Source organism: Aquarana catesbeiana, linkage group LG05 (assembly GCF_042186555.1).
Source record: "Aquarana catesbeiana isolate 2022-GZ linkage group LG05, ASM4218655v1, whole genome shotgun sequence".
NCBI lineage: Eukaryota > Metazoa > Chordata > Amphibia > Anura > Ranidae > Aquarana > Aquarana catesbeiana.
The window spans coordinates 3157837-3302015 of NC_133328.1; the positions used below are offsets into that span (position 1 = coordinate 3157837).

The 144179-nt window shown below is 46.9% G+C and overlaps 1 long non-coding RNA gene and 2 pseudogenes across 1 annotated transcript; all 3 read right to left on the minus strand.

Annotated features, from left to right (window-relative positions):
* Positions 1-4559: 4559 nt before the first annotated feature.
* LOC141146454 (U2 spliceosomal RNA) lies at positions 4560-4740 on the minus strand (annotated as a pseudogene).
* Positions 4741-6364: 1624 nt separating this feature from the next.
* On the minus strand, positions 6365-6483 carry LOC141146339 (5S ribosomal RNA; annotated as a pseudogene).
* Positions 6484-24262: 17779 nt separating this feature from the next.
* Positions 24263-116213, minus strand: LOC141145758 (uncharacterized). The gene is made up of 6 exons (XR_012244628.1): positions 116053-116213; positions 99284-99442; positions 91005-91227; positions 89652-89695; positions 31203-31304; positions 24263-24537 (listed from the first exon to the last, which is right to left on the minus strand). It is a non-coding gene; the product is annotated as an uncharacterized lncRNA (long non-coding RNA).
* Positions 116214-144179: the final 27966 nt, after the last annotated feature.

Below are 144179 nucleotides of genomic sequence, written 5' to 3' on the forward strand. Positions count from 1 at the left end.
TTCAGAGACATGTCCCCTAACAATACCGGACTTAGGACTTCAGAGACATGTCCCCTAACAATACTGGACTCAGGACTTCAGATACCTGTCCCCTAACAATACCGGACTTAGGACTTCAGAGACATGTTCCCTAACAATACCTAACTAAGGATAGAACAATACCCGCTGTATGTCCATGTTGTACATTTCTCTACTTGTGTCCTCTATGTCTCGGTGATTTCTCCTCAGTTAATGCATTTTGTCTCCCGATCTCACCTTCCATCAATGGCCACCGTTCACATAACAAAATATTTGAAATGACTGGAGACACAATGATGGACGGCCTACACATGTCCTAAAATACTAACCACGTCCAAGGCTCATCCATCTCTCCGACGTTTTTATTGAATCAAATAAAGAGATACTGTATCTCATAATTCTGTTAGCCGCCCGGTTTGGAAGCAGCCTCGGGTCCCTGACATTGCCACGCACCAGTAATTAGTCATTGCCACGCCGCGGCGCTTTCTATGGACGGAGTTCGTGCAGCCAAGAAAATACGTCTCCTGTCGCTTGACTTCCCAACCCCAGGATGGCCAATACAATAAACAACCTTTGAAGGAGAACTTCATCGAGGGCTATTTTGTAAATGGCTTAAAGTAGAAAGTCAAACTTTTTTTTTTTTTCTGGTTTCGAAGCGGAGAAGAACCTCTGCCAGATTCCTATTGATTATTACAATACAAAAAGTTGACCGGCACATTTTCCAGCCAGTCAGCACAAAAACAAAGTCTAAACTGTCGAAACAATTTGTATCATAAAACAAAGGTTTTCTTTGCATGCTTTTGCAAATATAGGAAAATTTAAACCACCAGGCCAAGGCACCTTTGTAAATTGTGGTCTCCAACTTCAGTCTAACAGAGCTGCCATCTTGGAATAAACTGAGGGCAGATTTGCTTTTGAGGTGGCCCATTCCTCCTCTAGACCTGGTTCACACTGCTGGGAATTCTGATGCAATTTTTATCCGTTCAAAATGCCTAGATTGCCATATCATCTAAAATAACATTGTTTTCTATGAAGGCTGTTCACATCAATGTGGTGCGATTCTAATGCGGCTAAAAAAGGGTCATGTGCGAGTTTGATCCGGTGCAATGTGAATTGCTCCACAGACTTCAGTGGGACCGGATTGAAATTGCAGTCCTGTGTTCACATCAATGCAAATCCATCTCCTGTTCCTCCCTTCAATAGAAGGTTGTTAAGGAGAGAGGCCGCTGCGTCCTTAACAACTAACCACTCAGCAGATGTCAGTGGTTGCTAAACTGAAAACAAAAGAATGGCGGCAATGAAAAATTCTGAGAAAAATGTTGTAGGGTCTCCACCAAAATCAATACCAGACCCTTATCCGAGCATGCAGTCTGGCAGGCCAGGAAAGGGGGAAGACAAGTGAGCGTCCACCTCCTAAACCATACCAGGCCACATGCCCTCAACATGGGGGGGTGTTTTGGAGTAGGGGGCTCCCCCTTCACAAGCACCTTGTCTCCATGTTGATGAGGACAAAGGCTTCTTCCCCACAACCCTGGCCCAGGGTTTGTGGGGTGCGGGGGGGTGACTCATTTGAAAGCCCCCTTTACAAAAAAAAAAAAAGGTTTTCACCTGATGAAGGCTCCAGGCGTCTGACAGCACAGCTGCTTTCCGCCACTTAATAAACTAAGGGGCCACCTGATGATGTGACCAAGTGACCCAGCCCCCTTGTGACGTCATTGAGGTATGCCACACCGCAGCAGTGTGAACCGGTCCTTAAGGTGCACACCAGAAGCCCAGATTGCTCAATTAAAGCTGAAGACTGCTAGTATCTAACTCCACTTATTTACAAAAAAAGGCCACGGTTTAGCCATCAGTTTTCCTGCCTGTGTAATTCTTACCTCCTTCCTGCAGTGGTACTCCTAGACTCCTGTGATTCCATTCACATGTGTTGTTTGGGCATTTCCTCCTATTCGGTGGGTTTATATTTCCTTTCCCTTCAATCACTCTTTGGCCCACCTCCCAGTTTGCTTCCCTATATACAATGAGGGAAAAAAGTATTTGATCAGCTGCTGATTTTGTACGTTTGCCCGCTGACATAAAATGATCAGTCTATAATTTTAATGATCGATTTATTTTAACAGTGAGAGACACAATAACAACAAAAATATCCAGAAAAACGCATTTCAAAAAAGCTATAAATTGATTTGCATTTTAATGAGTAAAAAGTAGTTGATCCTTTTCTGCCGGAAAGTCTGGTCATGTGTACGCGGCATAAATCTCCCCAGAGAGGACACACACAGCACACAAACCTTTACAGATTTTAATGTTTCTCAACCCAAAACATAAAAATAGTTTTACGTGGAAGTTCACTTCAAGCTGCCTACAGATGGTAGATGGTGTTTTCTCCACTCTCCCCTTTTTTAGTCATATTGGATGATAGGGTTGTCCCGATACAACTTTTTTAAGACCAAGTATAAGTAACGATACTTTTTTTTCCAAGTACTCGCTGATACCGATTACTATTTTTTAATGTCATGTGACAGTGGCACTAATATGCAGCATTGATGACGCGTGGACTGTCAGTCGTTTTTATTCTTATTTCTATTTTTTTTTACAATTGTATTTTTTACAATTTATTTATTTAATTATTTTTTACAATTTATCTATTTATTTACAACGCTTTCTTATTTTTTTTGGGGGGGGGGGGCTGGAGTGGACAGTATCAGTGTGTTTTTTATTTTATTTTTTATTATTTTTACAATTTAACCTTTTCAATATTTATTTATTACAATTCTTTATTTTTGTATGTATTAATTTTTTTTTTAGCCCTGTTGGGGGGGGGGCTTTGGTGAGATATCAGGGGTCTTAACAGAACCCTTACATCTCCCTTTTGAGACAGGGAAAGGGAGTGAGGACACAAATTCCCCAGTCCCTTTCTCTGCAGCCTCAGCTGCACTGAAGATGAATGGAGAGGAGACAGAGGCTCCTCTCCATTCATAAACTGAAGCATTGTAAACACAGTTTACGATGCTCAGTGACAGTTATGAAGGGACAGTCAGTGATCACTGACTCTGTGCTTTTGTAAAAGGAAGGAGCCAGTAAATGACATATTTACCGGCTCCTTCCTCTGCTCTCCATCCTGACAGATCGAGGACAGAAGGGGCAGAAGAGCACAGAAGGGGAGCAAGGAGCACGGAGGGGGATTGAAAAGCACAGAGGGGGACCGATTAGCACAGAGGGGGACCAAGGAGCACGGAGGGGGACCAGAGGAGCATGGAGGGGGACCGGAGCACAGAGGGGGACCGAAGGAGCACGGAGGGGGACTGGAGGAGGATATGGGTGACGGGTGATCGGTGCGGCGCTGGGGAGGAGTTACAATCACTGATCTCCTTGTATAGATTTCAATAAAGCAGCTGACAGCCGCGGGAGGGAAAAGGAGGAGAAGTGGCTGTCAGCTGCTTTATTGATATCTATACAGGGAGATCAGTGATTGTAACTCCTCCCCAGTGCCGCACCGATCACCCGTCACCCATATCCTCCTCCAGTCCCCCTCCGTGCTCCTTCGGTCCCCCTCTGTGCTCCGGTCCCCCTCCGTGCTCCTCTGGTCCCCCTCCGTGCTCCTTGGTCCCCCTCTGTGATAATCGGTCCCCCTCTGTGCTTTTCAATCCCCCTCCGTGCTCCTTGCTCCCCTTCTGTGCTCCTCTGCCCCCTCTGTCCTCGATCTGTCAGGATGGAGAGCAGAGGAAGGAGCCGGTAAATATGTAATTTACTGGCTCCTTCCTTTTACAAAAGCACAGAGTCAGTGATCACTGACTGTACAAGTACTTGGGCAAATGCTCGTTATCGGCACCGATACCAATACTAGTATCGGTAGCGGTGCAACCCTATTGGATGATGATAGCCATGAGTTTTCTTGAAGAAAATGACTAGGCAGATAAGAAAACCTTGTCGAAATGTTTTTCTTTTGAAGCTTCGTAGTGCAGTGAGTACACTGGAAGCACCAGGTGTAAAAAAAGTGAGCACACAAAAAAGTGCACAGGATGTATACCTCCAAAAAGATAGGATCCTAGCTCTGATCCCTTGGGGCACGAGGCTCCTAACAGGGGAAAAAAAACTGACCAAAAGGCCATGTGCCCTCCCTCTGAAGACTTTCAGGGCAAGTCTGAGGACCTACACCCTACTAGTCAGGGTGAGTAAAGCGCAAATATGTTGTGCAAAAGTGCAAAAAAGACATACACACACATAAAAAGGGAAAGGTGTAAGGATAAACGTCAGCATATATGACAGTGGAGGACCCTTTGGGCCGGTATGAAAATTCCTCCAGTCCAGACCAAAAGGTCAAGCCCAGGAGGCAGGTGTTAAAAAAAAAACATGCAATGGTGCCAAACAAACTCACAGTGAGCTCCCCCACCATAAGATTTCTGACACCCCTGGACTGCCACTCCAGGGGCACATACACCACAGGCTTCTTTCAGCCCAGCCCCTGACCAGACCAGATTAGCACCATCCCTACCAGAAAGGCATTAGCACTTAGGGAGAGCCATGCCTTCAACCAGGGACAAGCCTGGTTTCCCAGACCAGAATCAATCCAGGAGGAAAAGAGATCTCCCACTGCACCCACCTTATTACATCAGAAGGAGTAACCAGTGCTCCCAAATGGGAAAGGGAACCAGTTTTCTATCTCCTGAAAGCTGATAAGAACAGATAATACACTTGATCCTAGCCCAAAGGCCGAGAAGTGGCTGCATGTCTGAATGCTATAGTTTTCCCTGACATTACACTCAGCTTCCCTCCATTCTTTATTGCCCTAAAAAGGATCGGAGTAGTCCAGGAGGCATCATGAGAGAGTTACATCTTGGATAGACAAGCCACAGTTCTGTAATGTCTATGGAGGGCATTTCGACAGTCAAACTCCATGATGTTAGGAAAAGGGGTTATCTACTGTTGGTTATTAGCAGAGATCACATGGCCAATGCCGAGACACTGTTATGGAGGCCTAGATGGGTTTAGACCCCACTGCACTGCACTTTGGTTTATTGGCAGCCCAAAAAAAAACACAGTATCCCTGGATTAGTGAATCCTTTATATTTTGAAGTCACAGGAGATGGACACAGAAGGATTACTCATAAATGATGCATGGTCACTGCTAAGTCAGTTAGGCCCATTTCACAAGAGTTTTTAGATCAGGTTTGCCTGCCAGTTTTTTTTTTTTCCAGTTTCCATGGAAAGGACTGCATCCTTTTCCATTTTTCCAAACCTAATCATGATGGATTGAAGGTAGCCTGATGTAAACGGACACAAGTTTACATCCAACTGCCCATAAAGTCATCACGAGTCCGCCACAGCCCACTGTCAAAATGCAGACACAAACTGAACAGGCATAGAAGTCACAAATCCATCTCATTCAGCTCCAATTCAGCTCACAGAACCTCTGCTGAATAGAGCAGACAAAGCCTGTGTGAAAGGCGCCTGACTGGTTACTACAGAAGAAGGCTTCTGGCAATACACACCTCAAACGCTTAATCGCAGCTCCTAGCTGGTTTTAAAAGTAACCATCCACTGATTGCTAATAATAATGGAGTGCAAGTTATTCTGCAGTGCACACCTGCCCCAATCAGGAGTGCCTAAATAGACTTATGGACATTTAGACTGTGCCTAATCGATCTGACTTCTATCTGTCCACTCCATCCCTACGAATATTCCTTCAGGTTGTTTAGCCTATGAACTGTAGTTCCTCTGTACTTGCTCAGGCTGTTATCTCTGCTGTTGTCAGTTGTTTTGCCCATCTGTCTGTGGACTTTAAAATGTACTAACACCTGTCACAGTATGGAGTCAGGCTCGGAGTCCAATAGCTATAGCAGTAGAGAGGGTCCCACGGACCAGCAGGATAAGTACACAAGCAGGTCACCCTGACGATTGATGATGCAGGCCCACTCAAGGTTCGAGGTTTAAGTACTGACCAGTATTTACCAGAGCTCCTGATGATGGAGATGGATTTTGCTGCCTGTTTGTACTAGGTAGCGGTGGTTGCAGGTTGAGATCAAGTGGAAGCATAGTTGAGGAAGAAGCCAAAGGTCGGTTACGAATGGTAGCGCAGATACGGACGGCAGCAGGAGTAACAAAAGCAAGATATTGGCTGGAGAAATCACAATAATCTGGAAAACAGGAAATGCAGAGACATGGTTTAAATCAAGAAGTTCATTGGAGGAGCAAGGAGTTCAAGGTTCAAGTGAAACTTGGTTCAAGGCAGGATCATTCAAGTAATTGTCCAGGGAGCTATCAAGCATTTCAACCCTCTTGGGCTTGGCAATGCCAGGATGGCACCTTGGGAAAAGAGAAAAAAATATGCCAACTCAAAAAAGCCAAAAGCCTACAGCACCTGGTATTCTGAGGCGGTCTCCCATCCAGGTACTAACCAGGCCCGACCCTCCTTAGCCTCCGAGATCAGACGAGATCAGGCGCATTCAGGGTGATGTGGCCACAGGTGATCACCATTGGCGCTCTCAACCCTTTTGAGCTTGGCAATGCCAAGATGGCACCTTGGGAAAATATATATTAAAAAATATGCCGGCTCAAAAAAGCCAAAGGCTCCATCACAATCACATGTGATTGTGATAGAGGAAAACTGTTAATAAAAAGAGATTGAAAAAAAAAAAAAGCCACCTAATATTCCTGGTGTATCCAAGAAGAGTTACTGCCAGACACTGCAGAAGTTTCGAGTCCAGGTCCTGACAATATCTGTTGGTCAGCAGTCACCACGGGTGACACAGTGGGTCTGTCATACTCCATGATAACTGTGACTATGCCTCTTTCACAGAGTATTGTTTTTTTTGTTTTTTTTTGTTCCTCTTATCTGATTCATGAAGACTCTTCCACCTGCAGTGTTCAGCTTATCACACCCAAAGATACCCAATCAGTAGGGCAGCTTCCAGGGAGCACAACAGTTAAATATGTGCCATCCAATACATACTGCTATACATGACCAAGTACTTAGTCAGCTGTCATTACCACATATAAATAATATAACTGATTCAATTAGATTGAATATCATGACATCCAACTTGGATGCAAACAGGAAACAATGTGCTTTTATAGGACTCTAAAGTGTATGCAAATAAAATATGAATGGCTCCGACTTAGAAAAAGGTTCCTGTTCTACTTTGGGGGTGACTTGCATTGACTTCTATACAGAAGTCGTTTTGCAAGTCGCCGCTGAGTCGTGTCCAGGTCGCCTGAGGCAGTCGTGCTGCAAGTCGTGCTGCCTCAGTGTGAACCGACCCTTAAGACCAATTATTACACCGTGCATGCACCATGAATCAGTCCTGTACGGGGGATCCAGAAAGGATTCACAGCGCTTTACTTTTTCCTCATTTTGGTATGTTACAGCCTTATTCCAAAATGGATTAAATTCATTATTTTCCTCAAAATTCTACAAACAATTCCCCATCATGACAACGTTTGTTTGAAATCTTTCCAAATTTAGTAAAAATAAAAAAAGGAAAAAATCCCATGTACATAAGTATCACAGACTCCTCCCATGTACATAAGTATCACAGGCTCCTCACATAAGTATCACAGGCTCCTCCCATTTACATAAGTATCACAGGCTCCTCCCATGAACATAAGCATGACAGGCTCCTCCCATGTACATAAGTACCACAGACTCCTCCCATGTACATAAGTATCACAGGCTCCTCCCATGTACATAAGTATCACAGCTTTTGCCATGGCACTCAAAATTGAGCTCAGGTGCATCTGGTTTCCACTGATCATCCTTGAGATGTTTCCACAACTTGATTGGAGTCCACCTGTGGTAAATTCAGTTGATCGGACATGATGTGGAAAGGCACACATATATAAAGGTCCCACAGTTAACAGTGCATGTCAGAGCACAAACCAAGCCATGAAGTCCAAGGATATGTCTGTAGACCTCCGAGACAGGATTGTATCGAGGCACAGATCTGGGGAAGGGTACAGAAAAATGTCTGCAGCATTGAAGGTCCCAATGAGCACAGTGGCCTCCATCATCCCTAAATGGAAGAAGTTTGGACCCACCAGGACTCTTCCTAGAGCGGGCCGTTCGTCCAACCTGAGTGATCGGGAAGAAGGGCCTTAGTCAGGGAAGTGACCAAGAACCCAATGGTCACTCTAACAGAACTCAAGCATTTCTCTGTGGACAGAGGAGAACCTTTCAGAACAACCATCTCTGCAGCACTCCTCCAATCAGGCCTGTATGTTAAGATTGGCCAGGCGAAAGCCACTTCTCAGTAAAAGGCACATGACAGCCCGTCTGAAGTTTGCCAAAAGGCACCTGAAGGACTCTCAGACCATGAGAAACCAAATTCTCTGGTCTGATGAAACAAAGATTAAACTCTTTGGGCTGAATGGAAAGCATCATGTCTGGGGGAAACCAAGCACCGCTCATCACCTGACCAATATAATCTCTACAGTGAAGCATGGTGGTGGCAGCATCAAGCTGTAGGGATGTTTTTCAGCGGCAGGAACTGGGAGACTAGTCAGTATCGAGGGAGATGAATGCAGCAATGTACAGAGACATCCTTGATGGAAACCTGCTCCAGAGCGCTCTGGACCTCAGACTGGGGGGAAGGTTCATCTTCCAAAAGGACAACGACCCTAAACACACAGCCAAGATAACAAACGAGTGGCTACGGGATAACTGTGAATGTCCTTAAGTGGCCCAGCCAGACCCAGACTTGAACCCGATTGAACATCTCTGGAGAGATCTGAACATGGCTGTGCACCGACACTCCCCATCCAACCTGATGGAGCTGGAGAGGTCCTGCAAAGAAGAATGGGAGAAACCGTCCAAAAATAGGTGTGCCAAGCTTGAAGCATCATACTCAAAAAGACTTGAGGCTGTAATTGGTGCCAAAGGTCCTTCACCAAAGTATTGAGCAAAGGCTGTAAATACTTATGTACATGGTATTTTTTTCGGTTTTTATTTTTTATAAAATTGCAAAGATTTCAAACAAACTTCTTTCATGTTGTCATTATGGGGTATTGTTTGTAGAATTTTGAGGAAAAAATTAATTGAATCCATTTTGGAATAAGGATGTAACATAACTAAATGTGGAAAAAGTAAAGCGCTGTGTATACTTTCCGGATGTACTTTAACTGCTGTCATTCCAGCTTTGCAGGAATGGCACTGTATACATAATAAAAAAGCTGCTGCTGTTTAGGGTCTCGGCAAGTGTTAACACCTTTCTAACTACTCCAACTCCACAGCCTTGCCAGGTTGGAATGAGGAACATGAAGGAAAACCAGGAGGTTTTTTCCAAAGGTGGCACATATACTGATAGAACCTTTATGTTATAATGCCTCCCTGGTAGGTGATGCAGGCTCACGCCTAAAATCTAAGTAGCCGTTGGTCTTCACCAAGGCTCCTTATGATGGGGATTGGCTGTGAAACCTAGTGGTGCATGTTTCTGCAAACTGACTTCAGGATGTAGCCCTTAGGATCGCACCACCAAGGAATTGGCTAGGACAGAGAAGCTAGGGTTTGTTCACAGGGCTGCAAAAGAGAGTAGTCAGGTCCAGGCAGGGGTCAAAGCAGGCAGCGAACAAAAGAATAGTCAAGTCAATCCAGATCATCAACATATTACCAAGAAGAAGGCGAGTACTATAGATTTTTGGCTCTCTGGTAGACGACGATAAGACATAGCACCAACCACTTCCTGTGGTTGGCGCTTTTGGTGGAGTTTAAGCACCTTTTTGTTTAGAGGACATGCCCAGCGTCATTACTGGGAACTCTGGAAATCCTGGCAGCCATTGTAAGGCTTAGCAGTGATTTTGAAAGAACTATTGCAGGGATTCTACAAGTACCATTTGAAGTCCTAGCAGGGATTCTATGAAAACCATTGGAGGTCTTAGCAGTGATTCTGAAAGAACCATTGCAGGGATTCTGCAAGTACCACTGGAAGTCCTGGCAGGGATTTTGCGAGAACCACTGAAAGTCCTGGCAGGGATTCTGCAAGTACCATTGGAAGTCCTGGCAGGGATTCTGAAAGAACCATTGGAAGTCCTGGCAGGGATTCTGCAAGTACCATTGGAAGTCCTGGCAGGGATTCTGCAAGTACCATTGGAAGTCCTGACAGGGATTCTGCAAGTACCATTGGAAGTCCTGGCAGGGATTCTGTGAGAACCATTGAAAGTCCTGGCAGGGATTCTGCAAGTACCATTGGAAGTCCTGACAGGGATTCTGCAAGTACCATTGGAAGTCCTGGCAGGGATTCTGCAAGTACCATTGGAAGTCCTGGCAGGGATTCTGCAAGTACCATTGGAAGTCCTGGCAGGGATTCTGCGAGAACCATTGAAAGTCCTGGCAGGGATTCTGCAAGTACCATTGGAAGTCCTGGCAAGGATTCTGAAATAACCATTGGAAGTCCTGGCAGGTATTCTGCAAGTTCCATTGGAAGTTCTAGCAGGGGTTTTGCCATTGTAACCATTGGAAGTCCTGTTAGGAATGTTGTGAGAACCATTGGAAGTCCTGGCAGCGAAACACTTTTGTTCTATCATTGTATACACACCTTTTAAATAAACCTCCTGGTGTTCTTCCCCTTTGTGATTTGTATGTTATGCAAGAAGGTCATCACTTTCATACTTTAAGAAAGCCTATGTGTGACAGACAAAGGGGGTGGGAGGGGCAGAGACAAGTAGACAAATGGACAACCCATCATCCATACTGAAAAAGGTTGAAATTTGCATATTAACCTATATTTCTGAAACAGCTGAGCAGATATTTGACAGAATGGTGTCTGCCCCAAGTTGGCGTCCAATACCACAGTGCCTCCGACTCATTTACACATGTTATTGTGCTGAAATTGGCACTTTAAGTCACACATGGATGAAAACCCCTCTTCCCCATTCCCCTTACTCTGCGATTCCTGGCAGGCATCTGGAATTCTATCGCCTGTCTTAATAGCTGGACCCATTTAGCAAAAAGATAACAATGCCGCATTTTTCAACCTAATTAAAATTCCTTCAAGGGTTTACAGCCCAGTGTAAGTAACATCCCTTTTAAATAATGAGCTGCCTAATTGATTAATCTGGGTAAATTATTTAGAGGTGTAGAAGGAGCCCGCTAGTGTGGCTGCGCGGTCTGCAATAACGATGCAATAAGATGCAATAATGATACTTATTAATACACATAACCGCATTTCATCATATAGCGCGCTTCTGGAAATAAGGCACATTTATTAATTGGCATGGGGTGAGTATACGATAGGGCTAGAGGTGATTAGTGATGAGCTTTAGGTTGACCAGATCAGCCTGAACCCAAGCTGTCTGCGGTTCACCGAATGGGCCAAGTAAATGGCTGGTTCACCTATCTGCCCCTTAACCTCTGGCTGCTGCCTTACTACAGCCACTAAATGACAGCTACCAACTTGTTTCCAATTGAAGACAAGTTAGCGGGTATTCGGGGAGACACCATTGACCATTCATGACCGTATTTGGTCAATGACATCAGCCAGCATCCTCGTTATTTGTGACGGGTACACTGCTGCGAGTATTGTGGGGGGTCTATCACTCTTTGCTGAATTTTATCTTATAGCAAAGGTAACATGATGAGCTAAAACTTGCCAAGGTGGGAACACCCGAAATCTTGACAGAAACAGAGCAAGGAATTATGGCAAGATCTCCATGTTTTTTCTCTTTTTTTTTCTTTCAAGCCTGCGGTTGTGGTGCACATAAACAAAACACTAAAGTGTACCAAAAAAGTGCACTAGGGTGCATTATATGGTCCCCTTCTGGTCCCCCAAGGTGCAAATCTCCCAAGAGAGTAAAGGCACACTCAGGTCCACCTAGCCAAAAGACCCGGCAGATCCCTCTCCTCATGATCAGCCAAAGCTGATTACTGAGTACTAGGTGAGGGGCTTACCTGAAGACAGACCCCCAAGACAGGGGAGGAGGGAATCTAAGGGCAAAATCATCCTCCCTCTAGACTTCAGGGTAGTCCCTTAGACCCACACCCTACAAAAAAACACACATATACAGTATCTCACAAAAGTGAGTACACCCCTCAGTCACATTTTTGTAAATCTTTTCTTCTCTCTTTTCATGTGACAACACTGAAGAAATGACACTTTGCTACAATGTAAAGTAGTGAGTGTACAGCTTGTATAACAGTGTAAATTTGCTGTCCCCTCAAAATAACTCAACACACAGCCATTAATGTCTAAACCGCTGGAAACAAAAGTCAGTACACCCCTAAGTGAAAATGTCCAAATTGGACACAAAGCGTCAATATTTTGTGTGGCCACCATTATTTTCCAGCACTGCCTTAACCCACTTGGGCATGGAGATCACCAGAGCTTCACAGGTTGTCACTGGAGTCCTTTTTCCCTTCCCCATGATGACATCACGGAGCTGGTGGATGTTAGAGACCTTGCGCTCCTCCACCTTCCATTTGAGGATGTCCCACAGATGATCAATAGGGTTTAGGTCTGGAGACATGCTTGGCCAGTCCATCACCTTTACCCTCAGCTTCTTTAGCAAGGCAGTGGTCATCTTGGAGGTGTGTTTGGGGTGGTTATCATGTTGGAATACTGCCCTGCGGCCCAGTCTCTGAAGGGAGGGGATCGTGCTCTGCTTCAGTATATCACAGTACATGTTGGCATTCATTGTTCCCTCAATGATCTGTAGCCCCCCAGTGCCGGCAGCACTCATGCAGGCCCAGACCATGACACTCCCACCACCATGCTTGACTGTAGACAAGACACACTTGTCTTTGTCCTCCTCACCTGGTTGCCCCCACACACGCTTGTCACCATCTAAACCTAATAAGTTTATCTTGGTCTCATCAGACCACAGGACATGGTTCCAGTAATCCATGTCCTTAGTCTGCTTGTCTTCAGCAAACTGTTTGCTGGCTTTCATGTGCACCATCTTTAGAAGAGGCTTCCTTCTGGGATGACAGCCATTCAGACCAATTTGATGCAGTGTGCGGCGTATGGTCTGAGCACTGACAGGCTGACCCCCCACCCCTACAACCTCTTCAGCAATGCTGGCTGCACTCATATGTCTATTTCCCAAAGACAACCTCTGGATAAGACTCTGAGCACGTGACCTCAACTTCTTTGGTGGACCATGCTGAGGCCTGTTCTGAGTGGAACCTGTCCTGTTATACCGCTGTATGGTCTTGGCCACCGTGCTGCAGCTCAATTTCAGGGTCTTGGCAAACTTCTTATAGCCTATGCCAGGGATCTGCAATTAGCGGACCTCCAGCTGTTGCAAAACTACAAGTCTCATCATGCCTCTGCCTCTGGGTGTCATGCTTGTGGCTGTCAGAGTCTTGCTATACCTCATGGGATTTGTAGTTTCTGCAACAGCTGGAGGTCCGCTAATTGCATATCTCTGGAAAATGGTTAATTGGGCCCAATTTGGAGATTTTCACTTAGGGGTGTACTGACTTTTGTTGCCAGCGGTTTAGACATTAATGGCTGTGTGTTGAGTTATTTTGAGGGGACAGCAAATTTACACTGTTATACAAGCTGTACACTCACTACTTTACATTGTAGACAAGTGTCATTTCTTCAGTGTTGTCACATGAAAAGTTATAATAAAATGTGAGGGGTCTACTCACTTTTGTGATATACTGTGAGTGCATGTGACACATGTGAAGAGAAAAATAAACAAAAGAAAAATAAAGTGTCGGTGCATGTGCAGTGGCTAGGTTTTGCGGCCTGGTAACAAAAAATGGCCCCAGTTTAAGCCACAAGGGCCAGCCCATGAGGCAATGTGCAGTAAAATCAAGTGGTGTAGTGACCAAGTGCCCTTTCTGACAGTGGGGTCCCAAACCTATAGTGATACAAGGAGCACCCTTGGGGCGCCACTCCTAAGGGGGTGCTTTACCCAAGGTGGGCACTCTCAGCACAGTTTTATGTGTAGCAAGGTCCCGGGCCTCCAGAAGCCTAGTGGTGACCTCCAGAGTTAGGGATAGCTGACATCCTTCTATGTAGGGTGGGTTACGAGGCATGGTAGATGTAATGCAAGGTGGATTTATGGGCGCCAGACACTTCTTGAATGCAAAAAGGTTTATTGTCTCTTAAACAGAACTGTGGGAGAGAGGGTTAGGGCCAGGACACCCTTTGGTAGTTGCAAGGTCAATTGGCAGAGTCCAAGACTTCTATAGGTAGACAGCCATGCAGGGAAAGGCACCCAGCCGGACACCACATTTGCATGAGTAGGATCACTGTCTCCTATGGCAACAATCTTGAACAGTTCCTAACAAAGGTTACAATGAACTCTTCCACTTCCTCTACAATCTCCTATTGTAGATCTACACTCAACTGAGCTCCCAGTCTCTCTCACTAGGCTTGCTGATCCACTGCCACTGGATCTCTTGAGCTCTTCCAACCTTCTCTCTCTGTATCTTCCTCAAGCGTCACCCCTGCTTCCCTGCTGGCATCTAAGACACTCCTCAAGCGTCACCCCACTGGTCTGCTCGGTCCCTGGCTTGGCACACAAGGCTGCTCTGCAAGCGTCTCCTCCGCTGGTTGGGTCCCTGGCTTGACACCTGCTGAAGTTTCCCAATTCTTCACCATCCCCGGTTGGCAAGAATACTGCTCCAGTACTTGCTTTAGCTACTCACTGTGGTCCCCGGTAATAAAGTGGATGGTCCCTTAGTGGTGACAGCTTTCCCTCTACCTCCGACCACGACAGGTTCTCCGGCTGGCAGAACCCTCACTTCTGGATGGACTGCAGGCCACAGTCCCAACCCTACGCTGCTCTCTTGCTTCTGGGTAGGCCCTCAGACAGCCTAACAGCCAGATGTCCCCAGGATAGGCCTCAGGCTCTGGCCTAGCAGCAGGGGGCAGCACAACACACGTACACCCAGACAGCCGAGAACCCTGATCACCTGACCTCACCCAAATAAACAGGCTCTCCCAGCAGGCCAAGGGACCCAAGAAGATCCCTGCCCATTGGCTGAGATACCCCATCTATTCTTAATCTGTCCTTGCAATGCCCTTCTCATTTCTAATGCCACCAGATACCCGGCCATCTAGTGACAGAAGAGAGAAGTGCAGCAACTCCAGAATTAGGGTGGAATCAATAGATCCCCTATCAACTGGCCAAGGGCACTATACCCGGCAGATAAATTTAGTAGCAACCCTGCCTAAAAATCAGGGTGCTACATATGTTTAATAGGTACAGCCGGCAGAAAGATGTTAACATTGTAGGCTCTCTGCCACCCCGACTTCTGACCAGACAAAGCAGCACTGCTTAAATCAGGAAGCAATGGGCCCCTCAGAACTGCCACCCTAGGGAAGCACTACTGACCCCCCCCCCCCACACACACACACGTTACCCGGTGGGCACTTGATTCAGGTTCATTCCCATGAGGAAATTACCTCAGGAACCCCATAATACTAGCAAGGGCACTTTACAACCAGCCATCCCAGCCAAAATGCCAGAATGACAGTGGAGCGCGCCTACTGGACACTGATAAGAACAAAAGAAGCTACTTCTTTTTTTTTTAACCTGCAGGGTACACAAAAATAAAACTGTAAGTGAAAAAAAAGTGCATGTGAAAAAAAGACACAAAAAAGTGCACTTAGGGTTCTGTCTCTAGTTCACCTTCCGAAGAAAAAGAACCCTTCCCTGACCCCTCGGGGGGCCTGGCTCCTGACAGGGGCAAAGCACACTTGTGGTGCACCTAGCCAAAAAGCCAGACAGACTTTTACCTCATTGTCAATCAAAGCTGACCACAGAGTACTAGGTAATGAGGTCTCCTAAAGAGAGAGCCCCCTGGATCAGGGGAGGATGGAAGCTGATGGCCGATCATCCTCCCCCTGGACTTCAGTGCCCATAGTGATACTGTTGGAGATCCCAAGTCATATAAGAAGCCAGGGGCCAACCAAGCCACACCAATATCTAAAATATCACTTGATGGGGCACTATTCCTTCAACTAATACCATTGATGGGGCACTATTTCTCCCACTGATACCAATGACAGGGCCCTATTCCTCCCTCGGCCCCCCGACAATTGGGCCCTTTGATAGCCTTTTAGCCAGCCCTCTGGGCCCTATTCCTCTCATTGAGCACCATTCCTCCCACTGACACCAGTATTGGGGAACCATTCCCCTCACTGAATCCAACACTGGGGCATTTTTCCTCCCACTGACACCAATGATGGGGCACTATTCCTCCTACTGACACTAATGATGGGGCATTAATCCCCCCACTGACACCAATGATGGGGCACTATTCCTCCCACTGAGGCCAGTGATGGGGCACTATTCCTCCCACTGATACCAATGATGGGGCACTATTCCTCCCACTGATACCAATGATGGGGCACTATTCCTCCAACTGATACCAATGATGGGGCACTATTGCTCCAACTGATACCAATGATGGGGCACTATTGCTCCAACTGATAAAAATGATGGGGCACTATTGCTCCAACTGATACCAATGATTGGGCACTATTCCTCCCACTGACACCAATGATGGGACACTATTCCTCCCACTGACACCAATGATGGGGCACTATTCCTCCCACTGATACCAATGACGGGGTACTACTTCTCCCACTGACACCAATGATGGGGCACTATTCCTCCCACTGACACCAATGATGGGCACTATTCCTCCCACTGATACCAATGATGGGGTACTATTCCTCCCACTGACACCAATGATGGGGCACTATTCCTCCCACTGAGACCAAGGATGGGGCACTATTCCTCCCACTGATACCAATGATGGGACACTATTCCTCCCACTGATACCAATGATGGGACATTATTCCTCCCACTGACACCAATGATGGGGCACTATTCCTCCCACTGATACCAATGATGGGGCACTATTCCTCCCACTGACACCAATGATGGGGCACTATTCCTCCCACTGACACCAATGATGGGGTACTATTCCTCCCACTGACACCAATGATGGGGCACTATTCCTCCCACTGAGACCAATGATGGAGCACTATTCCTCCCACTGACACCAATGATGGGGCACTATTCCTCCCACTGACACCAATGATGGGGCACTATTCCTCCCACTGACACCAATGATGGGGCACTATTCCTCCCACTGACACCAATGATGGGGCACTATTCCTCCCACTGACACCAATGATGGGACACTATTCCTCCCACTGACACCAATGATGAGACACTATTCCTCCCACTGACACCAATGATGGGGCACTATTCCTCCCACTGACACCAATGATGGGGCACTATTCCTCCCACTGACACCAATGATGGGGCACTATTCCTCCCACTGACACCAATGATGGGGCACTATTCCTCCCACTGACACCAATGATGGGGCACTATTCCTCCTTCTACTAATTGCAGGCGCTATTTATTTCTTTTTCTCCCACTGGCCACTCTGGCCCCCCTTTAGTCTGAAGAACAGTAAACTCGTCCCTTTGTTTGGATAGTTTGGAGTCCCCCGTGCTTTAAAGAAAGGGACAGAACTCTTGATGGAAGGATAACATGTAAACAAACCAGTGAAGGGCTTTTTTGATCCCTCTTGGCCATGGCCCAGCCGGTTATTCCGTCTTCAGATCATAAAACGGTATCGGGTCGCTCTTACGCTCGTTATTTTTGAACGGCAGAATTGGACATGAAAGAAAACGTGTGTTTTCTTCTCGGGGTAAAGGCGGCTGAGGCGGAGGCAGAAGGTCATTTAAATATCTGATGAGTAATTTCTGCAATGAGGCGGGATGAATTTTGGGCACATCACGAAAGGGCAGGGAAGGTGCTTTCTCATTAAAGTGTCCGTTTCGGGAGTAAAGTCATTGCACAGACCTTTGAGTTCAATTTACATATAAATAAGGAGCTTATTACTTTCCTTCTGAAGCTTTTCTTAGAATGCGGCGTGTGTAGCCAAGCAGCGTCTCTTTTGTTTCTCTTTATAAATTACCAATCAAGGCGCCAGAAGAAAGAGCCCTGGCGTGGAATTATTTATCGGAAAATATGAGAGACAATATATGGGTGCTAATCACATCTCAATGGGGGTTTGACTCCCCCCTCATCTTCACATTAAAAAACATTCTGACTTACCGTAAAATCCATTTAATTGACAGACACAGCGCTCTATTATTCAGAACCGTAGGGTTATACCGCCCCCTACAGGAGTAGGACACTAGGCGGGAAAAAAAGACTTGGCTACGCCTATGGGCAGTCCTAGGTGGTATACACCCCCCCCCTCTCTCTGCTATAGGCCTTCAGTTTAGTAACAAGCAGTGTCAGAAGTGTTAGGACTCCTTAGAGGGATGGTTGCCGCGTCTGTCAATGAACTCAGAGAAATAGATTTTACGGGAAGTCAAAAATCCAATTTTCTCTTTCATTCATTGACAGACACGGCGCTCCATTATTGAGAACCATAGGGAGGCCAAAAGCAGTGCCAAACATGAAGGGTGGGACAACGAAAAATAACACAAGAGCCAACCAGGTAAGAGGAGCTCAACACAGGAAAAGCTGGAGCCCAACCTGAACAATAAACCTTCAAGAGGGAATATTTGGAAAAGAAGGATGCCCCAAGGGATATTACGGGTAAGAGACCAAAAAAGGATAAACAGAAAAGTAGTAGTACAAAGAGTAAAAAAATATAAATTTTATTAAATGTATAGCAATATGAACATCTAAAAACATTATTAGGAACAGAGATACAAACATAAATATAGAAATACAGCTGCTAAATGTTACAGCACACAATTCATCTATAGACCTCAAGTCAAAAAGAAGATTGTGGCTGCAGCAAGAGAACCCTACATGTTTCGGAAAACACAAAAAGATTTTTTCTTTTTATGATGTACAGTGGGGACGGAAAAGTATGCCATGAGTCTTTTTGGGAAAGATGCAACAAGTTTTTCACACCTGGATTTGGAGATCCTCTGCCATTCCTCCTTGCAGATCCTCTCCAGTTCTGTCAGGGGGGATGGTAAACATTGGTGGACAGACATTTTTTTTTTTTTTAAGGTAAAAGGACAGACTTTTTAGGTCTCTCCAGAGATGCTCAATTGGGTTAAAGTCAGGGCTCTGGCTGGGCCATTCAAGAACAGTCACGGAGTTGTTGTGAAGCCACTCCTTCGTTATTTTAGCTGTGTGCTTAGGGTCATTGTCTTGTTGGAAGGTAAACCTTCGGCCCAGTCTGAGGTCCTGAGCACTCTGGAGAAGGTTTTCGTCCAGGATATCCCTGTACTTGGTCGCATTCATCTTTCCCTCGATTGCAACCAGTCGTCCTGTCCCTGCAGCTGAAAAACACCCCCACAGCATGATGCTGCCACCACCATGCTTCACTGTTGGGACTGTATTGGACAGGTGATGAGCAGTGCCTGGTTTTCTCCACACATACCGCTTAGAATTAAGGCCAAACAGTTCTATCTTGGTCTCATCAGACTAGAGAATCTTATTTCTCACCATCTTGGAGTCCTTCAGGTGTTTATTAGCAAACTCCATGCGGTCTTTCATGTGTCTTGCACTGAGGAGAGGCTTCCGTCGGGCCACTCTGCCATAAAGCCCCGACTGGTGGAGGGCTGCAGTGATGGTTGACTTTCTACAACTTTCTTCCATCTCCCGACTGCATCTCTGGAGCTCAGACACAGTGATCTTTGGGTTCTTCTTTACCTCTTTCTCCAAGGCTCTTCTCCCCCGATAGCTCAGTTTGGCTGGACGGCCAGCTCTAGGAAGGGTTCTGGTCGTCCCAAACGTCTTCCATTTAAGGATTATGGAGGCCACTGTGCTCTTAGGAACCTTAAGTGCAGCAGAAATGTTTTTGTAACCTTGGCCAGATCTGTGCCTTGCCACAATTCTGTCTCTGAGCTCTTCAGGCAGTTCCTTTGACCTCATGATTCTCATTTGCTCTGACATGCACTGTGAGCTGTAAGGTCTTATATAGACAGGTGTGTGGCTTTCCTAATCAAGTCCAATCAGTATAATCAAACACAGCTGGACTCAAATGAAGGTGTAGAACCATCTCAAGGATGATCAGAAGAAATGGACAGCACCTGAGTTATATATATATATGAGTGTCACAGCAAAGGGTCTCAATACTTAGGACCACTTAGGATTAATGCGGCCAAGTACAGGGATATCCTGGATGAAAACCTTCTCCAGAGCGCTCAGGACCTCAGACTGGGCCGAAGGTTTACCTTCCAACAAGACAATGACCTCTAAGGACACAGCTAAAATAACGAAGGAGTGGCTTCACAACAACTCCGTGACTGTTCTTGAATGGCCCAGCCAGAGCCCTGACTTAAACCCAATTGAGCATCTCTGCAGAGACCTAAAAATGTCCGTCCACCAACGTTTACCATCCAACCTGACAGAACTGGAGAGGATCTGCAAGGAGGAATGGCAGAGGATCCCCAAATCCAGGTGTGAAAAACTTGTTGTATCTTTCCCAAAAAGACTCATCAAAAGGGGCTTCTACTAAATACTGAGCAAAGGGTCTGAATACTTAGGACCATGTGATATTTCAGTTTTCTTTTCTCAATATGGGGAGCTGTGTGTACAATATGGGGTGCTGTGTGTATAATATGGGGGGCTGTGTGTACAATATGAGGGGCTGTGTGTACAATATGGGGTGATGTGTGTACAATATGGGGGGCTGTGTGTACAATATGGGGGGCTGTGTGTACAATATGGGGTGTTGTGTGTATAATATGGGGTGCTCTGTGTACAATACGGGGTGCTGTGTGTACAATATGGGGTGCTGTGTGTACAATATGAGGTGCTGTGTGTACAATATGGGGGGCTGTGTGTACAATATGGGGTGTTGTGTGTATAATATGGGGTGCTCTGTGTACAATACGGGGTGCTGTGTGTACAATACGGGGTGCTGTGTGTACAATATGGGGGGCTGTGTGTACAATATGGGGTGCTGTGTGTACAATATGAGGTGTTGTGTGTACAATATGGGGTGCTGTGTGTACAATATGGGGTGCTGTGTGTACAATATGGGGTGCTGCGTGTACAATATGGGGTGCTGTGTGTACAATATGGGGTGCTGTGTGTACAATATGAGGTGCTGTGTGTACAATATGGGGTGCTGTGTGTACAATATGGGGTGCTGCGTGTACAATATGGGGTGCTGTGTGTACAATATGGGGTGCTGTGTGTACAATATGAGGTGCTGTGTGTACAATATGGGGTGCTGTGTGTACAATATGGGGTGCTGTGTGTACAATATGGGGTGCTGTGTGTACAATATGGGGTGCTGCGTGTACAATATGGGGTGCTGTGTGTACAATATGGGGTGCTGTGTGTACAATATGAGGTGCTGTGTGTACAATATGGGGTGCTGTGTGTACAATATGGGGTGCTGTGTGTACAATATGAGGTGCTGTGTGTACAATATGGGGTGCTGTGTGTACAATATGGGGTGCTGTGTGTACAATATGAGGTGCTGTGTGTACAATATGAGGTGCTGTGTGTACAATATGGGGTGCTGTGTGTACAATATGGGGTGCTGTGTGTACAATATGGGGGGGCTGTGTGTACAATATGGGGTGCTGTGTGTACAATATGGGGTGCTGTGTGTACAATATGGGGGGGCTGTGTGTACAATATGGGGTGCTGTGTATACAATATGGGGTGTTGTGTGTACAATATGGGGTGCTGTGTGTACAATATGGGGGGCTGTGTGTACAATATGAGGTGCTGTGTGTGCAATATGGGGGGCTGTGTGTACAATATGGGGTGATGTGTGTACAATATGAGGTGCTGTGTGTACAATATGGGGTGCTGTGTGTACAATATGGGGGGCTGTGTGTACAATATGAGGTGCTGTGTGTGCAATATGGGGGGCTGTGTGTACAATATGGGGTGATGTGTGTACAATATGGGGGGCTGTGTGTACAATATGAGGTGCTGTGTGTGCAATATGGGGGGCTGTGTGTACAATATGGGGTGCTGTGTGTACAATATGGGGTGCTGTGTGTACAATATGAGGTGCTGTGTGTACAATATGAGGTGCTGTGTGTACAATATGGGGTGCTGTGTGTACAATATGGGGTGCTGTGTGTACAATATGGGGGGGCTGTGTGTACAATATGGGGTGCTGTGTGTACAATATGGGGTGCTGTGTGTACAATATGGGGGGGCTGTGTGTACAATATGGGGTGCTGTGTATACAATATGGGGTGTTGTGTGTACAATATGGGGTGCTGTGTGTACAATATGGGGGGCTGTGTGTACAATATGAGGTGCTGTGTGTGCAATATGGGGGGCTGTGTGTACAATATGGGGTGCTGTGTGTATAATATGAGGTGCTGTGTGTACAATATGGGGTGCTGTGTGTACAATATGGGGGGCTGTGTGTACAATATGAGGTGCTGTGTGTGCAATATGGGGGGCTGTGTGTACAATATGGGGTGATGTGTGTACAATATGGGGGGCTGTGTGTACAATATGAGGTGCTGTGTGTGCAATATGGGGGGCTGTGTGTACAATATGGGGTGTTGTGTGTACAATATGGGGGGCTGTGTGTACAATATGGGGTGATGTGTGTACAATATGGGGTGCTGTGTGTATAATATGAGGTGCTGTGTGTACAATATGGGGGGCTGTGTGTACAATATGGGGTGATGTGTGTACAATATGGGGGGCTGTGTGTACAATATGAGGTGCTGTGTGTACAATATGGGGTGTTGTGTGTACAATATGGGGGGCTGTGTGTACAATATGAGGTGCTGTGTGTACAATATGGGGTGATGTGTGTACAATATGGGGGGCTGTGTGTACAATATGGGGGGCTGTGTGTACAATATGGGGTGTTGTGTGTACAATATGGGGGGCTGTGTGTACAATATGGGGTGCTGTGTGTACAATATGGAGTGCTGTGTGTACAATATGGGGTGCTGTGTGTACAATATGGGGGGCTGTGTGTACAATATGGGGTGCTGTGTGTACAATATGGGGGGCTGTGTGTACAATATGAGGTGCTGTGTGTGCAATATGGGGGGCTGTGTGTACAATATGGGGTGATGTGTGTACAATATGGGGGGCTGTGTGTACAATATGAGGTGCTGTGTGTGCAATATGGGGGGCTGTGTGTACAATATGGGGTGTTGTGTGTACAATATGGGGGGCTGTGTGTACAATATGGGGTGATGTGTGTACAATATGGGGTGCTGTGTGTATAATATGAGGTGCTGTGTGTACAATATGGGGGGCTGTGTGTACAATATGGGGTGATGTGTGTACAATATGGGGGGCTGTGTGTACAATATGAGGTGCTGTGTGTACAATATGGGGTGTTGTGTGTACAATATGGGGGGCTGTGTGTACAATATGAGGTGCTGTGTGTACAATATGGGGTGATGTGTGTACAATATGGGGGGCTGTGTGTACAATATGGGGGGCTGTGTGTACAATATGGGGTGTTGTGTGTACAATATGGGGGGCTGTGTGTACAATATGGGGTGCTGTGTGTACAATATGGAGTGCTGTGTGTACAATATGGGGTGCTGTGTGTACAATATGGGGGGCTGTGTGTACAATATGGGGTGCTGTGTGTACAATATGGGGTGCTGTGTGTACAATATGGGGCGCTGTGTGTACAATATGGGGTGCTGTGTGTACAATATGGAATGCTGTGTGTACAATATGGGGGGCTGTGTGTACAATATGAGGTGATGTGTGTACAATATGAGGTGCTGTGTGTACAATATGAGGTGATGTGTGTACAATATGAGGTGATGTGTGTACAATATGGGGTGCTGTGTGTACAATATGGGGTGCTGTGTGTACAATATGGGGGGCTGTGTGTACAATATGGGGTGCTGTGTGTACAATATGAGGTGCTGTGTGTACAATATGGGGTGCTGTGTGTACAATATGGGGTGCTGTGTGTACAATATGGGGGGCTGTGTGTACAATATGGGGTGCTGTGTGTACAATATGGAGTGCTGTGTGTACAATATGGGGTGCTGTGTGTACAATATGGGGGGCTGTGTGTACAATATGGGGTGCTGTGTGTACAATATGGGGTGCTGTGTGTACAATATGGGGCGCTGTGTGTACAATATGGGGTGCTGTGTGTACAATATGGAATGCTGTGTGTACAATATGGGGTGCTGTGTGTACAATATGGGGTGCTGTGTGTACATTAATGAGGGAAAAAATGAACTTAAATGATTTTAACAAATGGCTGCAATATAACAAAGAGTGAAAAATTGAAGGGGGTCTGAATACTTTCCGTCCCCTCTGTATATACTTCCTTCTTCATGGGTTGAATACAAGCCTGCTGATACATTTCTATTAAGAAAAGTATAATGGTTACTCACAAATCACATGTTCCTTTAATAAGAAATGGTACACAGCATCATTGCAGGTAGATGGTATCCCACGTCTGGAGGTCCACTAAGTTATAAAGCCACCATCGGGCAAAAACACAAAGCATCCAATTTATGGGATCTTGCTACCCTCTTTAGTATGGAGTGGCTCAGGTGTACAATTGATCTATGTTGGAAGCTGGGAGAAGTTCTGCCCGTGTAGAACGGCAAGTCAGGGCTCACAGGAACCACCAGAAAGAGCATGGAGGGTGAAAATCTAGCAGGTAAAGAAAAGAAAAAAGAAAAAAAAAGATATATATACATACTGTAAGTATGTGCATATCCAGAAAAATGCCGGGGTGTAAACTAAAAAATGATAATGATCATCTGCCAGCATTAAGTAAACTTAAGTAAATTTACTTAATGCTGGGAGATGATCATTATCATTTTGGGCTGGGAGATTTTCTTGAAAAAAAAAATCTTTGATTCTCTTTAAAAAAAACTCGATTCACGAGTCCAATCGAGTTTTTTTTTTTCTTTTGGAAAAATGCCGGGGTGTAAACTAGGGCTGGGGAAAAAATCGATTTAAATCTTGAATCGAGTTGAGAGGTCAAATCGATTCAAAATTTAAACAAATCGATTTTTTTAGATTTTTTTTTTTTTTCACCGCGCCGGTCCTGAGGCGCTGCAGACATGAGCTTTTAGGCGAGGCCACTGCTTCCGCTTAGTCCGCGGCGTCCGGCCTGGCAGACTAGGCCGAAGCCGTGGCCTCACCTAAAAACTCCTTTGCCCGCAGCGCCTCAGGACCGGCGCGGTGAAAAAAAAAAATCTAAAAAAATCGATTTGTTTAAATTTTGAATCGATTTGACCTCTCAACTCGATTCAAGATTTAAATCGATTTTTTCCCCAGCCCTAGTTTACACCCCGGCATTTTTCTGGATATGCAAAGAAGAATGTGCAAAAATGTCCTCTCTAGATGTGCAAAGCTGGTAGAGAAATCCCTAAAAAGACTTGTAGAGAAAGGGGGTTCTACAAAGTATTGACTCCGGGGGGCGCCATACAAATGCCCCCTCCCCCACACTTTTCACATATTTATTTGTATCATTTATCATTTTCCTTCCACTTCACAATTATGTGACACTTTGTGTTGGTCTATCACATAAAATCCCAATAAAATACATTTATGTTTTCTGTTGTAACATGACAAAGTGTGGGAGATTTCAAGGGGTATGAATACTTTTTTCAAGGCACTGTATTAGAGTTAGGTGTTAATATTAGAGCTAGGGTTTCAAATTATGGTTTAATATTAGGGTTAGGGTTGAGGATTACGGGTAATATTGGGGTTCGGGTTTAATATTAGGGTTCGGGGTTAATATTAGGGTTAGGGTTGAGGATTATGGGTAATATTAGGGTTGGGGGTTAAGGTTGAATTTTTAGGGTTCGGGTTTAATATTAGGGTTAGGGTTGAGGATAATATTAGGGTTCGGGGTTAATATTAGGGTTAGGGTTGAGGATGATGGGTAATATTAGGGTTAGGGGTTATTATTAGGGTTCGGGTTTAATATTAGGGTTCGGGTTGAGGATTATGGGTAATATTAGGGTTCGGGTTGAGAATTATGGGTAATATTAGGGTTAGGGTTGAGGATTATGGGTAATATTAGGGTTCGGGGTTAATATTAGGGTTCGGGTTTAATATTAGGGTTTGGGGTTAATGTTAGGGTTAGGGTTGAGGATGATGGGTAGTATTAGGGTTAGGGTTGAGGATTATGGGTAATGTTAGGGTTAGGGTTGAGGATTATGGGTAATATTAGGGTTTAGCATTATTACTTTTTCAAGGCACTGTATTAAAGCCTAACCCCAACCCTAATATTAACCCCCTAACCCTTAACCTAACAAATAAATAAACAATAAGTAAATACATAAATAAATAAATTACCTCTAACCTTTAACTCATAACAAAACAAAGTAAAAGCATTAATAAATAAATACATAATAATAAATAAAAGTGGATAAAAAAGCTGAAAAACGTGGCAACAAATGATGAAACAGGTGATATTTTTCTCTATTGGCTAATTAAAAAAATGCCAAAACTCAAAAACTCTGTACACAAACACTCAAAAACACCCAAATAAAACCGCTAAAAAATGAGAGGAGTCGTCATTTCCTGGTTGGAGGACATCCAGCATCATCATTAATTTCAGTTCTTTCAATCATGAAGGTTCAGCATCTCATGTGGGCGTTACCCGGAGTGGTCAGCTTGTAGGACGGTGTAGTTATCCCTCCCACCTGTAGGGGGCTCTGTGCTATTACACGGAAAGGAAGTCTTATGAAGGAATTGACCCCTCAGGGACTCCATATAGAGGAGAGGTGATCTGATTGGACACTGAGCTCTCATGTGACTTTTGGTGGCCATTTTGGGCAGGGAACCTTTTAAATAAGGGAACCCGCATCGCTTTGGTTGTGTTTCCAGCCAGTGAGTGGTTGGGGATGGTAATCGGCTTATAATGGAGAGTGTAAAGTGGAGGGAAAGGTTCCTGAGAATGGCAAACCCCCCCCTCCCCCCACTCTCATTGATATGAACACCACGTATGACTATATTGGGCAGAGGTAGCGGGAGAAGACAGAACACCGGATACAAGTCACATACCGATTCCAATTTGCAGCCAAATGATTAGGAAAGGCTCACCGGGCTAATTTCAGTGCTGGCCGGGATGCAAGCTTAGGAATGCCCTCTCCTCCAGACTGACACCCCAGGGTCACATATAGACCTTGTTTGTATAGAGGGGGGGGCCCCTTCTGTGGGGGGGGGGGGAGGCAGGGACAATTTGGCTTCCTTATAAATCTGGCCCTTCTGACACCTGACCATCAGGAATTCGTTAATTTGTAAATTCGAAAATCCTAAAATTAAAAAAATCTGAAATAATAACTAACTAATAATAATAATAATAACTAAAGTGGAACCTCGGATTAGGAGTATAATCTGTTCCAGGAGAATGCTTGTAATCCAAAGTACTCGCATATCAAAGTGAGTTTCCCCATAGAAGTCAATGGAAACAAAGATAATTAGTTCCGCATTGACTTCTATTGCATGTAATACCGCATGTGGCCAGAGGTGGGGGGGGCGCTGGAGAGACTCGGATATACTCGTAAAGGTTCGGAAATACTTGGGAATTGAGTATTTCCGAGTAATTCTGAGTATTTCCGAACCATTCCGAGCGTCACTGGCGCCCCCGCACCTCTGGCCAAATGCGGTACTGCACACCGCAGAGGCTTGAATCATGCTTGTTTTGCAAGACAACACTCAGGAATTTTAACAAATAATTGCTCGTATTGCGAAACGCTCGTTACTCACAAATACTCACAATCCGAGGTTCTACTGTATTACTAACTATTAAATGATAGGTATTGGAATTTCCTTTCAAATTTGGCTGTTAGTGAACGTAACGAATTTATCCGAAGTTACGAATTAACCGAGATAATGAATGCCGCATCTAAACGCATGGAACAGAACAAATTAATAATAATAAATAACAACAGTAATAATGAAAACGTTTTATTATTATTTATTGATAAATTTGTTTCATTACATTTGTTATTTCGTAACTTCTGATAAATTCGTATTCGTTACGTTCACTAACAGCTAAATTTGAAAGGAAATTCCAATACCTATCATTTAATATTTAGTTATTATTAGTTAGTTATTTTCTCAAATTGTTGGATTTTCTTTCTTATTTTCTGATTTTCAAATTTACAAATTTTCAAATTCTCGAATTTATGGATTTTTTAATTTACGAATTGTGATCATAACGAATGACCCGAAAAACGGAAAAAAAACCCCTAAAAAACGAATGAAACAGAAAAAAGAAAATTAACACATTTTTTCGGCAGTACACATGTCTACAAAATGCAGAATTTTAAAGCTTGTCTGAGAGTTCAGGAAAAAAGGGGGCGGAGAGCTGAAGTTACACTCTGCAGAGCTCAGTGGGGAGAGCTCTGACAGCTGATTGGAGGGAAGAGACCCCCCCCCCCTTTCCTTCAAACAGCACACAGGTACAGAGCCGAGGCTGTCAATCACAGGCTGTATACTGGAGCTCCCTTTCCCCGAGTCACTATTTAGCTCTTGGTGTCAGGAAAACTTGCAGATAGATAGATAGCAGAGGAAAGGAGGCAGCAGACAGAAATGACACGCAGTGCTCCGGACTGAGACAAGTACACACTATAGAGGGATGTGCTTTGTTCAGATTTCATGTCTGAGGTTTACAACCACTTTAACCCCTTCAATACCGGGGGGCACTTATACACCTTCCTGTCCAGACCAATTATCAGCTTTCAGCGCTGTTGCACTTTGAATGACAATTGTGTGGTCATCTAACACTGTACACAAACTACATTTTTATCATTTTGTTCTCACAAATAGAGATTTCTTTTGGTGGTATTTCACCTCTGCGTTTTTTTTTTTTTCTACTAAACAAATAAAAAAAAAGAGACAGAAAATGTTGAAAAAAATTTTTTTTTTTTGTTTCTGTTACAAAACTTTGTAAATAAGTAAGTTTTCTCCTTCACTGATGGGCACTGATGAGGTGCAGTGATGATGGTCACTGATATGCGGCACTGATAGGTGGCACTGGTGTACTGTAATGTATGGTAGTGATGGATGCCAATCAGTGCCAAACAATAATGGCTGCCAATCAGTGATGCCCATTGTGGGCACTGGTTGGCATCCATTGTGGGCACTGATTGGCATCCCTGGTGGTCTAGTGTGGCATACCTGGTGGTGGGCATCCCTGGTGGTCCTGGGGCGGCATCCTCAGGGGTGCTGCGCTGATAATCGATCGGCACAGACCCCCACCCCCGTCAGAGCAGTAGCCGATCGGCTCTCCTCTACTTGCGCCTGACAGACACCAGTGAGGAAAAGACGATCAATGGCTTTTCCTGTTTAGATTGTGATCAGCTGTGATTGGAGATGGCTGATCACGTGGTAAAGAGCCTCTGTCAGAGACTCTTTACCGAGATCGGAGTTGCGGTGTATCAGACTGACACCCCACAACAACGATCGCCGCGATGGGGGGCGCGCAGCGGCTTAATATCCTGAAGATGTCATATGACGTCTGGTCAGGCTACTGGAACCACTTTGCCGACATCATTTTGATATATATATGGCGGGTGGCAAGTGGTTAAGAAGCCGACTTCATAGTCAGATAAGGGACTATATACAAGATTTTAGTAATAAGAATGATATCATTAGCAGTAATCAGCATGGATTCATGAAGAATCGTTCTCACCAAACCAATCTATTAACCTTCTATGAGGAGGTGAGTTGCCATCTAGATAAAGGAAGGCCTGTAGACGTGGTGTATCTGGATTTTGCAGAAGCATTTGACACAGTTCCCCATAAACGTTTACTGTACAAAATAAGGTGCGTTGGCATGGACCATAGGGTGAGTACATGGATTGAAAACTGGCTACAAGGGTGAGTTCAGAGGGTGGTGATAAATGGGGAGTACTCAGAATGGTCAGGGGTGGGTAGTGGGGTTCCCCAGGGTTCTGTGCTGGGACCAATCCTATTTAATTTGTTTATAAACGACCTGGAGGATGGGATAAACAGTTCAATCTCTGTATTTGCAGACGATACTAAGCTAAGCAGGGCAATAACTTCTCCGCAGGACGTGGAAACCTTGCAAGAAGATCTGAACAAATGAATGGGGGAGGGACAACTACATGGCAAATGAGGTTCAATGTAGAAAAATGTAAAATAATGCATTTGGGTGGCAAAAATATAAATGCAATCTATAGACTGGGGGGAGAACCTCTGGGGGAATCTAGAATGGAAAAGGACCTGGGGGTCCTAGTAGATGATAGGCTCAGCAATGCCAAGCTGCTGCCAACAAAGCAAACAGAATATTGGCATTAAAAGGGGATCAACTCCAGAGATAAAACGATAATTCTCCCGCTCTACAAGACTCTGGTCCGGCCGCACCTGGAGTATGCTGTCCAGTTCTGGGCACCAGTCCTCAGGAAGGATGTACTGGAAATGGAGCGAGTACAAAGAAGGGCAACAAAGCTAATAAAGGGTCTGGAGGATCTTAGTTATGAGGAAAGGTTGTGAGCTCTGAACTTATTCTCTCTGGAGAAGAGACACTGGAGAGGGGATATGATTTCAATTTACAAATACCGGACTGGTGACCCCACAATAGGGAGAAAACTTTTTCGCAGAAGAGAGTTTAATAAGACTCGTGGCCACTCATTACAATTAGAAGAAAAGAGGTTTAACCTTAAACTATGTAGAGGGTTCTTTACTGTAAGAGCGGCAAGGATGTGGAATTCCCTTCCACAGGCGGTGGTCTCAGCGGGGAGCATTGATAGCTTCAAGAAACTATTAGATAAGCACCTGAACAACCGCAACATACAGGGATATATAATGTAATACTGACACATAATCACACACATAGGTTGGACTTGATGGACTTGTGTCTTTTTTCGGCCTCACCTTCTATATAATAAAGTGTCAGTGCGGCGTTGGGGGAGCCGCTTGTACTGACAACTGTAGAAATAAAACATTCGGGGGATGGGAGATGAAGTGTGAGTCATTGTGTTTGACATTAGCTGAAAATGAAGATTGGATTATTAATCGGTAACAACAGCAAAGCCCCCCCCTCCCCCCTCCTTGTAATTGAATGAGTCGGCGTGTCTGACATTTGGAAATAAGGTGTTCTGAATGACGTAGTTATTAATGTTACTTATTCTCCCCGCCGAGTGACAAATAACGGAGGGACTTGCCGGCTAATGGCGGGATTCTCACCGGAAAGGTCTCACATATGGAAGGATTGTTCTGTATTATAAGGCGATCATTCGATCGAATGGAGAATCACCTTCATTCCCGTATTATACTGACATTTATTAAACCCTCCCCCTCCCCCTCCGTTATATTATTTCATTGTTTACTTTTTAATGAAAGTTTTCTTTTCCATGCCGGGTGAGAATGACGTATCCCCCGCTCCCGAATCCTCCCGGGAGACGCACATCACATATGTCAGGAGCCATCGTCTGCATTAAGAAAGAAAAAAGTTTAGGGACTTTAACCACTTGTCTACCAGGCACATTTACCCCCCCCCCCCTTCCTGCCCTGACGCCATTTTTCAGCTTTCAGCGCTGTCGCACTTTGAATGACAATTGTGCGGTCGTGTAAATCTGTACACATAGGACATTTTTATCATTTTCTCCACAAATTGAGATTTCTTTTGATGGTATTTATTCACTTCTGAGTATTTTATTTTTTACTAAAAAAAAAAAAAAAAAAAAACACCAAAAATTTAGAAAAAAACATTTCTTAGTTTCTATCAGTAAATTTTGTAACTAAGTAATTTTTCTCCTTCATTGATGTGCGCTGATGAGGCGGCACTTATGGGCACTGATTAGGTGGCACTAATATGCTGCACTGATGGGCGCTAATAGGTGGCACTGATAGGTGGCACTGGTGGGCACTGATAGGCGGCACGGATAGGCAGTACTGATGGGCATTGATGGGCGGCACTGGTGGGCATTGATGAGGCGGCACTTATGGCCACTGATTAGGTGGCACTAATATGCCGCACTGATGGGCGCTAATAGGTGGCACTGATAGGCGGCACGGATAGGCAGTACTGATGGGCATTGATGGGCGGCACTGATAGCCAGCACTGACTGGCATCACTAATGGGCACTGATCGGTGGCACTTGTGGGCAGTGGTGGTCACTGATTGCTGGCACTGTTGGCGCTATAATGTAATCAGGGCACTAATGATCAATGCCCTGATTACATGTTTTGTGCCCCCTGTGAGGAGATGCCACTGATCGGGTCTCCTCTCCTCACACTTACCGGCATCTCTGTTTTTACATGTGACCGGCTGTGATTGGACACAGCCCATCACATGGTTAAAGAGCCGTGGCTCTTTACAGAGATCGGGGTTGCGCCGTGTCCTAGTGATCGCAGCACTGCATGCCCCCATGGGTGCACGAGAGCGGCCGTTCTGGGATGCCGTCATATAACAGCGTCCCAGAACGGTGGTTGAGCTATGGTTTTACTGCCCTCCAACAGGGGAGGGGAGGGGGGGGGGGTGGCGCGTACACATGCCATGCTCGTAGTGCTTTCCTTCCCGGCTAAGTCAAGAATTATACCCCCGCATTTGCCAAATGCGACCAATTTAAAGTGTTTCTAAACCTCAGACATGAAATCTGACCAAAGCCTATCCCTCTATAGTGTGTACTTGTCTCAGTCCAGAGCACAAAGTCATTTCTGTCATTTCTGAGGTTATGGTCCCATAGCTCGTTTCCCTGGTCCTGGTCGCTTGGCTGACTTCATGGTCCTTGGCCGGTAAACTCGACCGCACAGCGCCGCGCATCCGGTCCTCTCCTCCGACCGGATGTGCGGCGATTGACGGGGACACGGGGCGCCTTCGGGCTCCCTCTCAGTCCCCGCCTCTGCTGCTGTCGCATTGGCCGAGCGCCCCTGTACCGGCGACGTCATCCGAGCACATGCGCAGTAGCTAGTGGTTTCCCTCAAGTCCTCGCCTCTGCTGCTGTCGCATTGGCCAAGCGCTGCTGTGTCGGCGGCGTCACCCGGCACATGCGCAGCAGCCAGCGGTCGGACCGAGATGCGCCGCGCCCGTTCGGGCTCGTCGCGTTTCAAGTGGGGGGGGGTCTATTTAACACACACAGCTTTGCCTTATGGTCAGCAGATGTTGTTCTACCATAGGGAGCCGCACCATACTTTATAGCCCTTCTATAACAAACTTGAGGTAAGCTATTACCACTGAAGCTTGTCACTTCTTGACCTTAATCCTTATTGAGGGACCGCTAATACTAAAAGACTTTACATCGTCTTTCTCTGTTTTTTAGCTTGTAGATATTAACCTCCTCAAGTCACTAACCTATTACTACCTACAAGACTTTCTACTAACGCCTATTTTCAAACTGGGAGCCTTGGCTATACATGGTGCCCCCGCAACGCCTTGTATATATTGCTTTTTAATACAAATAAGTGATTTTCCAGCTGAAACACCACATTGATATGTTTTCCATCATGCTTGACTAGAACATGGTAAGCTGTGTGTATTTTTTGGTTAATATATTTTTTAATCTTGTTTGTATCCATCAGTGTACTAGATTTATTTCCTCCCAATATCTATTAATTGTAATTCAATAGCGGTGGTAGCAATCCTACCGTATTCCCTGTACTTTATTAATATTTACCCTTGGTACTCTCCTTTTGGGATTTGGAGGAATAAATAATCCATTTGATACTAGGCTTTACGAACTGATATTTTAATATAAATATATATACACTATATAATAGGTTCCCCAGTTCCCCCCGGGTGACCAGTTCCTTTGTGGGGTTCCCATGTGACTCTTCTACTTGGTCGGAGCATACTTTATACCTCATTCAATGTTTTGCTTTCTACCCTGAAGTATGTTTGGTGTTTATATTTTATACATACTATATTTATTGATGCATTTTATGTACATCCAGCAGAACTTTCCTTAGCTCCTGAAGAAGCGTTCCCCTGACACGAAACATGTCGAGCCATTAAGAAAATACCTCCCTGGACCTGCAATCTGACCCACAACTCGTCATCTTCCATTCACAAATCGTAACATCGGCTCGGGAATTCGTTCCCCATTTATCTCTGAATGTTTTATTACAGTTCTACATTATAACACGTGGTGTCTTGGTTGTACGTAGGGCAGGGAATATTGAATATATATATATAGAACTTCTCTTTGTGAACTGTATTATCCAAAGTATTTGTTTCTATTTGTGTAGATTATAATAAAATAAACCATTTTTACTTTTTATAGTTAAAATACTTGTGTGCCTTGAAAGTCCATTTTTCTAGTTATTATAGTTCTATCACTTTTAATGAAAGTTGTATGCCTGTCAAAGATAACACCTTCGATGTCCATATGAATGAAATAAGAACTACAACAATGTTTTTGTTACGCTAAGTTTTCAAACGACCGCCCACTCTGAAAAGTTATCTGTGTACAGATCGCTTTTCAGAGGCACTGGACAGGCGGTAAGGAGGTGATGTCTTCTCACTGCCTATTTTAACCCAGTAAATGGCGCACCAACGCATTGCAATCGCACGCGGACACAGGGCGTCTGTGGGGGATCCCTGTTCACTTGAAGTGGTATCAAAAGGCGAGCGGCCGTGGTACTGAAATGCTGGCGGTGGCACCAAAAATGCCGGAAATAGAAGAAATAGAAACATTCTACTAATCACTCTGATACAAGAGAACAGAGAGAACAACTTCTTTCTTTTTGGGCTTTTTTTTTTTCCAATCAAAAGGTAATTTTTAATAACACAAAACAACAAATTGGTCTCACGTTATAATTATTTACCATTTGCCGGGTAATGTGCAGTTTTAATATCACTTCACTTTTTCCAAGGTAACTGTTTTATATCTTGGCATCATTTATTTATGAATAATTTACCAAAAGTCTTTAGGAATTATATTATTATTATTATTTTTTTTTTTTTACAACAAAGTTTTTATCGCGGTTGTAAAAGACGTGAACAACGGAAAACATATTTGCAGGCGCAGCCGTTACAGTAGCAAAAATTCACAGAAATGTATCTGGTTGAAAGAGATGACATATAACATATTGTACATAATATGACAATAAACATATTGTTACTTATGTTGTACACTTTGGTTGACTGGAATCCGGTGTAAGCTGCATTTAATTTGCCATAAAAGAGGTAGAGCTTACTGTCTACAAAGTCTCTGTTCTCCTTATCCTATCAGAGACTGTCCAGTTTTACTATATTGAAACCGTTGTTAGAAACATGAATTTGGCAAAATCATGCCCCAGTTGAAGACTCTTCAGTCGAAACGCGTAGGGCTCATGCTTCCTGCTTCTCACATTGCTGTTTTTACCTGTGATCACTTTTATCTATTTTTGGATTGCCAATTTTTATTTCCAATAAACCAACCTGCACCACGTGGAGCTTCCCTTTTTCCTCTTCTTTTCACGCTTGAGTGCTGTTGATTTTTGCCAGTGTGGACTGTTTTGGTGGCCGACCGGTTTGGGAATTTCATCTTGGAAACCACCATCCAACCCGGGCAGATCGGAGTTCGTGGCTGCTGTCCAAACATCCAGCTTGGCATCAACATACTACTGGAGTTCCAGTACCATGTCTGTCAGACGCACTGCCGTATGGTAGGTGCATCCATCTATATCGGTAAGAGTACCCACCCTTTCTATCTGAGCGCTTTCTTACGCTTTTTGGTTCAGTCCTGATCCAGTGTGACCCCGTAGTTCCTGCCACCACTGAAAATTGGAAGGAATATTACATTGGACACTATATACGTGGACATTTGATTATTAGATCAGTCTAGTCCATTTTTATATCACATTAATTTATGTTCACAGTTTGCCTATTATAACAATATTTTCTCTTCAGGGTGATTAAGTTGCCATTTTAGCGCTACACTATAGGTTTGTTTACAATAAACATATTGTTACTTATGTTGCACACCTTGGTCAACTGGAATCCGGTGTAAGCTGCCTTTAATTTGCCATAAAAGAGGTAGAGCTTACGATCTACAAAGTCTCTGTTCTCCTTATCCTATCAGAGACTGTCCAGTTTTACTATATCGAAACTATTGTTAGAAACAGGAATTTGGCAAAATTGCGAAATAGAAATCAGAAACAGAACAACTTCTTTCTAACAGTGGGGCAAGGTTGGGAAACACAACCTAAAAAAGAACATTTTAAATATTAATAGGAAATATTTCATACTCTATATGGCCAAACTACATGCTCCCCCCTCCAAATGACTGAGTTTGGGGGGGTCTCCAGTGAAGGGTCCTGGTAATACTCCATCACACAAAGACATTGTAGACAATTGTGCTCTTCAATCCTTGTGGTAACAGTTTGGTGAAGACCCTTTTCTGTTCCACCATGACTGTCCCCTGTGTACAAAGCCAGCTCCATAAAGACAGGATGTGACCAGTTTGGTGTGGAGGAATTTGTGTGTCCTTCACAGAGCCCTGACCTCAACCCTACTGAACACCTTTGGGATGAATTGGAATGAGCAAGGTCTTTCCAACCAACATCTCCATAAAGACATGGTGTGATCAGTTTGGTGTGGAGGAATTCAAGTCTCCTGCACAGAGCCCTGACCCCATCCCTACTGAACATCTTTGGGATGAACTGGAACACAAACTACAAGCCAGGTCTTTTGCATACAAACAACACCATACAATCTCCTACGCTCTGGAGCTTGGTCAAATGAGTAGGTGGAGTAGCCAACCCTTTTGGGAAAAATATGGAATGTCACAGGTCTTGCTGCCCTCCTCAGAACAATGGGTATCCTTAGAACTGAAACATACAAAAAGAGAAGGAGGGCGCACCAACCTTGTGCATTACCAAAGATAACATTTATTAATAAAATATAACAAGAATAATACTCACAAACGAGCTTATCAAAACTCCAGCAATTGTGAACAGTATCTCTAGACACCTGCAACCTGGACCAGATGTTTGGAGGAACCAGATGGCATCACAAACGGCTTACACGTTACGAGGGAGAACCCTCTTCTTCAGAGCCACAGCAATTCTTCTGCATACAAAGCCAGCTCCATAAAGACATGGTGTGACCAGTATGGTGTGGAGGAACTCGAGTGTCCTGCACAGAGCCCTGACCCCATCCCTACTGAAGACCTTTGGGATGAACTGGAACACAAATTGCAAGCCAGGTCTTCTGCATACAAAGCCAGCTCTATAAAGACATGGTGTGACCAGTATGGTGTGGAGGAACTCGAGTGTCCTGCACAGAACCCCACTGATCACCTTTGGGATGAATTGGAATGCCGATGGTGAGCCAGGTCTTCTCATCCAAGATCAGCACTTGACCTCACAAATTGGCACAAATTCCCACAGACACCCTCCAAAATCTTGTAGAAATCCTTTCCAGAAAAGTGGAGGATGTTATCGCATCAGGTAGAACAGATACTTCAGAACACTGAACACATATCATATTAGTACACATACTGCAGGCCCGACAACCCACAAATCTAAGACTACCAAATCCCCAGGAAAATGGGAGTCTGAATCCAACAAAACACGTTGGCTTTGCTTATGTCATACACCAATTAAACGATCATTGTTCTCAAACTGGTTGGCATTTCCAAACATTTCTAATCACTCATGGCACTCCTCACCTACCTCCACAATCTCAATCCTACTGAACATCTTTGGGATGAAATGGAACATCAATTGCAAGCCAGGTCTTCTGCCTACAAAGAGAGCTTCATATAGACAGGGTTTGACCAGTTTGGTGTGGAGGAACCTGATTGTCCTGCACAGAGCCCTGACCTCATCCCTACCGATCACCTTTGGGATGAATTGGAACACTGATGGCGAGACAGGTCTTCTCATCCAGCATCAGTACCTGACCTCACAAATGGCACAAATTCTCACAGACATCCTCCAAAATCTAAAAGAAAGTCTTTCCAGAAGAGTGGAGGAGGTTATAGCCACATAGGGGCCACTACATATTAATGGGCATTGGGGGAGGGGAGGGCATCAACTTCATATTAATGTCCATGTCTTTGGAATGGAATTTTGTTGCTAAACAAAAAAAGATGGAAAATTTTGAAAAAAAAAAATCATGTTTCATAGTTTGCTATAAAATTTTGCAAACAGGTCATTTTTCTCCTTCATTGATATGTGCTGATGAGGCGGCACTGGTGGGCACTGATGGGTGGCACTGGTAGGCGGCACTGTTGTGCACTGGTAGGTGGCACAGGTGGGCACAGATGGGCTAGCGGGAGCTCTCCTTGATCAGGACTGATGTCCCTCTGAGAGTCGCCGGTAATCGGCTTTCTTTTTTCTCCTCCTCCGATTACCGGCTCTGTTTACATCACATGATCAGCTGTCATTGGCTGACAGCTGATCACGTGGTAAGAGGTCAGGGTCTCATAGACTCGCTGATCACAGAGCATGCCGTGCTCGCCCTGCAGGGGGCACGCATGCCACTCGGGCACGGGAGGACGTCAATAGAAGTAGTCCCGGCAAAGTAGGTTCGCGCTGTAGCTGTCATTCGGCTCTCGGATCTGAACAAGTTAAAGATAAAGTAAACTTCCTCTGCTGACATTTACCTATAGATAAGCCTATAATAAGTCTTACCTATGGGTAGTGTAAATATCTCCTAGACGTGCGCTGTTTAGGAGATATTTACGTTACATGCAGCCGGTGACATGTCGTTCCTTCCGAGCCCTGTGCCGTGAACGGCGGCTCCCGCGCACACGAGAGTGATGTCATCGCGGCTCCGGCCACTCACAGCGCTGGGGCCTGTGAAAACCGGAAGTAACTGCGGGAAAGTTATCAGCCGCCTCAGCGGTGTTCGGGCGCCGCTGGAAGGCTTTGTTCTAAGGTAAGTATTTCTCATTATGCCTTTGTCTTACAGGTTTTTTTTTTAGTAACCTCTTTAAGATTGGAGAAGGAACCATTTGATTTACAGCGGCTCCCCCTGGGGGTACGCTTCAATAAATACCTAAAGATAACCTATACTAAGCCAGGAGTGCCCAACCTTTTGAAGAGCGAGGGCCACTTAAGCAACTTGGTAACCGGTCACAAGCCACAATGAGCGGAGCGGGCGGATGTCCACTTTATGGACACAGACACAGCGCGCTCTACTTCATGGGCCCTAAAATCCACCCAGACGGAAAGGGATGGACCCCCTTCTGTTTATATTTGCGGATTGGATTGGAGGAAGGCAGGTCTGTTTATATCTGCCCCCCCATAGAGCTGAATGGAGGGTTCGATAGGGTCCACCTGAAAAACAGACAGGCAGACCCAATCGGACCAATCATGTGAAAGAGGCCTAAGGCTGCTTTTACTCTGATGCACTTCGGTTTACTGGCACCGTGGGTGCAGCGCAGGGCACCTGTGTCTTTCCTGTGGCACTTTGCTATAGACTTCTAGTATATCCTGCATTCAGGAGTTTTGGTGAGCTTTTTAGAAAGCGCACCAAACCTGCAGGTAGTAACAGAAGTCTATGGCTCTGTGCAGGTCATCCACAGGACAGGTGCGCTGCGCTGCACCTGTGGATCAGTTTGAAAGCAGCCCAGTAACCACTGAAGCCCAGATATACACTTTGATTTTAGTAATAAACTGACCCTTTTTTTTTTTTTTTATTATTTCAATCGTTTTTATTGTTGTGCATTTCCAAGTTACAAACAATGTTACAAACAGATAAACATAAGCATATATGTACTATAATCAAGGGTACGTAGATTAATCTTTTGAACAAATACAGTAATTAGGCAAATAAGTTCAATATCCTTATACTGTATAATATTCCTGGGTTGTAACTGTATTTCTCATTCATATAACTAGGTTCTAGAAGAAATGCAACAAGCATTTTTCAGGTTTGGGAAGGGCAGGAAAAAGGAAGGGGGGGGGACAAGGAGGGGAACATGTATGAGTAATTATCAAGAGTTATATCTTGGTGATTTCCTTATACCAATTAGACCAGGAGTTCCACATTTGTCTCAGCTTGGTGTTAGGGCGGTGCAACCAGCTACGGCCCTTGGTTGTTGTTGAATAGAAGTGTCTCGTAATTGTGGTGAGTCTGAACCATTGTAACTACTTTATGTTGAGCCTAGCTGCCAGTAATATGTGGGCTATTACTTTCCTGTGAGCTATGGGTATGAGATCTATATTTAAATTTAGTAAAGCTAGATCAGACGATGGTAGTAGGGTTGATCCTGTAATTTGTGAAAGGATCAAGAGTTCTTGCCAGTATTTTGTTAATTGTGGGCATTCCCACAATTAACAAGATCCCTTTGATCCGCATCCTCCAGCACTCTGGAGATGTTTGATGGTCAAATTTAGCTATTTTATCTGGGGTTAATTACCTCCTTTGAATGATGTTTTGCGTGAGTTCCCACAGTGCTGTGCATTTTGTGGCATCATATGTGGATTTGAGCGCTCTCTGCCATTCTGACCCTGAGTATGATCTGCCTAAATCTCGCTTCCTTTGGTCAAAAGTCAGGGAGTGGTGGAATTGTTTTTTTTTTTTCCTGTAGAAGGCTATGAAATAAGGAAATACATTTATTTCCAGGGACGTGTGGCAAGTAAAATGTGTTACCTGTGTAGAGCTAGAGATTGGAAGTTGTGGGTTGTTTTTGAGACAGTGTACGATTTGTAGATATTGGTAGTGTGATTCTGGGCCTAGATTTAGCTCTGTTTTAAGGTTTTGGAAAGGTTTGATCTTATTGGTCTTAGGGGGTCTTGTTTGGACCATTTATGTGTATGGAGGTCAGGGATAAGCAAGTTAAGGACAGATAGGGGTAATTTGATGGGTGTTGTTGGAGTGCTTCTCCAAGTGGTGGATGTTAGTTTACACCATGCTCTGACTGGGGCTGTCATGGTCAATGGGAGGAATTTGGGGGGATTTGTTTTTGGATGTATGCTACATATCCAGTTTTCTAGATCTTTACCTGGGATTGTATAATTAGGCAAATAAGTAGGGATGAGCTTCGAGTTCGAGTCAAACTCATGTTCGACTCGAACATTAGCTGTTCGCAAGTTCGCCGAACACCGAACAATTTGGGGTGTTCGCGGCAAATTCGAATGCCGCGGAACACCCTTTAAAAGTCTATGGGAGAAATCAAAAGTGCTAATTTTAAAGGCTTATATGCAAGTTATTGTCATAAAAAGTGTTTGGGGACCCGGGTCCTGCCCCAGGGGACATGTATCAATGCAAAAAAAAGTTTTAAAAACGGACGTTTTTTCAGGAGCAGTGATTTTAATAATGCTTAAAGTCAAACAATAAAAGTGTAATATCCCTTTAAATTTCGTACCTGGGGGGTGTCTATAGTATACCTGTAAAGGGGCGCATGTTTCCCGTGTTTAGAACAGTCTGACAGCAAAATGACATTTGGAAGGAAAAAACACATTTAAAACTACCCGCGGCTATTGCATTGCCGACAATACACATAGAAGTTCATTGATAAAAACGGCATGGGAATTCCCCCCAGGGAAACCCCGAACCAAAATTAAAAAAAAAAAAAAATGACGTGGGGGGGTCCCCCTAAATTCCATACCAGGCCCTTCAGGTCTGGTATGGATATTAAGGGGAACCCCGGCCAAAATTAAAAAAAAAAAAAATGACGTGGGGTTCCCCCTAAATTCCATACCAGACCCTTCAGGTCTGGTATGGATTTTAAGGGGAACCCCGCGCCAAAAAAAAAAAAAAAACGGCGCGGGGTTCCCCCAAAAATCCATACCAGACCCTTATCCGAGCACGCAACCTGGCAGGCCGCAGGAAAAGAGGGGGGGACGAGAGTGCGGCCCCCCCCCTCCTGAACCGTACCAGGCCACATGCCCTCAACATTGGGAGGGTGCTTTGGGGTAGCCCCCCAAAACACCTTGTCCCCATGTTGATGAGGACAAGGGCCTCATCCCCACAACCGTGGCCGGTGGTTGTGGGGGTCTGCGGGCGGGGGGCTTATCGGAATCTGGAAGCCCCCTTTAACAAGGGGACCCCCAGATCCCGCCCCCCCCCCTGTGTGAAATGGTAAGGGGGTACAAAACTACCCCTACCATTTCACTAAAAAACTGTCAAAATAGTTAAAAATGACAAGAGACAGTTTTTGACAATTCCTTTATTTAAATGCTTCTTCTATCTTCCTTCATCTTCTTCTGGTTCTTCTGGCTCTTCTGGTTCTTCCTCCGGCGTTCTCGTCCAGCATCTTCTCCGCGGCGTCTTCTATCTTCTTCTCCTCGGGCCGCTCCGCACCCATGGCATGAGGGGAGGCTCCCGCTCTTCTCTTCATCTTCTTCTTCATCCTCTTCTCTTCTTCATCTTCTTCATCTTCATCTTCTCTTCTTTTCTTCTGCGGGCCGCTCCGCATCCATGCATGGAGGGAGGCTCCCGCTGTGTGACGGCGTCTCCTCGTCTGACGGTTCTTAAATAACGGGGGCGGGGCCACCCGGTGACCCCGCCCCCCTCTGACGCACGGGACATGACGGGACTTCCCTGTGGCATTCCCCGTGACGTCACAGGGAAGTCCCGTCAAGTCACCGTGCGTCAGAGGGGGGCGGGGTCACCGGGTGGCCCCGCCCCCCGTTATTTAAGAACCGTCAGACGAGGAGACGCCGTTACACAGCGGGAGCCTCCCTCCATGCATGGATGCGGAGCGGCCCGCAGAAGAAAAGAAGAGAAGATGAAGATGAAGAAGATGAAGAAGAGAAGAGGATAAAGAAGAAGATGAAGAGAAGAGCGGGAGCCTCCCCTCATGCCATGGGTGCGGAGCGGCCCGAGGAGAAGAAGATAGAAGACGCCGCGGAGAAGATGCTGGACGAGAACGCCGGAGGAAGAACCAGAAGAGTCAGAAGAACCAGAAGAAGAAGAAGATGAAGGAAGATAGAAGAAAGAAGAAGTATTTAAATAAAGGAATTGTCAAAAACTGTCTCTTGTCATTTTTAACTATTTTGACAGTTTTTTAGTGAAATGGTAGGGGTAAGTACCCCCTTACCATTTCACACAGGGGGGGGGCCGGGATCTGGGGGTCCCCTTGTTAAAGGGGGCTTCCAGATTCCGATAAGCCCCCCGCCCGCAGACCCCCACAACCACCGGCCACGGTTGTGGGGATGAGGCCCTTGTCCTCATCAACATGGGGACAAGGTGTTTTGGGGGGCTACCCCAAAGCACCCTCCCAATGTTGAGGGCATGTGGCCTGGTACGGTTCAGGAGGGGGGGGGCCGCACTCTCGTCCCCCCCTCTTTTCCTGCGGCCTGCCAGGTTGCGTGCTCGGATAAGGGTCTGGTATGGATTTTTGGGGGAACCCCACGCCGTTTTTTTTTTTTTTTTTTTGGCGCGGGGTTCCCCTTAAAATCCATACCAGACCTGAAGGGTCTGGTATGGAATTTAGGGGGAACCCCACGTCATTTTTTTTTTTAAATTTTGGCCGGGGTTCCCCTTAATATCCATACCAGACCTGAAGGGCCTGGTATGGAATTTAGGGGGACCCCCCCACGTCATTTTTTTTTTTTTTAATTTTGGTTCGGGGTTTCCCTGGGGGGGAATTCCCATGCCGTTTTTATCAATGAACTTCTATGTGTATTGTCGGCAATGCAATAGCCGCGGGTAGTTTTAAATGTGTTTTTTCCTTCCAAATGTCATTTTGCTGTCAGACTGTTCTAAACACAGGAAACATGCGCCCCTTTACAGGTATACTATAGACACCCCCCAGGTACGAAATTTAAAGGGATATTACACTTTTATTGTTTGACTTTAAGCATTATTAAAATCACTGCTCCTGAAAAAACGGCCGTTTTTAAAACTTTTTTTTGCATTGATCCATGTCCCCTGGGGCAGGACCCAGGTCCCCAAACACTTTTTATGACAATAACTTGCATATAAGCCTTTAAAATTAGCACTTTTGATTATTCATGTTCGTGTCCCATAGACTTTAACGGTGTTCGCGTGTTCGAGCGAACTTTTTTCCTGTTCGCATGTTCTGGTGCGAACCGAACAGGGGGGTGTTCGGCTCATCCCTACAAATAAGTTCAATATCCTTATACTTTATAATATTCCTGGGTTGTAACTGTGTTTCTCATTCATATAACTAGGTTCTAGAAGAAATGCAACAAGCATTTTTCAGGTTTGGGAAGGGCAGGAAAAAGGAAGGGGGGGGGACAAGGAGGGGAACATGTATGAGTAATTATCAAGAGTTATATCTTGGTGATTTCCTTATACCAATTAGACCAGGAGTTCCACATTTGTCTCAGCTTGGTGTTAGGGCCGGTGCAACCAAGGGCTGGTAGCTACAGCCCTTGGTTGTTGTTGAATAGAAGTGTCTCGTAATTGTGGTGAGTCTGAACCATTGTAACTACTTCTTGAACAACTGGGGGTTTAGTAGTTTTCCAGAGTTTTGTTATGTTGAGCCTAGCTGCCAGTAATATGTGGGCTATTACTTTCCTGTGAGCTATGGGTATGAGATCTATATTTAAATTTAGTAAAACTACATCAGACGATGGTGTCACGATGTGTTACCTGTGTAGGGCTAGAGATTAGAAGTTGTGGGTTGTTTTTGAGACAGTGTGCGATTTGTAGATATTGATAGTGTGATTCTGGGCCTAGATTTAGCTCTGTTTTAAGGTTTTGGAAAGGTTTGATCTTATTGGTCTTAGGGGGTCTTGTTTGGACCATTTATGTGTATGGAGGTCAGGGATAAGCAAGTTAAGGACAGATAGGGGTAATTTGATGGGTGTTGTTGGAGTGCTTCTCCAAGTGGTGGATGTAAGTTTACACCATGCTCTGACTGGGGCTGTCATGGTCAATGGGAGGAATTTGGGGGGATTTGTTTTAGGATGTATGCTACATATCCAGTTTTTTAGATCTTTACCTGGGATTGTATATTTTTCTATGGTCCCCCATCTAGTAGAGGGTGATGGAAGGAACCATTCTTTTAGTTGGGCTAATATGCTTGCTGTATGATATTGCAGAGAGCATGCATCTACTAACAGCATCTCTTTAAACTGGGTGTCCAGTACAGGCTAATTAGAGGTGGGGAAACTGGCAATGGGGGATTGGAGCTCTGCTTGTTCTATGGCAGGGGGTAGTATGTGACTTACCTCTGCCTCTGTAGCTGCTGGGTCCAGTCTCATTCTTGCTTTGGTTGGGCTTGAGCAGTGAGGGCTGTGGAGTAGAGAAGCACTTCTGGGAAAGGATCTTCCAGTACCTCCATCGGCATCAGGAAGATCTGGGTAATGGTTGCTGTGTGGTGTGGAGGAGGGGGCTGAGCTGCTGGCGCCATCTTGACCTCCTCCACCTGCAGGCCAGTGAAAGTAAGCTGTGAGTTTTTTCAGCTTACAATCTCCCTGCCATTTCCGTGGGAGGTAGCCGCCGTTGTCTGGGTTCTGTGTTGGAGGTAGGAGTGGTCGATCAGTGCTCTGAGTCTCCGTCCGTCGCTAATGTCTCTGTCAGGGCTCCGGAGCTCCTCTCTCAAGCAGCCATCCGCCGTGCTGCTAGCCACGCTCCCTAAATAAACTGACCTTTAATAACAGTCTTCCATTTAGGTATCGCCAGTTGTTACTGTCCCAGGCAGAGTGTATTTGGTATCACTCCTCCTGTGCCAGGAGCCGGCGCTATACAGGAAGCATCGGCTTATGCGGCTCCGCTCCGCAGCCGCTTGCTTCTTCTACCGCTGGTTCCATTCACAATGCTGATGCTCTGGGATGGTGGGTTCGCAACCTGTGATCTTGGCTCGCCAACCCGCCATCCCAGAGCAAGAGGTCGTGGGTCGCATCAGAGGGCTCTGAGGGCCACCAGTTGGGCTCCCCTGTACTAAGCCATTGTGTATTTCCTTGGAAGGATTACTACCCCTGTTTGTTTTAAGGTACAAACAAGGCCAAGGATAAATCCAAGGGAAAAACCAAGCTTAACTTACCGACCAGCCCGCAGACAACCAAATAACCTAACAGTATGTGTTAAAAGCAGGGGTTTAGTCTGCACACATTTGCAAATGCATGCGTAAGCCACAGAGCCTCGTCAAGGCACCCTGGTATCTGTGGTACCTAACACTAACTTATGAGTGTCCCTACTGTTTGTTTTACCCTAAAACACCCGATAATTTCATAAAGATCACAATTAAAACTGATGGGCAGGTGTTCCTTTTAGTGAGAACTGCATTTCAAATCCATTAGTAAATCCAGAGATATAAGCAGCTGAAATGATATGCTTTCCTTTAAACATTGAACTTGACCCCGACACCTCCTGAGGATCTCTACCGGTCATTGAAGCTTCCCAACACTTAAAAGCCCCTACAGGAAGGAGCTGTACTCCCCCTCCTCCGCTCATTCCATATTCTAGATGTCACATAACCATTTGTACTTTGAAACTTATGATCTCTTTTTATACATTCAAAGCCATCAAACAACTTTGTAAACACAATTTCTTGCCATTATCGCTTCTTTCCATGTTCTCTGAAAGCTGTCATCATGAGAGAACGTATCATTGCTCTGTTTACATTCCGTCTACCTGCACTATACTGTTTAGAAAGCCGATTCTTGTCTGATTTCATGTCTCCAGTACCAGGAGAAGGAATGAGCTATGATGCCCCAGGTTTGGTACAAGCGTTCAGTGAACTTTAAAGTTTCGAGTCCTGAAACCGAAACTCCACTGAAGTCAACGGGAGCTGAAACTTTCAAATGAAAAATGCCCATTTTCTTTAACAAAAAAAAAAATCTATTTGGCTGGTAGCAATGATTTTTTATTTTTAATCCACTGACATTTACAAAGGAAAACCGGCCAATTGGTAACAGGGTGATGGGCGGCCAAGGCTCATTGATGGAGGTGGGGAGGAAGGCTCATTGATGGAGGTGGGAAGGGAAGGCTCATTGATGGAGGTGGGGAGGGAAGGCTCATTGATGGAGGTGGGGAGGGAAGGCTCATTGATGGAGGTGAGGAGGGAAGGCTCATTGATGGAGGCAGGGAAGGGAAGGCTCATTGATGGAGGTGGGGAGGGAAGGCTCATTGATGGAGGTGGGGAGGGAAGGCTCATTGATGGAGGTGGGGGAGGGAAGGCTCATTGATGGAGGTGGGGAGGGAAGGCTCATCGATGGAGGTGGGGAGGGAAGGCTCATTGATGGAGGTGGGGAGGGAAGGCTCATTGATGGAGGTGGGGAGGGAAGGCTCATTGATGGAAGTGGGGGAAGGAAGGCTCATTGATGGAGGTGGGGGAGGGAAGGCTCATTGATGTAGGTGGGGAGGGAAGGCTCATTGATGGAGGTGGGGAGGGAAGGCTCATTGATGGAGGTGGGGGAGGGAAGGCTCATTGATGGAGGTGGGGAGGGAAGGCTCATTGATGGAGGTGGGGAGGGAAGGCTCATTGATGGAAGTGGGGGAAGGAAGGCTCATTGATGGAGGTGGGGGAGGGAAGGCTCATTGATGGAGGTGGGGGAGGGAACGCTCATTGATGGAGGTGGGGAGGGAAGGCTCATTGATGGAGGTGGGGAGGGAAGGCTCATTGATGGAGGTGGGGGAGGAAAGGCTCATTGATGGAGGTGGGGAAGGGAAGGCTAATTGATGGAGGTGGGGAAGGGAAGGCCCATTGATGGAGGTGGGGAGGTAAGGGTCAATGATGGAGGTGGGGAGGGAAGGCTCATTGATGGAGGTGGGGATGGAAGGCTCATTGATGGAGGTGGGGAGGGAAGGCCCATTGAGGGAGGTGGGGAGGAAAGGCTCATTGATGGTGGTGGAAAGGGAAGACTCATTGGTGGAGGTGGGGAGGGAAGGCCCATTGAGGGAGGTGGGGAGGAAAGGCTCATTGATGGAGGTGGGGAGGGAAGACTCATTGATGGAGATGGGGAGGGAAGGCTCATTGATGGAGGTGGGGAGGGAAGGCTCATTGATGGAGGTGGGGAGGGAAGACTCATTGGTGGAGGTGGGGAGGGAAGGCCCATTGAGGGAGGTGGGGATGGATGGCTCATTGATGGAGGTGGGGAGGGAAGGCTCATTGATGGAGGTGGGGAGGGAAGGCCCATTGAGGGAGGTGGGGATGGATGGCTCACTGATAGAGGTGGGGGAGGGAAGGCTCATTGATGGAGGTGGGGAGGGAAGGCTCATTGATGGAGGTGGGGAGGGAAGGCTCATTGATGAAGGTGGGGAGGGAAGGCTCATTGATGGAGGTGGGGAGGGAAGGCTCATTGATGGAGGTGGGGAGGGAAGGCTCATTGATGGAGGTATGGGAGGGAAGGCTCATTGATGGAGGTATGGGAGGGAAGGCTCATTGATGGAGGTATGGGAGGGAAGGCTCATTGATGGAGGTATGGGAGGGAAGGCTCATTGATGGAGATGGGGAGGGAAGGCTCACTGATGGAGATGGGGAGGGAAGGCTCATTGATGGAGGTGGGGAGAGAAGGCTCATTGATGGAGATGGGGAGGGAAGGCTCATTGATGGAGATGGGGAGGGAAGGCTGGCCCGTGTAGTCTGATCCAATAGAAGAGCTACTGGAGCTAAAATTGCAGAAAAAGTGAATGCTGATTCTAATAGAAAGGTGTCAGAACACACAGACCATCACAGTTTGTTGTGTATGGGGCTGCGTAGTAGCAGACCGGTCAGGGTGCCCATTCTGACCAATTTCCACAGCCAAAAGCGCCTACAATGGGCACGTGAGCATCAGAACTGGACCATGGAACAATGGAAGAAAGTGGCCTGGTCCAATGAATTCAAGAATGGTTTGAGGAACACAAAAATGAGTTGGAAGTGTTACCTTAGCCTCCAAATTATCCAGATCATCTGTGGGATGTATTGAAAAAACAAGTCTGATCCATGGAGGCCCCACCTCCCAACTTACAGGACTTAAAAGATCTGCTACTGATTGCTTGGTGCCAGATACCACAGCGTACCTTCAGAGGACAAGTGGAGTCCATGCCTGGATGGGTTATGGTGGGTGGTTATAATGTTATCGCTGATCAGTGTATGCAGCAATATTCCATTGCTGAGAGGAGTGCTTCTTTAGCTATTTATTCACAGTTTGCATATTACAGTCACACAGGCAAATACAAAAGCTGTTTGTGAGATGTGATCTGGAATAAAAAGCCATTGTCGGTGTAGTTGCTCTGCACTGTGTCTGTGCCAAGCGGGCAGATATATTTCAGCATGTGCCCTCCGGAGCAGACTGCCTGAACGCAGGATAAAGGGGTGCCAGCTGTGAGTTGTACCTGTAAATTCAGCCCACATTTTACCGACTGCTGGGACAACCATGAAACCACGGCCTGGCGGACGTCTCCAAAAAACAAGTCTATTAACCGAGCCAGCACAGCGGAAAGACTTCTGAATGGATATTAATATCGTTCTGTCTTCCCTGTACATCTCCCCGGGGACGACACAACTCCATTTCTCAGAGACACATGCCAAGAAAACTCAGAACATCGGCAGGAGAAACAGAGACAATACAAGGGACCATCTAATTGTTTAAAATCCTTAGGGCCCGTTTGGACCTTCACCTCCTGGGTTGTTGGATTAACACATGTCTGGTAATGTGAAGTTTTTGTTTTACATTAACCACTTGCCTACCGGGCACTTTTACCCCCTTCCTGCCCAGGACAATTTCCAGCTTTGAATGACATTTGCGCGGTCAATGCAACACTGTACCCGTATGATATCTGTTATCTTTTTTTTTAGACAGATAGATCTTTCTTTTGGTGGTTTTTAATCACCTCTGGGTTTTTGTTTTTTTTTTGCTAAACAAACAAAAAAAAAAAACAAACATTTTGAAAAAAAAAAGTTTGTTATAACATTTTCTAAATAAGTAATTTTTCTCCTTCACTGATGGGCACTGATAAGGCTGCACTTATATGTGGCACTGATAGACATCACTGGTGGGCACTGACAGGCATCACTGATGGGCACCGACAGGCATTACTGATGGGCATTGATAAGGAGGCACTGATAGACATCACTGGTGGGGGACACTGACAGGCATTACTGATGGGCGCTTATTGGCTGCACTGATGGGCACTCTGACAAGGAGACACTGAGGCTGCACTGATATGTGGCACTGATAGACATCGCTGGTGGGCATGGATAAGCTGCACTGATAAGGAGGCACTGATGAGGCTGCACTGATCTGTGGTATTGATAAACATCACCGGTGGGCACTGACAGGCATCACTGATGGGCACTGATATGTGGCACTGATAGAAATCGCTGGTGGGGGGCACTGACAGGCTTTACTGATGGGCACTGATTGGCTGCACTGATGGGCACTGACAAGGAGACACTGATGAGGCTGCACTGATAGGCATCACTGGTGGGCACTGACAGGCATCACTAATGGGCACGGATAGGCTGCACTGATAAGGAGGCACTGATGAGGCTGCACTGATCTGTGGTATTAATAAACATCACTGGTGGGCACTGACAGGCATCACTGGTGGGCACTGATAGGGAGGCACTGATAAGGAGGCGCTGATAGACATCACTGGTGGGGGCCACTGACAGGCATTGCTGATGGGCACTGATTGGCTGTACTGATAAGAAGATACTGATGAGGCTGCACTGATATGTGGCACTGATACACATCACTGATGGGCACTGATAAGCTGCACTGATAAGGAGGCACTGATGAGGCTGCACTGATCTGTATCATTGATAAAAATCACTGGTGGGCACTGACAGGCATCACTGATGGGCACTGATATGTGGCACTGATAGACATCTCTGGTGGGGGATACTGACAGACATTACTGATGGGCACTGATTGGCAGCACTGATGGGTACAGTTTGGGCTGCCCTGATAGGGCACTGATTATCAGTGTAGATGTCCCCTGTGTGGATTTGCTGTTTATCGGCTCTTCTCTCCTCAGGGGCTGTCAGTGTGAGGAGAGGATTGCTGATAACCGGCAAATCCTGTTTACACTGTGATCAGCTGTGATTGGACACAGCTAATCACATGTTAAAGTGCCGCTGTAATTGGCTCTTTACCCCGATCTGTGATCAGCTGTGTCCAAAAAACATCAATGCGCGATTTTTGGTGAAGCTCTCTCCTACCGTAGGATGTGAGATAAATTTAGTTTTTGCCTCGAGCTGTGATTGGTCTGGTCTGTTCAGGGTTTCACAGACTGGGAGTTTGATTGCTTCCCCCTGCCTCTAGAAGAACTTTATAAAGCTTAGAGCAGGTGAATTTAAATAGCCGGCCTGAATATTGATCAGGACCTGGCCTATCCCTGGAGATGAGTGAGTGCTCAGATGGTGGCTGGGAAGCTGATAAATAGTCTGAAGCCCTGGAGAGATTTTTTTTTTCCTCGAGTAGAGTTCCAAGCCTTTAGGGGGATGTTGCCTGAGGCATCCTGTGGATTGTGTTGCTGTCCTGTGAGGTCTCATTGGTGGCAGAACCTCGGCACGTAGACATCCCCGTCCGCTGCCTACTGCAGCTCAAGGGAGGGGGGGTGGTGGCGGTTTGCGCATGGTGAATGGCAGCTCAACCGCACATTTTTGATGCCCCCAACCTAAATGAAGCCTAAAAGGTTTCCAGGATTATTTAGAAGAGAAGAGTTACAAAGTATAACAAAAGATAGGAATGTATAAACATGAACACATGTGATAGATCCCTTAGAAATGGCTGATGTACCAAGGATCTGACCTTTCATCAAATCTAAAAGCTGTTAACCACTTGCTGCCCGCCCACCGTCAAATGACGGAGGAGCGGTGCGGTTCTCGTTCTGGGGGGACGTCATATGACGGCGCCCCAGAATGGCAGCTCTCGCGTACACCCGCAGGAGGGGGGGGGGCGCACAGCATGGCGATAGTGGCTGCGCCGTGTGCCTAGAACACAGCGCGACCCCGATCTCTGTAACGAGCCGATGACGCGACTCTTTAACTGTGTGACTGGCTGTGTCCAATCACAGCCAGTCACATGTACACTGACAGAGTGTGTGGCGAGGAGAACCAATCAGAAGCATCTCCTCGCAGGGAAGACCGGGGCAGGTCATCAGGGCACTGATTACAGTAAAGCACCAGTAGTGCCCTCCAGTGACACCAATCAATGCCCATTACTGAATCTAGTCAGTGCTGCCTTTTAGTGCCCATCAGTGCCCGCTCATCTGTGCCGCCTATCAATGCTTATTAGTGCCACCCAACAGTGCCGCCCAGTGACACCCATGAGTGCCCATCAGTGCCACAAATCAATGCCCATTACTGATGCCAGTCAGTGCTGCCTTTTAGTGCCCATCAGTGCCTGCTCATCGGTGCCTGCTCATCCGTGCCGCCTATCAGTGCTGCCTATCCGTGCCGCCTATCCGTGCTTATTAGTGCCACCCATCAGTGATAATAATGAGTGCCCATCAGTGACACAAATCAATGCCCATTAATGATGCCAGTCAGTGCTGCCTTTTAGTGCCCATCAGTGCCTGCTCATCAGTTCTGCCCATCAGTACCACCCATCAGTGATGCCTATCCGTGCCGCCCGTCAGTACTCATCAGTGCCGCCCATCGGTGCTGCCTATCCGTGCCACCTATCAGTGCCCACCAATGTCACTTATCAGTGCCTAATTAGTGCCCATAAGTGCCGCCTATCAGTGCCCATCAGTGAAGGAGAAAAATTACTTATTTATAAAATTTATTGACATAAACTAAGAAAAACTTTTTTTTTCAGGCTTTTTTTTAGTAAAAAAATTAAAAACTCAGCAGTGATTAAATATCACCAAAAGAAATCTCTATTTGTGTGAAGAAAATGATTAGAAATTAATAGCTGTACAGTGTTGTATGACCGCGCAATTGTCATTCAAAGTGCGACAGCGCTGAAAGCTGAAAAAATGGCCTGGGCAGGAAGGGGGTTAAAGTGCCCGGTATTGAAGGGGTTTAGGTACAACCTTGGAGAGAAAGCCATGAGGAACCCATAAGCATTTAGGAATTCCATAGGAAGCACGTCATAAATTTCAAGAGACATTCATTTCTGCTATCTTGGAACACCAAATCAGCTGGACCGACCTCCAGATCACCCCAAATATCTCATTACAGATCACGGAGACTTGACTCCATGCTGCACAAAAAGATCCCAAAAATCCCACCAACAGCCTTCTGTTCAATGTTCTTCTGTAAAGTCATTGTGTGAGCCTCATATCACATAAACAACGTGACATTAGCATATAAGCACTTAATGGTTTTATGGAATCATTAGTAAGGCACATGTTATATATTGTTTGTTTGTTTTTTTTTTTATCACAGGAAAATAAAGATTTTATAGGAATGCCGAGGCCGTAGAATTCCTCCAAGGTTGATTTCCTTCTCTGGAGATACTTTGTAAACCTAAAAGGTGATGGATTTTTTTTCTTTCTGAAATCCCAACAAGCATCATTTTGCAGGTGTCAGCACGCTCTGATACGAGGGGATACTGACCTCCCCGCTCCGCTATGGGAGCATTCTAATTAATTACAAGACCGTCACATGGTCTCGTTATGACATGTGAAGAACACGCAGAACACAGAAAAGGCTACAGAAGAGCTGACATGGCATTCTTACCACGAGACCAAAGGGAACACCTGGATTTGTTCTGGAAATCCATCTTCCAAGAATTACAACCTTCATTTAAAGAGATATTCCCCCCCAAAAAATATAAATATAAAATCATTTGTTCCAAGCATTTTCCTTTTTTTTTATTATTATTCTGCAGCCTGTACCTGGTTCTATCATTTTTTTTTCCCATATTAGAATGCCACCTAAAGAAAGGCCCAATAAAAGATAAAAAAGCAGCTTTCGTGTTGCCTCTCACAGTACCTCTTTTCTGCCACTAGATGTCCTCAGTCTTCCAGCATTATTCAACTCCCTCCAAGCTTAGGCTGTCCTGGACCCGCCTCCAGCCTGTGCTGGACAGTGCAAGGAGAAGCAGCGCAGTGATTGATGAGCTCATCTCCCTGTCACTCTGCTCTCCACTACTATCAGCATAGGACGAAAAATGGACGAGACTAATTGGATGGGAAAGACGAGGTTCAGGTCCACATCCCTTGTACAACAAAAAGAAAAGTTCCTCAAAAAACGGGACTTTGAAGGACCATGAACACTCAGAGAAAAATGTTTAGTAGAAAATACAGTTTTTATTGATTAACATCATATCAAAAGGGAAGCGAAAACACATAATGACATTGAAGTACACATGAAGTTGCAGCATAAAACGATGGAAGAAGCCCAAACCAACTGCCAACCAGACAGATAAAATCCAACGCGTTTCGACATGTGAAGTGAGGGTCTTCTTCAGGGAAAAAAAGGAGAGCGGGCTGGATTCCATAAAAATACAAAGCCTTTCAGCCCTCTCTCCTTTTTCCATGAAGAAGACCCTCACTTCACATATCGAAACGCGTTGGATTTTATCTGTCTGGTTGGCAGTTGGTTTGGGCGTCTTCCATCTTTTTATGCTCTACTATCAGCATACTCCTTGTCAACGCAATAACTAATTGGCTCTTTTGCGCTGTTTCTCCCTCGGCTTGAGCTCTGCTCCGATTTCCTAAGGCTGATAGAAAGTCAAATTCAGGGACTTATACTGCTTGCATTTAAATATTAATCATTTAAAGCGGAACTTTAAAGTGATTATAAAGCTTGTTTTTTTTTTATTTAAATAACAAACATGACTATACTTACCTCTGCGCAGTGATTTTGCACAGAGTGGCCCCGATTCTCCTCTTCTGGGGTCCCCCCCCACGGCGCTCCTGGTTCCTCCTCTTCTCGAGTGCCCCCCCTAGAGAGAGCCGCTCTCCCTGGGGGCACTCGTGCGGGCACGATCCCGAGTCCAGCTGCTGCGTTCATTGCCACAGACAGCAGGACTCGACCCCGCCCCCCCCCCGTGTCACTGGATTTGATTGACAGCAGCGGGAGCCAATGGCAATGGCTATCAATCTATCCAATGAGGACCCGAGACAGCAGCTGGAGCTGCTGTGCTCGTCTCCATCGCTGGAACGATCGGGTTTAGGTAAGCAAAAGGGAGGCTCTGGGGGAGGGAGGGGAGCATCTGCAGCACTAATGCTTTTTATCTTAATGCATAGAAGCCATTAAGGTGAAAAACCGTGAGGGTTTAACAACCCCTTTAAATCCCATTGATTTCAATGCAAAAACTCTCCCTATTGACTTCAATGCAAAATCGTGTCCCATTGATTTCATTGCAAAAACACACTCTTCTAAATGCAATGCAAAATCGCAACCCATTGACTTCAATGCAAAATCTCATCCCACTGATTTCAATGCCAAATCACGTCCCATTGACCCTAATGCAAAATCGCATCCCACTGACTTCAATGCAAAAAACGCCCCCCATTGACTTCAATGCAAAATCGCATCCCATTGACCTCAATGCAAACTTCTGTTCTATTGACTTCAATGCAAAAACACCCCCCTATTGCCTTAAATGCGAAATTTCCTGCCATTGATCTCAATGTAAAATCGTGTCCCACTGACTTCAATGCAAAAACGACCCCTATTGACTTCAGTGCAAAATAATGTCTTATTGACTTCAATGCAAACTCGAGTTCCTTTGACTTCAATGCAAAAACGCCCCCCTATTGACTTCAACGCAAAAATCGCATCCCATTCACTTTAATGCAAAAAACACCAGCCACATTTTATTAAATGTATTATTTTAAAAAAAAAAATTGTCTATTTCTGTTTTCGGCCAAGTGCATCCTGAATTTGCGGTTTCGGCACCAGATTTTTCATTCCGGTGCACCACTAGTCGTATGAAAGGTCAAAACACATTCATTACAATGGGTGCTGTTTTAATCAATGCGACTCAAGTCGCAGCGACAAAAAAAAGGAAAAGTTTCCTGCACTACTTTTATGCAACTTTGGTGCGACTTGAGTCCCATAGACTGCAATGTTAAATCACAAAAGTCACAAGGCAGTGGCATGCAGGTCGCACGACTTCGGGGGTCGCAGCAGTGTGAACCGATCCTTACAGTGACATAATGTGTTAGATCCAGAAAAATGACTAAACAACCCCCCCCCCCTTCCCCCCTTCGCGGTTTCTCCACACTTCGTATAGTACAGGAAGATAAACATGTTTTGGCTGGAGAGTGTACAAATCTTGCTTGTAGGTATATGTGGCTTCACGGAGTCGGTGTGTTTATATTTTATATCTACAGGTCTGAACATGAGATACCGCCATAAATCGAAGAACCAGAGAACATCACAAAGTGCTCTCAAGCAGCATCCTCGAGTATAAATGATTATTTCTCCATCCTTTTCTCCTACCAATTCTACATCATCTACCATCTCTCCATCAGCTCTCCTAAACCTCTTCAACAACTAATTGGTACGAGAGAGATGTTCTTCAAAGTCATAATAAACCCAAGACATATTGGACTCTTTCAAGCTCAAGTTTCTTGACTTTATGTTCCTGTAAGAGAAGCTTCAAAAACAAATGATCTATCGGTGGCCTGACCTTCTCATTTGAAATTAAGGTCTAAATTAATCTTTGAATCTATCCTTTAATCAAGCAAATAGATTTGAGACGATACACAATATTGCCCAAATACGTAGACCCCCTCTCCCAATCATGGAGTTCGGGTATCTCCAGTGAAGAGTCCTGATAATATTCCATCATAGAAAGACATTGTAGACAATTGTGCTCTTCCAACCTTGGGGTAACAGTTTGCTGAAGACCCTTTACTGTTCCAGCATGACTGTGACCCCCCCCCCCCCCGGTGTACAAAGCCAGCTCCATATACACATGGTGTGACCAGTTTGGTGTGAAGGTACTCGTACACAGCCCTGACCTCAACCCTACTGCACACCTTTGGGATGAATCTGAACACTGATTGTGAGTCAGATCTTCTCATCTAACATCAGTACCTGGGACGTCCTGTTGCTACTCCAACATACAAAGACATTGTAGACCAGGGTTCCATGGAACCGTAGGGTTCCTTCAGAAGTTGCTAGAGGTTCTTTGAGCAATAGTCAATTTCTGCCTCTGAGATAAGTTCCCACTGACACCATTGATCTTTTTATCTTTCTGTAAGGGGGTAATTCTTCTCAATGACCATAAGTGTACGGAGCATTCTTCCCACTGACCATCACACTAATGTATCATGAGTTATAGATTTTTACATTTTTACCAGGGGTTCCCCGAGACTGAAGAATTATTTCAAGGGTTCCTCAGTGTTGAAAAGGTTGAGAAAGGCTGTTGTGCTCTTCCAACCTTGTGGTAACAGCTTGGTGAAGACCCTTTTCTTTTCCAGCATGACTGTGCCTCCCCTGTGTACAAAGCCAGCTCCATAGAGACATGGTGTGACCAGTTTGGTGTGGAGGAACTTGAGTGTCCTGCACAGAGCCCTGACCTCAACCTTACTGAACATCTTTGTGATGATGAATTGGAATGAGCCAGATCTTCTCGAACAACATCAGCACCTGACCTCAGAAATAGGCACAAATTCTTACAGATACCCTCCGGGATGTTTTAGCCCCAAAGGTAGGAGGGGAAACTCCATATTAATGGCCATGACGGAGGGGCTATTCTGTGGTGATCGTCATGGTTTTGGGATGTCCAACAAGTTCATCAAAGAAAGGGGCAGTGAATGGCCCTGAAATGCATAACCGTGCCTATACATCTGACCTCATCCCAGTCGCTTCCCTGGCGAGCTCTGCCTTTGGTCTTTATCTGCTTCCTGGCATTACTTCACAACATCTGGCTGCTTCCCTGATGAACTCTGTACTACCCCTTGCCCATAGGATGACAAGCTTATTCTAATTTTATCACGTGAGAGCATTTGTTTTTTGTTTTTTTCAATAAATCTACACTTAGATGGACGCTCCCTTTGTTTTTTTCTGTGCTTGCAGTATTTGGATGCACAGGTTCTCTCCCATACTCTGAGTTTATAGTAATTGTAAAGCTGAAAAAAAAAATTATATATATATATATATATAAATACAAACATGTCTTTACTTACCTGCTGTATGAAAATGGAATTACACAAACCGACCCCAAACCTCCTCTTCTTGGGTCCTTGCGGCACTCCCTGGCCCCTCTTCTCTGTCCAGTGCCCCCACGGGAGGCCGCTTCAAATGGGGCACTCGTGAGTGCTCGCTCCCGAGTCCCGCTGTTGCATCCATTGACACAGACAGCGGGAATCTGCCCCGCCCCCCGCTACTGGCTTTGACTGATAGGACTGGGTTCCAATGGCTCCCGGTGCCCCAGCAAAGTCAAAGAGACCCGGAAGTGAGGGGAGAGGAGAGCTGGAGACGTGCACAGTGCTGAATCGAATGAGGGCTCGGGTAAGTATAAGGGGGGGGAGATGCTGAACTCTAAACAGGGCCGGTGCTACCACTAGGCAAACTGGGCAGCCACCTAGGGCACGCTGCTGCCTAGGGTGCCCGGCCTCTGGTGTTCCTACTCTCTGCAGTAAGCAACTAAGTCTCAGCATCAGTAGGCAGCCCCCTCTCCGTTCGCACACAATGTCAGAGCCGCAGCAGCGGCGGCGGAGGACTGGTAGGCTGCATTGATGGGCGCTGGTGAGGCTGCATTGATGGGCACTGGTAGGCTGCATTGATGGGCGCTGGTGAGGCTGCATTGATGGGCACTGGTAGGCTGCATTGATGGGCCCTGGTAGGCTGCATTGATGGGCACTGGTAGGCTACATTGATGGGCCCTGGTAGGCTGCATTGATGGGCACTGGTAGGCTGTATTGATGGGCACTGGTGATGCTGTATTAATGGGCGCTGGTGAGGCTGCATTGATGGGCCCTGGTAGGCTGCATTGATGGGCGCTGGTGAGGCTGCATTAATGTGCGCTGGTGAGGCTGTATTGATTGGCACTGGTAGGCTGCATTGATGTGCGCTGGTGAGGTTGTATTGGTGGGCGCTGGTGAGCCTGTATTGATGGACACTGGTGAGGCTGCATTGATGGGCACTGGTAGGCTGCATTGATGGGCACTGGTAGGCTGCATTGATGGGCACTGGAAGGCTGCATTTATGGGCGCTGGTGAGGCTGCATTGATGGGCACTGGAAGGCTGCATTGATGGGCACTGGAAGGCTGCATTGATGGGCATTGGAAGGCTGCATTGATGGGCACTGGAATGCTGCATTGATGGGCGCTGGTGAGGCTGCATTTGATGGGCGCTTCATTAAGAATGTGGGGTATACATGTGCAGGGCAAAGGGGGTGGAGCCAAAGGGGGGGGGGCAGAAAAATGAGGTTTCGCCTAGGGTGTCAAAATACCTGCACCAACCACTACAAGGGTGCTGCAACCATCATACAAAGTGACTGATATTGGACATTTTCATTGGCCTTTTTTTTTTAGGGGCCATCTCCATGCCATTAGTTCCTGTGCCATAGGACAGTGTTGTCATCAATCTTTCTGGGGGCCACGTTCCAATGTAGGCCGTACTGTTCGGACTCAACCATAATCCACTTGAAGTGTCAGAAGAAGACGGCGCAGGATCCAATCTGGCTGACTAACCCAGCATGATCTGACCCATGAAATCCTTCTATTACAAGAAGCCAGTGCTGGACTGATATGTCTTTTGTTTCTTCTTCTCTGCAAGGATTTCCTCCCTGACACTAACAAATAAGATCTGCAGTCGCTAATAATGACAGTAATAAAACATTCAAATGTAATTATTCAGAATTAAGTGGACTTTGCACCGCAGCCTGTTCTCTGCAGAGCGCCCGGCGACATCATCTGCAAATAACTGCAAAGCCATTTCCAACGGCGGATCTCAGGCGCCACCTGCTGGACAAAGACAGAATGCAACGCTCAATTGTTCTTCCAAAACTGCTAATTCATTTTATCAATGATCAAAGGTGCGGGAACATTACAGCCCATACTGAGCGAGTGTTTTATCTAAGAACTGCGACCATGGAATAGAAACCATAGAAACAATGTCTATAATTATGTAATGAAGAAAATTAAAGTGTACCATCTGCAAGAGAGGAGTGTGGAGGGTATGACAGTGGGCAGTATGTACAGGAGAGGAGTGTGGGGGGTATGACAGTGGGCAGTATGTACAGGAGGGGGAGTGTGGAGGGTATGACAGTGGGCAGTATGTATAGGAGAGGAGTGTGGAGGATATGACAGTGGGCAGTATGTATAGGAGAGGAGCTGTGGAGGATATGACAGTGGGCAGTATGTACAGGAGAGGAGTGTGGGGGGTATGACAGTGGGCAGTATGTACAAGAGTGGAGTGTGGGGGGGGGTATGACAGTGGGCAGTATGTACAGGAGAGGAGTGTGGAGGATATGACAGTGGGCAGTATGTATAGGAGAGGAGTGTGGAGGGTATGACAGTGGGCAGTATGTACAGGAGAGGAGTGTGGAGGATATGACAGTGGGCAGTATGTACAGGAGAGGAGTGTGGAGGGTATGACAGTGGGCAGTGTGTACAGGAGAGGAGTGTGGAGGGTATGACAGAGGGCAGTATGTACAGGAGAGGAGTGTGGGGGGTATGACAGTGGGCAGTATGTACAGGAGAGGAGTGTGGAGGATATGACAGTGGGCAGTATGTACAGGAGAGGAGTGTGGAGGATATGACAGTGGGCAGTATGTACAGGAGAGGAGTGTGGAGGGTATGACAGTGGGCAGTATGTACAGGAGAGGAGTGTGGAGGATATGACAGTGGGCAGTATGTACAGGAGAGGAGTGTGGAGGGTATGACAGTGGGCAGTATGTACAGGAGAGGAGTGTGGAGGGTATGACAGAGGGCAGTATGTACAGGAGAGGAGTGTGGGGGGTATGACAGTGGGCATTATGTACAGGAGAGGAGTGTGGAGGGTATAATAGTGGGCAGTATGTACAGGAGAGGAGTGTGGAGGGTATGACAGAGGACAGTATGTACAGGAGAGGAGCGTGGAGGGTATGGCAATGGGCAGCATGTACAGGAGAGGAGCGTGGGGGGTATGACAGTGGGCAGCATGTGCAGGAGAGGAGTGTGGAGGTATGACAGTGGGCAGTATGTACAGGAGGGGAGTGTGGAGGGTATGACAGTGGGCAGTATGTACAGGAGAGGAGTGTGGAGGGTATGACAGTGGGCAGTATGTACAGGAGAGGAGTGTGGAGGGTATGACAGTGGGCAGTATGTACAGGAGAGGAGTGTGGAGGGTATGACAGTGGGCAGTATGTACAGGAGAGGAGTGTGGAGGGCATGACAGTGGGCAGTATGTACAGGAGGGGAGTGTGAAGGGTATAACAGTGGGCAGTATGTACAGGGGAGGAGTGTGGAGGATATGACAGAGGGCAGTATGTACAGGAGAGGAGTGTGGAGATATGACAGTGGGCATTATGTACAGGAGAGGAGTGTGGAGGGTATGACAGTGGGTAGTATGTACAGGAGAGGAGTGTGGAGGATATGACAGTGGGCAGTATGTACAGGAGAGGAGTGTGGAAGTATGACAGTGGGCAGTATGTACAGGAGAGGAGTGTGGAGGGTATGACAGTGGGCAGTATGTACAGGAGAGGAGTGTGGAGGGTATGACAGTGGGCAGTATGTACAGGAGAGGAGTGTGGAGGGTATGACAGTGGGCAGTATGTACAGGAGAGGAGTGTGGAGGGTATGACAGTGGGCAGTATGTACAGGAGAGGAGTGTGGAGGGCATGACAGTGGGCAGTATGTACAGGAGGGGAGTGTGGAGGATATGACAGAGGGCAGTATGTACAGGAGAGGAGTGTGGAGATATGACAGAGGGCAGTATGTACAGGAGAGGAGTGTGGAGATATGACAGTGGGCATTATGTACAGGAGAGGAGTGTGGAGGATATGACAGTGGGCAGTATGTACAGGAGAGGAGTGTGGAAGTATGACAGAGGGCAGTATATACAGGAGAGGAGTGTGGAGGGTATGACAGTGGGTAGTATGTACAGGAGAGGAGTGTGGAGGATATGACAGTGGGCAGTATGTACAGGAGAGGAGTGTGGAAGTATGACAGAGGGCAGTATATACAGGAGAGGAGTGTGGAGGGTATGACAGTGGGCAGTATGTACAGGAGAGGAGTGTGGAGGATATGACAGTGGGCAGTGTGTACAGGAGAGGAGTGTGGAGGATATGACAGTGGGCAGTATGTGCAGGAGAGGAGTGTGGAGGATATGACAGTGAGCGGTATGTACAGGAGAGGAGTGTGGAGGATATGACAGTGAGCGGTATGTACAGGAGAGGAGTGTGGAGGGTATGACAGTGGGCATTATGTACAGGAGAGGAGTGTGGAGGGTATGACAGTGGGCATTATGTACAGGAGAGGAGTGTGGAGGGTATGACAGTGGGCATTATGTACAGGAGAGGAGTGTGGAGGGTATGACAGTGGGCAGTATGTACAGGAGAGGAGTGTGGAGGATATGACAGTGGGCAGTATGTACAGAAGAGGAGTGTGGAGGGTATGACAGTGGGCAGTATGTACAGGAGAGGAGTGTGGAGGGTATGACAGAGGGCAGTATGTACAGGAGAGGAGTGTGGAGGATATGACAGTGAGCGGTATGTACAGGAGAGGAGTGTGGAGAGTATGACAGTGGGCATTATGTACAGGAGAGGAGTGTGGAGGGTATGACAGTGGGCATTATGTACAGGAGAGGAGTGTGGAGGGTATGACAGTGGGCATTATGTACAGGAGAGGAGTGTGGAGGGTATGACAGTGGGCATTATGTACAGGAGAGGAGTGTGGAGGGTATGACAGTGGGCATTATGTACAGGAGAGGAGTGTGGAGGGTATGACAGTGGGCAGTATGTACAGGAGAGGAGTGTGGAGGGTATGACAGTGGGCATTATGTACAGGAGAGGAGTGTGGAGGGTATGACAGTGGGCATTATGTACAGGAGAGGAGTGTGGAGGGTATGACAGTGGGCATTATGTACAGGAGAGGAGTGTGGAGGGTATGACAGTGGGCAGTATGTGCAGGACTGGTCACAAAACACAATGCACTACAGCACTATCTCTGTGCCAATCCCATGGTCATAAAGTGTAATAAAACTGGTGATTAAAAAACAACAAGAAAAAAAGAGTCCATATTGCCAGAGGTTTAGGAATAAAAGTAAATGATAAATAGACTGGATAACACTGAGGATGCTTCCAAGGCTGCCTTTAAAAGTGGGCTGGGAGTTCACACTCTATAGTGCAAGAGGGAAGGGAAAGAAACATTTAAACATTTAAAGGGACAAATGAAAAAAAAATTGAAGCACTCACACCCCCACATACGTATAAAGACGCATGTATTGGGACTATGAGCTTACGTATGAAAACAGCGATTGTGCTATGCCAGCAATAATTCTAGGCCCATTATTCACTGTAAAACTGGTGAACTGTAGGGGCTTTTAAAGCGTCACCTATGGACTAATTTAGGTACCTTATATAAACCTGGGCCCCTCCCTCTTCATTATATGAACCTGGGCCCCTCCCTCTTCATTATATGAACCTGGGCCCTTGTGCCTTCTATTATATGAACACAGGCCCCTTCCCTTCAATAATATGAACCCGGGCCCCTTCCTTTCCGTTATATGAACCCGGGCCCCTTCCTTTCATGATATGAACCCGGGCCCTTGCACCTTTCATTATATGAACCTGAGCCCCTGCCCATACATTGTATGAACCTGGGCCAGTTCCCTTCCATTTTTTGAACCCAGCCCTTGCACATTCCATTATATAAATCTGGGCCCCTGCCTTTTCATTATATGGATCCGGGCCCCTTCCCTTCAATTATATAGATCCAGGCCCCTTCCCTTCAATTATATAGATCCAGGCCCCTGCGCCATCCATACATGACCGGGGACTTTCAGAGTCCCCGAGTTATGAAGAGCCCCGGTTCTCAGACGCTGTTTGAAGAACTCCCTTTCCTCTCCGGCTGGTATTTGGCTCTCGTCCTCCTCTGCATTGATCCGCGCTCTCTGACCTCCGCATCCCTCTGACCTCCGCATCCCTCTGACCTCCGCTGTGATCTGCGCTCTCTGATCTCCATGTCTCCCTCACCTCTGCGTCTCCATGACTTTCACGTCTTTATTACCTCCTCGCTTTCTGACCTCGGCATCTCTCTGACCTCCGCAGTGATTCACGCTCTCTGACCTCCACGTCTCCCTGACTTCCGCTTCTCTCTGACCTTCGCATCTCTCTGACCTCCGCGCTCTCTTACCTACACTCTCTCTGACCTACACTCTCTCTGACCTCCGTGTCTCCCTCACCTCCGCGTCTCCCTGACTTTCACGTCTTTCTGACCTCCTCACTTTCTGACCTCCGCAGTGATCAGCGCTCTCTGACCTTTGTGTCTCTCTGACCTTTGCGTCTCCCTGACTTCTGCGTGTCTCTGACCTCCGCTGTGATCTGCTTTCTCTGACATCCGCTTCTCTCTGACCTCGGCAGTGATCAACGCTCTCCGACCTTCGTGTCTCTTTGACCTCCGTGTCTCTCTGACCTCTGCAGTGATCGGCGCTCTCTGACCTCCATGTCTCTCTGACCTCCGTGCTCTCTGACCTCCGCGTCTCTCTGACCTCCGCGTCTCCCTCACCTCCGCGTCTCCCTCACCTCCGCGTCTCCCTCACCTCTGTCTCTCTCTCACCTCTGTCTCTCTCTCACCTCTGTCTCTCTCTCACCTCTGTCTCTCTCTCTGACCTCCGCGTCTCTCTGACCTCCGCGTCTCCCTGACCTCCGCGTCTCCCTGACCTCCGCGTCTCCCTGACCTCCGCGTCTCTCTGACCTCCGCGTCTCCCTGACCTCCGCGTCTCTCTGACCTCCCCGTCTCCCTGACCTCCGCCTCTCCCTGACCTCCGCCTCTCCCTGACCTCCGCCTCTCCCTGACCTCCGCCTCTCCCTGACCTCCGCGTCTCCCTGACCTCCGCGTCTCTCTGACCTCCGCGTCTCCCTGACCTCCGCCTCTCCCTGACCTCCGCGTCTCCCTCACCTCTGTCTCTCTCTCACCTCTGTCTCTCTCTCACCTCTGTCTCTCTCTCACCTCTGTCTCTCTCTCTGACCTCCGCGTCTCTCTGACCTCCGCCTCTCCCTGACCTCCGCGTCTCCCTGACCTCCGCGTCTCCCTGACCTCCGCGTCTCCCTGACCTCCGCGTCTCTCTGACCTCCGCGTCTCCCTGACCTCCGCGTCTCTCTGACCTCCCCGTCTCCCTGACCTCCGCCTCTCCCTGACCTCCGCCTCTCCCTGACCTCCGCCTCTCCCTGACCTCCGCCTCTCCCTGACCTCCGCCTCTCCCTGACCTCCGCGTCTCCCTGACCTCCGCCTCTCCCTGACCTCCGCGTCTCCCTGACCTCCGCCTCTCCCTGACCTCCGCGTCTCTCTGACCTCCGCGTCTCTCTGACCTTCGCGTCTCCCTGACCTCCGCGTCTCCCTGACCTCCGCGTCTCTCTCACCTCCGCGTCTCTCTCACCTCCGCGTCTCTCTGTATTTTTGGAGAGTCTGTCTGCTAATAGCAGGAATTGGAAGCTGCCCTTCACACTGAGAGGACCGGCCCCGGTGATTTACAGCAGAAAATATGATCTTTTCTTCACAGAATTTCCAGAAACAGAATCTTCTTATTCAACAGAAGAGCATTTGACATTTTATATTAGGCTGTCACCACCTCAGGAGGCGGAGCTTACCGCGCCACTATGTATGATAGAGATGAAGCAGACAACCAGCATGAGATGTATGTTCCATGTCAGGACCATACATGCTAAATGATATGTCAGTGTCAGGTTTCATCATTATTATTATTATACAGGATTTATATAGTGCCAACAGTTTGCGCAGCGCTTTACAACATGAGGGCAAACAGTACAGTTACAATACAAATCAATGCAGGAGGGATCAGAGGGCCCTGGTCATTAGAGCTTACAATCTAGGAGGGTCATACAAGTCATACAAAAGGTAATAGCTGTGGGGGATGAGCTGATAGAGAAAATAAAAGTACAGTTGTTAGGTGGGGGCAGAGTAGGACTCTCTGAAGAGGAGGGTTTTTAGGGATCGTCTAAAAGTGGATAGAGTTGGAGATAGTCGGACAGATTGGGGTAGGGAGTTCCAGAGTATGAGAGAGGCTCTGGAGAAGTCCTAAAGGTGAGCATAGGAGGAGGTGACAAGGCAGTAAGAGAGCAGGAGGTCTTGGGAGGAACAAAGAGAACAATGTGGTTGTTATTTTGGGACTAGGTTGGTGATGTAGCTGAGGGCTGAGCTGTGGATGGCGTTGTAAATTATTGTTAGTATTTTGAATTGAATTTGTTGGGTGAGCGGAGGCCAGTGGAGGGATTAGCAGAGAGGGGTGGAGGACACTGAATGGAGGCCAGTGGAGGGATTGGTAGAGAGAGGTGGAGGACGCTGAATGGAGGCCAATGGAGGGATTGGTAGAGAGGAGTGGAGGACACTGAATGGAGGCTAGTGGAGGGATTGGCAGAGAGGCGTGGAGGACACTGAATAGAGGCCAGTGGAGGGATTGGTAGAGAGAGGTGGAGGACGCTGAATGGAGGCCAATGGAGAGATCAGCAGAGAGGGGTGGACACTGAATGGAGGCCAATGGAAGGATTGGCAGAGAGGGGTGGAGGACACTGAATGGAGGCCAATGGAGGGATTGGTAGAGAGGGGTGGAGGACACTGAATGGAGGCCAATGGAGGGAGGAGGGATTGGCAGAGAGGGGTGGAGGACACTGAATGGAAGCCAATGGAGGGATTGGAAGAGGGGGGTGGAGGACACTGAGTGGAGGCCAATGGAGGGATCACCAGAGAGGGGTGAAGGACACTGAATGGAGGCCAATAGTGGGATTGGAAGAGAGGGGTGGAGGACACTGAATGGAGGCCAGTGGAGGGATCGGCAGAGAGGGGTGGAGGACAATGAGTGGAAGCTAATGGAGGATTGGCAGAGAGGAATGGAGGACACTGAATGGAAGCCAATGTAGGGATTGGTAGAGAGGGGTGGAGGACACTGAATGGAGGCCAATAGTGGGATTGGAAGAGAGGGGTGGAGGACACTGAATGGAGGCCAATGGAGGGATTGGTAGAGAGGGGTGGAGGACACTGAATGGAGGCCAATAGTGGGATTGGAAGAGAGGGGTGGAGGACACTGAATGGAGGCTAGTGGAGGGATTGGTAGAGAGGCGTGGAGGACACTGAATAGAGGCCAGTGGAGGGATTGGTAGAGAGAGGTGGAGGACGCTGAATGGAGGCCAATGGAAGGATTGGTAGAGAGGGGTGGAGGACACTGAATGGAGGCCAATGGAGAGATCACCAGAGAGGGGTGGACACTGAATGGAGGCCAATGGAAGGATTGGTAGAGAGGGGTGGAGGACACTGAATGGAGGCCAATGGAGGGATTGGTAGAGAGGGGTGGAGGACACTGAATGGAGGCCAATGGAGGGATTGGTAGAGAGGGGTGGAGGACACTGAATGGAGGCCAATGGAGGGAGGAGGGATTGGCAGAGAGGGGTGGAGGACACTGAATGGAAGCCAATGGAGGGATTGGAAGAGGGGGGTGGAGGACACTGAGTGGAGGCCAATGGAGGGATCACCAGAGAGGGGTGAAGGACACTGAATGGAGGCCAATAGTGGGATTGGAAGAGAGGGGTGGAGGACACTGAATGGAGGCCAGTGGAGGGATCGGCAGAGAGGGGTGGAGGACAATGAGTGGAAGCTAATGGAGGATTGGCAGAGAGGAATGGAGGACACTGAATGGAAGCCAATGTAGGGATTGGAATAGAGGGGTGGAGGACACTGAATGGAAGTCAATGGAGGGATTGGAAGAGAGGAGTAGCAGACACTGAGCAGTTGGTAAGGTGAATGAGCACAGTCGTGGAAACCAAAGGAGTAAAGTAGTTTGAGGAGGAGGGGGTGGTCAGCCGCATCAAAGGCAGCAAAGAGGTCCTGAAGATGGAGGACAGATTAGTGTCCATTGGTTTTAGCTGTTAGTAAGTCTTTGTGAGTTTTAGGAGAGCAGTTTCTGTGGAGTGTTGAGGGCGAAATCGGGACTGAAGGGGATCTAGAAGGTTATTCTTAAGGAGGTGGTCGCTCAGTTGGTTGTAGACCAGATGTTCAAGGTGTTTGGAGGAAAAGAGGAGCAAGGAGATAGGGTGTAGGTTGTTAAAATTAGTGGAGTCCAAGGACGGCTTTTTAAGTACGGGGGTGACTAGTGTATGTTTTAGAGAGTTGGGGAGGATGTCAGAAGAGAGGGAGAGATTGAAGATGTGGGTTAGAGAGTGTAGGATGGAGTCAGAGGGAGACCACAGTATTTAAAAGGGAACTTGGTCCGGGGACAGATGGGCGCTAGAAATAAGTTTAGCAACCTCATCCATAGTAGCAGGGTTGAATAAGGGGAGTATTGATTGTACCTTTGGAAATGGGGTGTTAAGTGGGGGGGGGGCACACATGCCTCCTCCTCCTTCTACAAAGTTACAATGTACAGACTGATCACTGGGGGAGGGGAGACTGAGGAGATGACTCCTCCCCCTTCTACAAAGTTACAATGTACAGTCTGATCACTGGGGGAGGGGAGACTGAGGAATTACTTCCTCCTCCTTCTACAAAGTTACAATGTACAGTCTGATCACTGGCGGAGGGGGAGACTGAAGATATACTTCCTCCTACGCAGACTGATGACATCATCTCAGTCTAGGTGAAGGAGATGCTTGTTTTGAACGTTTTTTAATGTGTTCACATGAATGTTTTTGTACACTTAACAGAAATAGTCTTTTCGCACCACCGCAGATTCAAAACAAAACAGGATGAGCAATGTGACTGGGTACAGAGGAGGGGCAATGTGACTGGGTACAGAGGAGGGGCGATGTGACTGGGTACAGAGGAGGAGAGATGTGACTGGGTACAGAGGAGAGGCGATGTGACTGGGTACAGAGGAGGGAAGATGTGACTGGGTACAGAGGAGAGGGATGTGACTGGGTACAGAGGAGAGGCGATGTGACTGGGTACAGAGGAGAGGCGATGTGACTGGGTACAGAGGAGGGAAGATGTGACTGGGTACAGAGGAGAGGTGATGTGACTGGGTACAGAGGAGGGGCGATGTGACTGGGTACAGAGGAGGGGCGATGTGACTGGGTACAGAGGAGGGAAGATGTGACTGGGTACAGAGGAGAGGCGATGTGACTGGGTACAGAGGAGAGGCGATGTGACTGGGTACAGAGGAGAGGCGATGTGACTGGGTACAGAGGAGGGAAGATGTGACTGGGTACAGAGGAGAGGCGATGTGACTGGGTACAGAGGAGGGGCGATGTGACTGGGTACAGAGGAGGGGCGATGTGACTGGGTACAGAGGAGAGGGATGTGACTGGGTACAGAGGAGGGGCGATGTGACTGGGTACAGAGGAGAGGTGATGTGACTGGGTACAGAGGAGGGGCGATGTGACTGGGTACAGAGGAGAGGCGATGTGACTGGGTACAGAGGAGGGGCGATGTGACTGGGTACAGAGGAGAGGCGATGTGACTGGGTACAGAGGAGAGGCGATGTGACTGGGTACAGAGGAGAGGTGATGTGACTGGGTACAGAGGAGGGGCGATGTGACTGGGTACAGAGGAGAGGGATGTGACTGGGTACAGAGGAGGGGCGATGTGACTGGGTACAGAGGAGAGGCGATGTGACTGGGTACAGAGGAGGGGGATGTGACTGGGTACAGAGGAGGGGCGATGTGACTGGGTACAGAGGAGGGGCGATGTGACTGGGTACAGAGGAGGGGCGATGTGACTGGGTACAGAGGAGGGGCGATGTGACTGGGTACAGAGGAGAGGCGATGTGACTGGGTACAGAGGAGAGGTGATGTGACTGGGTACAGAGGAGGGGCGATGTGACTGGGTACAGAGGAGAGGGATGTGACTGGGTACAGAGGAGGGGCGATGTGACTGGGTACAGAGGAGAGGCGATGTGACTGGGTACAGAGGAGGGGGATGTGACTGGGTACAGAGGAGAGGGATGTGACTGGGTACAGAGGAGGGGCGATGTGACTGGGTACAGAGGAGAGGCGATGTGACTGGGTACAGAGGAGGGGCGATGTGACTGGGTACAGAGGAGGGGCGATGTGACTGGGTACAGAGGAGGGGCGATGTGACTGGGTACAGAGGAGGGGCGATGTGACTGGGTACAGAGGAGAGGCGATGTGACTGGGTACAGAGGAGGGGTGATGTGACTGGGTACAGAGGAGGGGCGAAGTGACTGGGTACAGAGGAGAGGCGATGTCACTGGGTACAGAGGAGGAGAGATGTGACTGGGTACAGAGGAGGGAAGATGTGACTGGGTACAGAGGAGGGGCGATGTGACTGGGTACAGAGGAGGGAAGATGTGACTGGGTACAGAGGAGGGGCGATGTGACTGGGTACAGAGGAGAGGTGATGTGACTGGGTACAGAGGAGGGGCGATGTGACTGGGTACAGAGGAGGGGCGATGTGACTGGGTACAGAGGAGGGGCGATGTGACTGGGTACAGAGGAGGAGAGATGTGACTGGGTACAGAGGAGGGAAGATGTGACTGGGTACAGAGGAGGGAAGATGTGACTGGGTACAGAGGAGGGGCGATGTGACTGGGTACAGAGGAGAGGTGATGTGACTGGGTACAGAGGAGGGGCGATGTGACTGGGTACAGAGGAGGGGCGATGTGACTGGGTACAGAGGAGGGGCGATGTGACTGGGTACAGAGGAGAGGGATGTGACTGGGTACAGAGGAGGGGCGATGTGACTGGGTACAGAGGAGAGGTGATGTGACTGGGTACAGAGGAGGGGCGATGTGACTGGGTACAGAGGAGGGGCGATGTGACTGGGTACAGAGGAGGGGCGATGTGACTGGGTACAGAGGAGAGGGATGTGACTGGGTACAGAGGAGGGGTGATGTGACTGGGTACAGAGGAGGGGCGATGTGACTGGGTACAGAGGAGAGGGATGTGACTGGGTACAGAGGAGGGGTGATGTGACTGGGTACAGAGGAGGGGCGATGTGACTGGGTACAGAGGAGGGGCGATGTGACTGGGTACAGAGGAGGGGCGATGTGACTGGGTACAGAGGAGAGGGATGTGACTGGGTACAGAGGAGGGGCGATGTGACTGGGTACAGAGGAGAGGTGATGTGACTGGGTACAGAGGAGGGGCGATGTGACTGGGTACAGAGGAGGGGCGATGTGACTGGGTACAGAGGAGGGGCGATGTGACTGGGTACAGAGGAGAGGGATGTGACTGGGTACAGAGGAGGGGTGATGTGACTGGGTACAGAGGAGGGGCGATGTGACTGGGTACAGAGGAGAGGGATGTGACTGGGTACAGAGGAGGGGTGATGTGACTGGGTACAGAGGAGGGGCGATGTGACTGGGTACAGAGGAGAGGGATGTGACTGGGTACAGAGGAGGGGCGATGTGACTGGGTACAGAGGAGAGGCGATGTGACTGGGTACAGAGGAGGGGCGATGTGACTGGGTACAGAGGAGGGGTGATGTGACTGGGTACAGAGGAGAGGTGATGTGACTGGGTACAGAGGAGAGGCGATGTGACTGGGTACAGAGGAGGGAAGATGTGACTGGGTACAGAGGAGAGGCGATGTGACTGGGTACAGAGGAGGGGCGATGTGACTGGGTACAGAGGAGAGGGATGTGACTGGGTACAGAGGAGGGGCGATGTGACTGGGTACAGAGGAGAGGTGATGTGACTGGGTACAGAGGAGGGGCGATGTGACTGGGTACAGAGGAGAGGCGATGTGACTGGGTACAGAGGAGGGGCGATGTGACTGGGTACAGAGGAGAGGCGATGTGACTGGGTACAGAGGAGAGGCGATGTGACTGGGTACAGAGGAGAGGTGATGTGACTGGGTACAGAGGAGGGGCGATGTGACTGGGTACAGAGGAGAGGGATGTGACTGGGTACAGAGGAGGGGCGATGTGACTGGGTACAGAGGAGAGGCGATGTGACTGGGTACAGAGGAGGGGGATGTGACTGGGTACAGAGGAGAGGGATGTGACTGGGTACAGAGGAGGGGCGATGTGACTGGGTACAGAGGAGAGGCGATGTGACTGGGTACAGAGGAGGGGCGATGTGACTGGGTACAGAGGAGGGGCGATGTGACTGGGTACAGAGGAGAGGCGATGTGACTGGGTACAGAGGAGGGGCGATGTGACTGGGTACAGAGGAGGGGCGATGTGACTGGGTACAGAGGAGGGGCGATGTGACTGGGTACAGAGGAGGGGCGATGTGACTGGGTACAGAGGAGAGGCGATGTGACTGGGTACAGAGGAGAGGTGATGTGACTGGGTACAGAGGAGGGGCGATGTGACTGGGTACAGAGGAGAGGGATGTGACTGGGTACAGAGGAGGGGCGATGTGACTGGGTACAGAGGAGAGGCGATGTGACTGGGTACAGAGGAGGGGGATGTGACTGGGTACAGAGGAGAGGGATGTGACTGGGTACAGAGGAGGGGCGATGTGACTGGGTACAGAGGAGAGGCGATGTGACTGGGTACAGAGGAGGGGCGATGTGACTGGGTACAGAGGAGGGGCGATGTGACTGGGTACAGAGGAGAGGCGATGTGACTGGGTACAGAGGAGGGGCGATGTGACTGGGTACAGAGGAGGGGCGATGTGACTGGGTACAGAGGAGGGGCGATGTGACTGGGTACAGAGGAGGGGCGATGTGACTGGGTACAGAGGAGAGGCGATGTGACTGGGTACAGAGGAGGGGTGATGTGACTGGGTACAGAGGAGGGGCGAAGTGACTGGGTACAGAGGAGAGGCGATGTCACTGGGTACAGAGGAGGGGCGATGTGACTGGGTACAGAGGAGGGGCGATGTGACTGGGTACAGAGGAGAGGGATGTGACTGGGTACAGAGGAGGGGTGATGTGACTGGGTACAGAGGAGGGGCGATGTGACTGGGTACAGAGGAGAGGGATGTGACTGGGTACAGAGGAGGGGTGATGTGACTGGGTACAGAGGAGGGGCGATGTGACTGGGTACAGAGGAGAGGGATGTGACTGGGTACAGAGGAGGGGCGATGTGACTGGGTACAGAGGAGAGGCGATGTGACTGGGTACAGAGGAGGGGCGATGTGACTGGGTACAGAGGAGGGGTGATGTGACTGGGTACAGAGGAGGGGCGATGTGACTGGGTACAGAGGAGAGGCGATGTGACTGGGTACAGAGGATGAGCGATGTGACTGGGTACAGAGGAGAGGCGATGTGCATGGGTACAGAGGAGAGGTGATGTGACTGGGTACAGAGGAGGGGCGATGTGACTGGGTACAGAGGAGAGGCGATGTGACTGGGTACAGAGGAGGGGGATGTGACTGGGTACAGAGGAGGGGTGATGTGACTGGGTACAGAGGAGAGGCGATGTGCATGGGTACAGAGGAGGGGTGATGTGACTGGGTACAGAAGAGGGGCGATGTGACTGGGTACAGAGGAGGAGCGATGTGACTGGGTACAGAGGAGAGGCGATGTGACTGGGTACAGAGGAGGGGCGATGTGACTGGGTACAGAGGAGAGGCGATGTGACTGGGTACAGAGGAGAGGCGATGTGACTGGGTACAGAGGAGGGGTGGTGTGACTGGGTACAGAGGAGAGGCGATGTCACTGGGTACAGAGGAGGGGCGATGTCACTGGGTACAGAGGAGGGGCAATGTGACTGGGTACAGAGGAAAGGTGATGTGAATGGGTACAGAGGAGGGTGATGTGACTGAGTACAGAGGAGAGGTGATGTGACTGGGTACAGAGGATGAGCGATGTGACTGGGTACAGAGGAGAGGCGATGTGACTGGGTACAGAGGGGCGATGTGACTGGGTACAGAGGAGGGGCGATGTGACTGGGTACAGAGGGGCGATGTGACTGGGTACAGAGGAGAGGTGATGTGACTGGGTACAGAGGAGAGGCGATGTGACTGGGTACAGAGGAGAGGCGATGTGACTGGGTACAGAGGAGGGGTGGTGTGACTGGGTACAGAGGAGAGGCGATGTCACTGGGTACAGAGGAGGGGCGATGTCACTGGGTACAGAGGAGGGGCAATGTGACTGGGTACAGAGGAAAGGTGATGTGAATGGGTACAGAGGAGGGGGATGTGACTGGGTACAGAGGAGAGGCGATGTCACTGGGTACAGAGGAGGGGCGATGTGACTGGGTACAGAGGAGAGGCGATGTCACTGGGTACAGAGGAGGAGCGATGTGACTGGGTACAGAGGAAAGGTGATGTGACTGGGTACAGAGGAGGGGCGATGTGACTGGGTACAGAGGAGGGGGATGTGACTGGGTACAGAGGAGGGGCGATGTCACTGGGTACAGAGGAGGAGCGATGTGACTGGGTACAGAGGAGAGGCGATGTGACTGGGTACAGAGGAGGGGGATGTGACTGGGTACAGAGGAGGGGGATGTGACTGGGTACAGAGGAGAGGTGATGTGACTGGGTACAGAGGAGGGGGATGTGACTGGGTACAGAGGAGGGGCGATGTGACTGGGTACAGAGGAGAGGCGATGTGACTGGGTACAGAGGAGGGGCGATGTGACTGGGTACAGAGGAGGGGTGATGTGACTGGGTACAGAGGAGAGGCGATGTGACTGGGTACAGAGGAGGGAAGATGTGACTGGGTACAGAGGAGAGGTGATGTGACTGGGTACAGAGGAGGGGTGATGTGACTGGGTACAGAGGAGGGGCGATGTGACTGGGTACAGAGGAGGGGTGGTGTGACTGGGTACAGAGGAGGGGCGATGTGACTGGGTACAGAGGAGGGAAGATGTGACTGGGTACAGAGGAGGGCGATGTGACTGGGTACAGAGGAGGGGCGATGTGACTGGGTACAGAGGAGAGGCGATGTGACTGGGTACAGAGGAGAGGCGATGTGACTGGGTACAGAGGAGAGGTGATGTGACTGGGTACAGAGGAGGGGGATGTGACTGGGTACAGAGGAGGGAAGATGTGACTGGGTACAGAGGAGAGGCGATGTGACTGGGTACAGAGGAGGGGGATGTGACTGGGTACAGAGGAGGGAAGATGTGACTGGGTACAGAGGAGAGGCGATGTGACTGGGTACAGAGGAGGGAAGATGTGACTGGGTACAGAGGAGGGGTGATGTGACTGGGTACAGAGGAGGGGCGATGTGACTGGGTACAGAGGAGAGGCGATGTGACTGGGTACAGAGGAGAGGTGATGTGACTGGGTACAGAGGAGGGGCGATGTGACTGGGTACAGAGGAGAGGCGATGTGACTGGGTACAGAGGAGAGGCGATGTGACTGGGTACAGAGGAGGGGCGATGTGACTGGGTACAGAGGAGGGAAGATGTGACTGGGTACAGAGGAGGGAGATGTGACTGGGTACAGAGGAGGGGCGATGTGACTGGGTACAGAGGATGAGCGATGTGACTGGGTACAGAGGATGAGCGATGTGACTGGGTACAGAGGAGGGGCGATGTGACTGGGTACAGAGGAGGGGCGATGTGACTGGTACAGAGGAGGGGCGATGTGACTGGGTACAGAGGAGGGGCGATGTGACTGGGTACAGAGGAGGGGCGATGTGACTGGGTACAGAGGATGAGAGATGTGACTGGGTACAGGTAGGAGGGCGATGTGACTGGGTACAGAGGAGGGGCGATGTGACTGGGTACAGAGGAGGGGCGATGTGACTGGGTACAGAGGATGAGAGATGTGACTGGTACAGAGGAGGGGCGATGTGACTGGTACAGAGGAGAGGCGATGTGACTGGGTACAGAGGAGAGGCGATGTGACTGGGTACAGGAGGGAGGGGCGATGTGTGACTGGGTACAGAGGATGAGCGATGTGACTGGGTACAGAGGAGGGGCGATGTGACTGGGTACAGAGGAGGGAGCGATGTGACTGGGTACAGAGGAGGGCGATGTGACTGGGTACAGAGGAGAGGAGCGATGTGACTGGGTACAGAGGAGGGGCGATGTGACTGGGTACAGAGGAGGGAAGATGTGACTGGGTACAGAGGAGGGGCGATGTGACTGGGTACAGAGGAGAGGTGATGTGACTGGGTACAGAGGAGGGGCGATGTGACTGGGTACAGAGGAGGGGGATGTGACTGGGTACAGAGGAGGGGGATGTGACTGGGTACAGAGGAGGGGCGATGTGACTGGGTACAGAGGAGGGCGATGTGACTGGAGGTACAGAGGAGGGGCGATGTGACTGGGTACAGAGGAGGGGCGATGTGACTGGGTACAGAGGAGAGGCGATGTGACTGGGTACAGAGGAGGGGCGATGTGACTGGGTACAGAGGAGGGAAAGATGTGACTGGGTACAGAGGAGGGGCGATGTGACTGGGTACAGAGGATGAGAGATGTGACTGGGTACAGAGGAGAGGCGATGTGACTGGGTACAGAGGAGGGGCGATGTGACTGGGTACAGAGGATGAGCGATGTGACTGGGTACAGAGGAGAGGCGATGTGACTGGGTACAGAGGATGAGCGATGTGACTGGGTTACAGAGGAGGGGTGATGTGACTTGGGTACAGAGGAGGGGCGATGTGACTGGGTACAGAGGAGAGGCGATGTGACTGGGTACAGAGGAGAGGTGATGTGACTGGGTACAGAGGAGAGGCGATGTGACTGGGTACAGAGGATGAGGCGATGTGACTGGGTACAGAGGAGAGGCGATGTGACTGGGTACAGAGGAGGGGCGATGTGACTGGGTACAGAGGAGAGGCGATGTGAACTGGGTACAGAGGAGGGGGATGTGACTGGTACAGAGGAGGGGCGATGTGACTGGTTACAGAGGAGGGGTGATGTGACTGGGGTACAGAGGAGAGGCGATGTGAATGGGTACAGAGGAGGGGCGATGTGACTGGTACAGAGGAGAGGCGATGTGACTGGGTACAGAGGAGGGGCGATGTGACTGGGTACAGAGGAGAGGCGACGTGGACTGGGTACAGAGGAGGGGCGATAAGACTGGGTACAGAGGAGGGCGATGTGACTGGGTACAGAGGAGGGGCGATGTGACTGGGTACAGAGGAGAGGCGATGTGACTGGGTACAGAGGGAGAGGCCGATGTGACTGGGTACAGAGGAGAGGCGATGTGACTGTGTACAGAGGAGGGGGCGATGTGACTGGGTACAGAGGAGAGTGTGATGTGACTGGGTACAGAGGAGGGGCGATGTGACTGGGTACAGAGGAGAGGTGATGTGACTGGGTACAGAGGAGGGAAGATGTGACTGGGTACAGAGGAGGAGCGATGTGACTGGGTACAGATGAGAGAGGCTATGTGACTGGGTACAGAGGAGAGACGATGTGAATGGGTACAGAGGAGGGGCGATGTGACTGGGTACAGAGGAGAGGCGATGTGACTGGGTACAGAGGAGAGGCGATGTGACTGGGTACAGAGGAGGGAAGATGTGACTGGGTACAGAGGAGGGAAGATGTGACTGGGTACAGAGGAGGGGCGATGTGACTGGGTACAGAGGAGGGGCGATGTGACTGGGTACAGAGGAGGGGCGATGTGACTGGGTACAGAGGAGGGGCGATGTGACTGGGTACAGAGGAGGGGCGATGTGACTGGGTACAGAGGAGGGGCGATGTGACTGGGTACAGAGGAGGGGCGATGTATGCCTCGTGTGAGCTCCGCCATTCTGATGGATCTGTCCAGTAAATATTCCCTGAACACCGGAGAGGACATCTTCTCATAGAAGCTTCATCTATGGGAAAGGTGAATGGCGGCAGATCACAGAGCCGATTGGAGGAAGATAGCGGATTTATCATCAATTTAGATGAAATGTTTATCCTTTTTTTATGAATACTCAGTGATGGTGAGATGGACTAAAAGAAAATGTGACCTCCTAAGAAATCGACCAAAACCGAATTGTACCGGACTAAGTTCAATCTGCTTCTACTTATCTGGAATAAGAAGATTCAGAAATGTTTCTGGGAATTCTCTGAAGACGCCCGGGTTCACACTGACATGGGGGATTCTAATACCATTTCATTCCCGCGTGTCAGTCCCGACTTCGGGGAAGATTTCTGGGACATCTCTGCGAGTCCCTGAACAAAGTCGCCAAAAGTAGTACAGAAACGACTTTTGGAAATTGGTGCGGCGCTGCAAAGTCAGCTTCGGACGATGCCATTGCCGGCTATAGCCGCTGATTTGGCATGCCATTTGACACGTCAAATCGCTTCAATGTGAACCAGGGCGAAAAGATCATATTTTCTGCCACTTATCGCCAGGGGCCGTTCCTCTGCATGTGAAGGGCGGCCCCAATTCCTGATATCAGCAGATTCTCGGAATGTACACTCAGGCCCACCTCCAACTTAAGTCTGCTCATCTCCGCTGCAGAGGAACCTCTTTTCAGGAATAATTGGGCCTGATGGTTATCAGATGATGCACAGGTTCAGTTTGAAACACTGTGTGTAGAACTTTTTGATTTTGTCGATATATTTCCAATGAAACTGATACCAATCAGGTCTCTGATTTCCTCTGTGCTGTAAGGTGACTGGCAGCCGCTATGATGGATGAGATCTATACTTTCCACCTGATCTGTTTTCTTTCTTTGTTCCTTCATCTTTTTTTTTGCTCTCCTCACCTCTTCTTTTCTCCTTGTCTTCTCTATCTCTCCTCCTCTCCTCCATCTCTCCTCCTCTCCTCCATCTCTCCTCCTCTCCTCCATCTCTCCTCCTCTTCTCCTCCTCTCCTCCATCTCTCCTCCTCTCCTCCATCACTCCTCCTCTTCTCCATCTCTCCTCCTCTCCTCCATCTCTCCTCCTCTCCTCCATCTCTCCTCCTCTTCTCCATCTCTCCTCCTCTCCTCCATCTCTCCTCCTCTTCTCCATCTCTCCTCCTCTCCTCCATCTCTCCTCCTCTCCTCCATCTCTCCTCCACTTCTCCATCTCTCCTCCTCTTCTCCATCTCTCCTGCTCTTCTCCATCTCTCCTACTCTTCTACATCTCTCCTCCCCTTCTCCATCTCTCCTCCTCTTCTCCATCTCTCCTCCTCTTCTCCATCTCTCCTCCTCTCCTCCATCTCTCCTCCTCTCCTCCATCTCTCCTCCTCTTCTCCATCTCTCCTCCTCTCCTCCATCTCTCCTCCTCTCCTCCATCTCTCCTCCTCTTCTCCATCTCTCCTCCTCTTCTCCATCTCTCCTCCTCTCCTCCATCTCTCCTCCTCTCCTCCATCTCTCCTCCTCTCCTCCATCTCTCCTCCTCTTCTCCATCTCTCCTCCTCTCCTCCATCTCTCCTACTCTTCTCCATCTCTCCTCCCCTTCTCCATCTCTCCTCCTCTCCTCCATCTCTCCTCCTCTCCTCCATCTCTCCTCCTCTTCTCCATCTCTCCTCCTCTCCTCCATCTCTCCTCCTCTTCTCCATCTCTCCTCCCCTTCCCCATCTCTCCTCCCCTTCTCCATCTCTCCTCCTCTCCTCCATCTCTCCTCCTCTTCTCCATCTCTCCTCCTCTCCTCCATCTCTCCTCCTCTTCTCCATCTCTCCTCCTCTCCTCCATCTCTCCTCCTCTCCTCCATCTCTCCTCCTCTCCTCCATCTCTCCTACTCTTCTACATCTCTCCTCCACTTCTCCATCTCTCCTCCTCTCCTCCATCTCTCCTCCTCTCCTCCATCTCTCCTCCTCTTCTCCATCTCTCCTCCTCTTCTCTATCTCTCCTCCTCTCCTCCATCTCTCCTCCCCTTCTCCATCTCTCCTCCTCTCCTCCATCTCTCCTCCTCTCCTCCATCTCTCCTCCTCTTCTCCATCTCTCCTCCTCTTCTCTATCTCTCCTCCTCTCCTCCATCTCTCCTCCCCTTCTCCATCTCTCCTCCTCTCCTCCATCTCTCCTCCTCTCCTCCATCTCTCCTCCTCTCCTCCATCTCTCCTCCCCTTCTCCATCTCTCCTCCCCTTCTCCATCTCTCCTCCTCTTCTCCATCTCTCCTCCATCTCTCCTCCTCTTCTCCATCTCTCCATCTCTCCTCCTCTTCTCCATCTCTCCTCCTCTTCTACTACATCTCTCTCCTCTTCTACATCTCTGCTCCTCCTCTCCATCTCTCCTCCCCTTCTCCATCTCTCCTCCCCTTCTCCATCTCTCCTCCCCTTCACCATCTCTCCTCCCCTTCTCTAACTCTCCTCCTCTTCTCCGTCTCTCCTCCCCTTCTCCGTCTCTCCTCCCCTTTTCCATCTCTCCTCCTCTTCTCCATCTCTCCTTCCCTTCTCCATCTCTCCTCCTCCTCTTCTCAATCTCTCATCCTCTTCTCCAACTCTCCTCCTCTTCTCAATCTCCCCTCCTCTTCTCCATCTCTCCTCCTCTTCTCAAGCTCTCCTCCTCTTCTCCAATTCTCCTCCTCTTCTGCATCTCTCCTCCTCTTCTCCATCTCTCCTCCCCTTCTCCATCTCTCCTCCCCTTCTCTAACTCTCCTCCTCTTCTCCGTCTCTCCTCCCCTTCTCCGTCTCTCCTCCCCTTCTCCGTCTCTCCTCCCCTTTTCCATCTCTCTTCCTCTTCTCCATCTCTCCTCCTCCTCTTCTCAATCTCTCCTCCTCTTCTCCAACTCTCCTCCTCTTCTCCAACTCTCCTCCTCTTCTCCAACTCTCCTCCTCTTCTTCATCTCTCCTCCTCTTCTCCATCTCTCCTCCCCTTCTCCATCTCTCCTCCTCTTCTCAAGCTCTCCTCCCTTTCTCAAGCTCTCCTCCTCTTCTGCATCTCTCCTTCCCTTCTCCATCTCTCCTCCTCTTCTCTAACTCTCCTCCTATTCTCAATCTCTCCTCCTCTTCTCAATCTCCCCTCCTCTTCTCCATCTCTATCTCTCCTCCTCTTCTCCATCTCTGCTCCCTTTCTCAAGCTCTCCTCCTCTTCTCCAATTCTCCTCCTCTTCTCCATCTCTCCTCTCCTCTTCCCCTCCTCTTCTCTAACTCTCCTCCTCCATCTCTAATCCCCTTCTCCTTCTCCCTCTCCCCTTCTCTAACTCTCCTCCTCTTCTCCATCTCTCTTCCTCTTGTCCATCTCTCCTCCTCTTCTCCATCTCTCCTCCTCTTCTCCATCTCTTCTCCATCGCTCCTTCTCTGCTCTCCTCCTCTTTTATTTCTCTCCTACTCTTGTTCTCTCCTACTCTTTTCCTTCTCTCCTCTTCTTCTCTCCTACTCTTCTCCATCTCTCCTCCCTTTCTCCATCTCTCCTCCTCTTCTGCATCTCTCCTTCTCTTCTCTCCTCTTCTCTTTCATCTTCCCCTCTTTTCTTTTTCTCCTTCTCTTCTTCTCTCCTATTTTAAACCTAATCCTAATACTAACTCTAACCCAGATTCTGACCCCTAATGCTAATATTAACACGATCCCCAATCCTAACCCCTAAACCTAGCCCAACCATAAACCTAACCCCTAACCCTAGTCCTAATATTAACCCTAACCCCTAACCCTACTATTGTCCCTAAACCCTAATTCTAATATTAACTCTAAACCTAACCTCTATCCCTAATCCTAATATTAACAATAACCCTACCCTAATCCTAACCCCTAATCCTAATATTAAACACTAACCCCACTCCTGACCCCTAACTCTAATATTAACTCCTAGCCCCACCCTAACGCTAGTCCTAATCCTAACCTGTAACCCTAATCCTAACCCTATTATTAACCCCTAACCCTAACCCTATTATTAACCCCTAACCCTAATCCTAACCCTATTATTAACCCCTAACCCTAATCCTAACCCTAATCCTAACCCTATTATTAACCCCTAACCCTAATCCTAACCCCTAACATTAACCCCTAACCCTAACCCATAACCCTAATATTAACACTAACCCCAATACTAACCCCTAACCCTAATATTAACACTAACCCCACTTCTGACCCCTAACCCTAATATTAACTCCTAGCCCCACCCTAACGCTACTCCTAATCTTAATATTGACCCTAATCCTAACCCTATTATTAACCCCTAACCCTAATCCTAACCCTAATCCTAACCCTATTATTAACCTCTAACCCTAATCCTAACCCCTAACATTAACCCCTAACCCTAATCCTAACCTCTAACCCTAATCCTAACCCTATTATTAACCCCTAACCGTAACATTAACCCCTAACCCATAACCCTAATAGTAACACTAACCCCAATACTAACCCCCAACCCTAATATTAACCCTTAACCCTAATCCTACCCTAATCCTAACCTAACAAAAAAATAAAATAATAAGTAAATACAAAAATAAAATGATCCCCTAACCCTGAACCCCTAACAAAAAGCATGTTAAAAAAATTAAAGAAATGAGAATAAATAAATAATAAATAAAAGTGGATGAAAAAAGATTTTAAAAAATGTGAAAAATAAATGACGAAACAGATTATATTTCTCTTTTGGCTAATAAAACGACGGCAAAGCTCAAAATCGCTTTAAAAATGCTGTGCAGAAATGTTTAAAAACGCTCATACATACGGGTGACAAAACGCGGTTCTCAGGTGTGAATATAGCCTGACTGACTCCTCCTCTTTATCCCATTTCCTAATTCTACCCCCCCCCCCCCCCCCTCGGTCCTCATCAGGCCCTAATATGGGTCTTCTATTACATCTCATCCTGATTCCAATACACATCCCCTGATCACGGTTAGTTCCCCCTCCCCCCCTCATTTCCTATCAAGTGCCAAAATGTGTCTTCTTGTACTCAGATGAGATGTAGTATTCCTTACAGACTCATTGTAGACCAACTCTGCAGGTCCTAACCACCTCAGCTCCGGAAGATTTACCCCCCTTCATGACCGGGCCATTTTTTTTGCGATACGGCACTGCGTTGCTTTAACTGACAATTGCGCGGTCGTGCGACGCTGCACCCGAATAAATTTTATATAATTTTTTTTCCACATATAGAGCTTTCTTTCGGTGGTATTTAATCACCTCTGCGGTTTTTATTTTTTGCGCTATAAACAAAAAAATGTGACAATTTTCACAAAAAAAAAAAAAACATAATTTTTTACTTTCTGCTTTAAAACATCCAATAAAAAAAATGTAAAAAATCAAATTTTTTCATCAGTTTAGACCAATATGTATTCAGCTACATATTTTTGGTAAAAAAAAAAAAAAATCGCAATAAGCGTATATTGATTGGTTTGCGCAAAAGTTATAGCGTCTACAAATGATGGGATATTTTTATTTTTTTTACTAATAATTGTGGCGATCAGCGACTTATAGCGGGACTGCGATATTGCGGCGGACAAATCGGACATCAATTTCTTTATAAATTAAGACCAAAAAAAAAAAAAAACAGTTTAGACCAATATGTATTCTGCTACATATTTTTAATAAAAAAAAAAACAATAAGTGTAAATATTGATTGATTTGCACAAAAGTTATGGCGTCTACAAACTACGGGATATATACTGGAATTTGTATTTATTTTTTATACTAGTAATTGGCAGCGATTCGCGACTTATAGCGAGACTCGGATATTGCGGCAGGCAGTCTGACACTAACTGACACTTTGTGGGAAGGAAACAGTGAAACTAATCTAGTGATCAGTGCTGAAAAATATGCACTGTCACTGTACTAATGACATTGGCAAGGAAGGGGGTTAACATCAGGGGCGATCAAAGGGTTAAATGTGTTCCCTAGGGGGTGCTTGCTAACTGTGGGGGAGGTGCTTTGACTAGGGGGAAGGTAAAGATTAGATTCGTGTTTCTGCTTAGCAGGAACACAGGATCAGCCCATTCCCCTCTCACAGAACGGGGATCTGCCTTGTTTACATAGGCAGACCACCGTTCTGCCTGTCTCCTGAACGTTCGGTGGATCCCGCTGACTGGCTTCCGCTGTGTGTCCAATCACAGCGGGTCACCAGGGGCGTTGCGCCGCAGACCCAGTAGGGTCAGATCATGTATCAGGTACGAGCGGCCGCCCTGCTGCAGTAAATCTATGGTGGGCGGTCGCTAAGTGGTTAAAGTAGAACTATCGGCAAAACTTCTTTTTTTTTCTTTTTTGTCATTTTGGATGGAGTGATGGAAGGTTATAATACAAGATGTCACATATCCCTGTGCCTTTAAACCACCTGCCCCCACTTTACCCCCCCTCCCCCACCCTCCTGACCAGGCCATTTTTTGCGATACGGCACTGCATTACTTTAATTGACAATTTCGCGGTCGTGCGACGCTGTACAAAAATAAAATGTATGTTCATTTTTTTTTTCACACAAATGGAGATTTCTTTCGGTGGTATTTGATCACCTCTGCGTTGTTTTATTTTTTGCGCTATAAACAAAAAAAAGACTAAAATTTAGAAAAATAAATAAATAGATTTTTTACTTTCCGCTATAAAACATCCAATAAAAAAATAAAAATGAAATTACAAAATCTAATTTCTTCATTAATTTAGGTCAATACGTATTCTTCTACAGACGTTTTTTGAATAAAAAAAATCACAATAAGTGTATATTGATATTGTATATTGTTTTTTTTGCGCAAAAGTTATAGCATCTACAAACTACGGGATATATACTGCATATATATATATATATATATATATATATATATATATATATATATATATATATATATATAAAACTGTATCGGTGACTTATGGTGGGGGACTGCGATATTGCGTCAGACAATCTGACACTAACTGACACTTTGTGGTGATCCAGTGACACTAATACAGTGATCAGTGCTAAAAAATATACACTGTCACTGTATTAATGACGCCGCCTAGTAAGGGGTTAAGCATCTAGGGGTGATCAAAGGGTTAAATGTGTGCCTAGCCAGTGTTTATGTGTACTGTGTGGTGTTTTTACTAAGGGATGTGCTTTGCAGGGAAACAAAATCCATCACATCCCCCACTGACAGGACAGAGCTCTGCATGGTTTACATAGGCGGCAGACCTTCGTCCTGGCTTTCTCCTCACTGATCAGCGGGTGCCGGTGGTCATCCATTGGCCGGAACCCACTGATCAGCTTCTGCAGTGACTAATCACAGCAGAAAGGGCACACCCCCCACCTGGAAATGCCGGATCTCGTACTCGGTATGGGATCCGGCACAGGAGAGACACTCTGCAGCCATATAACAGTGTTTTGCCGTCGGTAAGTGGTTAAGGAGGGGGGAGCTCCAGTGGAGGCTGGTGCTCCATTTTTTTGGGGAGGGTGTAGGGGGGCGAAAAACAGACCAACATTATAGGTACTGGGTAGTAATGGTATTGGGCAGTATTGATATTGGGTATTATTGGTCCTGGGTAGTAATGGTATTGGATATTATTGGCACTGGGTAGTACTGGTACTGGAAATTATTGGTCCTGGGTAGTAATGGTATTGGATAGTATTGATATTGGATATTATTGGTACTGGGTAGTAATGGTATTGGACAGTACTGGTACTGGAAATTATAGGTACTGTGTAGTAATGGTATTGAGCAGTATTGATATTGGATATTATTGGTACTGGGCAGTACTGGTACAGGAAATTATAGGTACTGGGTAGTAATGGTATTGAGCAGTATTGATATTGGATATTATTGGTCCTGGGTAGTAATGGTATTGGATATTATTGGTATTGAGCAGTATTGATATTGGATATTATTGGCACTGGGCAGTATTGATATTGGATATTATTGGTATTGGACAGTACTGGTACAGGAAATTATAGGTACTGGGTAGTAATGGTATTGGACAGTATTGATATTGGATATTATTGGTCCTGGGTAGTAATGGTATTGGACAGTACTGGTACAGGAAATTATAGGTACTGGGTAGTAATGGTATTGAGCAGTATTGATATTGGATATTATTGGTACTGGGCAGTATTGATATTGGATATTATTGGTATTGGACAGTACTGGTACAGGAAATTATAGGTACTGGGTAGTAATGGTATTGGACAGTATTGATATTGGATATTATTGGTATTGGGCAGTAATAGTATTGGACACCATTGGTACTGGCAAATCATTGGAGTTGCCCTCCTTTGTAGCTATAATGTCCTCCACCTTTCCGCAAGATTTTGGAGAGTGTCTGAGGTCAGGTACTGATGTTGGATGAGAAGACCTGGCTCACGATTGGCATTCTGATTCACCCCAAAAGTGATCGGTAGGGGTGAGGTCAGGGCTCTGTGCAGGACACTATAATTCCTCCACCCCAAACTGGTCACACCATGTCTTTATGGAGCTGGCTTCACTCTTCTGTAGGAAGTTGTGTTCAGTCAGTCAAAGGACTGTTGGTGAGGTCAGGTACTGATGTTGGATGAGAAAACCAGCCTCACCATCAGTGTTCCAAATCATTCCACTGGTCACGCTATGTCTTTATGGAACTGGCTTTGTACACAGGGGTCAGTCATGCTGGAACATGAAAAGGGTCTTCACCAAACTGTTACCACAAGGATGAAAGAGCCCAACTGTTCTATAATGTCTTTGTATGATGGAGTATTACCGGGACCCGTCACTGGAGACCCCTGAACTCCATCATTTGGAAGGGGGGTCACATACTTTTTTTCTGTATATTGTAGGAAGAACAGAGAAATAAAGTCCTTCTCCTTTTTTCTACATTCTATGACGAAGCTCTCTCGTGTGAATGAGCCTCACACATACATTGATACAGAATATAAAACTTCTATTACTATTTACTGTAAGAGAATTGGAAATGTATCAGTCACCGCACACCCTGCAAAGCCCTAAGTCATAAGGATAACAGCAGCCTCAGCAGACTCCTTCCAGGCCACACCTCCCCCCAACGCGTTTCGCCCCACCCCCAGGGCTTAATCTTGGAACTCTATTCTTCTTTAAGATATACGGCTTTGCAGGTTGTGTGACGAGTGATAACGCTCTCACATTATGTATAGAGTAAGGACAGACTGAGCCCACAGCGCCATCCATTGATCAGGAATGTGAAAGCCCGAGCACAGACCAAAAGTAATTTCCAGATCTACTATTTATGATTAATATATTTTCATTTTGTTATTTGTTGGGAAAAAAATGGAATTGCAAAAACGATTGCACCAGCAATCAGAACTTACAGTGAAATTGTGAGCAAAACTTTTTTTTCATTTTGGATAGAGTAAGGGTTATAACCCCTGTCAGATTTTCTTTTCTTCATTTATGTCCCATTGAGATTTCCCTTCACTTCCTGTCCCATAGCTAAACAGGAAATGAGAGGAAAACCCTGCAAATTAAAGGAATCCCTTGGGGGGACCCCCCCCCCCCAGGTCACCAGAACTAGTGTCCCCATTGGAAGATTTCCCCTTTTCTGGGGACAACCCAATTTTCTTTTATGTTCACTTTCAATGATAATGGTAAATAGGAGAAATAGAGGGGAATCTCCCTACCGGGGACACAGACAGCAATAAGAACTGTCAGGGGGTCTAATCCCTCTCCACTCCATAGAAAACTAGAAAAAAAAAAGTTTTGTCTTTAGTTATACTTTAGAGAAGAGTTCCAGGCATGATATATTTTTACATAGTTACATTTCTCTAGCTTGAACCAATGTAACTACTGTACAGTATCTCACAAAAGTAAGTACACCCCTCACATTTGTGTAAATCTTTTCTTCTATCTTTTCATGTGACAACACTGAAGAAATGACACTTGTCTACAATGTAAAGTAGTGAGTGTACAGCTTGTATAACAGTGTAAATTTGCTGTCCCCTCAAAATAACTCAACACACAGCCATTAATGTCTAAACCGCTGGCAACAAAAGTCAGTACACCCCTAAGTGAAAATCTCCAAATTGGGCCCAATTAGACATTTTCCCTCCCCGGTGTCATGTGACTCGTTAGTGTTACAAGGTCTCAGGTGTGAATGGGGAGCAGGTGTGTTAAATTTAGTGTTATCGCTCTCACTCTCTCATACTGGTCACTGGAAGTTCAACATGGAACCTCATGGCAAAGAACTCTCTGAGGATCTGAAAAAAAAGAATTGTTGCTCTACATAAAGATGGCCTAGGCTATAAGAAGATTGCCAAGACCCTGAAACTGAGCTTCAGCACGGTGGCCAAGACCATACAGCGGTATAACAGGACAGGTTCCACTCAGAACAGACCTCGCCATGGTCCACCAAAGAAGTTGAGGTCACGTGCTCAGCGTCATATCCAGAGGTTGTCTTTGGGAAATAGACATATGAGTGCTGCCAGCATTGCTGCAGAGGTTGTAGGGGTGGGGGGGTCAGCCTGTCAGTGCTCAGACCATACGCCGCACACTGCATCAAATTGGTCTGCATGGCTGTCATCCCAGAAGGAAGCCTCTTCTAAAGATAATGTACAAGAAAGTCCACAAACAGTTTTCTGAAGACAAGCAGACTAAGGACATGGATTACTGGAACCATGTCCTGTGGTCTGATGAGACCAAGATAAACTTATTTGGTTCAGATGGTGACAAGCGTGTGTGGGGGCAACCAGGTGAGGAGGACAAAGACAAGTGTGTCTTGTCTACAGTCAAGCATGGTGGTGGGAGTGTCATGGTCTGGGGCTGCATGAGTGCTGCCGGCACTGGGGGGCTACAGATCATTGAGGGGACCATGAATGCCAACATGTACTGTGATATACTGAAGCAGAGCATGATCCCCTCCCTTCAGAGACTGGACCGCAGGGCAGTATTCCAACATGATAACCACCCCAAACACACCTCCAAGACCACCACTGCCTTGCTAAAGAAGCTGAGGGTAAAGGTGATGGACTGGCCAAGCATGTCTCCAGACCTAAACCCTATAGATCATCTGTGGGACATCCTCAAACGGAAGGTGGAGGAGCACAAGGTCTCTAACATCCACCAGCTCTGTGATGTCATCATGGAGGAGGGGAAGAGGACTCCAGTGACAACCTGTGAAGCTCTGGTGACCTCCATGCCCAAGAGGGTTAAGGCAGTGCTGGAAAATAATGGCGGCCACACAAAATATTGACACTTTGGGCCCAATTTGGAGATTTTCACTTAGGGGTGTACTGACTTTTGTTGCCAGCGGTTTAGACATTAATGGCTGTGTGTTGAGTTATTTTGAGGGGACAGCAAATTTACACTGTTATACAAGCTGTACACTCACTACTTTACATTGTAGCAAAGTGTCATTTCTTCAGTGTTGTCACATGAAAAGATAGAAGAAAAGATTTACAAACATGTGACTGAAGGGTGTACTTACTTTTGTCAGATACTGTATATACCATACATGACTGATGCCCCTGGAAGCTGGAAATGACTGTAGTAGACACCACTACTACCTACCCTACTATTACACCACTACCACACCGCTACTTCAGTGATCTCCAATTGCTTTTGGTTCCCATACTGAGTGAGCAGACAGATGCATTGATGTCTCTGATTGGATGAGGTAGGAAGGCCGGGAAAGGGGAGGGGTGATGTCACACTCCTCACCTCTTTCAATTAGCTGCTCAACATGGAACCCAAAAGCAAGTGGAGATCACTGTAGTAGCTGTGTAGTAGAAGTGTCTAATTCAGTGATCTCCAGCTTCCAGGGGCATCAGCCAAGTATGGTAATACACATACTGTGACCTGTAAAAGAACGAAAAAAGAGGGAGCACCAGGATTGCGCATTACCCAAATGATGACTGGCCGGAGGCGCGATGACGTCACTCCTGCGCATGAGCCGCAGTTCTCGGCACAGGACTCGGAAAGGAACGGAACGTGTGGCCATTCCTTCAGAGTGCATGCGCCAGTAATGTCACCGGCTGCATGTAATGTAAATATCTCCTGAACGGTGCAAGTTTAGGAGGTATTTGTGCTACCTATAGCTAAGCCTTATTATAGGATCACCTATAGGATAAATCAGTAAAGGAAGTTTACTTCCACTTTAAGGAGCCGCACTCCCAGCCTGACTGCAGTGTGTATATGTATATGAAATGGCCTCAGGCAGCGCTCCTTTGCAGGCCACACCCCTCTGATGAGCTTCATCCTGCCCAAAATGGTTGCGTCATAGAGGTCCTCCATGACAAACCCCCTGATCGATGTTTGCAAACCATGTTTGAGGGGTTGGGGTGTGAACTAGAGCTGCCTGAGGCCATTTCATATCCACACTGCAGTCAGGCTGGGAGTGCGGCTCCTTAATAGACAATGGTATATACATAGTTACAGTACATCGGTCAGAGCTGGAACAATGGAACTATGTAAAAGTACACATACCTGGAATTTATATTTAAAGAAGAACTGCAGTCTGCTCACATAATCTGTAATTAAAAAAAATATTTGCCATTCTGAAGCTTCTCTCCAACCACTTTGCATAATGTTTTATATATACTGTAATTCTGTATTTGCCAAATATGCTGCAGAAAGCTCCCTCCACTGAGTCTGGCTGCAGCCATTTTAACTGTGGGCAGCGGAAGCTGCTGCCTGTTCACTTCCTGGATTTACACAGACACACACCTCCAGCTCTGCAGCTCTCATTGGCCCCCTTATGACTCATTCTGCCTCCCTTCCTGGCAAACTCTCAGGAGAGTGAGAGAGAGAGAGCTGTGCATGATGTCATGAGCCAAGGCTAATGACCAGAGAGGAAACAGGAAGTGGGCTGTGTGGATTTACTGGCAGAAAAAAAAAATGCTTTACTATCCAAAGATAAAACAACAACAAGAGCAGAAGATTTAATAGATGGAAAGATGAAAAAATGACTAAAGGTCCACTTTAAAATTAGACTAGCATTTGAGGTTCCATGAGCAGGTGATGGTTATAAAATAAGATGTCATGAGATATGATACCAAAAGGAAGTATTGGCTTTGAAGTACATCTCTGGGCAAAAGCCATGCCATACCCACCCAACCAACCAACCATCCAACCACCCAACCAACCATCCATCCATCCATCCATCCAACCATCCAACCACCCAACCATCCAACCAACCATCCAAACAACCATCCATCCAATCACCCAACCAACCATCCATCCATTCATCCATCCAACCACCCACCCAACCATCTAACCACCCAAACAACCATCCATCCATCCAACCACCCAACCATCCATCCAACCACCCAACCAACCAACCATCCATCCAACCATCCAACCAACCAACCATCCAACCACCCAACCATCCATCCAACCATCCAACCACCCAACCACCCATCCATCCATCCAACCACCCAACCACCCATCCATCCATCCATCCATCCAACCACCCACCCACCCACCCACCCAACCAACCAACCATCCAACCACCCAACCAACCATCCATCCAACCATCAACCCACCCAACCATCCAACCAACTATCCAACAAACCATCCATCCAACCACCCAAACAACCATCCATCCATCCAACCACCCAACCAACCATCCATCCATTCATCCATCCAACCACCCACCCACCCAACCATCTAACCACCCAAACAACCATCCATCCATCCATCCAACCACCCAACCACCCATCCATCCATCCATCCATCCAACCACCCAACCAACCACCCAACCAACGATCCATTCATCCAACCACCCCACTCATTCCCAAATTTAATAAAGACCCAAAAAAGACACGATTTGTTACTCACTGATGCCCGCTGTCACATGACCCCTCATGGCTCCTTTCCCAGTAGTGGGGACCAGTAATCCATCCTCTAAAGTCCAGGCCTACAGCTGACTGGTCTTGTTGTCACCCCTCATCATGATGTCACCATGGCACTGCTGGAATCTCCAGGTCCCTGTGAAGAACATGCTGATGGGAAGCATCCACCTGGGAGGAACATGGATGTTCAAAGATGGACCATCCAATCCCTACAGTGCAAAAGAAAGAAGACTCAGAACCTTGCAAGTCATGTGACCTCAAGTTCTCAAGCTAGGAATAGGGAACATCGGTTTAAAAAAAAAAATCTAATTGGGGAATTAGGTAGAGCAGGGGCAGGCAACCTGGGGGCTCTCCAGCTGTTGTGGAACTACATTTCCCATGAGGCATTGCAAGGCTGGCAGTTACAATTACTCCCGGAGGCATGATGGGACTTGTAGTCCTGCAACAGCTGGAGGGCCCCTACCCCTGAGCTAGAGGGAGGGGGTAACGTTTTAGCAGCGGGGTATCCTGGTTGGAGATCATGTTTAGGTATTTAAATGTAAACACTTTAGGATCAATTTGCATTTGTACAATGCCGAAGTCGCATCGATTTTGGAGTGAAACTTTGGATGGGTGCGACTTGGATGCTACTTTGGCTTCAACCAATGGAAATGGACAAACTGTTGCACAACTGTCACTCTATTCACACTTGTATGACCCCCAAAGTCACACAACTTTGGAGTGCAACTTTGACACAACTTTGGATATGTGCGACTTGACCTCTGCAAAGTTGAGACCTACCATTGCATGTAAAACATTGAGCTACGACTTTCATGCAATTCTTGAAGGTTAACATTGAAGTCTTTGACCCTCAAGTTGAAAGTCCAACCAAAGTACTGAATGAACTACTTCAAGTCACACATCTATGAATGGTTATCATTTTTAACCACTTCGGGACCGCCCGCCGTCGTTTTACGTCGGTATTTCGAAGAGGAATATCGTTGTTATGGCAGCAGCTTTCAGACAAAAGTGGTCTCTGCGGCGCATTCACCGCAAGATCACTTTTATCGGCGCCGGGAGATGCCACCCCCCCTCCCGCCGCGCTCCAGTGCCCTCCGCCATTGGTAGCGGTGGAGGCGATCGACATGGAGATGAGTGAGGGGAAGATGATCCCCCACCCGTCTCCATATCATTGCAGGGCGGAAGCGACGTCAAAATGTCACTTCCGCCCACAGCTCTTAAAGGGACTTTTTTTTTTTGTATTTTTTTAATTGACAATTTTTTTAAATTTTTTTTTATTGCATTTTAGTGTATATATGAGATCTGAGGATTTTTTGGCCCCCCAGATCTCATATTTAAGAGGTCCTGTCATGCTTTTTTTTTCTACTACAAGGGATCCTTGTAATAGGAATAAAAGTGACACATTTTTTTTTTTTTTTTTAAAGAACAGTGTAAAAATAAAAAATAACAGGTAAAATAAATAAGAAAAAAAATATAATTTTAAACGCGCCCCGTCCCGCCGAGCTCGCGTGCAGAAGCGAACGCACATGTGAGCAGCGCCCGCATATGAAAACGGTGTTCAAACCGCACATGTGAGGTATCGCATGTAATTCTAAATAGTTCTAGCCCTAGACCTCCTCTGTAACTCAAAACATGCAACCTGTAGAATTTTATAACGTGGAGTTTTTAAGGGTAAACGTTTGTCGCCATTCCACAAGCGGGCCGCAATTTTGAAGTGTGACATGTTGGGTATCAATTTACTTGGTGTAACATTATCTTTCACAATATAAAAAAAAAAATTGGGCTAACTTTACTGTTGTCTTATTTTTTAATTCAAAAAAGTGTATTTTTTCCAAAAAAAGTGCGCTTGTGAGACCGATGCGCAAATACGGTGTGACAGAAAGTATTGCAACGACCGCCATTTTATTCTCTAGGGTGTTAGAAAAAAAAAATGTATAATGTTTGGGGGTTCGAAGTAATTTTATAGCAAAAAAAAAATAGTTTTTAACTTGTAAACAACAAATCTCAGAAAGAGACTCGGTCCTTAAGTGGTTAAAACCTTGGAATACGACTTGTCTCTGATGTCCAAAGTCTCATGACAAGTTGCAGTGTGAATGGGGGTGTTAAATAATTCCCAGACTGAAGTGATGTTTGTTATTGTGAGTGAAATGAACAAAATCGATGAGTAAAATGATCCGAGATAAAATAATGAGCAGAGCCTCTCATGAGGTGAATGTACCTTTGTGTGTTTATTCTTACACATCAGTTATCCAGAGTGCAGATATTTTCATTAAGGAAGAGGAAGGTGACCTAAAAAGAATGAACAGGTCCAATAGTCAGTGGCTGATTTATTGGGTCCATGTCATTTACTCTGCAGCCTGTAGGTGGCAGTACTGTCAGTGGAGAATATGGAGCTGTGATGATGAATTAACATCAGACATTGAAGGAGCTTCTCTCTAATGTGTTCTATAGTCACAGTCCTCTACATGGCTATGGCAGATACAATATGATATGTGCTGTATATATCTAGATATATATACACATATATGTAAATATATATTATACACATATATATATATTTATAATTTTGGAGAGGCAATTGCAGGGAAGATACCAGCAAAAGGTTTGGGTGCAGCTGGCTCCACCGAACACGCCGGTCTTGCAGTAAACTCACCTTTGCCGATAGGCATCCTTGCAGGTATTGCTGAAAAAAAGAAAAACGAATGCAGCCACCACATCTGAGGACCACTGAGCTGCATTATATAATATATTTGACACTAATCCTCCCTGTAACCTCAACACCATCCCTCCCTGTAACTCCAACACTAATCCTCCCTGTAACCCCAATATTGACCCTCCCTGTAACCCCAACACTAACCCTCCCTGTAACCCCAACACTCATCCTCCCTGTTACCCCAACACTAACCCTCCCTTTAATCCTAACACTAAACCTCCCTGTAACCATAACACTAACCCTCCCTGTAACCCCAACACTAACCCTCCCTGTAACCCTGACACTAATCCTCCCTGTAACCCCAACACTAATCCTCCCTGTAACCCCAACACTGACTCTCCCTGTAACCCCAACATTAACCCTCCCTGTAACCCTAATACTGACCCTCCCTGTAATCCCAACACTAATCCTCCCTGTAACCCCAACATTAACCCTCCCTGTAACCCCAACACTAACCCTCCCTGTTATCCTACTACTAACCTTCCCTATAACCCCAACACTAATCCTCCCTGTAACCCCAACACTGACTCTCCCTGTAACCCCAACACTGACCCTCCCTGTAACCCCAACATTAATCCTCCCTGTAACCCCAACATTAACCCTCCCTGTAACCCCAACACTGACCCTCCCTGTAACCCCAACACTAACCCTCCCTGTAACCCCAACACTAATCCTCCCTGTAACCCCGACACTGACCCTCCCTGTAACCCCAACACTAATCCTCCCTATAACCCCAACACTGACTCTCCCTGTAACCCCAACACTGACCCTCCCTGTAACCCCAACACTAACCCTCCCTGTAACCCCCACATTAATCCTCCCTGTAACCCCAACACTAACCCTCCCTGTAACCCCAACACTGACCCTCCCTGTAACCCCAACACTGACCCTCCCTGTAACCCCAACACTGACCCCCAACACTAACCCTCCATGTAACCCCAACACTGACCCTCCCTGTAACCCCAACACTGACCCTCCCTGTAACCCCAACACTGACCCTCCCTGTAACCCCAACACTGACCCTCCCTGTAACCCCAACACTAATCCTCCCTGTAACCCCGACACTAATCCTCCCTGTAACCCTAACACTAATACGAGGTAGTGACCTGCCACGATCCTCTGACTTGCCTTCAATCACCTGGTTTGGTCTGGCTCCGCCTGTATTCCCCCCTCAGACATATTTACTCATCTCCTTTTCTTGTAAATTGAGAAGTAATCCTTTAAAATGATGTTATTTTCCCAGGAAGGCCTTCATCACCTTGAACTCAGAGCGCGAGCTGAACCGCGGGAGAATGAAGGACGACCGCGATGCCGAGTGTTTATTCATCAAAATAAATCATAGTGAAGGAGTCCTGATAACCGGCCGGCAGATTCTTCCATGAGTGATGGGTGTCATTATCACCGTCTATAAACACAATCCGCGAACACGCGGGGAATAATTACCGGAAGAAGGAAGACTGGAGAATATTGATGGGGCTTTGTGTAAAGTGATAAAGATGACAGGGCTTCACTTATGGTTATGAAGCGAAATCTGCCTGCCATATTTAATATTAATGGACGCCATCCTCCAAATTAGAACATGAGGTCGGAGACACTTCTGCGGCAGCAATATGTTTTCTGTGCACAGGTACTCAGCTGGGATTATAATACAAAATATGACCTTCTACAAGGCTTTGAATGTTGCCTCATGGTTTATTGTTTTTTTTTTGCCTTCCTCTGGATCATCTGTGGGTATAGGAATGTGTAGACCTGGGCATTTTATGGCGCTTGGGCCACATCTGGACCTGTTGCTGTCTCTGCCCGGCTTGCATAAGGTCAACTGGAAAATAGAAATCTCTGCCAGTCAACAAGATGGTGGCAGCAGTGCTGCTGCCTGTGTTGGTCCGGCAGATGCTGAGATGGGGGCTGTGCTTCTGCCTTTGGTAATCCCCCAGATGCCAAGATGGTGGCAGTGCTTCTGCCCTTATTGGTCTGCCAGATGATAAGATGGCAGCTGTGCTTCTGCCTTTGTTAGTCCACCAAACACCAAGATAGCGGCTGTGCTTCTGCCCTTGTTGGTCCAGCAGACGCCAAGATAGAGCCTGTGCTTCTGCCCTTGTTAGTCTGGCAGGCGCAAACATGGAGGCTGTGCTTCTGCCCTTGTTGGTCCACCAGATGACAAGATGGAAGCTGTGCTTCTGCCTTTGTTGGTCCGCCAGACACCAAGATAGCGGCTGTGCTTCTGCCCTTGTTGGTCCACCAGATGACAAGATTGTGGCTGTGCTTCTGCCCTTGTTGGTCCGCCAGACGCCAAGATGGCAGCTGTGCTTCTGCCCTCGGTCTGCTAGACACAAAGATGATGGCTGAGCTTCTGCCCTTATTGATCCAGCAGACACCAAGATAGAGCTTGTGCTTCTGCCCTTGTTGGTCTGGCAGACACAAAGATGGAAGCTGTACTTTTGCCCTTGTTGGTCTGGCAGACGCAAAGATGGAGGCTGTGCTTCTGCCCTTGTTGGTCTACCAGATGACAAGATTGCGGCTGTGCTTCTGCCCTTGTTAGTTCAGCAGACGCCAAGATAGAGCCTGTGATTCTGCCCTTGTTGGTCCAGCAGACACCAAGATGGTGGCTGTGTTTCTGTCCTTGGTCCAGCAGATGCCAAGATGGCGGTTGTGCTTCTGCCCCTGTTGGTAAAGCAGACGCCAAGATGGCGGCTGTACTTCTGCCCTTGTTGGTCAGTGGACACCAAGATTGCAGCTGTGCCTTTGCCCTTGTTGGTCTGCCGGATGCCCAGATGGCAGCTGTGCTTCTGCCCTTGGTGAACCACCAGGCACAAAGATGGCAGCTGTGCTAGATGGCAATAGTTCAACTTCTGCACTTTTCAAGCATCTTCAGCTGTGTAGCAGGTGTGGTGTGGTCCTCCAGCGACTGGTGCAGTCCATGGGAGGTGGGAAACAAGGATATGATGCGGGTGAGGACATGTGAGGAGATGTTGCCAGGACCCGCTCTCCAACCCACAGGTAAGTGGCAGAGCCTACCCTCCCACTAGTCAGCCTTAACTTACTCCTTGCTGCAGAAGAGACATTTCACGATGGGGCATGTATAACAGTGAAGGGAATCTATAAATATTGGATTGATCCTCCACAACAGTCCCAATTTCTCATGTGGCCCCTGCAAAAAATTAAATGCCCACCCCTGGTGTATTTGGAGGTTTTCTATCGCTTGTTTTTTTTCCCATTGAGCTAGATGTACTTGTATGTAATTATTATGAATTGGGATGTGTTGTAACACGTCGCAAGGCTCTGGGCAGCAATTCAACATGTCCTACTTGTTTTAGGTGCGCACCAATTGTTGGTGTGAGGTGAAGTCATACGACATAAGTCACATTGCCTTGGGACTGTGTTGAGCAGTTCATGTGAACAGGTCTCTTAATCTGGTGATGGCGACATTACAAATATATGTGGTGTCACGGGGGGGGGGGGGGAATCTTCTTCTGAGATGCTCCATCATTGAGCACTGCCGTTTGTGCATGTTACCACCATGAAGATCGAGCTGTCACCACCAGCTCCTTGCCTTGTACAAAATGGCTTGCTGTCTCCTTGGTGCCAAGGTTGGACATGTGGTGGACCAAGTAGACAAATCACTGGGAGGGACCGAGAATAATCCGGCTGCCTTGGCCCATGCTCAGACAAATTGCAGAATAGAAGATGGAGGACCTCTAATAATGAATTAGGTTACAGATTGAAGGGAAGGACCTGCAGGGCTATAGACTAGGGGAGAGGTTCATGGCAATAAATGGGGTTGGAGGTCATATTTAAACCAGATTTGAGGGGGTGGGTGAGTTAAAAAAACAGACCGAGGTCAAACACTTATCAATGATAGAAAACTTTCTGCACCTCAGAATGAGCCCTTAACCTGTTACCTGCATAACAATAAATACGGCTTTAGAGGGGGGTCTTCTTCCGATGTGTTGCATCAATTGAAAGTGCGCCGACAGCTCCTAATCTCGTACTAATGACCGGGAGTTGGGAGGACCGATTCTCGATCACTGTGATAGCCTGTGATTTGCTATCACAGGGATCACTCAGTAAAACCCACCCTTGTACTCTCTGAATGGAGCAAAAGACACATTGTATCCTAGCCAGAGTAGAATGGATGCGAAAAACCAATACACCCATCAGACATGACATTCTGACCACTGACAGGTAAAGTGAATAAAAATAATTATCTCCTTCCAAGGGCTCCTAGAAGTGGGTGGAATATATTAGGCAGCGAGTGAACATGTTGTCCCTGAAGTTGATGAGTTGGAAGCAGAAAAAATGGATAAGTGTAAGGATTGGAGGGACGTTGACAAATTGTAATGTCTAGACCAGAGGAAGGCAACCTCGGCACTCCAGCTGTGGTGAAATTACAAATCCCATCATGCCTCTGCCTCTAGGAGTCATGCCTGTGATTGGCAGGTTCTTACAATGTCTCATGGGACTTGTAGTTTCACCACAGCTGGAGGGCCGAGGTTGCCTACCCCTGGTCCAGACGAATGGGTCAGAGCAACTCCACACTGCGGCTCTTGTGGGATGTTCCCAGTCTGCAGCAGACAGGACCGACCAAAAGTGGTCCAAGGCAGGAAAAACAGTGACAGGGTGATGGGCGGCCAAGGCTCACTGATGGAGGTGGTGAGGGAGGGCTCTTTAAAGGAGGTGGGGGGAGGCTCATTGATGGAGGTGGGGGAGGGAAGGCACATTGATGGAGGTGGGGAGGGAAGGCTCATTGATGGAGGTGGGGAGGGAAGGCTCCTTGATGGAGGTGGGGAGGGAAGGCTCATTGATGAAGGTGGGGAGGGAATGCTCATTGATGGAGGTGGGGAGGGAAGGCTCATTGATGGAGGTGGGGAGGGAAGGCTCATCGATGGAGGTGGGGAGGGAAGGCTCATCGATGGAGGTGGGGAGGGAAGGCTCATTGATGGAGGTGGGGAGGGAAGGCTCATTGAAGGAGGTGGGGGGAAGGCTCATCGATGGAGGTGAGAAGGGAAGGCACATTGCTGGAGGTGGGGAGGGAAGACTCATTGATGGAGGTGGGGAGGGAAGACTCATTGATGGAGGTGGGGAGGGAAGACTCATTGATGGAGGTGGGGAGGGAAGGCTCATCGATGGAGGTGAGAAGGGAAGGCACATTGCTGGAGGTGGGGAGGGAAGACTCATTGATGGAGGTGGGGAGGGAAGACTCATTGATGGAGGTGGGGAGGGAAGACTCATTGATGGAGGTGGGGAGGGAAGGCTCATTGATGGAGGTGGGGAGGGAAGGCTCATTGATGGAGGTGGGGAGGGAAGGCTCATTGATGGAGGTGGGGAGGGAAGGCTCATTGATGGAGGTGGGGAGGGAAGGCTCATTGACGAAGGTGGGGAGACTTCAAGGTCAGGGTGCCCATGCAGACCCGTGTCCACAGACAAAAGCCCCTACAATGGGCACGCAAGCCTCGGAACTGGACCACGGAGCAATGGAAGAAGGAGGCCTTGTATTGATGAATCATGTTTTCTATTCCGATATGTGGATGGGTGGAGGCGTGTGCGCCACTTACCTGGGGGGGAGATGGCACCAGGATGCGCTATGGGAAGTCCAAACCATGGATGCCCCACCTCGCAACTTACAGGACTACTGACGGCTTGATGCCAGATACCACAGCATACTTTCGTGGGTTTAGTGATGTCCGCGCCTCGATCTGTAAGGGCTGTTTTGGCTGAAAAAAGGAGAAATACTCAATATTAGATTGGTGGTCATAATGTTATGGCTGACCAGTGTATAAGATAGATAGATAAGGCCTTGTTCTTGGATAGCGTCAGGGTTACAGCTCTGGGTCAGGGGTTAAAGGTCAGGGTCAGTGTGTTTAGGATAAAAAAAAAAAAAAAAATGCACATTATTGTTGAAAGGCCTACTAAGGGTAAAACGAACAAATAATGTACACATAATGGAATCATCCAGAACTTCAGAAGTAAGAGAATTTATTTTGTGTTTTTTGGTGATTGATCAGGAAATATACAGTCAAAGTTTTTCTTTAACACACTGGGGCAGTTTTCCTATAATAATAATAATAAAAAATAAATAAACAAAAAAAAAAAAGAAAAGAAACAAGAGATATCCATTCACCACCATAAGACGGCCCAATTTTTTTCTGAGAAGAACGCGGTAGAATATGAAGTAAATGTAATGATAATTAGAGCTTCACTAACATATCACAAGTAATAAACTTGCACTCAGGGGTTCAGATTGGTTTTAAGGGGTTCAGTAAATCGGAGAGGAACACCAACCATGGCGGTAGAACCGGTGATCCGTATGTGCACAACGGGGATACGCATTCCCACGCACCAAAGCCCATGGGATAGAGCCCAACTTACAGGACTTTATTAAACACTTCAGCTCCAGAAGATTTACCCCCCTTCACGACCGGGACATTTTTTTGCCATTCAGCACTGAGCTACTTTACCTGGTAATTGCGCGGTCATGCAACACTGTACCCAAATAAAATTTATGTCATTTTGTTCACACAAATAGAGCTTTATTTTGGTGGTATTTGATCACCTCTGGGAGGGGTTTCATTTTTTATAATATAAACGAAAAATACCGTCATTAAAAAAAATATATATATATACTTTACTTTCTGCTATCATACATATTCAATAAAAAAAATTCTGATTTCTTAATATATTTTGGCCAAAATGTATTCTGCTACATGTCTTTGATATAAAAAAAATCCCAATAATTGTATATTGATTGGTTTGTGTGGAAGATATAGAGTCTACAAACTATGGGATATATACTGTATACCGGAATTTCTATTTATTTTAGTTTTTTTATACTAGTAATGGTGGTGAACAGCAATTTTTAATGGGACTGTGATAGTGCAGCGGGGAATCTGACACTAACTGACCCTGGGGGGGGGGGACTAACTGTCACTGACATCACCAGTGACACTAATACAGTGATCAATGCTAATAATGTGCACTGTCACTGTACTAATGACACTGGGCAGGAAGGGGGGTAACATCTAGGGCGATCAAGGGGTTAAATATGTGCCTAACCAGTGTTTATGTTTGTACTGTGTGCTGCATTTACTGGGGATCTAGTTGCTTTCATTCCCTGCTTAGTAGAGATCCCTCATCACTGAATACGGCTCTGTGTTGTTTACATTCACAGAGTTGTGTTCAGTGAACCTCAGAGCCAATCACTGGTGGTCAGTCATTGGCCGGGACCCGGTGATCAGCATGTGTTCTGAGGAATCACAGCACAGCCTGCCTGGAAATGCAGAATCACGTATATACAGTATCTCACAAAAGTAAGTACACCCCTCAGTCACATTTGCGTAAATCTTTTCTTCTATCTTTTCATGTGACAACACTGAAGAAATGACACTTGTCTACAATGTAAAGTAGTGAGTGTACAGCTTGTATAACAGTGTAAATTTACTGTCCCCTCAAAATAACTCAACACACAGCCATTAATGTCTAAACCGCTGGCAACAAAAGTCAGTACACCCCTAAGTGAAAATGTCCAAATTGGGCCCAATTAGTCATTTTCCCTCCCCGGTGTCATGTGACTCGTTAGTGTTACAAGGTCTCAGGTGTGAATGGGGAGCAGGTGTGTTAAATTTGGTGTTATCGCTCTCACTCTCTCATACTGGTCACTGGAAGTTCAACATGGCACCTCATGGCAAAGAACTCTCTAAGGATCTGAAAAAAAGAATTGTTGCTCTACATAAAGATGGCCTAGGCTATAAGAAGATTGCCAAGACCCTGAAACTGAGCTGCAGCACGGTGGCCAAGACCATACAGCGGTATAACAGGACAGGTTCCACTCAGAACAGGCCTCGCCATGGTCCACCAAAGAAGTTGAGGTCACGTGCTCAGCGTCATATCCAGAGGTTGTCTTTAGGAAATAGACGTATGAGTGCTGCCAGTATTGCTGCAGAGGTTGTAGGGGTGGGGGGTCAGCCTGTCAGTGCTCAGACCATACGCCGCACACTGCATCAAATTGGTCTGCATGGCTGTCGTCCCAGAAGGAAGCCTCTTCTAAAGATGATGCACAAGAAAGACCACAAACAGTTTGCTGAAGACAAGCAGACTAAGGACATGGATTACTGGAACCATGTCCTGTGGTCTGATGAGACCAAGATAAACGTATTTGGTTCAGATGGTGACAAGCGTGTGTGGGGGCAACCAGGTGAGGAGGACAAAGACAAGTGTGTCTTGTCTACAGTCAAGCATGGTGGTGGGAGTGTCATGGTCTGGGGCTGCATGAGTGCTGCCGGCACTGGGGGGCTACAGATCATTGAGGGAACCATGAATGCCAACATGTACTGTGACATACTGAAGAAGAGCATGATCCCCTCCCTTCAGAGACTGGACCGCAGGGCAGTATTCCAACATGATAACCACCCCAAACACACCTCCAAGACCACCACTGCCTTGCTAAAGAAGCTGAGGGTAAAGGTGATGGACTGGCCAAGCATGTCTCCAGACCTAAACCCTATTGATCATCTGTGGGACATCCTCAAACGGAAGGTGGAGGAGCGCAAGGTCTCTAACATCCACCAGCTCTGTGATGTCATCATGGAGGAGGGGAAGAGGACTCCAGTGACAACCTGTGAAGCTCTGGTGACCTCCATGCCCAAGAGGGTTAAGGCAGTGCTGGAAAATAATGGTGGCCACACAAAATATTGACACTTTGGGCCCAATTTGGAGATTTTCACTTAGGGGTGTACTGACTTTTGTTGCCAGCGGTTTAGACATTAATGGCTGTGTGTTGAGTTATTTTGAGGGGACAGCAAATTTACACTGTTATACAAGCTGTACACTCACTACTTTACATTGTAGACAAGTGTCATTTCTTCAGTGTTGTCACATGAAAAGATAGAAGAAAAAATTTACACAAATGTCACTGAGGGGTGTACTTACTTTTGTGAGATACAGTATATGTGATTCTGTGCAGCCAGCCCGCGCTGTAGCAGGAAAACTAAAGTGCACGGTCGGCAAATGGTTTTATATATATTTGCTGTTATTTACTTAAGCACTTCTCGACCGCGCAATAGCCAAATGACAGCTGGAGCCCGGACAGCTAGTTCTGGGGGGCCACCATATGATGGCCTCCCGTGAAAGCGCCAGCTACGGGGTGTGGGCGGGTCGCTCTATGATCACAGTGTCCGGAGGACGCTGCTGATTACAGATTGTGGTAAACTGCCAATCAGTAGCTTTTTACCACATGAATAGCTGTATCCAATCACAGCTGATCGTCCATGTAAATAGAAGTCGGTTATCAGCAATCCTTTCCTCGCGCTGACAGCATGAGGAGAGGAGAGCCGATAACCGGCTTCTGTTAAAGGGACATCTACACTGATAATCAGGGCACTGACTACCAGTGTCCTGCTTATCAGTGCAGTCCCAACAGTGCCCATCATTGCTGCCTGTGTGCCCACCAGTGCTGCCAATCTGTGCCGCCTATCAGTGCTAATCAGGGCTGCTTATCAGTTCAGCCTCATCAGTACCCACCTGTGCCTTGCCATCAGTGCCTATCAGTTCCGCCTCATCAGTGCCCACCTGTGCCTCCTCATAAGTGCCCAGCAGTGCCGCCTCATCAGTGCCCAGCAGTGCCGCCTCATCAGTGCCCACCTGTGCCTCCTCATCAGTGCTGCCTCATCAGTACCCACCTATGCCTCCTCATCAGTGCCCAGCAGTGCCGCCTCATCAGTGCCCACCTGTGCCTCCTCATCAGTGCCCAGCAGTGCCGCCTCATCAGTGCCCAGCAGTGCTGCCTCATCAGTGCCCACCTGTGCCTCCTCATCAGTGCTGCCTCATCAGTGCCCACCTGTGCCTCCTCATCTGTGCCCAGCAGTGCCGCCTCATCAGTGCCCACCTGTGCCTCCTCATCAGTGCCCATCAGTGCCTCCTCATCAGTACCCACCTATGCCTCCTCATCAGTGCCCAGCAGTGCCGCCTCATCAGTGCCCACCTGTGCCTCCTCATCTGTGCCCAGCAGTGCCGCCTCATCAGTGCCCACCTGTGCCTCCTCATCAGTGCCTCCTCATCAGTACCCACCTATGCCTCCTCATCAGTGCCCAGCAGTGCCGCCTCATCAGTGCCCACCTGTGCCTCCTGATCAGTGCCCAGCAGTGCCGCCTCATCAGTGCCCAGCAGTGCCTCCTCATCAGTGCCCAGCAGTGCCGCCTCATCAGTGCCCACCTGTGCCTCCTCATCAGTGCCCAGCAGTGCCGCCTCATCAGTGCCCAGCAGTGCCGCCTCATCAGTGCCCACCAGTGCCTCCTCATCAAAGTCACCTCATCAGCGCACATCAGTTAGGGAAAAAAATAAAGTTTCCAAAATTTTATAACAAACTATGAAAACTTTTTTTCCTTTTTTCAAAATTTTCAGTCTTTTTTCGTTTATTTAGCAAAAAAATAACCCCCCCTCCCCCCCCCCCCCCCCCCCCCCCCAGTGGTTATTAAATACCACCAAAAGAAAGCTCTATTGGTGTGAAAAAATGTCCAGTGTACAGTGTTACATGACCGCGTAATTGTCATTCAAAGTATGACAGCGCTGAAATCTGAAGATTGTCCTGGGTAGGAAGGGGGTGAAAGTGCCGGGAGGGAAATGGTTAAAGGGAGAGTTCATTGGCTCCCAAAACAAAACACCTCCAAACAAGCCGAGATTATAGGGGGTGATTTACTAAAACTGGAGAGTGCAAAATCTGGTGCGGCTGTGCATGGCAGCCAATCAGCTTCTTCAATGAAGCTTTGACAATAAAACCTGGAAGCTAATTGGTTACTATGTAGAGCTGCACCAGATTTTTCTCTCTCCTATTTTGGTAAATCCTCCCCCCCCCCCTCGTTATCTCATAAGGGAATCATGGTGGTCTCAGCAAGGTAGTCATAGGAGTTTATTTATTAAAGGCAAATCCACAGCGCACCACAAGTGTACTCGGCAGGGCAGTCTCTGTAGATCTGAGGGGAAATAATAAACAGCATGTTTGGCTGCACGTGATTGGATGATAGAAATCAGCAGAGCTTCCCCTCAGATCTACAGGGACTGCACTGCCAAGTGCACTTGTAGTACGCAGTGGATTCGCCTTTTCGTAAATCAACAACCCCCATAGTATCAATTCTCTAGTGTAGGTAATGTATATAAAGTTAAATGTTGAGATTCTAGGACACACTTAGAGCTGCACGATTAATCGTTAAGAATCGGTATCGCGATTTTTTCCCCCTTGCGATCTTGACAAAGGATTTCCCGATTCTTTCTATGCAGAGAATTCTCTCTGCTCTGCTGAAGCCGACAGCCGTCAAAAGAAAGGGAAAAAAAAAAAAAAAGGGGGGGGGCGGTCTGCCAAGAATCACAACATTCTTTAGCAGTGGAACTTAAGTAAAAACATTGTAACAATTTGTCCTTTAGATCAAAGGAATGAACTTTGGTGTGTAAATGAGGGAAGTTTAACCACTTAAAACACTAAACCTTTTTCTTTTTTTTTTTTTTTTCTTTTTTTTTTCTTTTTTTTTTTTTTTTTTTGCCACCTCAGTGATTCCAATTAGAGACTTCCTCCACTTTATCAGTGTCAATTCTGTCTCTTTTGATTTTCACATCATGTGTAGCTTCTTTTTTCCTTTCTTTTTTTTCCCCCTCCCTCCTTCTTTTAAATACTTTATTTACTATTTCTCCATAAAAAACCGAACTCAACCAAATACAAAAAAAAAAGAAAAAGATAATAAATTCATTAACAGAGTTCATCCTACCCACCCAAAAACCCCCAATCCCGCCCACCCCTGTTCCTGCAGGAGGATCTAGAGGACAGCTGCTAATACATTGATGGACTCATGTCACTGTCCACTTCGCCGGCCCCCTAATTACTATCTATAAATTGCTCGGCAAAACTCCAAGTCTTTTTATACCTTTGCCATCCCTCCCATTTACCTTCTCCTACCTCTCCCTCCCCAGGGACAATTCCTCTGCTATCTATAATTTCAACGTTGTACACCTCGTTAACGCTAAGTAGCCAGTCCCGGATATTTGGTGCAGCCGGGTCTAGCCATTTTGTTGCTATCTGCTTTTTAGCCGCATCCAGCAGTATGGCTACCATAGAGGAGCGATAACTCCTCACCGTCTTTGACGTGCCATGAAAAAGGCATACCCATGGATCTATCGGGATAACCTCTCCTGTAATTACCTTGATCAAACTTATGATTTTTCCCCAAAAAGTTTTAATAACGTGGCATTCCCACCACATGTGGGCCATCGAACCTATAGAGGTGCAGCCCCTCCAACATAAGTTGGATTTGGTGTTGTCCATTTTGGCGAGTCTGTCTGGGGTGGCGTACCATCTTGCCAAACATTTATAGTGAGTTTCCATTCTCCTGGAATCCTGTGCTGCCAAATGTACCAATTGCAAAATCTTCTCTAGGGTGACTTCACCACATTGTGAACCTAATTCCCGTTCCCACTTTCTGATGTACGGGGGCACCTCCAGCTCCAGTCTCGTGCCCAAGATCCTATAGATTTGTGAGATAGTCCCACGCGGCTGCTCCCTCTCACAGAGCTGCTCGAGTGGTCTGTATTCCCCTTCACCCCTAAGTGGCCCTGGGAGCTTTTCAATGAAGTGCGAGAGCTGAAGGTACCTCCACACGTCCAGAACCCCAATCCCCGAGTCTGCCTTTAACTCGGAGAATGTGCGTAAGCTTCCATTGTTACTAAGGAAGTTTTTAAGTTGGATACCTTCGTCTTTTAACCAATTCCCCCCCACCTCCCTCGTCCCTGGCTCAAAAAAAGGATTATCTTTCATGTAAATTAAAGGTGAGTTAAATGTCCACTTATTCTGTGTGTGTACCAAATCCCAACATTTAAGGGTGTTTTGTGTCAAAACCGCTGTGTTAGTGCCCAGTGCTCGATATTTTGGTGGATTCCATACTTTCCTACGTAAATCAGTGTTACTCATGTAGTGTTCTAATCTGACCCATCTTTTTTCAGTATCCTTTTTGGACCATTCAATAACCCGTGATATTGTGATTGATATGTAATATCTATAAAAGTCCGGTAGGGCCAACCCCCCCTTTTTTTTCCCCCTACTCAAAACCACGTAAGAAATACGTGGTTTTTTGCCCCCCCAGACAAAACTCGCCACCAGTCTCCTTAAGGCTCTAAAGTAATACAGAGGAAGTGGGATGGGGAGCATCTGGAATTTAAAAAGTATCTTAGGGGTCAGTATCATCTTAACCGCATTCACGCGACCAAGCCACGAGAGCGGTCTCGTAGCTAACCTTCTAGTTTCCTGCCTAATCTCATCCAGCAATGGTAAATAATTTTTATGGTACAATCCATTTATGGAGTTGGAGAGTTTTACCCCTAGATATTTAATTTCCTCTTTCCAGGGAAATGGAAATACCTGAGCGAGGTGGGAGGCCTCGTCCTTGTCTACGCTAATATTTAGGATCTCCGACTTTTTCAAATTGACTTTGAAATTTGATAGTTCCCCGTACCCTCTGATTACTCGGAGCAGGTTCGGGAGGGTGATTCTAGGGTTGGTAATAAAAAATAGTATATCGTCGGCAAACGCCGCGAGTTTGTGCTCCTCCCCTCCCGTTCCCACCCCGTTGCAATCTGGGTCGTTGCGAATGGTAGCGAGGAGAGGCTCAAGAGACAGAACAAACAGTAGAGGGGACAACGGACACCCCTGCCTAGTGCCGTTTTTCATCTCCAGAGGCTCTGATAATACCCCATTGACCCTAACTGTAGCCATAGGGTGACTATAAAGGGACCTCACCCAGGAGATATACCTCTGCCCCACCCCCATAACTTCCAACGTTTTCAGCATGAACCCCCAGTCTACCCTGTCAAACGCTTTTTCCGCATCAACTGACAGGAATAGAACTGGGGGTCCCTTACGTTTACCTAACTCCAGGAGGAGCGCTGCTCGTACACCGTTGTCTCTGCTCTGTCTCCCGGGTATGAAACCCGCTTGATCTGCATGAACCAGGGATGCCATTCTCTCCTTCAGTCTCCCAGCCAGAACCTTTGCGAAGAGCTTCACGTCTGCGTTCAACAGCGAGATGGGCCTATAACTGGAGCATAGCCTATCGTTTTTCCCCTCTTTTAAGATTAAAGTAATTGAGGCTAACAACGCCTCTCTTCCCATCTCGCAGTTATTACCCAGATTGTTCCAATATTGGCACAGTCTAGGGACTAATATGTGTTTCAACTTCTCCAAATATAATGTGGTGAAGCCGTCGGGACCTGGGCTCTTGCCTTTCGGGGAGGATTTGAGGGCTGCCATGATCTCTTCCTCTCCGATCGGTCTATCCAGGGCCTCTCTCTCTTCCATTGTAAGCTCCGCCACTCCTGCCTCCCTTAGGAACTCCTCGACCCTCTTCCCCTGTGTAGGGCTGACCGTTCTATTTAGGCCTATGGAGTAGAGCGCTCCATAGAACTTTTTAAACTCCTCTGCTATACCTGTACTAGTGCTGATAAGCTCTCCTTTTTTGTTCTGTATTTTGCCTATGAAATTCCTGTCTTTTTTCTTTCTGATCATTCTGGCCAGGTGCTTGCTAGACTTATTTGCCCACAGGTAATTTTCTTTTGTTAATCTATTAAGGGATCTCTTAGTTTCCTGATCTATAATATCCCTCAGCTCCTCCCTTTTATCAACTAGTCGGTGGAAGATTTCCTGATTAAATCCCCTTCTCTCCTTGTGTTTCTGCTCCAAGATGAAAATTTCAGCGAGCAGCCTCTCCCTTTCCTCCCTTCTCTTTTTTTTAATACCCGCTCCCATGGAGATAAGGACCCCCCTGGTAAACGCCTTATGTGCTTCCCATAGAGTGGAGTATGAAACCTCTCCTGTATCGTTCGCTTTAAAGTAAAAGTCAACCTCTTCTTGTATCTTCCCCAACACTTTTGGGTCTTTGAGCAGAGATTCATTCAGTTTCCACGCATAAGTCCCTTCGACCCTGTCAGGGAGCCGCAACGTTAAGGTGACCGGTGCGTGATCTGAAAGTGAAATAATCTCAATTTTAGTTTCCTGTACTAGTTCCAAGAGGCCATGGTCAACAAAGATGTAGTCTAGTCTCGAATACGTCCCGTGCACAGGGGAGAAGAAGGTAAAGTCCCTATCCTTGGCGTGTTGCGTCCGCCAAGCATCTACAAGGCGGCAGTCAAAAAGCCGCCGCCCAATTGCGGCAGTAGAGGCCCTGCTCGTCCCCTGTGCCCGGGACGTAGTATCGAGACCAGTGTCCAGGTAGAAGTTGAGGTCTCCCGCCAATACCACCTCTCCCTCTCTGAAATTCATCAGCCTCGTCAACACCTGACCGAGAAAAGACATTGGTTTCTTATTGGGGCAATATATATTCGCCAGAGTGAATATCTTATTTCCGATGTTGCCCTTCAAGAAAATATACCGGCCATCCGGGTCTGTCAGTCTATCTATTAATGAGAAGTTTGTAGACTTTGAGAAACCAATTGCCACCCCCTTTGCTCTTCTGATGGGGGAGTCACTATAAAACCATTGCGGCAGGCCCGGAGAGAAAAGCCTGATCCTAGACTCCAGCACCAGATGAGTCTCTTGGAGAAAAACTATGTCAGCCCCATAATGTTGCAATTCCTTCAGAATTTTATGTCTTTTTACGGGAGAGTTGAGGCCCTTTACATTATATGAGAGAAACTTGAGGTCAGGCATTACTTAGGCTCACGGCCCTGGCCGCTCCTCTCTGCCCTTCTAAGATCCCCCTCGCAGGAACACCCCACCCCCCCTTCATCCCCACCCCTAAACACGCCCTACCCCGGCCCCTCCCCCCATCCCCCCGGCTGCCACCCAGCCCAAGGCCCGCTTGTAGAGGATGTTCCAGATCCCGTACAGCGCGCACTGCTTCGAGGGGTGGTGCCGATAAGCCGGCAACCCGTGCCGCCCCCCCGCTACGCGGGGGAAGGTGGTGGGGAGAGAGAAAAAAAAAAAAAAAAAAAAAAAAAACTCTCTCCCCCCCACTCCCCCCCGCACGGAGGGAGGTTTAAGAGGACAAGAGGCTGGCGCCCCTACTAGGACCCACACCCCCCCCCACCCCCCGCACAGCCATCACCTTATTGCACTATAGATTGCCCAAAGTCCCGAGTCCCGTATTCTTAGTTGCTCCCAACAGTCCCCCGGGGAAAAAAAAAAAAAAAACCAACTCAGAGTCCCCCTCATACTCAAATGAGCTTAGTGGAGCGATCATTATGGTTCTTATCTCAGTTCTTCTGGCATCGTGATCCCCACACTTGCGCAAAAATCCTGAGTCTCTTCTGGAAACCTCATCCTATGTGTTCTCCCATCTTTGACAACTAACAGGGATGTTGGGAACCCCCAGCTAAACTTCAAGTTGGCCCTTCGAAGTTGATCTAATAGAGGTCTCATCTGTCTTCTTCGTGCTAGGGTTCCAGCCGATATGTCCGCGAAAATCTGTAGATTTTTATTTTCGAAGCAAATTGGGGGAGCACCCCTGAGATTCCTCCATATTTTTTCCTTATCTTCGTACAAGTGGAACTTCACGATAACATCCCTGGGGATATCTTGATTGAGATTGGGGGGTTTCCTTACCCTATGGGCTCGATCAATCTTGAGGGCCTCCTCCACCTTTCTACCCAAAATGGGGTTGAATATTTTTCTCACTTTCTCCCCAAGGTCTTCATTCATTTGTTCCGGGAGGGATCTGATTCGCAGATTTTGTCGCCTGCTCTGGTTCTCCTGCTCTTCCATTTTGTAGGACAGCATGCGATTTTCGCTCTGGATCTTGACTATTTGATCTTGAAGTTCAGAAATTGTCTTTGTTTGCTTTGCCGATACCTCTTCTACTTCTTCCACCCTATGGAGTAAATGGCCCATATCTGAGCGTACATTCATGATTTCCGATTTTATCACTCCCTCCAGTTTAGCAAACATTTCCAGCATTTCTGTTCTATTCATGCCACGATCCATATTTCTTTGCTCTTCCGGGGTGTCACTCATCACTCCCCCCTCCAGACCCGAGTCCTCCTTAGGCCTAGCCCCCTGTCCCCCCTTCTGCTTCTGTTGTTCTTTTTTCTTTTCATTTGTTCCTGAGGGTTTCATATCCTGCCCTGGACTCTTTGGGTTTGATTCTGTAAGATATTTTTGAATGGTGCTAGTATTAAGGCTCTCTCTTGAGTTTTTAGGTTCTGCTGTTTTTTGGGACCGCCCTCTCATGCTTCCACCGGGTATCCGCTTTTGGGGTATCAGACCCCCTCTCACGACGTGTTGCTCGATCCCTCCTGGTGGTGCCTACCCACCGCGTGCACATAAGGAAAAAATAGAGGGCAAAAGAAAAAACCATAAAGAGGAAAATTGTGAACCAATGCACACAGAGTCCAAGGAGAAGCCCTCCTAGCCCTCCTCGCCTGTCGCAATCCTTATCGCCCGCCTAGGGAGGAGTCTTTACATTTATGCTGGGTTTTTCCTTAAGTTATGTCAGGCTTCCAAATAACTGGAACCTGAGAGAGTGACCTTATCGGTCCCCCTCCTTATGTCTCCTCCAGAGGCAAGGCAAGGACCCTGGGGTGATGTACTGTGGAGTATATAAGTCAGATCTCAAGCGTGCAGGGGAAGTCAAGCCACAGACAAAGTACCCACAGTTTGTTCACAGATTCGCAGCCAGGTCCAGGAGGGGACACACAAAATTCCCTGCGCTCAGACACTTTTCAGACCCTGATTATGCAGGTAGTTATCCATCCATAAACCGCTATGCTTTCCAATTACTTCTCATAAGGATATGCAGAGATTCCTACCTTTTCTTCTGACGCTGTCTCTAAGCAGTAGTCCTCCTTCAGCGTAGGATCGCAGTCCTGATCTTGGGTGAAAAGCAGGGGGGGAGAGAAAACTCAGGGGGGGTCGTCAGGTGTCCGGTACGTCGGGTAGCAGTTCAGGCGGGCAGCACGCTGTTTGAGCGGCTTCACTACCCTTCCTCCCGCTCTCGCTCTCTGGGCTTCTCCTCCAGCTGATAATCAGCTGTTTGTCTGCTCGTTTCCAGATCTGTCACGTCCCAGCCAACCGGCTGGGTCGTATACTGTGTATGTGACGCCGTCCGTGGGCGCGGGGAACGAGAAGGGGGGGGCCCTTCACGGGAGCCAGGACATTCCGGTGGAACACTTACACCGGGATCGCTGCAGTGTATCGCCCCGTTCGCAGCTCTCTCCCATCCGGAGCCGCTCGCCCCAGATCCTCACACAGGCGCCGGCATCAGCCCCTCCCCCTCACGTCACGTCCTACGTCACGTCCTCATCTCTCCCCACTAAACCTTTTTCTGATATTTGTTGGTTTCAAGTTAAAATATTTTTTTTTTTGCTAGAAAATTACATACATTATATATATATATATATTTTAGTAGAGACCCTAGAGAATAAAATGGTGGTTGTTGCAGTGTTTTCTATCACACTGTATTTGGCAGCAGTTGTTCAAATGCAATTTTTGGGGAAAAAAGTACACTTAAATGAATTAACCCCTTAAGGACTAGCCTCGTTTAGGAATTTAGGTGTTTACATGTTTAAAACAGTTTTTTTTTTTTTTTTTGCTAGAAAATTACTTAGAACCCCCAAACATTATATATTGTTTTTTTTCTAACACCCTAGAGAATAAAATGGCGGTCGTTGCAATACTTTTTTTCACATCGTATTTGCGCAGGGGTTTTACAAGCGAGCTTTTTTTGGAAAAAATTCACTTTTTTGAATAAAAAAATAAGACAACAGTAAGAGCCCTTGCACACTGGGGCGGTGGGCGGCGTCGGCGGTAAAACGCCGCTATTATTAGCGGCGTTTTACCGTCGGTATGCGGCCGCTAGCGGGGGGGTTTTACCCCCCCGCTAGCGGCCGAGAAAGGGTTAAATACCACTGCAAAGCGCCTCTGCAGAGGCGCATTGCCGGCGGTATAGCCGCGCCGTCCCATTGATTTCAATGGGCAGGAGCGGTAAAGGAGCGGTATACACACCGCTCCTTCACCGCTCCGAAGATGCTGCTGGCAGGACTTTTTTTACCGTCCTGCCAGCGCATCGCTCCAGTGTGAAAGCCCTCGGGGCTTTCACACTAAGATGACAGCAGCGGCACTTTCGGGGCGGTTTGCAGGCGCTATTATTAGCGCAATAGCGCCTGCAAACCGCCCCAGTGTGCAAGGGCTCTAAAGTTAGCCCAATTTTTTTTTTATATTGTGAAAGATAACGTTACGCCAAGTAAATAGATACCCAACATGTCACGCTTTAAAACTGCGCCCGCTCGTGGAATGGCATCAAACTTTTACCCTCAAAAAACTCCATAGGCGACATTTAAAAAATTCTACAAGTTGCATGTTTTGCGTTACAGAGGAGGTCTAGGACTAGAATTATTGCTCTCGCTCTAACGAATGCGGCGATACCTCACATGTGTGGTTTGACCACCGTTTTAATATGCGGGCGCTACTCACGTATGCGTTCGCTTCTGTGCGCGAGCTCGTCGGGACCGGGGGTTTTTTAAAAAAATGTTTTCATTTTTATTTATTTTTACACTGTTTTAAGAAAAAAAAAAAATGGTGTCACTTTTATTCCTATTACAAGGAATGTAAACATCCCTTGTAATAGAAAAAAGCATGACAGGACCTCTTAAATATGAGATCTGGGGGGTCAAAAAGACTTCAGATCTCATATTTACACTAAAATGCAATAAAAAAAAAAAAAAAAAGTAATTTAAAAAAATGACATTGAAAAAAATGTGCCTTTACGACGTATGGGCGGAAGTGACGTTTTGATGTCGCTTCCGCCCAGCAGTGTCATGGAGACAAGTGGGCGCCATCTTAGCCTCACTCGTCTCCAGGCACAGAAGGGAGACAGACCCAATCGCCTCCGCCGCTACCGACGGCTCCGGAGGGCACCGGATCGTGGCGGGAGGGGCGGCCCCTCTCCCGCCACCGATAAAAGTAATCTCGCGGCGAATCCGCCGCAGAGACCACTTTTATCTGAAAGCCGTCCGCCGCACGAAAACAGTGATACCAGGGGTTATGGCAGTTAGCTGCTGCCATAACAACGATATCCGCGGCCAAACTTTGGATGTACATTGGCGTGCGGCGGTCGGCAAGTGGTTAAAAAAAAAAAATAGAAAAAATAACATTAGCACAATTTTTTTTGTATAATGTGAAAGATTTTACACCGCGAGAATCGTGATCTTTTAAGTCTAGGCAAAAAAATTGTGATTCTCATTTTGGCCGTAATCGTGCAGCTCTAGACACGCTCCATACACAATACTCATAAAGGTGGGGTATATGATGGACATTATAGAACAATAGTCCAAACCACGCCCACTAATTCTCCATCCCACTCCTGTTACCATTCAGTATAATAATGTGTATGCCCATCAAACAGACGAAGGTAAACATGGATTCCCCGCCAACTCCCCACAAAAACCACGCAGGGGACCCGCTCTCTCCTGGGGACCCGCTCTCTCCTGGGCTCTCTCCTGGGGACCCGCTCTCTCCTGGGGTCTCTCCTGGGGACCCGCTCTCTCCTGGGGACAAGCTCTCTCCTGGGGACCCGCTCTCTCCTGGGGTCTCTCCTGGGGACCCGCTCTCTCCTGGGGACCCGCTCTCTCCTGGGGACCCGCTCTCTCCTGGGCTCTCTCCTGGGGGCCCGCTCTCTCCTGGGCTCTCTCCTGGGGACCCGCTCTCTCCTGGGGTCTCTCCTGGGGACCCGCTCTCTCCTGGGGACCAGCTCTCTCCTGGGGACCCGCTCTCTCCTGGGGTCTCTCCTGGGGACCCGCTCTCTCCTGGGGACCAGCTCTCTCCTGGGGACCCGCTCTCTCCTGGGGACCCGCTCTCTCCTGGGGACCCGCTCTCTCTTGGGGACCCGCTCTCTCCTGGGCTCTCTCCTGGGGACCCGCTCTCTCCTGGGCTCTCTCCTGGGGACCCGCTCTCTCCTGGGCTCTCTCCTGGGGCCCCGCTCTCTCCTGGGGCCCCGCTCTCTCCTGGGGACCAGCTCTCTCCTGGGGACCCGCTCCTGGGGTCTCTCCTGGGGACCCGCTCTCTCCTGGGCTCTCTCCTGGGGACCCGCTCTCTCCTGGGCTCTCTCCTGGGGCCCCGCTCTCTCCTGGGGCCCCGCTCTCTCCTGGGGCCCCGCTCTCTCCTGGGGACCTGCTCCTGGGGTCTCTCCTGGGGACCCGCTCTCTCCTGGGCTCTCTCCTGGGCACCAGCTCTCTCCTGGGCACCAGCTCTCTCCTGGGGACCCGCTCTCTCCTAGGGACCCGCTCTCTCCTGGGGTCTCTCCTGGGGACCCGCTCTCTCCTGGGCTCTCTCCTGGGGACCCGCTCTCTCCTGGGCTCTCTCCTGGGCACCAGCTCTCTCCTGGGGACCAGCTCTCTCCTGGGGACCCGCTCTCTCCTAGGGACCCGCTCTCTCCTGGGGTCTCTCCTGGGGACCCGCTCTCTCCTGGGCTCTCTCCTGGGGACCCGCTCTCTCCTGGGGACCCGCTCCTGGGGTCTCTCCTGGGGACCCGCTCTCTCCTGGGCTCTCTCCTGGGGACCCGCTCTCTCCTGGGGACCCGCTTTCTCCTGGGGTCTCTCCTGGGGACCCGCTCTCTCCTGGGCTCTCTCCTGGGGACCCGCTCTCTCCTGGGCTCTCTCCTGGGGACCCGCTCTCTCCTGGGCACCCGCTCTCTCCTGGGGTCTCTCCTGGGGACCTGCTCTCTCCTGGGGACCCGCTCTCTCCTGGGGTCTCTCCTGGGGACCAGCTCTCTCCTGGGGACCCGCTCCTGGGGTCTCTCCTGGGGACCCGCTCTCTCCTGGGCTCTCTCCTGGGGACCCGCTCTCTCCTGGGGCCCCGCTTTCTCCTGGGGCCCCACTCTCTCCTGTTTTGTATCATCAAAAGGCCAGTGCAGATGTCTGCTCAGGCGTGTGCACATTGCACATGTGCTAATATTAATGAGCAAAAACCAATCTTACTTATACCGTGCCAGTTCATTGCGCATATATCCGTGCACAAGCGCGTGCACATACCAATTACCACTTGGCACCCAGTGGCCCTATTTCAACGGGTCTATCCCTGTGTACAATTTCTGAATGGTCTTCAGCTCATTCCTGCGTTCCCAAGACCGGATCTGTTGTACCCGCTCACTCATGTATGACCCGGCTCGTCTTTGGACTTTACTTTTGCTCTCGCTGTTACCCATCTACTCCGACCTTGGCTTGTTTACTGGATCTGATCTCCCCGCTGACTCTGTGCCACGTTGCCCGGCTGTTAAAGTGAAAGAAAACCCTGATGGGTTTTACTTCCTCTTTTTTCCCCTGCAAAGTAAAAGCATAATGGGCTAGTATGCAATGTGGCACTTACCTGCAAACGAAGCCGGCGCTGTCCCTGCTGGAGGCCGCGTCCATCTTCGCCCCCTCTTCCTTCTGGGGGGCCGCAGACTCCGGCACTGTGACTGGCCGGAGTCGCGTGACGTCACTCCTACGGGTCAGTCACGGCACTCACTAGAGAAGAAACGGCATGGGAGGGCTGTTAAAATTAACAGTGCAAAAATGTAAAAAAAAAAAAAATTAATTAATTTAAAAAATTTAAATAAAGTGTCCCTGCCCCTCCCCCCCAATACTAGCGAGCAAAGGTGAATGCGTGCGTCGGTCCTTAAACACACGCAAACCGCAATCGCCCCATTCCTTGATTTACATTCCTTGTCAGAGCAATAAAAGTGATAAAAATAAAAATATATAATTAAAGTTACAGTGTGAAAATATATATATATAGAGAGAGAGAGAGAGAGAGAGAGAGAGAGAGCTTTTTATTTTTGTTTAATTATATATATACACAGTGGGGACAGAAAGTATTCAGACCCCCTTAAATTTTTCACTCTTTGTTATATTGCAGCCATTTGCTAAAATCATTTAAGTTCATTTTTTTTCCTCATTAATGTACACACAGCACCCCATATTGTACACACAGCACCCCATATTGTACACACAGCACCTCATATTGTACACACAGCACCCCATATTGTACACACAGCACCCCATATTGTACACACATCACCCCATATTGTACACACAGCACCCCATATTGTACACACAGCACCCCATATTGTACACACATCACCCCATATTGTACACACAGCACCCCATATTGTACACACAGCACCTCATATTGTACACACAGCACCCCATATTGTACACACAGCACCCCATATTGTACACACATCACCCCATATTGTACACACAGCCCCCCATATTGTACACACAGCACCCCATATTGTACACACAGCCCCCCATATTGTACACACAGCCCCCCATATTGTACACACAGCACCCCATATTGTACACACAGCCCCCCATATTGTACACACAGCGCCCCATATTGTACACACAGCACCCCATATTGTACACACAGCACCCCATATTGTACACACAGCACCCCATATTGTACACACAGCACCCCATATTGTACACACAGCCCCCCATATTGTACACACAGCCCCCCATATTGTACACACAGCACCCCATATTGTACACACAGCCCCCCATATTGTACACACAGCACCCCATATTGTACACACAGCCCCCCATATTGTACACACAGCGCCCCATATTGTACACACAGCACCCCATATTGTACACACAGCACCCCATATTGTACACACAGCACCCCATATTGTACACACAGCACCCCATATTGTACACACAGCACCCCATATTGTACACACAGCCCCCCATATTGTACACACAGCACCCCATATTGTACACACAGCACCCCATATTGTACACACAGCACCCCATATTGTACACACAGCACCCCATATTGTACACACAGCACCCCATATTGTACACACAGCACCCCATATTGTACACACAGCACCTCATATTGTATACACAGCACCCCATATTGTACACACAGCCCCCCATATTGTACACACAGCCCCCATATTGTACACACAGCACCTCATATTGTACACACAGCCCCCATATTGTACACACAGCACCTCATATTGTACACACAGCCCCCCATATTGTACACACAGCCCCCATATTGTACACACAACACCCCATATTGTACACACAGCCCCCCATATTGTACACACAGCCCCCCATATTGTACACACAGCACCTCATATTGTACACACAGCCCCCCCATATTATACACACAGCACCTCATATTGTACACACAGCACCCCATATTGTACACACAGCTCCCCATATTATACACACATCACCTCATATTGTACACACAGCACCCCATATTGTACACACAGCCCCCCATATTGTACACACAGCACCTCATATTGTACACACAGCACCCCATATTGTACACACAGCACCCCATATTGTACACACAGCACCCCATATTGTACACACAGCTCCCCATATTGTACACACAGCCCCCATATTGTACACACAGCACCTCATATTGTACACACAGCCCCCATATTGTACACACAGCACCTCATATTGTACACACAGCCCCCCATATTGTACACACAGCACCCCATATTGTACACACAGCACCCCATATTGTACACACAGCCCCCCATATTGTACACACATCACCTCATATTGTACACACAGCACCCCATATTGTACACACAGCCCCCCATATTGTACACACAGCACCTCATATTGTACACACAGCACCCCATATTGTACACACAGCCCCCCATATTGTACACACAGCCCCCCATATTGTACACACAGCACCCCATATTGTACACACAGCACCTCATATTGTACACACAGCACCTCATATTGTACACACAGCCCCCCATATTGTACACACAGCACCCCATATTGTACACACAGCACCTCATATTGTACACACAGCCCCCCATATTGTACACACAGCCCCCCATATTGTACACACAGCACCCCATATTGACAGAAAAACACAGAATTGTTGACATTTATGCAGATTTATTAAAAAAGAAAAACTGAAATATCACATGCTCCTAAGTATTCAGACCCTTTGCTGTGACACTCATATATATAACTCAGGTGCTGTCCATTTCTTCTGATCATCTTTAAGAAGTAACAGTGCAAAAATGTAAAAAAAAAAAATATATAAACTAATTAAAAAAATAAAAATAAAGTGTCACCACCCCCCATGCTAGCGAGCAAAGGCGAATGCGTGAACACACGCAAACCGCAATCGCCCCACACATGTGCGGCATCACCGCGACCATCAGATCATGGGCAGTAATCACCATCACCAATCCAGAGGACGTTGATGGTAAGTAGTATATGGCTAAGTTTACACCACAACATTTTTCATATTTTTTTTTTTTTTTTAACACAAAACTCCAACAAAAATGGATACAAAACACAAGTACGAGCGTTTTTGATGCGCTTTTGTTGAAGTCTATGGACCCAAAAATACACTACTCTGCATGTAAAAAAAAGGAAAAAAAAAAATCCCTGCAGCTCAGTACTACAAGGAAACTTAAAACCATAGTATATTATATATAACCATAGTATAATATATATTATATAGTTTTTTATTATATAGTTTTTTTATTTTTGTTATACATATTATATATATATATATATATATATATATATATATATATATATATATATATATATACACACACATACACACATATACATACATATATATATATATATATATATATATATATATATATAATCTTTTTATTTATTTACATATATAGACTAGAAAATGCATTTCCTGGAGAAAGTGCATGGGAATGCTGAATTGCTAAAACTGCCCCATCAGAATTGCCCCATCATATTCCTCTATTATAAATCAGTACATGGTGTGTCTGTCCCCTCCCCCGGGCTCTGTAATCAGAGCTGAGAAGCTCCAGCCGCCTCCCCCACCGCCCATCACTGTGTATAACAGCAGCTTTGGTAACCATGGCAACAAAAGCCGTTAAGATGAAATTTCCTGAAATGATCACTAAACAAACAGCTTTTTCAACAAAAACTGTAAAAGATATCAAACTGAAAAGATATAGCCGGATAGAGGAATATTTTGTGAACATTTTAAAGTTTGTTTGGCGTCTGTAGGTGAAATTATGAAGGAGCTGAAACTTTTGGGAGCGGAAGAAGATTTTAAGGATTTGAAGCATGCTCTCATTGACTTCAATGTTAAAAAAAAGTGTTTAAAAGCTTAATATTTTAAAAAGTATAAATAGGAGAAAAAAAGTTGAAAAAGTTCTATCATCAGCTGAAAGAGATAAACATTTTAAAAGTGAAATGGTTTTAATAGCTGAAAGTATGCAGAAGTTACTCAGAGCCAAAAAACATATGGAATAAAATTAATATATAAAAAAAAACGAATAACAATAGTGGGACTGCTGAAGCATTCCCACTAATAACATGTTTTTCCAGGAGCCGTATCCCTATTAGATACGTATACTGATCTTACAGGCTGAATTCACAAATAAGGACGTGGCCCCTTTAAGAAAAAGTGGCAGTTATTTTTTTTGCTGAGTCATCATGATTTGAAAAAAAAAAAAAACCTCTGCCTATGATGTCATCAGCTGAGCCACTATAAACAGGCGCAGGGAAGGCAGGCAGCCAGAAGCTCAGAGATCACTGGCCAGTGAAGACGTGCTTTTTATATCTCTCCTGAGATATTTTTGTGATTTTATTGGATTTGATTTAATTCAATTCAATTTCATTGCGATTGTATTTGTATTTCTATTGTACATTTAAAGCGAGTTTCTTTATTCTTAATAATGAACCGATTTAAATGTAATCAGCTTCTTTCTCTGAAAAACACCAAAGAGAAACGGAGCAAAGTTAGGGCAGCTACTATGGTAGGAGGTATCAGTGACCAGCCTGCAGATACCCCAATCAAAATGAAGAGAACCCGGGCATTTGTACGCGGCTGTTTGAGAGCCGTTGTTGGATGTTTCGGTTTCGGCTGTAAAGCCAATAAACATCACCGGGATACAGACACCGAGATTGGTAAGTAATATGGATAGTGATAGATACAAAAAGTACTCTGGATACACTCTGGATATACACCTACACTCATCGATCAAAGCAGTTCTGCCAACCTACCAAAATGAAAAAACTGCCCCATCAGAATTGCCCCATTATATTGCAACCATCAAAACTGCCCCATCAAGGCCATGGGGCAGTTTTTTCATCAGTTACGCAGAGCCAAAAAACGTACGGAATAATAAAATTAGAATTAAAAATAAATAAAAATGAACAACAATAGTGGGAAGCAGTCCCACTAATTATATTTGCATATATACACATATACAGTATACATATATACACACACACATACATATACATATATATATATATATATATATATATATATATATATATATATATATATATATATACACACACATACATATACAGTATACATATATACACACAATTTTAAAGCGTGACGTGTTTGGTATCTATTTACTCATCTTTTATATTTTGCAAAAAAATTTGGCATGTGTATTTTTTTTTTTTTTTTTTGCATTCATTTTTTAAAACAAACAAGTGTATTTTTTTCCCCAAACACTACTTTTAAAAAAATGCTGCGCAAATACCGCGTGACATAAAAAAATGGCAAAACCCACCATTTTATTCCCTAGGGTCTCTGCTAAAAAATTAGGATTTGTATTGTGTTTTTTTTTTTGTATTTCATTTTTTTTTTTAAAGTGTATTTTTTTTATTTTTTCTCCAAACACTCTGTTTGAAAAACGGCTGCGCAAATACCGTGTGACAGAAAAAAAAAAAAAAATGGCAAAACCCACCACTGTTTTCCATAGGGGAAAAAAAAAAAAAAGTATAATGTTTGGGGTTTATAAGTAATTTCCAAGCAAAAAATACGGATTTAAACAAAAATTGCCAGAAAAAAGCCCAGCCAGCAAGATTTTCCTTAACAGTCCCAGTGATTAATATCAGCAAAATAAACCTCTGTCTCCAAAAAAAAAAAAAAAAGGGTTTATAGAAATAAGGATCGTTATGGTAACGTGTTAGTTTTGTACATTGACCTCACACACACCACAATAAAGATTGTCAGTTAAAAAAAAAAAAGGTTTTTAAAATGAATAAGGATCGTGATGGTAACGTGATTTTTTCAGTTGGAGCTAAAAATAGAACAGCCCATCCAGCTGGTGAAGCTGTGTGAATTCAGTCTACAGACTGGAATAAAATGATTTTATTATGGGCTGTATAACAGAAAACATGTAAAATAAGAAAAGATGTCTCATATTTCTTTTATTGATAAAAATAATTACTAAAGAAACCCGACATAAAAGGTCCAATGCCTTTGTTTATCAGCTATTGGATGGCTGCCAGTGGCAAGTTCATGTGACCTGCGATGTCATAGTGTAGCTCCCCCTCCCCCTACATATACAATCACACAGCCCCTGCAGCTCACTTGCTTTGTGTATTCTGACCGAGCAGGAAGCGATTTCTCTCTCTCTGCAGTGTTACTCGTTCTATGAGAACAATGACACGATTTCTGAGAAAGAACGGTTACAGGGCCAAGAATCTTCTGAATTCCAACCAAGAGGATTCCGTTTTATTACTAAACGTGCGCCCAATAACAGGGGAGCACCCGACCAATGCCCCGCCCACTGCTACCGCCCCTAATAGGGGAGGAGCCAGGGCAATAGGGAAGAGGATCAGGGCTGCCATAGGCAGAATCTGCCCCTTCCGATGCCACAAAATCACCATCACCAATCCAGAGGATGTTGATGGTAAGTAGTATATGGTTCACACCTCTGGGTGGGCACTTGATGTATGTTGTACATTTTCCACCACATTTTTCATCTTTTTTTTTTTTAACCACTTGCTTACAGGGCACTTAAACCCCCCTCCTATCCAGACCAATTTTCAGCTTTCAGCACTGACGCACTTTGAATGACAATTGCGCGGTCGTACAACACTGTACCCAAATGAAATTTTTATCATTTTTTCACCACAAATAGAGCTTTCTTTTGGTGGTATTTGATCACTTCTGCAGTGTTTACTTTTTGTTAAAAAAAAAATGTAAAAAACTTTTATTTTTTGTTTTTTTTTAATTAATTTTTTAATATTTTGTTATAAAAAATTTAAAACCGGTCATTTTTCTCCTTCATTGATGTACGCTGATGAGGCGGCAGTGATGGGCACTGATGGGTGGCAGTGATGGGCAGCACTGCTAGGTGGCACTGATTGGCACTACAGGTGGGCATTGATAGGTGGCACTTGTGGGCATTGATAGGTGGCACTTGTGGGCATTGATAGGTGGCACTTGTGGGCACTGTTAGGTGGCACTATTAGGTGGCACTGATGAGGCAGATGTGCCTCTTCCACTTCAGGACCGATGTCCCTCACATCCGAGCCGGTGATCGGCTTTTTTTTCTACTCACGCTGTCAGCGTGAGTAGAAAAAAAAAAACGATTACCGATCTTTTGTTTACATCATGTGATCAGCTGTCATTGGCTGACAGCTGATCACATGGTAAGGGGACGGGACCAGCCCCTTACTTGGATCGGTGATCACCCGAGTCTCAGTGACATGCAGGGCGCGTGCACAGGGGAGGCCGTCATATGACGGCCTCCCGGGAATTCAGGTCCGCGCTGTGGCTGACATTCGGCCATAGCGCGGATGTGAAGTGGTTAAACGCAAAATCCCAACAAAAATAGATAAAAAAACACGAGAGAGAGAGAGAGAGAGAGAGAGAGAGAGAGAGAGAGAGAGAGAGAGAGAGAGAGAGAGAGAGATGAAGAGAGAGAGAGAGAGATGGGGGGAGAGAGAGAGAGATGGAGAGAGAGAGAGAGAGAGAGAGAGAGAGAGAGAGAGAGAGAGAGAGAGAGAGAGAGAACAAAAAAAAAAACTATATGTGTGTATACATATATATGTAAACAAAAATTAGATTTTAGATAGATAGAAAGAGAGATAAATAACAACAAAAACAAACATTATATATATGTATATGTATATTATATATATATATATATATATATATATATATATATATATATATATATATATGTGTGTGTATTTTTCTGATTATTGTTTATATATGCATATTATATTTGTATACACACACACATAGATATACAGTATATATATAGTCACATGAACACGCAGTATATGGAACCCCCAACCCCAATGACTAAGTTTAAACTCAAACGCGGCTGCGGCATGTGTACCGCCCCCTCCGGCTGCCATAGTAGGATTCAGTACGGGGATTCAGGGGGGAATCCTTGTTAGGGATCTCATGGGGACTTTTTACCTTACACTTGTTCTGACATAGAAAGCCAGTCACTGAGAATTGACCCCCCCCCCCAAGGGCTGAGAACTCCCATACTGCCATACTGTATATAGAGAATCACCATGAAGAGAAAGGTGTAATAAGAGATTATTTCCATAACACAGATGACACCCATATATGTAATAGACAATCCATCTCAATGTCCACTGATTCTGTGTAAGATCGATCAATCACGTGTAAAAAGCAATAATAAAAATGACTGTTTTCTTCTCTCTCCAGGACAAATTGAAGAACATCTCAATGTCAGTCAGCCTTACATACGGATTCCGTACATCAGTAAGGCTGAACTGGATAAAATGATGGAGGACGAACAAGACCAAGTCACTCCATCCACCAATAAGGACCAGAAGACTGTACAGGACCCAACCATGGAGGACAAGGACATGCATGTCACTACATCCACCAATGAGGACCAGGAGACTGTACAGTCTGAGACTATGGAGGACAACAGTTCTGCAGACAGTCCATCCACCGAGGACAACAATACTGCAGACAGTCCATCCACCGAGGACAACAATACTGCAGACAGTCCATCCACCGAGGACAACAATACTGCAGCCAGTCCATCCACCGAGGACAACAGTTTGGCATTCAGTCTATCCACCGAGGAAAATAGTACTGCAGCCACTCCATCCACTGAGGACAACAATACAGCAACAAGTTCATCCAGTGAGGACAACTATACTGCAGTCATTCCCTTCTCTGAGGACAAGAAAAGAGAAGTCAGTCCCTCCACCAGTGAGGACATGAAGATAGCTGAATGGAGAAGCACATCCCTATCACTCTCATCATGTCGCAGTGCAATATCAAGCAATCAATCTTCATCTATTAGACTCAGCAGTGGCTTTGAGAGTCTACAATCTTCATCCATCAGCAGCACAAACCATGAGATTGCGTCACCAGTCCTATCCAGCGTGGTCATCAAGGACCACTCAAGCGTACTCTCATTTGAACACATGACCTGTTATAGAGTCCTTGGACAGGGGGCCTATGGGAAGGTGATGTTGGCCTCTCATCCCGCCATTGACCAGAAGCTGGCGGTTAAAATTGTGGAAAAGAGAAGAATACTTCATTATTGTGAGATAGTTTTCTTAGAACGCGATGTGCTGAAAGAAGTTGGGGAGTGCCCATTTATTACACATCTGTTTGGAACGTTCCAGACAAAGGTAAGTCTTTTCACCTTCCAATTTCTTTACCAGACCAGACAGAACTAGCATTGCAATAAGGACAGTCCAGCAATGGCGGCCTACGTGGTTCCTCTGTCTGGTTTTCCTAAATTAAGTGTGTCTGTCTATTCCTCCACAAAATTAAATCCTGCGTGTCTAGAATGTAAACTTTATCTCTTGTGTTCACACAGAATCATCTCGTCTTTGTCATGGAATGCCTGGGCAGAGGGGATCTCTATAATGCCTTGGCAGAAGCTCCATTTCCTGAGGACACCATAAGGTAAGATCAATGAACGGGTCACTCTGGAGTCGGGGGTGACTGACCACTGAGGACAGCCAGTGATGTAGTCAGCCCCTTCATCTGAGCCTCGTCCATCCATACCCCTATGTATTACAGGGGGAAGTCATTTCATCTTTAGATTTCATTACTCTGTGATGATCTGTGATGCTAATTCATCTATCTCTTTCCTCCATCAGATACTTCATAGCGGAAATGATCTGTGGTCTGCAGTTTCTGCATTCTAGGGAGATCGTCCACAGAGACATCAAGCCTGCAAATATCCTTTTGGACGACGCCGGGCACATCAAAATAGCCGATTTCGGCTTGGCAGAAGTCGGTGTCACGGAGTCCACGAGGATTCAAGGACAAACGGGGACACCAGGGTACATGGCGCCAGAGGTAAGATACTTGCTATCCACCTGATATTAGACCTAATTGTAATATTTGTTATTATGGGATATAGAGATAAGCTAAAGGGGGGTAACTTTTCACTAAATTAAGAATTTCTTTACTGGTGACCTGGTTGCTTTCAGTGGGTTTCCAGGCTGGAACTATATTCCAGGGGTATTTGTCCCCATTGGTTTGTATTGGTGACCATTGTCATCGAGAAAGAAAGTGAGAGTTTTAGATTTTTCCCCAGAACATGAGGTGAGGAGAAACCTTCAATGGGCAGACCTGTTCTGGTGAAATTTACCTCAATTTGGAAGACTTCAACCAATTTCCTTTTGTGTCTCTGCGAGACCTAAAGCCCCACCTCCAATACTCACAAGCTCTGCCTCGGTTTGATGTCTTTTGAGCACAATTTTGGGAGTCCTGGGAGGATTTATAGATCACATATATCAGCATTAAGTCATCTCTGTCCTCTACCTAACAATGAGCTCATTCTTATTTCTCTCCATTATGTTTCTACAGGTCCTTTACGACATTCCATACTTCGGCATGGTTGATTATTTCTCCCTGGGAGTAATAGTACATAAGATGACTTTCGGCATACATCCATTTCTTACCGGCAAGGAGACCACAGAGGAAGAAGAGTTCATCGTGATCACCATGGAACCGTATTATCCACATATAATAGACACTAATCTCCATGACATCATAGAGAGGGTAAGTGTACATAGAACTTTTACATCTTTTAAGTGACAATGTCCTTTCCCTGTTACATACAGTATATCTTAATAGGATTTTAGAAAACACGATTCCACCTTCTTACCGGCACATATCGATGGAGGTCATAGCAGTACTTCCAGCAAGCTGACTGCTTAATGGAAGGATCGGCCTTCCCCTGTCATAAGGAAAGAAGCAGCCCTTGTGTCCATTTAGCAGTGGAAAAGTCATAGAAAGTACAATCCAAAAGATGGAAATCCTATTGCAGAGGATGTGTGAGGAAACCTGCAGCCATTGTGTCCCCTAAAACCCAGTTGCAGAGGATGTGTTTAACTTGAATTCACGGTCTGGGTGGTTCCGTTGGATAGTGATGGGGCCAATCGCACATACATTGAATTAAATTTCTGGGGAGATTCCTTGCACAGACAACTTATAGAACTCCCCTGGGACTGCCAGAGTCATAAGAAAAATCATGGCAGGTGCAGATTTCATAGAAAGCTCATTTTTAATACATTCTTAATTCATAATTAATTACAAAATATCTGATGTTTCTTTACTTTAATAACTATTCTGAACTAATATGACACAAATAAGGCACCATGCTACCATCCAATCCAATCAGAACATAGTAGCAGGTTAGAAGGCAAAATAATAGAAAATGAAATATGTAACTGTCAGAATCAAATATTAAATTGTTCATAGATTGTTCATGTTATTCCAGTGTACCTTATTATATTTTGTTCCTCTTTACAGTTCCTATGTAAAGACCAAGAGATGCGGATGAGGCAAGTAAGAGATATCAGAGAACATCCCTTCTTAAGCAACGTGGACTGGAAGGAGACAGAGAAAGGGAAGTCACCGCCACCATTTCCATCTCGACATGTAAGTATACGGATAAGGGAGGAGTCCCAGCGCAATGAGAATGGGAGATTTCTAGAGATTTTTTCTGTATCAATCAGAAACATTGACAAGATACTTTTTTCTCTTTCCAGATTCATGAGGAACGCCTGAGTGAAGGAGTTTCAGGTGAAGAATTCATTCAAAATGTAGATCAAGGGAGGCCGATAGCTCTATGGAAGCAGAAGAAATTTGACGGATTCACCTACCTGAGCAAGCATGTAAATTGCAACCAGTGGCCTAATAATCACCACTGGAAAACCAGTACCACCAACACAGAGCCTCAGAATGAAATCAACAGTGAGCCTCCTCACCACCATTCGAGGGAAGAGCCTTATTACCACCACCCGAGGTGTAGTGACAAACCGAGAGCCTCGTTGTCACCATCCGAGTGACAATGACATCAACAGAGAGCCACATCACCAACATCCGAGGGTAGAGCCTCGTTACCACCATCCGAGGGGCAGTGACATCAACAGAGAGCCTCGTCGCCAACATTCGAGGGCTGTGCCTCATTACCATCATCTGAGGGGTAGTGACAAACGGAGAGCCACGTTGCCAGCATCTGAGGGACAATGAGATCAACAGAGAGCCACATCGCCAACATCCGAGGGTAGAGCCTCGTTACCACCATCCGAGGGGCAGCCACATCAACAGAGAGCCTGGTCGCCACCATCCAAGGGCAGAGCCTGGTCCCCAACATCCAAGGGAAGAGCCTAATAGCCCCTATCCAAGGGCAGAGCTTTGTTACCACCATCCGAGGGGATGTGACATCAACAGAGATGTGCCTGGTGTGAGATGGCAACCTGAGGAGTACTGAGTGGAGATAATTGTGGCTATCTGGCACACTGGCTTTGATATCCCTCCATCATACATAGCACCGTACATAGCACCATACATAGAATGTCTACATAGCGCCATACGTACCACCATACACAGCATGCCTACCTAGCACCATACATAGCACTATACATACCACCATCAGAGCCACCAATAAGGGGGTACCACCAGTCCTCCTGTAGGAGGCTGCGCACAGAAAACATGAGGAATCGGTGCAGCGGGCGGAGGCACTGATCAGTGGGGGGGCACTGATCTGTGCAGACGCTCAATGCATATATTCTGAATGAACCCCAAAGACCATTGTAAACAAGCAGGTAAGTGTGTTTTATTACATACATACCTGCATATATAGCACCATACATACCATCATACACAGCACGTCTACATAGCACCACCAGGACCACCAACAGGGGGGTACCACCAGTCTTCCTGTAGGGGGCTGGGCACAGAAAACATGAGGAATCCATGCGGCGGGCGGATGCACCGATCAGTGGGGGGGCACTGATCTGTGCAGATGCTCAATGCATATATTCTGAATGAGCCCCAAAGATGATTGTTAACAAGCAGGTAAGTGTGTTTTATTACATACATACCTGCATACATAGAACCATACATAACATGTCTACATACCACCATACATACCATTTTACATATCATGTCTACATAGCCCCATACATAACATGTATACACTTTGGGCATAATCTAGGCGGGTGGAGCTTGGCATTGTGCATAAAATGTATGTTTTTTCTCTATATGAGATGAACTGGGCACCCTAGACTGATGATTCAGGGACAATCCGATCGCCTTAGGAGGTCAGGAAGGAATTTTTTCCCCCTTGGAGCCCATCTGACTGGGGGGGTTTTTCGCCTTCCTCTGAATCATCTGAAGGTTTAGGAGTGTAAAAAGGCCCCGCCTTTGAGGAGTCCTAGGATAACCATGACTGATCTCCGATGTTCTCCGAAGCCCAACAGTCATTTCCTTCAATGGATTTATCTCCAATAAAGATTGGTCATAACCTAATTGTCTTTGTATGTGAAGGTTTTTTTCTTCTTTTCTCTAATAAATATAATGAGAAATGACAGCAGGGTGAGGAATCTCGACCCATACTTCACCACTGGATCACCCTTCAGCCATGGGATGGCGGTGGTAAACACCATAAGTCTAGTCTCTGTAAATGAGTCATATTATGGCTGCAGGTATAATGTTTGCAGGTATAGGCCGTGTATATATACGCATGGAGTGTAGTCTGGGGCCCGGGCAGCTGCCTGGTCTGCCCTTTTTATATGCCAACATCATATATCAACCTTTATCAACCCTTTTACACTAGAGGAACTCTTGAAATAATTTTCATAGGAGTCAGTGGGAAGGATGACTCCTTACATTGGTGGTCAATGGAAAGAATGTCCCTCCTACATTAATGGCCAATGGAAAGAATGTCCCTCTTACATATATGATCAATGGAAAGAATGTCCCTCTTACACATATGATCAATGGAAAGAATGTCCATCTTACACATATGATCAATGGAAAGAATGTCCTTCCTACAATGGTGGTCAGTAGAAAGAAAGTCCTTCCTACATTGGTGGCCAGAATGCCACATTTACAGACCGCCATAAAGATCATTGGTGTCATGCTGATGGCGGTGTGAAGTGGCACTGGACCCGAAACTATGCAAACACAATCAGATGGGAGGTTAACCAACCACAGCTCAAGAAACTCCAGACAACCTCTGGAGCAACCCTAGCTGAGAATAGCTGCTGTATATATTGTATATAGAACAATCAGGCCAAACATGTGTGATGTTAGTATATGGAAAGAGAAAGTTACATTGGGAAAGACATTCTACTAATTTAATGTTAGTTCAGCAGTGAACAGATGGTGGTGGGGGCACCAAATCCAAAGATGACATCAATGTGAAATGATACCAAAAGCAGAAACCGTTTCAAGGGGAAGGGTAGACAATTCCCTCTTTGGATTTGGTGCCTTCACCTTCTTCCTCTGACTGGAAATTCTGAGAATTAAAAAGGGAAATTAGTACACAGTGTTCCAAATAAATAAGAGCTGTGTATCGCGACTCTACAAACCACCAACGGGATGATGTCAGTGAAGGGGTACGAAAAGCCCAACCTTTTTTTCTTAATATTTGTATTGAGGAGGGAAGGGTTCAAATCCCATCATGTAATTTTCTTTTTCTTGCTGTCTGTGTTCTGCCGTGGAGATTTCCCTTAACTTCCTGTTCTTGGGAAGCAACAGGGAATGAGACAAAATCTCTCCAATTCCCGAATCTGAGAGTTGTCACAGGAACAGGCCTTCCAATTGGAGGATTTACTCTTATTTCTCACTCTGGTGATAACTCTAAAGTTCTGGATTATCAGACCTGTTCTGTCTCGGTGGTAATGGTCACCAGGACAGACATGAAGGAGGAACAGAACATTTTGGGGGAAAAAATCCTGTTTCACTTATTTCCGAAAGTATTAAACATACCAAATAAAAATGCCAGCACCTCCAAAATGACCCCTTTTTGGAAAATGGACACCCCAAGGTGATCTCTCATATTTCGTCACCAGTTTCTGGAGATGAAGAAACATGTTCATATTGAGGGGATTAAAAAAAGTTAAGGAGCTCTTATAGCCTTTTTGAAACAGAAGTAAAATCCATCCATAAAACAGTTTCATTTCCGGCACATGCCAGAAATGTAACACTCCCATTGGTTGTGCTCTCAACCAAACTGTAAAACCATCCAATGGCTGGTGTCATAACTGATCACATGTGCAGCATCATGGCAGTTGTAGATTAAAACAGAGGCAAAGAAGGCAGCTTGCTTGGCTGAAAAGATAGGAGGGTTTACTTACACTTTAAGAATAACAACTGATACCAAGGGCAAGGTGTCTGATATTGATATCACAATCTGCATTAGCAGCAAGGATGGGAAGTGTTATCATAATGGGGGATTTTAGTTATCCAGACATAGACTGGGCGGAGGGAACCACGCATTTGTCTTAGGCTCACCCGTTTTTAAATGTCCTGCAGGACAATTTCATGGTTCAGGTGGTAGACGCACCAACTAGAAATAAAGCGTTACTGGATCTACTGATTACGAACAATACAGACCTGATCGCGGATGTAGAAATACGGGGCAATTTGGGAAACAGCGATTACAGGTCAATTGGCTTCAGTATAAATCACACAAATAGGAAACACAAGGGGAATACAACGGATTGAAAAGAAAGAAATTTCCTCTTGGTGGGACTTTGAATAGGGCAGATGGCAAATGAAGTATGAAGAGAGTATAAAAAATCTAATATAAATTTATTAAGGGAATATGTTTAACCGGTTCACCGGCAATTTCACCCCCTTCCTTCCCAGGCCAATTTTTAGTTTTCAGCGCTGTCACACTTTAAACGTCAATTGCGCGGTCATGCGACATTGTACCCCAAAAAAATTGACGTCCTTTTTTCACCACAAATAGAGCTTTTTTTTGGTGGTATTTGATCGCCTCTGCGTTTTTATTTTTTGCGCTATAAACAAAAGAAGAGCGACAATTTTGAAAAAAACACAATATTTTTTACTTTTTGCTATAATAAATATCCCAATTTTTTTTTTAAAAAACACATTTTTTCCTCAGTTTTGGCCGATACGTATTCTTCTACATATTTTTGGTAAAAAAAAAAATCGCAAAAAGCGTATATTGATTGATTTGCGCAAAAGTTATAACGTCTACAAAATACGGGATAGATTTATGGCATTTTTAAAAAAAATATATTTTTTAATTTTTTTAGCGGCGATCGCGATTTTTTTTTTGGTGACTGCGACATTATGGCGGACACATCAGACACTTTTGACACATTTTTGGGACCAATCACATTTATACAGCGATCAATGCTATAAAATTGCATTGATTACTGTGTAAATGTGACAGGCAGTGAAGGGGTTAACCACTAGGGGGCGGGGAGGGGTTAATATGTTTCCTAGGGAATGATTCTAACTGAAGGGGGAGGGGACGCACTAGGGGAGGAGACTGATCAGTGTTCCTCCGTTCTGGGAACACAGATCGCTCTCCTCAGAGCTGACAGGCTGTGGATCTGTGTGTTTACACACACAGATCCACATGCCGGCCCGGTTAACGGGCAATTGCGGGTGCCCGGCGGACATCGCGGCCGCCGGGCACACGCACCGGGTCCCGAGGAACGCGGCGGGCGTGCGCGCGCCCCCTAGACGGCCAGGAATCCCAGGACGCCATATGACATCCACCCAGGATGGGAGATCCCATCTGTGGACGTCATATGACTATGGGCGGGTAGGGAAGTGGTTAAAATAATTAGCACATAAACAATACACATAACAATATCAAAATGGTATTCTGGAGGTGAGTGAACATACAGTACAGTACAATTTGGACAGACAATGATCGCAGAAGTCTGTTGAGTTGAAGATAAACACAACAGAGATACCCAACGCGTTTCGAAATTTGCTTGGATTGCTATTTCTTCATCAGGGGTGTATGCGATTTATCACAGAACGTAAAAACGTCTGCAATTAAATAGATAAGCAAAAATTCAATACATAATGATAAATGTACAGTGAAAAATGCCGAGTGAGAAATTCCGACCGTGTGTGGGCTCCATCACACATTGTCCATCGGATTGTCCGACACACAAAGTTTGAGAGCAGGATATAACATTTTCCGACAACAAAATCCGTTGTTGGAATTTCCGATCGTGTGTACACAAATCCGACGCAAAAAGTGCCACGCATGCTCAGAATAAATAAAGAGATGAAAGCTATTGGCTACTGCCCCGTTTATAGTCCCGACGTACGTGTTTTACGTCACCGCGTTCAGAATGATCAGATTTTCCGACAACTTTGTGTGACCGTGTGTATGCAAGACAAGTTTGAGCCAACATCCGTCGGAAAAAATCCTAGGATTTTGTTGTCGGAATGTCCGATCAATGTCCGATCGTCTGTACGGGGCATTAGAGAGTAAATACGCATATCATCACACTTGGATTTCTATATGAATGTTTATAGACTAACCGTACAAACTGTATGGCTCTTGGGATAATCTCATATCCAGAATGTTAGGAAATGTGTTGCAGCTGTAGGCCCAAGAGGCCCCCGACCCGGTAAGGTAGATCAATGCATCACCACAGAATGGGAGGTCCAATGGCAACCGGAAGGGGAAAGAACAGAGGTCCCACACAAAGGACAGCCCGGTATGGCCCTCCGAGATAGACCCCTTAATGTAGATTTATGAGGAAAGAGGGGAAAAGGAGGGATAAAGTTATTTAGTGGGTACATAAGGCTTGTACCGACCATAACAACACCCTACAAACAATATATAGGTCATTCCTGGGGCCCATCTAGCCAGCAATATTGAATACATATATGTATATAACAGTAATATGTATAGCTGAATGGCAGGGAGGAAACAAAGAAAATTCATTAAAGAGAGTAACCCACAATAAAACAAGAGGGGGTCCTATATTGATGGAACACTGGAGAAGATCCCCCAACAGAAAGCGTACCAATCCATGTATCTAGACATATAAAATTGTGGAAAGACACATTAAATAGGTGGTATCTACCTTGCCAAAAGGACGCCAAGGAGAGGGGTGGAGAGGAAGAGATGGCCTGGAACAGGGACCTGCCAGTTAGAGCCTGAGCAGACAGATGTGCCAGGGGACTAGACAGGGCCCGGAGTTAATCAGCCAACTGATCTATAATAAAGTGCCAAAGACAGGTACAATAGGGTTAATTGAGTAGGCCTAGTGGCTAGCCAGAGGAGAGCGCCCAGGTCAAAAACCTGAGCGCAACCCCCCTGGAATTAGCAAATTAGGGCAGCAGTATGCATCATGCTAAAAAGTATTTACCTGGTCCATATAGGAACATAGTATGACAGGTCCTAACCTCGTTCCACCCAAACAGCTACAAACATCAGCTGGAGGGTGAAGGGGTTTTTGAATGCAGGGATGACTGGCAAACAAACAGCCAATCAATCCGTGCACACAGTCGGAGGGGCGGGGCTTACCAGGGTGTCCCCCGAGACGGCGGCGTGCAGACGGCACCTCACAACAACACAGGGGGCGTAGATGGTGACGCACTGCGTCGAGATGGATGCAGTGACGTCACACCCTGGATCTTCCTGATGAGCAGGGGAACCCGTGTATGTAGGCTGCGCCGCCACGCGCCATCCTCCCGCGGCACACAAGCATAGGTCACGTGACCCGGAAGGAATCCGACCACGTGACACCATGTAAACAAAAGGCCGCCCGTGCAAGGGGAATACAAAGACACTGAATTTCAAAAGAGCCAACTTCCCTAAACTACGAACCTTGCTAGAAGGCATAAACTGGGATAAAATCTTAGGAACAAAGAACACGGAGGAGAGATGGGTTTGCTTTAAAAGCATAATAAATAAGGGCATTAGCCAATGTATCCCATTGGGTAATAAATTTAAAAAAGAGCGAACAAACATCCTGGATGGTTTAACTCCAATGTGAAAATGCATATAAAAGCAAAAGAGAAGGCTTCAAAAAATACAAGGTCGAGGGGTCATCATCAGCATTCAGACTTTTTAAGGTATGTAATTCAAGAAATGTAAGGGTGCAATAAGGACGGCTAAGATAGAACATGAAAGACACATAGCTGAGGAGAGCAAAAAAAAAATCAAGAAATTCTTTAAGTATGTAAACAGTAAAAAAGGGAGGACAAACCATATTGGCCCCATAAAGAATGAGGAAGGACATCTGGTTACAAAGGATGGGGAGATGGCGAAGGTATTGAATTTATTCTTCTCCTCAGTCTTCACGAGTGAATCGGGGGGCTTCAGTAACCAAAACTGCAGTGTTTATCCTCATGACACATCACAGGAAGCACCTCCATGGTTAACAGAGGACGGAATTAAAATTAGACTTAAGAAACTTAACATTAATAAATCACCGGGACCAGATGGCTTGCATCCGAGGGTACTTAGGGAACTCAGTCAAGTAATTGCCAGACCGTTGTTCCTAATTTTTACTGACAGTCTACTGACTGGAATGGTACTAGCTGATTGGAGAAAGCCAATGTAGCACCAATATTTAACCACTTGCCGCCCGCCCTATTACAGAATGACGGCGGCAAAGTGGTTTGATATTCCTGATCGGACGTCATATGACGTGATCAGGAATATCGAGCCGCTGCGCGCCCCCAGGGGCGGGCATCGCGGCGATCGTTGTTGCGGGGTGTCAGTCTGACACCCTGCAACACCGATCTAGGTAAAGAGTCTCCGACGGAGACTCTTTACCATGTGATCAGCCGTGTCCAATCACGGCTGATCACGATGTAAATAGGAAGAGCCGGTGATCGGCTTTTCCTCACTCGTGTCTGACAGACGAGAGTAGAGGAGAGCCGATCGGCTGCTCTCCTGACAGGGGGGGGGGGTCTGTGCTGATTGTTTATCAGCACAGCACCCCCTCGGATCCTACCCAGGACCACCAGGGAAGCCGCCCAGGACCACCAGGGAAGCGATCCACAATGGACCACCAGGTAGTCAGTCAGTGCCCACTGCAATGCCTACCACTGCCAGTGCCACCAGGGATGCCCATCAGTGCCTCATTTTAGTGCCACGTATCAGTGCCCATCAGTGCCACGTATCAGTGCCCATCAGTGCCCAGCAGTGCCGCCTATCAGTGCCCATCAGTGCCCAGCAGTGCCGCCTATCAGTGGCGCCTATCAGTGCCACCCTATCAGTGCCTAGCAGTGCCGCCTTTCATTGCCCATCAGTGTCGCCCATCAGTGCCCATCAGTGCCACCCAGTGCCACCCATCAGTGCCGCCTATCAAAGCCCATCAGTGCTGCATATGAGTGCCACCCATCAGTGCCGCCTACCAGTGCCCATCAGTGCCGCATTTCAGTGCCCATCGTCAGTGCCCGTCAGTGCCCGCTCATTGGTGCCACCTCATCGGTGCCGCCGTATCAGTGCCTGTCAGTGCCGCCTTATTAGTGCCCATCAGTGAAAGAGAAAACTTACTTATTTACAATTTTTTTTAACAGAAACAAAAGCAAAACTTTTATTTTTTTCAAAATTTTCGGTCTTTTTTTATTTGTTTAGCAAAAAATAAAAACCGCAGAGGTGATCAAATACCACCAAAAGAAAGGTCTATTTGTGGGAACAAAATGATAAAAATTTAGTGTGGGCACAGTGTAGTATGATCGCGCAATTGTCATTCAAACTGCGACAGCGCTGAAAGCTGAAAATTGGTCTGGGCAGGAAGGTGTCTAAGTGCCCCCCGGTATTGAAGTGGTTAAAAAGGGCCTAAAATACATCCCTGGGAATTACAGACCAGTTAGCCTAACATCAATAGTATAAACTCTTGGAGGGGATGATAAGGGACTATATACAAGATTTTAGTAATAAGAACGGTATCATTAGCAGTAATCAGCATGGATTCATGAAGAATCGTTCTTGCCAAACCAATCTATTAACCTTCTATGAGGAGGTGAGTTGCCATCTAGATAAAGGAAGGCCCGTAGACGTGGTGTATCTGGATTTTGCAAAAGCATTTGACACAGTTCCCCATAAATGTTTACTGTACAAAATAAGGTCCGTTGGCATGGACCATAGGGTGAGTACATGGATTGAAAACTGGCTACAAGGGCGAGTTCAGAGGGTGGTGATAAATGGGGAGTACTCAGAATGGTCAGGGGTGGGTAGTGGGGTCCCCCAGGGTTCTGTGCTGGGACCAATCCTATTTAATTTGTTTATAAACGATCTGGAGGATGGGATAAACAGTTCAATCTCTGTATTTGCGGACAATACTAAGCTAAGCAGGGCAATAACTTCTCCGCAGGATGTGGAAACCTTGCAAGAAGATCTGAACAAATTAATGGGGGAGGGGCGACTACATGGCAAATGAGGTTCAATGTAGAAAAATGTAAAATAATGCATTTGGGGGGCAAAAGTCTGAATGCAATCTATAGACTGGGGGGAGAACCTCTGGGGGGATCTAGGATGGAAAAGGACCTGGGGGTCCTAGTAGATGATAGGCTCAGCAATGCCAAGCTGCTGCTAATAAAGCAAACAGAATATTGGCATTAAAAAGGGGATCAATTCCAGAGATAAAACGATAATTCTCCCGCTCTACAAGACTCTGGTCCGGCCGCACCTGGAGTATGCTGTCCAGTTCTGGGCACCAGTCCTCAGGAGGGATGTACTGGAAATGGAGCGAGTACAAAGAAGGACAACAAAGCTAATAAAGGGTCTGGAGGATCTTAGTTATGAGGAAAGGTTGTGAGCTCTGAACTTATTCTCTCTGGAGAAGAGACGCTTGAGAGGGGATATGATTTCAATGTACAAATACCGGACTGGTGACCCCACAATAGGGAGAAAACTTTTTTGCGGAAGGGAGTTTAACAAGACTCGTGGCCACTCATTAAAATTAGAAGAAAAGATCTTTAACCTTAAACTACGTAGAGGGTTCTTTACTGTAAGAGCGGCAAGGATGTGGAATTCCCTTCCACAGGCGGTGGTCTCAGCGGGGAGCATTGATAGCTTCAAGAAACTATTAGATAATCACCTGAATGACCGCAACATACAGGGATATACATTGTAATACTGACATATAATCACACACATAGGTTGGACTTGATGGACTTTTTTCATCCTCACCTCATATGTAACTAGTTGAAGAAATTTCCCTGGAGGAGGAAACTGCATTGTGTGCAATGGTTAATTGTCAGGGATAATTTCAAAACTCTTTGAAGAGTTTTGTTTCCCCCCCAATGACCCGCAATTGTTGGTGCTCATCAGCACTTAACCCCCCAAAACATTCACTCAAATATTGGTGATCAGTCGCACCAACTCCCTCCTCTGCCTCTCCCCAAACTAATCCCACAACTATTGGTGGTAAGTGGTACAGTAACCTCCCCCTCTAAAACCATCTCACAATCACAGGTGGACAGTGTCATTTTAGACTCCTCCCACCCACCATTGTTGGTCATTAGCATTTAAACCCCCCCCCCCCCCCCCACACACACAATCACTTGTGGTAATTGGTAGTTAACAATCAACCCCTAAATATTGGTGATCAGTTGCACTAACACTCCCCATCCCCCCATCCATAGGACCGCTGGTGATCAGTAACATTATAGACCCCCATGCCCCTATGATCAGTGGCCATCAGCACTTTAACTCCCCAACCCCAAAACAAATCCTATAAGTATTGATTGTAAGTTACAGTTATTGTCCCCCCCCCCCCTCCCCCAGTCCCTGCACTTCTTCCCATGACCATCCCCCCCCCAGGCAGACTACATATACTGAGCCCTCCTACATAAGACATGACTGGCCAGAGGGGGATTACTTTGACGCAGTTGGCCGGCTTAACCTTGTATTGTGATACATGTGAACTAAAAATCCCTCTATTTCTGCAAAGTTTGATAGAAAGTGTGTATATCGGTGTGCAGAGGGGGCATTACATGTGTGGCCACACCCCTTTACCACCTGATGGGTCCTATATATGTGTAAGCTATTCGGGTTGGAGCACAGGTACAGTGCCTTGAAAAAGTATTCATCCCCCTTGACATTTTCCACGTTTTGTTATTTTACAACCAAAAACGTGAATTAATTTTAGACCAACACAAATGGGCGCGTAAATGTGAAGTGGAAAGAAAATGATAAACGATACAAATTAATATGTGAAAAGTGGGGGGGGGGGGGGTGCATTTGTATTTAACCCCCTTTACCCTGATAAAATTTAGTGGAACCAATTGCTTTCAGAAGTCACCTTATTAATAGAGTCCACCGGTGTGTTATTTAATCTCAAGTTTTTGGTTGTAACATGACACAATGTGGAAAATTTCAAGGGGTATGAATACTTTTTCAAGGCACTATATATCTTAGGTCTCTTACCCAAGATGCTCCTCAAATGGCATGTCAAATCCAAAATCACTTTCGGTGGCTCTCAGGGCTTTTGGAGGAGATGTATAGGCGGTCTTCCCCCCCCCCCAAGCTGACCTCACTTCCATCCTATACCTACAGGGGTCCCGGAAATTCCTACATCTCCTCCAGCAAGGGGCCGGGGTTTGGGATTGGACATGCCGGATGTATTATGTACTTCTCACATATAAACCCCAACTTGGTATTCTTCTCCAACTCTCCCCCCATCTATATTTTATAATTGTATCTTCTTATCTGTCCTTTATGTTACTGATACTGATTACCCATTTGTCATGTCATTTGTTCTTTCTTATCATATATACCGTATATACTCGAGTATAAGCCGAGTTTTTCAGCACATTTTTTTGTGCTGAAAATGCCCCCCTCGGCTTATACTGGAGTCAAGCACTTTTCCGAATGAATGACAAGAATGACATTTTCCGAACTGACTTTGGGGCCCCGTATCTCGGGGCCACTTGGTGCTAGGAACCCCCAAAAGAACCAGCACTACAACATATCCAAAGCTGGGGTTCCTAGCACCAAGTGGCCCCGAGATACGGGGCCCCAAAGTTGGTTCGGAAAATGTCATTCTCTGCTGCAGAAAAGTGCTTGACATTTTCTGAACCGACTTTGGGGCCCCGTATCTCGGGGCCACTTGGTGCTAAGAACACCAAATTTGGATATGTTGTAGTGCTAGTTCCTCTAGGTTTGTGCACCATTTTGGGGTTCCTAGCACCAAGTGGCTCTGAAATACGGGGCCCCAAAGTCGGTTCGGAAAATGTCATTCTCTGCTGCAGAAAAGTGCTTGACATTTTCTGAACCAACTTTGGGGCCCCGTATCTCGGGGCCACTTGGTGCTAAGAACACCAACGTTGGTGTAGAAACCCAGAAGAACTATCACTACAACATGTCCAAAGCTGGGGTTCCTAGCACCAAGTGGCCCCGAGATACGGGGCCCCAAAGTCGGTTCGGAAAATGTCATTCTCTGCTGCAGAAAAGTGCTTGACATTTTCCGAACCAACTTTGGGGCCCCATATCTTGGGGCCACTTGGTGCTAGGAACCACAGCATTGGATATGTTGTAGTGCACTGGGTTTGCACACCAAATTTGGGGTTCCTAGCACCAAGTGGCCCCGAGATACGGGGCCTCAAATTCGGTCAACTGTGTCCATCTGCAGCAATGTCATTTCGGGACCCTTTGGGTCCAGAGACCCCAAATTTTGGCTGCAGCTAGGGGGGCATCTAGGAACCCCTTAACTACTGAGTTTGAAGTTCAGGGGACCTATGGCTGCAAATGGGCACAGTGAGGCTGCAAATGGGCACAGTGAGGCTGCAAATGGGCATTGTTGACCCTCTTATCCACTTACAGTAGCTGCACATTTCTCACCCTAGGCTTATACTCGAGTCAATAAGTTTTCCCAGTTTTTTTGTGGTAAAATGAGGTGCCTCGGCTTATATTCGGGTCGGTTTATACTCGGGTATATACTGTATATAATATTGTATTTTTTTTTTACCTAATAAAAAATGTATTGAAAAAGATGAGCAAAAGGAGAGTCCAAAGGATGATGAGAGGTCAGCTGGGAACTGAATTAGGATAATCCGGAAGGTCCTCATAAAGGATCAGGGAATCCCTTGTGGACATGCAAAGATATAGGGCAGGGCGCCACATTAGTAGGAGTAAAAACAACACTTTTATTTAACCACTTGCTGCCCGTATAATGTAGTTATACTGTGGAAAGGTGGCAGTGCTGATAATAGGTAAGTAATAGGTAAGTGATCCAACACTTCCGGGTCTGGGGAGCACATGTCTGCAGGCACCCGCTGATCATTAGGCAGAGATCCAGAACCGGTGGTGACCCGTCCATTAGGGGGCGCCCTCTTCTCCTCTCCACCCCCTATATGCATAGCATGAATCTATCCACCAGGCGCATGAATTACATTGACCAGGGTTTTTTTTTTAACCACTTAAGGACCAGCCTCGTTTTCTGCTAGAAAATTACTTAGAACCCCCAAACATTATATATGGTTTTTCTTCTAACACCCTAGAGAATAAAATGGCGGTCGTTGCAATACTTTTTTTTGCACCGTATTTGCGCAGCGGTCTTAAAAGCGCACTTTTTTTTGAAAAAATTCACTTTTTTGAATAAAAAAAAATAAGACAACAGTAATTAGCCCAATTTTTTTTATATTGTGAAAGATAATGTTACGCCAAGTAAATTGATACCCAACATGTCACGCTTGAAAATTGCGTCCCGCTCGTGGAATGGCGTCAAACGTTAACCCTCAAAAATCTCCATAGGCGACGTTTAAAAAATTCTACAGGTTGCATATTTTGCGGTACAGAGGAGGTCTAGGGCTAGAATTATTGCTCTCGCTCTACCGATCGCTGCGATACCTCGCATGTGTGGTTTGACCACCGTTTTCATATGCGGGCGCTTCTGCGCGCAAGCTCGTCGGGACGGGAGGGTTTTAAAAAAAAATTTTTTTATTATTTATTTTACAATATTTTATTTATTTTTACACTGTTTTTTTTTTAAAAAAAATGGTGTCACTTTTATTCCTATTACAAGGAATGTAAACATCCCTTGTAATAGAAAAAAGCATAACAGGTCCTCTTAAATATGAGATCTGGGGGGTCAAAAAGACTTCACATCTCATATTTACACTAAAATGCAATAAAAAAAAATAAAAAAAAGTCATTTAGAAAAATGACATTTGAAAAAAATGTGCCTTTAGGAGGCGTGGACAGAACTGACGTTTTGACGTCGCTTCCACCCAGCAGTGTCATGGAGACGAGTGGGCGCCATCTTAGCCTCACTCGTCTCCAGACACACCACAGGGAAGGAGCCATCGCCTCCGCCGCCACCGACGGCTCCGGTAAGCGGCGGAGGGCACCGGATCACGGCGGGAGGGGGGGGCCCTCTCCCGCCACCGATAAAAGTGATCTCGCGGCGAATCCACCGCAGGGTCTGAAAGCTGGCCGCCGCATGAAAACGGGGATACCGAGGTTATGGCAGCCATAACAACGATATCCCCGTTCAAAGTTTGGACGTACATCGTCGTGCGGCGGTCCCTTAAGTGGTTAAGCACCTGATTAGAGCCAGAGGCTCAAATAGGCTTCATAATAGGGTGGGTTCAGGACGCTGAGGATGTGTTCTGAGCCCACCCAGGTGTGTTACAACAGAGAATGAATATTGGCTATTGCAACACTGATCCTCCTCCCAGCCAATCGGGAAGCAGGTATGAAACCCTTTTCCCGATTGGCCAAAAACACCAGGCGATCCTACTGGACGCCTAGCGCTGGGAAGAGCAGAGAGGAGAGGACACCGGAGCCCGCCATACCAGGAGATGGCCACAGCAGCTCATGACTGCTGCTCTCACCGCCCGCATCCACAGGTTGTTAGTGCCACGCGGGGGAGGGGGGGGGGAGCTGGCAGTTGTACTAGTGCCGCTCCACTGATGGTGTCATGGGGGGGAGGGTGTTGGGGATATTTTTAGCACTGATCAGGGTGCATTCACACCTCGGCTACTTTCACACTGGGGACAGTGCCGGTATTAGCAGTAAAGCGCCGCTCATTTTAGCGCCGCTTTACCGCTGTTATAGCGGTGCTTTGGCACCGCTTTTCGGGTGGTAGCGGGGTGCTTTTAACCCCCAAGAAGGGGTTAAAAGCGCCCGTGATGCAGTGCTTCCAAAGCCCTTTTCGGGCGTTTTCGGAAGTGGTGCCTATTCATTTCAATGGGCGTGGCTTCTTGCTGAACGTTTTTTTCCATCTTTCAAGCGCACCGCCCGAGTGTGAACGCACTTCGGCTTTTCACACTGGAGAGGCACGAGAGGCGCTAAAAACGCCTGAAAAGCGCCTCAGTGTGAAAGGAGTCTTCAGCGTTTGAATCGCAGGGCAAATTTGCTGTCAAGCTGCCCGCGATCCGAAAGCGCCGATGTGTGAATGACAAATTGCGGGACTCGCATTTGAGATGCTGTTCATTTGAATGCGGGAAGCATGGCGCCCCAAAAGTAGCTCTTGAACATTTTTTTGGGGGGTGACATGCTTCCCGCCATGCGGGTTTGCCCAACAATCGCGGCAGACGCGTGCCGTGATTTGAGGTGTCATTCAAATGAACGGCATCTCAAATGCCAGTCCCGCCATTTTGTCATTCACACATCGGCGCTTTCAAATCACGGGCGGATTTACGGAAAAACTGCCTGTGATTCAAAATGCTGAAGTGTGCATGCAGCCCTTCGTGATACTATATTAGCTGATCGCCGCATTACTAGTAAAAAAATAATGATCTAAGGTGAGTATTTCATAATGAGCTAGTATGCTATGCAATACTCATAGCTCATTGTGTCTTTGTCTTGCAGGTTTATTTTTTTGTTTTGTTTTGGGTTTTTTTTTGGGGTGGGGGTTTCAACCACTTTAAAGAGGAACTGCAGTCACCTCACATAATTTGTAATAAAAACATCTTGCTACTCTGAAGCTTCCTCCAACCACTTTGCATATTATTTTATACATACTGGGATTCTGTATTTGCCAAATATGCTGCAGAAATCTCCCTCCACTGAGTCTGGCTTCAGCCATTTTAACTGTGGGCAGCCGAAGCTGCTGCCTGTTCACCTCCTGGATTTACACAGAGTCACACCTCCAGCTCTGCAGCTCTCATTGGTCCTTTTAGGACTCATCCCCCCTCCCTTCCTGGCAAACTCTCAGGAGAGTGAGAGATAGAGCTGTGAATGATGTCATAATCCTAGACTAAATGACCAGACAGGAAACAGGAAGTGGGCTGTATAAGGGATTTGCTGGCAGAAAAAAAATCTTTTACTATCCAAAGTTATAACAATAACAACAACAAGGGCAGAAGATTTAATAGATGGAAAGATGAAAAAATGACTGAAGGCCCGCCATAAAGTGGTTGTAAGATGTTGCAAAAAAAAAAAACACAACCTGCAAGGTGATAGTATAATGTGAGGGGTGGATGGTATACTAGCACATTATGAAATTCTCACCTTGGAACGAAGCCCCTCAGAGATT